General features: G+C 39.8%; 4 protein-coding genes across 6 annotated transcripts; all 4 read left to right on the top strand.

Annotated features, from left to right (window-relative positions):
• Nucleotides 1-11407: 11407 nt before the first annotated feature.
• Nucleotides 11408-15197, top strand: LOC135462966 (E3 ubiquitin-protein ligase TRIM38-like). Its single transcript, XM_064740288.1, has 3 exons — nt 11408-11644; nt 13989-14084; nt 14832-15197. The coding sequence occupies exons 1-3, from the start codon at nt 11408-11410 to the stop codon at nt 15195-15197; spliced, it is 699 nt and encodes a 232-aa protein (XP_064596358.1).
• Nucleotides 15198-45594: 30397 nt separating this feature from the next.
• On the top strand, nt 45595-90914 carry LOC135462931 (tripartite motif-containing protein 43B-like). The gene is made up of 5 exons (XM_064740246.1): nt 45595-45905; nt 47830-47925; nt 89511-89741; nt 90319-90341; nt 90604-90914. Exons 1-5 carry the CDS (start codon nt 45666-45668, stop codon nt 90809-90811), a joined length of 798 nt encoding a protein of 265 aa, XP_064596316.1. The 5' UTR covers nt 45595-45665; the 3' UTR covers nt 90812-90914.
• LOC135462930 (uncharacterized) lies at nt 48736-107060 on the top strand. Of its 3 annotated transcripts, none has more exons than XR_010443508.1 (5): nt 48736-48917; nt 49495-49517; nt 49780-49967; nt 54448-57100; nt 106942-107060. XR_010443508.1 is itself a non-coding variant. In XM_064740245.1 (4 exons), exons 1-4 carry the CDS (start codon nt 48864-48866, stop codon nt 55029-55031), a joined length of 849 nt encoding a protein of 282 aa, XP_064596315.1. In that variant the 5' UTR covers nt 48736-48863; the 3' UTR covers nt 55032-58800. The 3 variants fall into 3 exon arrangements, 1 of the variants encoding a protein (XP_064596315.1); XR_010443507.1 differs by lacking the exon at nt 106942-107060 and adding an exon at nt 65494-65588; XM_064740245.1 differs by lacking the exon at nt 106942-107060 and having other exon boundaries at nt 54448-58800.
• Nucleotides 107061-119073: 12013 nt separating this feature from the next.
• LOC135462963 (tripartite motif-containing protein 46-like) lies at nt 119074-128890 on the top strand. The gene is made up of 6 exons (XM_064740285.1): nt 119074-119742; nt 120140-120235; nt 120935-121165; nt 121661-121683; nt 121932-122119; nt 128307-128890. The coding sequence occupies exons 1-6, from the start codon at nt 119074-119076 to the stop codon at nt 128888-128890; spliced, it is 1791 nt and encodes a 596-aa protein (XP_064596355.1).
• The last annotated feature ends 6990 nt before the right edge of the window (nt 128891-135880 follow it).

Below are 135880 nucleotides of genomic sequence, written 5' to 3'. Positions count from 1 at the left end.
GTGGTCATCTTCGCAGTCTAATGCCCTCTTAAGACCATGTGCTTATCTAAGTAAGATCCGAAGTGGTGTGTCGGGCTTAAGACTCATGCAGGACCAACCTGTTCTCAGCCACTGTGATCCCGGTCTCTTTAATTAAGGGTCGCAATCAAGGGCTAACATCTACTCTCCTATGGGCTCTAACACATACCCAAGAGATCTGGGACTATTATATTCATCGGGGACAAACGGCAGAGCTCTAGGTCAGCTGACCTAGAGTGCTGTGTTCTTATTCTTTTCTCTCAGGAGACCCCATTGGGATAATGTCGCTTGAATGCAATGGGTAACTGTTTGGTTATAGGCTTATCTCATTATACTGGTTTCAGAAAAATCCATTCGACATTTCTCAACTATACTTCCAATGTGTTCTGCTTGGAACTAAACGTGATAATAAATATAAATGATTAGAACCCGTCTACTGGAGTAATTTTTTGGGGAAACTGACTGTTTATTGAAATGTGACATTCACAAAAAGTTGTACAAACCATTGTTGAGATGTCAAAGAGTGAAAATGTGTACAAACATATTCAGAGATTTGGCTCCCCTGCAAAATTCACAAGCATTTCTCAGAATTAAGTATTTCCTATTTTATACAATTTTGCTGTAAAGATGTTCAAAGCAATAGCTGGCCTCTTTTGTTTCTTTGTACAGACTCTAACCTCAGTGGGCCTCCGTGGCTCAGTCGGTTAGCGCGCTAGCGCAGCGCAATGACCCAGGAGCCTCTCACCAATGCGGTCGCTGTGAGTTCAAGTCCAGCTCATGCTGGCTTCCTCTCCGGCCGTAAGTGGGAAGGTCTGCCAGCAACCTGCGGATGGTCGTGGGTTTCCCCCGGACTGTGCCCGGTTTCCACCCACCATAATGCTGGCCGCCGTCGTATAAGTGAAATATTCTTGAGTGCGGCGTAAAACACCAATCAAAAAAAAAAAAAAAAAAAAATAAATCTAACCTCAGCTTGTGCACAAACCTCTAACATTGCCGACTGGATTATGCGTAGGTTTATACTGTTTAACTGTGTCGATGTTGTCACGAAATATCACACAGGGTGATGAGATGTTATTATTGTAAGGTTCTCAAGCTATACGGTCAGCCAGCAACATGCGGATGGTCGTGGGTTTCATACGGGCCCCGGTATCCTCACACCATATTAATGGTTGCCGTACGATAAATGAAATATTCTTGACTTCTGTCTTAAACACCAATCAAAAAACATATATTTTTAGAGGTAAATTGTTATGAACGTTCATTTGTGAGCCATCCGACCAAATGCAGCTCAAACCGTACACTGTAAATCAAGGCCATTGCTAAACACTTAAGATTATGTGCACATTCTTGAGTTCTTGAGGTCGGCAAACACAACTCTCTTGTTCATAACGTCAAAGCTAAGGAATTTGTGTATACGCAAATGGTGTTAAAAGTAATTATTGCCTTCAGCCTTTTCTCCATTGTACATAGGTGTGGCTACGTCCCAGGAAGTCTGTCTCCTGTACAATGTTAAAATGCAAATGTACAGACTAATATAAATGATCTGAACCCAACTGCTGAAGTAATTTTAAGAAAACTGGTATGTTTATTGAAATACGAAATGATGTCATGGAATATAAATAAATGTGCAACGCATATTCATGGATTTATCTCCCCTGATCAGATGACATATTTCTCAGAACTAAGTATATTCTATTTCAGTCTGCGCAGTTTTGTCAAGTTGTGAAGCACAGTTAGATTTGCGTCGACAGGTAAGTGCTGTAAGACAAGGTACGTCTATTTTTTTTTTGAAATATTTTTATCAGGCGAGGAAGGGATTCTCGAACAGCATTTAATTGGTCTGGTCGTCCTCAAATGGACACGAAGTAGACGTATGACTTGGGGCGTGTCTATATGGACTCTACTCTTAGCCTGTGTGTGAACCTTTGACACTGTCAAAAGATTGTCAGAATATTTTCTTTTCAAGGAAAACGACTGATTTGGGTTCAGCTTCATACACTTTAATTATCCTGTGACTGTTTATGCAGTGCATTGGTACATTATTAATGTATTTTTCTAAAGCTTTGACCTTGAAAGGCATTCTTTAGGGTTTTGCTGAAGGTCGTTTGTTGCTGGTGACGTGTTGTCTTGGGTTGGGCCTTCATACATGTAAATAGCCAGAACAACCGGCCTGTATGGATCGCTGTTTACTTACTTACAATGTTCGCCTCTCTGCTCCAAATATGAAAACTGTAATAGTCAAAAATTGTTTAGTTAGCATATGGATGTTCTCACATTCCAAGCGAGGCAGCAACAAATACCATTTTTGAAGTCTTTGGTATGACGGGACTCGTGTTGATCTCTGGTCTCCCGACTTCTGGGCGGGCTCAGGCCTAAGGAATGTGTTACAGTATACAAGTAAATCGAATCTTAAACTTATGTACTGAATTGCACACAGGATATTCAGCGTTACTGAATTGAAAGGCTACATTGTTATGTTAACTCCCCACTCAGCAAGCATTAAAACCTCGCCCATTGATCACCAATAAATGTGGTCTATAACTTGTCACAGCTGAGCCAGTCAGGACAGCCATATACTGCATGTAGATCGGCTGATATATTAGCTCGAGCTGTTTGTGTGAATATAGAAGTGACGCTGACCTACTTCTAACGATTACCTGATGTTACATATCTCCAATCCAGGCTTTTTAGTTGTCTCTAAACTGTTCCTGTCATAACAGTGTGTTTAATCGGACATGTACATCACACTTCCACGTTGGATTGTGGTCAATATTTGCGGCTTAAATATTTTGTGTGATCAGTGTTGATTGCAGGGTATAGTAGCTCTGTCGTAGTCTGTACTGTGGTTCCTGACAATAACGTAATAAAATACTGGGAGCTGGGAGAATTTGATCTTAATTCATATTCGTTTTACTTTAAGTAGGAAATGTTTTCTCAACAAATAGGCCCAAACGAGGTTGTCCGCCCCAGTCTCAACAAATAGGCCCAAACGAGGTTGTCCGCCCCTGTCTCAACTTGACTTTCATCAGAAAAAATCATATTTTTCCATTGTCGACCATTCATCCAGTTCCACCTTTCCTTACACCATCTAACACACTTTTTCTTGTTCAATTCACGAACGTTCATTTCCTTTTTTCCAACTGAAATATTTTATTACCTTAGTGCAGTCAAACGCCGCATATCGGAATATCGTGGCTGTAAGTTAAAAACACGAGCCGCTTAATGGCTTTCGATATGGTAATGAAAACATCCTAAATGAAACAGAAATGTTTTATTTATATACATATATTATTTTATGATATAGGCCAGTGGCCCTTGAGTGACAGAAATCAAACAGACAACCACTTTGGGCCATTACCCTCCGCGTGTCACAAAGAAGCAATAATAAATCTTATCAAATATCAGAATCGTTCAATAACACACAATATTCAGACATAAAAATATTTGGTTAATGTGCAGGCTGACGATTTTAAATCAAGGTAATACCAAGTTTTGGGAGATTAGTCACTCTCAAAAGCTGGCACAACGAATGCATGTCGTTTGTAGGAGATACATGAGTTGGAAAATGTTATAAAGTAACTGAACCCCTCGGCCTACAAATGTACATCACATGAATCAAGTGTTTTCTTGAAGAAAAGGGATACTGTGTAATCAAACACCGCAGTACTTTATCATCATTTAAAGGGTGGTACCGTCCTGGAATTTTTATTTCCCGTTGAAATGCATGTAGTTGGAATTTCAGTTGAATTTTTGTCAACTATTTCTTTGTGTTTATTGCAGTACAAAATGCCAAGAAGAAAATATTCGAAAAAGGCACGTCAGGTGCAGGTATGTATATAGCCTTCAATTTTTAAATATTTCTTTTATTTTTAGAAAACTGCTATTATATTGATAATTCGAATAGAACTGAAAAAGCAGACATGGAAAGTGTGTTGGGTTATGTACAATTTTTATTAACTTGGTGCTACATGATCATTATACATTACCAGTTTCAGTTGACAAGATTAACACTTTGTTTTACTATATTCTATTTTTTTTTTTCAAAGGACTGCTTTGTAGAATGTATATTGTCCATTTTAGACATGTACACAGTACAGTGTTCAATGAGCACCGTCAGTTGTCAAACAAATACCCTCCAAAAAGTTTACAAACGAAAGAAATTAGCCATTTTCATTCTTGCTGTTGTCTAGAAATTAACATACACTGTTTTGGTCCTTTAACAAGATTGGCTTGGTATTATTTGGTGTTTAATATTTATACTTAGCCTGAGTTAATTGAAATCTGAAGATTGCAATGTATAATGGTACTTCCTCTAATAAGGTCTACAGGAGATATACTTGTTAACTATTTAATTTGATTAGTGATTTGCGTCACACTCAAGAATATTTCACTTATTAATATGGCAGTGGCCAGCATTATGGTGGCATTGTGGAGGTATAATAGAGGTACATCACAGGTATACACATGTGACCTGAGGTGAAGCTGCGATATACTTGAGGTGTATATGAGATATACTGCAGGTGTATTTGAAGTACTGCCAATTATGCAAATTAATATCTAGAGTAAACCTAAAGTACACCTCAGTTAGCTTAGGTAAGAAAACGGGATGTTTGAGGTGTACCTGAGTTATAACATAGGTATATGGTAGGTATATATACAGGTGTATCTGAGATATAACCGGCATATGCTGTAGACAAGGTGCACGTACCAGATTTAACGCAATGTGTTCACTTTTACAAATTCTGCACCACTAAGCACCAATCCATGCATAATTGAGTTGTTTTCCCACAGCTTAGAAAATGCACATTGTTAGGGTCAGCCATCTTGGAATAATTATGGGCTAGTATATTCATGCTTTCTGACTGGTCAATATTAGCATAGAAAATGGCAAGTAAGTATAGCGTCAAGCCAAAGCTTATATATATATATATATATATATATATATATATATATATATATATATATATATATATATATATATATATACCATTCGTAATGGTAAATAATGAACAGGTGGTGTCGATATTTTCGACCTTGAAAAGGCTTACGACACCTCATGGAGATAAGTTATTTCAAAAGGCATCTCTGACATGGGACTATATATATATATATATATATATATATATATATATATATATATATATAGTCCCATGTCAGAGATGCCTTTTGAAATAACTTATCTCCATGAGATATATATATATATATAGTCCCATGTCAGAGATGCCTTTTGAAATAACTTATCTCCATGAGGTGTCGTAAGCCTTTTCAAGGTCGAAAATATCGACACCACCTGTTCATTATTTATTATACCATTACGAATGGTAAAATTGAAAAAGCTTCAATTCGAGAAATTTTAGATCCAACTTCAACGAAACCACATTGAATATTAAACAGTAAATTGTTGGTTTCTGGATACCAAACAAGCCTATCGTTTACCATCCATTCCATAGTCTTACATTATATGTAACTATGGAGTGTTACTATGTTACTACGTCTAATATTATATTTAGCTATGTAAGACTTACATAATATGTTTGCATACTGGCGTGCCGACTGGCCAACCTCTTATACCCTCCATTATCCATGATCAGTGGGCGAGGCTCTAATGTCAGCATTAATGTCTGCTGAAATAACTGACGTTGACCTACTTCTAGTGTCTACCTGAAGTTACATATCTCCAATCCAGGCTTTTTGCGGTGTCTTTAAATCATCCCTGTTACAACACTGTATCTGGCCAGTGCGTCAGAGTGTATTCCAGGCGTGTGTCTCCATTATCATAAAGGTGATGAAAGCAAAAATTGCCAGATTTCCGACTAGGCAAAAGGGATTCCCTCTAAGGAAAGCGAGGCGAGCATATTCTTCTAATATAGGTATTACAACGCTTTTTGAATGAGAAATGAGCAATAGTGACAAAAAGTAACGTTATGAACTATATGGTTGGAATAATGGAACAGATACGGAATTCTATGTGGAGACTGTGCTGGAGGTTTGTTCTGGCTATTGTAGTCAGTATCAAGGAGATGAGGCAGACAGGTGAAAAGCTGATATGACAGTCCTTTAATGTTTACCTGCTATTTTCCCTTCGACTAGTCATATTTTCTTGAGATTTTAGAATATGGCGCAGAACAATCCCTTCTACTTTCGCAAATTTGGAAGCTGTCATTAATTTATAGACGAAAACATATAGTAGTGTGAATCAAATATTATGGTGATGAGTAAACTCCTCGTCATCAACAACAAGACGATTGCCGTGAAAAACAACTTAGAACTGAGATCGAGAAGTTTTCAGCTGATCAGCCTAGAAGTTGTTATCCATGCATTTGTAGTATGATTTACTGCCTTATAACTACCAGCTTCCAAATGCCATTTAAATATGTTAATGATTGGGTAAATCCTTGTGCGTCTGAGACGTCCTTCGCCTACAAACTTACATAACCTGAAACACCTGTTTCTTGAAAAAAGGACACTGTAACACCGCAATACTTTATCATCATTTAAAAGGTGGCTTTGTGACAGAAATTAAAGAAAAAAAACAGTTATATGGATGAACAAAAACAAATCAGTCTAAGTCTAAGTGTAAACCTAAATATTAAAAAGGTTTGAAAAGGAATATATCTTTTCTGGTTTGTCTGTGATTGATGACATTTTGTGATTAACTCATTCATTGAGTACAAAATTATATTGACTGATGGAAGCCTGTACTGGAGGAGACTGAGTTACTGAGTTCGTAAAGTCCTTAGCCTGTTACAGATATTACATGATCATTTCAAAAAAAAATTACTATGGGACTTTTTGTTTGTTACAATATTAATAAGCAGTAAAAAACAACAAATAATAGTATTCATCTTTTGTATATGTATATTGGATGTGTTTTGTGTTTACTACGGGCTTGTTGTACGTGTTTTACATCTGAAGTACTTTGCATCGTTTATCAGTTTGTTTCACGTCTAATGTGTTCTGTATGATTTTGTTGTTCATCTGATGTTTTCTGTAGATTTGCTTTACAGTTAATGCATTTTCCGTTGTTTATAGCATAATTGTGCATGTAATATAGTTTATGTTAGCAGCGGGTTTTTTGTTCCTTTGACATATTTTGCGTTACCCCATTTGTTGCTCATGTGATGAATTTTGTTTTAGTGGCGGGTCTGTTGTTCCTCTGATGTATTTTGTGTTAACAGCGGTTTTTATTGTTACTCTGATGTATTTTGTGTTAGCAGCGGGTTTGTTGTTACTCTGATGTATTTTGTGTTAACAGCGTTTTTATTGTTTATTTGATGTATTTTGTGTTAGCAGCGGTTTTTATTGTTAATCTGATGTATTTTGTGCTAACAGCGAGTCTGTTGTTCCTCTGATGTATTTTGTGTTAACAGCGGTTTTTATTGTTAATCTGATGTATTTTGTGCTATCAGCGGGTTTGTTGTTACTCTGATGTATTTTGTGTTAACAGCGGTTTTTGTTGTTAATCTGATGTAATTTGGGTTAGCAGCGGGTTTAGTGTTAATCTGATGTGTTTTGTGTTAGCAGTGGGTTTGTTGTTCCTCTAATGTATTTTGTGTTAGCAGCGGGTTTGTTGTTACTCTGATGTATTCTGTGTTAGCAGCGGGTTTATTGTTACGCTGATGTATTTTGTGTCAGCGGCGTATTTGTTGTTACTCTGATGCATTGTGTGTTCTCTGTGAATTTGTTCAGTTAACATACGATGACGTTAATGTTTCATATCAATTCTTTACTCATCTTATGAACTTTCTTTTTCAGTATCAGTTTGCTGTACATTTAATGCCGCTTGAATTCTGTGTACAACTGTTGTAGCTATAGACTAATGGCATTATACTAGTGTCAGAAAATCCGTCTTACGTTCCCATTAAAGTGTATTTTAATATTATTCTGTATGAAGGCAAATGTGATACCAACTATAAATGGCTCCCTGTCTTGCCACTCAATACTGGAAGAAGAGAGCAAAAAAACAGGGGTTGCTGGCCCAGTGCCAGTATAATGTGACTGCGTGGGGTGTCAAGTCTGGTGTCTTCGGCCGGACTCTTTGGTGGCATGAACACGGCCTGCCACAAGAAAACACGGTATATGTCCATACACATGTAATGACTTAAAGTTACAAGCGAAAAGTTACTATTGTAGGGATGTCATACAGTATAATAATGTAAAAGTTTATTGAGGGATTTTTTTTCCTTTCTCAGATCACGTGCATTTCTCAGAACTAAGTATTTTATATTTCAATCTGCACAGTTATGTGAAGGTGAGAATCACGGTGGGATTTGCGTCGACAGGTAAATTCTGTAAGATGAAGTACGTCTATTTTTAAAGCGGGATGTTTCGATTAGGTGAAAGAGTTTTCTTTCCTCGGTTGTCTCAGACAGTATTTAGTTCGTATGGTCGTCGTCAAATCGACACAAAGTAGACATACGACAGGGGCGTGTCCATATATAGACTCTAACCTCAGCCTTCGGGTGAGCCTCTAACACTGTCGATGCGCAGTCAGAATATTTCCATCTCACGGAAAATGACTAATTTTGGTTCACATTGTTAAATGGGTGGATCTTGTCACTACAGTGCGCTACGTTTTTAATGTGAGGTTCTGAAACTTTGACTTTGAAAGGTATTATGCAGAGCTATTTTGAAGGTCGATTGTTTGCGTGAGGTGTCGCCTATGACACATAAAGCCGGAAAAAAACATCCAGGGATTGCTGTTTGTTTACCTGTTTACTTGTTTACTTTGTTTATAATGCTATATGAAGTGACTATATGCAGTATTAACGTCACATAGAGCTGACAGTACAGCCTCGTCTACTGATTACTGATAATGGTGTAATGGTGTAACTTGACACAGCTTTGCCCTTCAGGACGGTCATATACCCACACGCAGGCCTGTTATAGGTTAGCCAAAGCTATCTGTGTGAAATTTTAACAAATATTAACTTACATCTAAAGCCTACAGCTTACGTATCTCCTGTCCAGGCTGATAGGTTGTCTTAATATTGTCCGGTTACCATGACAGAAGCCCTGTATGTCTAGATATGTACGTCTCATTTCTGGTGCGCAAAGTCAACACTTACGATTTAAACACTCTGTGATCAGTCTTGATCGAACGATATATCAGCACTACTGTAGTCTGTATTTCTGTGGTTCCTCACAATAACACAATAAAACACGGCAAGCTGGAAGAGTTTGACCTGTCGCAATTTTGTTGCATATCCATTTTAATACATGTAATTAAGACATATCAAATGCCAAGCTATAGTCCAGACGCTTGCCGATATTGTTGTACGGTGTCAAGTGTCCATCGCCACCACTGTAGCCCAGACGCTTGCTGTCATTGTCATAGCCAAGTCTCTTTAACTACCCCTGTACCCTGGAGGCCTGGCGCCATTGTCATATAAGGTCAAGTCTCCATCACTACCACTGTAGACCAGACGCTTGTCGCCCTTGTCATATAGCGTCATGTCTTCTTCACTACCTCTGTACTCCATACCCTTGGTGCCATTGTAAAATATGGTCAAGTCTCCTTTATTAGCACTGTAGCCTATACACTTGCCGACATTTGTCATATAGGGTCATGTCAACTTCACTACCTCTGTACTCTAGACGCTTGGCGCCATTCTCATATATTGTCAAGTCTCCTTCATTAGCACTGTAGCCCAGACGATTGCCGACATTGTCATGTAGGGTCATGTCAGCTTCACTACCTCTGTTGTCCAGAGCCTTGTCAGCATTGTCATATAAGGTCAGGTGTCCTTCACTACCATTGTAGCCCAGACGCTTGCCAACATTGTCATATAAGGTCAAGTCTCCTTCAGTACCAATGTAGCCCATACGCTAACTAACATTGTCATATAAAGTTAAGTCTCCTTCAGTACCAATGTAACCCAGACGCTTGCCGACATTGTCATATAAAGTCAAGCCTCCTTCAGTACAACTGTAGCCCAGAGGCTTGCCAACATTATCATATAAAATCAAGTCTCCCTCAGTACCTCTGTAGCCCAGACGCTTGCCAACATTATCATATAAGGTCAAGTCTCCTTCAGTACCACAGTAACCCAGGCGCTTGCCAACATTATCATATAAAGTTAAGTCTCCTTCAGTACCTCTGTAGCCCAGACGTTTATATATAAGGTCAAGTTTCCTTCATTACCACTGCAGTCCAGACGCTTGGCGCCCTTGTCATATATGTCCCCATTTTCATATAAGGTCAAATCTCCCTAATTCACACTAGAAATTTAGTCCAGACGCTTGTCGCCATTGTCATATAGGGTCATGCCTGCTCCATTACCACTGGAGTCCAGACGCTTGGTGCTCTTGTCATATAGGGTCAAGTCACCTCCACTATCGATGTAGTCTAGAGGCTTGTCGCCATTTTCATATAAGGTCAAGTTTACCTAATTTACGCTAGCAATGTAGTCCAGATGCTTGGCGCCATTGTCATATAGGGTCATGCCTGCTTAACTACCACTGTAGCCCAGATGTTTGACCCGATTATCTTATATCTGAAGTCCCAACATTTTTGTTTTCCAAGTGGGATGATCTTACCTTTAAATCACCAGGCTAACGTTTTCACACACCAATCTGCTATTCATGGATGGGGCCATATAAAGGTGTCATCACTGTCAAACACGCCTGGCTAAATGGGTTGACCAGATCTTTGTCAAAAAAGTATCTCGTGCATGATAAAAGCAATAATTGCCAAGTTTCTAGCTATGAAGAAGGGATTCTCTGGAGGGAAATATAGGCACACATGTTCTCCTAACATAGGTATTGTAACGCTTCTTGAGCAATGGCGACAAATTACTGACCCCATATGTTGTTGGAACAGGCCCTGAACTGCAGATGGAGACTGTGTACTCTGTTGAAATTATATATTTTCATTAATGGCAGGACCTTTATTGGTGTCAGTTTTAGTAATTTGCTGTTTTTATATTTTCTATTGCAGTCAAAAACCGAGCGTATAATGGCTGAAAGCAAGGAAAATCGCGAAGAGGTTCTTACATGCCCGATATGTGTGGACAAATTCCGGAAACCAGTAACGTTACCTTGTCAGCACAGTTTTTGCAGAGAGTGTATTGCTGTGTATGCTGACAGGTCTAAACCTGGACAGACAGATGAGGTCACCTGCAGCACGGGGAGTGAGGGTGTTGATCAACTGATCTCATGCCCTGTATGTCGGACACCAACCAGTCTGGGGAGAGAAGGTGTGGCTGGTCTGCCTCCCAACTTTCATCTGGCAGAAATAGTGGAGAGGTTCTCTGCTGCTGTTAAGGTTGAGGATGACATCCCGTGTTGTTCTCTGTGTGGGGAGGATAATCAGGCTAAAGCTGTCAAGTTTTGTACCAACTGTTCTTTACTGTATTGTAAAGACTGTCTGGCTTCTTTTCATCCCATGATGGGTGCTATGAAGCGTCACCAGCTGGTTTCGTCCCTGGAGTATCTCGCCCAGGAAACCACACAGCGACAGGTCAGCGGGGGTGATCAATCAACTCAGCAGCCGTCATGCCCCAGACACGGTCGGTCATTCGACTTGTACTGTGAACCGTGTCGAATGGTGATTTGTACGGGTTGTGTGGTTGAACATGCGGGACACGCTATGCGAGATGTACCATCTGCAGCTGAGAAAGACAAGGTAAGGCCCTAATGTATCTATGCGCTGAGACAGACCTTCGTGTACCAGCCGTCCACCAAAATGGACGTTCCGCGTCAATAGTCGCGCAAGACCAGATCCCAACAAGACGTTCAACAAAAACCACAAAAAAGAAATTATATACATTAAAAAATTAGAACGAAATCATGCACAAAGGAGCAGAGAACAGACGAATGAATTAAAAATCAGTATCCAAATCATTTACCATGCTAGTTAATAAATTGTCGATATTCAGAACGTGTCATGGTTTGGAACGATGAGCCAAACGTTTCTATAAAACAGTGAAGAACGGGATATTTTCTCCTGTACTGTAGTAAATCGTGTGAAAGTCGAATTGATAAAAGTGTTATCTTTAAATATCTGAGAATATATGATCACTCCAGATCGTTAATAAAATGTCATCATAATAACAAAAATGAGCAACAGGCAATTGACTACTGAGCTTAGTTCCTAATTACTTCATGCAGAAAATGGCTAGTCATTGACTACCTAAACGGCTATCACTTTAAACACATTTCCATGTTGAACTAGCTACAACAACTAGCAGTTGAGTATGGAACATGTAGCTGTGTTAGAAGTCTCCCCATACCGTAAGTCCAAATTCTAAGAACATCCAAACTTCAGGAACCTTGCAAACTCGGCGGTTGACATTGAGGTCGTTGACATTGAGTATATGTACCCAGATACATGTACTACTGTGTTGATCGTGGAGTCTAAGGCTGTGAATGAATGAATGAATGACTATAGCTTAACGCCACATCGGCAATTTTCAAGTCATATCGTGGCGAGAACAAGTTGAAAGCACAAGCCAGTTCGACTGAAAGAGAACATCAACAATAAAACCGAAATTGACGAACGTGTTGAAAAACCATTAAAAAAGAAAGAAAACTTAGTTAAAACTTGAAAAACGATAACCATATAGGGTTTATCTGTGAATATGAGCTATTGATCTAAATAAGGTATCTTAGTCTAAGGTTGTGAAGACACACTTGTATGTCGCGTCATGTATGCTCTCTCTCCTCTCCCACATTGCTGAGAGGTCGTCGTGTAAGGCCAGTGGTTTTCTCCTCGCTACGCATTGTTTCTGCTCCCATGTCGCTGACAGGCCGTCATGTAAGGTCAGTGGTTTTCTCCTGGCTATGCCTTGTTTCCTCACAACACTGAGATACCGTCATGTTAGACCAGTGGTTGTCTCCTCGCTATACCTTGTTTCCTCTGCCACATCGCTGACAGGCCGTCATGTAAGGCCAGTGGTTGTCTCCTCCCTATGCCTTGTTTCCCCCCTCACAGAACTGACAGGCCGTCAAGTCAGGACTATGGTTTTCTACTGGCAATGCCTTATTTCCTCTCTCACATCGCTGACAGGCCGTCATGTGAGGCCAGTGGTTGTCTCCTCGCTATACCTTGTTTCCTCACATCACTGAGATACCGTCATGTTAGACCAGTGGTTGTCTCCTCGCTATACCTTGTTTCCTCTGCCACATCGCTGACAGGCCGTCATGTAAGGCCAGTGGTTGTCTCCTCGCTATACCTTGTTTCCTCCCTCACAGAACTCACAGGCCGCCATGTAAGGCCAGTGGTTGTCTCCTCGTCATGCCTTATTTCCTCTCTCACATCGCTGACAGGCCGTCAAGTCAGGACTATGGTTTTCTCCAGGCTATGGCTTGTTTCCTCCCCTCACAGAACTGACAGGCCGTCAAGTCAGGACTATGGTTTTCTACTGGCAATGTCTTATTTCCTCTCCCACATCGCTGACAGGCCGTCATGTGAGGACTGTGGTTTTCTCCAGGCTATGGCTTGTTTCCTACCCCTCACAGAACTGACAGGCCGTCAAGTCAGGACTATGGTTTTCTACTGGCAATGTCTTATTTCCTCTCCCACATCGTTGACAGGCCGTCATGTGAATACTGTGGTTTTGCTCCTGGCAATGGCTTGTTTCCTATCCCCACATCGCTGACAGGCCGTCCACTAAGGCCAGTCGTTTCTCCTGGTTATGCCTTGTTTCCTCTCCCCACATCACTGCCAAGCCTTTGTGTAAGGCCAGTGTTTTTTTTCTGCCTTTTGTTATATGACTGACAATCGGACAGATCAGGTCACTGTTTTTATCTGCAAAAGTCAAGTTTCCTCCCCAATATTACTGACAAGTGTACGGCCAGTGTTTTTGTTTTTTTTTTGTTTTTTCCCATTCGCATGTAAAGAATCCACCATGTAAAGAAAATAGTCTTGACTTCAGCATAAAACCGATGTTAGACAAGCCAGTCAATGAGAAATAATTCAACAAATTTCTCCCATAATTGACAGGTAATGATTTTTTTTGTCATTACAGCCAGCTGTTTTGAGCAGAACAAGTGAACTGGAGAATATCTTACAAGAAACCAAAGAATCACTGTCAGGAGTTAGGAGGCTGCACAAAATGATACAGGTTGGTATTCTCCATGGCACCTGTTCAGCCTGTGTTAACCTCCAAAAAGCAGGTGACCCATTTTAAGTATCTACAATATTGCTATCATTCACAAGTCCAGGTAACATACAGCTGTCAATCATCTAGTTATGATAAAGTTCTATTCTGCCACGCATTATATATGTACATTTAAATTAAAGAGTTAAACCCGAACAGTGACGACTTCTAATAAGAACTTAAACAGGGTAATGCACGACTGATGCGGGGATTTACATGTGTGATGGACGTGTCTGTTTTACTTATCTCTGGTTTATCTAACCAGACTATCGTATCATTAATATGACTTTCTTATTAGTGACACACACGTGATATGCCCAAATGTAATACATTTGATATATCATCGCCCATCATACGCTGTCATAATAATATCTATAATACATACATGTACACCATTTGATCTGATGAGGCGACAACGTTCGGGTTTGAACCAGCCCCAGGTGTCTGAGGTTGAAAGCATCTAAGGCTTCACCATGCTCGGAGCATCAGTTTTGATGGCACAACCCTTTCAGAGGTTGACCGACCTACCTTTGGGGTTTTGAGTGGACACTTGCATGTACATCACTGGATTAAAGGGAAATCCCTTCCACCCCAGAAACACATTTTTATGTGGCACGTATAGTTCACCATGTTACACATACATATATAACTTCTTGAACACGCAGTTCTAAAGGTGTGGATGAGGTAATAAATGATTTTTCTGTTTGGCAGGAAAACCAGGAGCTTCACACTCAGGAAGTAGAAAAGGCTTATTGTGCAGCCTTGGAAGAATTACAAGCCTGGAGGCAGCACTCCTTAGACGGCATAAGAACCCGCTATTCACAGTGGAGTGTGGAGTGTAGTGCTATACTCAAACATTTACAGCTACAGGCCCAGGAAATGGAGAGGATGGTACCGACTTCCAGTGATTTATTAGCATCAATGGACGTGGACTTTTTGCACGTAAGTCAAGCATGTAAGTCACAATCTCTAACATTAGTTCAGCTGCCTCTACTACAGACGTTACCTAAGACCCAATCCAACATTAGGAACTGTGATCAGGTATTCAAATCCACCTCATGCTGCCAGATCTGCTAAAGTTTTAGATCCTGAGTTCAACAGCTTTATTATGCTCAGTGGTACCCCTCGGTCCGATTAAAGCAATAAAGTAGCAACATGTAATGTCAAAAAGAACATATTGTATGCTGTTTTTTTTTTAAAAATAAAACAAGGTTTGTATGTAAATAGATTTGCAAATAAGGGGAAATTGTATGAAGCACAATGGAATTTATTAAGCGGAATTGAGAGCTGATGTGGGCTATGTAATAGATCAGGGAATGGTCTAAATGTTGGATATAAAAGCCAAGGGTGCTTGCGTACTGTGTGTCTCTGGAGAGGTATCTGTTTCTTCTTTACGTGATTTTATATGTAGCTCAATTCTGTTTGTTGACAGGGTTTCACGGACTTCACCAAAACGTATGTATAAATGTGTTATACCTCCCCATGTTTGTTATACATGCGCACGTGACTATTGTCAGCAGATGTGTTTCTGTAAGCTGTAGTTGTCCAAAATATGACTCAAGTGTGAGATATATCTAATGTTCAATCTTACGTTTGTCCAGACAAATTAGATCTAACCTACTAGGAATAGTACATGATGTCATTCTTATAACTGCGCGGACACAAGATCACTACACGACTGTGTCTCTTTATTTTCTCTCCTCTTCTCGCAGAACTGATGACCAACTGAATGGGATAAGAGCAGATCTGGAGAAACATGAGGTCAGCAGACAGAAGCTTCTAGCTTCTGTACAACATGACCAAGTTGTTCCTAGACAGGTGACTGTAAAAGAGACAATGCAAGAATGCCAGGACTTAGAAGCAGCAGTCGGTGGACAAATATCTCCCCTACGTGTTACAAGTAAGTTCTTATGTAGAAAAGGCATACAGTAGGGTGTTCTTAGACGACATAAAGGACTGCAAGATTTACATTAGTGTGTGCATCGAAGACACAGACAAAAATGGAGAGGGCGAACGGCTGTGTACCTGCAAAACACACGATAGACTCTGTTAAGAAAACAAACCGATATGTCCGTGGCGTGCCAAGAAAATGAACAGAATTCCAAGAGAGACGAAAGTGAGAAAAGTTTGCAAAAAGTACAAATAGCATAAACCATACACATTAATGTTAGGCAAGGGATAGGGTGGGTAAAACAATGGTAACTAATGTGAGGTATACAGTAGTGTGTGCCCAGAATATACAAAATATTGTCAGATATACAGTATGGTTTGCCCAGAGAACACAGGCTAATGTGAGTTATACAGTAGGGTGTGCTTAGAAGACACAGGGTAATGTGAGGTATACAGTAGGGTGTGCACAGAAGACACAGGCTAATGTGAGTTATACAGTAGGATGTGCACAGAAGACACAGGGTAATGTCAGTTAAACAGTAGGGTATGCACAGAAGACACAGACTAATGTGAGTTATACAGTAGGGTGTGCACAGAAGACATAGGCTAATGTGAGTTATACAGTAGGATGTGCACAGAAGACACAGGCTAATGTGAGGTATACAGTAAGGTGTGAACAGAAGACACAGGCTAATGTGAGTTTTACAGTAGGATGTGCACAGAAGACACAGGCTACTACGAAGTATACAGTAAGGTGTGCACAGAAGACATAGGCTAAAGTGAGTTATACAGTAGGGTATGCACAGAAGACACAGGATACTACGAAGTATACAGTAAGGCGTGCACAGAAGACACAGGCTAATACGAGGTATACAGTAGGATGTGCACAGAAGACACAGGCTAATGTGAGGTATACGGTAGAGTGTGCACAGAAGACACAGGCTAATGTGAGTTATACAGTAGGATGTGCACAGGATACACAGACTAATGTGAGGTATACAGTAGGGTGTGCACAGAAGACACAGGCTAATGTGAGGTATACAGTAGGGTGGGCACAGACGACACAGACTAATGTGAGGTACACAGTAGGATGTGCACAGGAGATTCAGATTAATGTACAGTTGGCCCAGAAGTCACAAAAAGAGGAAGTTACATAGCAGAATTATATATCAGCGGCTGCAAAATTAGATCAGAACAGATGGTAGTGAAGCCATCGGTGTCTACCTTGTATTGTTAGATCAGGACTGGTGTTTGTGTATTCTGTGGTGTCTGGGTGATGTTTACCCCATGTGTACAAGAGCAGGTGTACACTCTTAGAGCAGGACAGATAACATATTGCACCCAATTTTTTGTGCTTTACGCCGTACTCAAGAATATTTCACTTAGACGACAGCGGTAAGCATTATAGTGGGAGGAAGCTGGGCATAGCCTGGTGGAAACCCACGACCATCTGCAGGTTCTTGGAAGACCTTTCCACGAACGGCCGAAGAGGAGGCCAGCATGAGCTGGACTTGAACTCACAGCGATCGCATTGCATGGTGAGAGCCTTCTGTTTCATTACGCTGCGCTAGCGCGCTAACCAACAGAACCACGGAGGCCCCCTAATTATTACTGAAACATGTATTCTAGTAAAAATTGGCCATTATTTCTTAGATTCAAATGTAGTCAAACACTTATTTCAAAGGGAAAAAAAAGAGAAAAAATGCCCTCATATCTGTTTTATTATTAATGTTAAAGGGTATAGATTCCATGTATAAGAGTATGAGGTTTACATGTCCTTCCTCCATGAATATAAGTTTGATGTTTATATTTTAATATTTAGGTATCTTTAAAAAAAATGGCAAATTGAAGAAAATTTAAAAAGACTACTTCTGGTGGATTAAATAGTCTTTGGGGGTATTGTGACAATGAAAGTCACTTGGTAAGTTATGTGTGGCGAGTTACCTCCCTTATTACACAGACGGCTTCTGAACTCCACGAATGACAACAGGCCTACTGCAGCTTGATAGTGAATTGAGTGTTCAAATGTGTCATAACTGACAACTAAAACCAATGGCTGGATAGAGGAAGGTATTATTCTTGTTGTAAGTGATAAGTTTTAAACAAATTAGATCGCTTAAACCTGTATTTTAACCAACTAGTTAGTCTATGTCTATGTCGTACCCGTCATTTAGTCATGAATACAGTTCTTGTCGAAGCTCAACTCTTTTAAGCTGGCTGAAAATGACAGAGATCTGTATATAAATTACATTCATGTCAAAAATATATGTCATATTATTTCAAGAGATTGTGTTGAGCAAGTAAAACCACGGTATGTGTACAGGTATTTACACCTCAGTTTTACAACGTGTGTTTATGGTTTGCTGTTGTTTATGCCACTCCTGTTGTGTTTTTGCAGAGCCGACGATGAGATTCACAGAGACAGACGACAGTGAGCTGAGAATCACTGACAGCAGCTCTGTGGTAAAGAGTGAGGGCTTGACCAGGGTGTTTATGTGGAGGAGAGTTGTGACAGACGGGCGTTACCAGACGGGCAGGTACTACTGGGAGATACACATCACCTGTTCAGATAGCTGTACCTGTCGTGTAGGAGTGACACAGGAGAGCTGTGATGTCAGTGAGACAAAACATGGCCGTAACACCTGGTACATTGGGATGTTGTACTATGGTGATGTGGTCTGGTGTCATAATCTCCACGGAGGTGAGATCAAACCTGGCTATCGAGAGCACAGACGTTACACACGACCTCATCACCTGGGTGTGTACCTGGACTGTGATGACCAGTCACTGACAGTCCTGGACTGTGACAACAACCAGGTAATATACACTGTTAGTGGTGTTGTCGTCACAGAGCCTCTCGTGCCATGGGTTGGATTTCATGTCTGGTCTGGACCTGTGTCTGCTCGTCTGGTAACGGGTGACTCTGCAACTCTGCCTCAAGTTCTCCGTGATATGATAAGCACTTCCTGACCATCGGGTAATTATTCATTACATCGTTTCTATCATATTACCATTTGTTGAAATACACTGTTTTGTTAATTTTTAAAAAAACAAATGACCAGTTTGTAGATGTTTTAGTTAATGTCAGCACTGTGGCTAATTCAGTATGTATAGCTTGTTCTGCAAAGTGGTCAGTGATCTGTCACAAGCTTACAGCTTGGTGTAGTTATACACAGTCTGTCTGACTTGTCCTGAACATCAATGTCAATTTTCTTCAAGACAAAATTCATGTAGATATTGGCTGGGTAGTTTTATTTTTAGTAATGGTGACTTGTAAATCAGCATTATCAGGAATGTCACTGAGCAAAACGGGTCACAGTTTATACATGACAATGCATATTGTCAACATGATACATGTAGTAATTCTTGTTGTGTTATGTAACTTTAGGTCCTAAGGAAAAAACTCAGTGAGAGAAATATCCCTTACCCATTTAGGTTAGACAAAAATTATGTAGTAAATCTTCAACGTGAAAAATATATATACCCTAACTTTTGCATGGTACTTTGTCATACCTCCACATGCAGCTTGCACTTTTGTCTACAATATTCTCAGCTACCATTTTTTTTTAGCTGTAGTGGCTGAAAGTGAGGTCATAACATTGTCTTACCTCTAGAGAAGTGGGTAATACCAGTGGGGGAAAAGTTTTGTGTTCTGTTTGAAACAAAATCCGATTTATTTTATTTAGACATGTTAAATGCAAAGTAGTACAGCAGAAATGTACGGTATATGAACAGCTTAAATGTCTCTGTGTCAGTTTTGGAGTTAGTCCTCCAACTTCAGTTCGGAGGCGAATCATGGACACATTTTCCCGAAATGAGCATGTGTAACCTATAATGAGGACTAAGTTTTAAAAGTTTTTGTTAGTAATACTTTTATATGAATTTATGAATCTGACTAATTTCAGGTTTCAGGGCTGTGGGTAGTGGCCCACCTGGGTTGATACTCTGCACGTAAATGTCTGGGATAGGATGTTTTCTGCAGAAAGTGGTTTAAATTTCTTTTCTCTCTAAAGAAAATCTGAAGAAATGAACATTAACCCTGTATTTTCTGAAAAGCTAACACTTGTCCTTAGATGCTAAAATTTAACCACTTCTCCCCCCTGGGGCAGAAGTTGTGTAGGATTTGCTAAGCGTATCTCCACTTGTACCTGTAGAAACGAATTAAAAAAAAAAACGATACAAGTTTGTATTATTATTGTTGCAGAGACAGCACATTTAATCAGATTTCACCAGACAAGAAACAGATCAATGTTCAGACCTATTTTGAAACACAGCATTAGAATATTTAATGTTGTAAATTCACCTTGCATATAACAAAACTGTAATACATAATTATGCATTTCTATATTAAGGGTCATACATGTATGTATGTGTTTCAGAATAGGTGATCAAAATAACTTGCTTCGCCCATCTATATACCTCCTGAAACAGTTCTATTCAAATAAATGCAGTATTACACTCACCTGTGTAAATGAAATTAGGAAATACAAGCGCAAGGGGGGAATTTTGCGTCAAAAGAGTAAGATGGGAGTCGCGGTGGAGTGTAGACAGGGTTGGGGTTGTAATGGTTGGGGATAACCCATGATAAATTCCCAAAAAGTAGTCCAGTTAAGGCACTCACAACTTGACCTTATTACAATAAAGGTGATCGGGCAAAATTGGGTTTTTGATTTTTTTCTTTAAATTTATGTAGTAAATTTGTCAAATCCAAGATCAGATAGATATATCCCCTACTATACTTTTATGTGTTACCATCCCAAACCTGTAATTGCAGTTTGCACCTTTCTCTACAATATTTAAAATATCAACCTTTCATCACCACCATTTGTTTGGAAGTGAAGGCATGACCTCTTCTTACCTTGGTAACCTTTATGTGGTGGGCAATAATACTGAGTAGAAGTTTTTTTAGTTCCATCCAAAACAAATAAAGTTCTGATATGGTTTAGTTTAATGCAAAAGAGCAGTGCAGAAATTCATAGTGTGTCTTTGTGGCACTTTTATCTTTTTTTTTTTTCATTGCTCGTCTACCCTCGAGTTTTCGGAAGAAAATATTTGACCCAATTGCCCGAATTGCGCAGGTTTAACCTACAAGGTGTACTGAAGGCATACTTGAGGCACATCTGAGGTGTACCATTGAGGTGTAGCATATCCTATGGTGTGTCTGAGGTAAACGTGTACATGGTGGTGTAGGCCTACATGTATGTGAGGTGTACTGAAGGTGTATTTTGGGTATTGTGGTTGGTAAAAAAATGCTGCCTGGGGTGTAATAGAGGTACAGGTGGAGGTATAGCTCAGGTATATGCTATTGAAAAGGTGGGTGTACCTGAATGTAACATTTAACCCACTGTTTTCACGTTGAAATTGGCAGAAAACAATCTCAAAACACTAAGCTAACGGCTGTATAAATGATAGATAATTTCAGCTGTAAATCTGTAGATGAATGCAGTTCTTTGTGTACAGTATCTGTGATTCGCAGCTAAATTACAACAACCACAGCCATTTACATTTACATGGCTTACCAGGTGCTTGAACAAAAATTAGTGTTACTCTTTTTCTGTTGACTTCAGATGTTCGTGTGTGCTCACACTTTATAAATTCAGCCCCAGGAAGTATCAGTCAGTGCATTTTTGGGGGTTTTTTTTCCCACAGCCTAGAATATGCACACATTTTGGGGCAGCCATCTTTGAATAATCAGGGACAAATATACATGTATACGTGCCCTGCGGTTGGACAATATTTTGCACACCCTATGTTTAATATTTTAACATGTTTTTTTTTTTGGCCAAAAAAAAAAAAAAGACATTTGTAGTGATCATTTTGTTTGAAGTAAAATGGCTGAATCCGATCTCTTATTTTAAGATTTTTTAAAAAAAATTGTGAGATGAACCTTAGGTATGTCGTCTAACATGTCTAAGTGTTGAGTTTTTTTCAAAGTTGCTAAGGTGTATTTGAGGCCAGCATTATGGTGGGGGGAAACCAGGTGCAGCCTGGGGGAAAACACACGGTCATCCTCAGGGTGCTGCAAGACCTTCCCACGTAGGGGCGGAGAAGAGGCCAGCATGAGCTGGACTTGAACTCGCAGCTACTACGCTAGTCAGAGGCTCCTGCATCATTACGCAGCGCTAGCGCGCAAATCAACTGTACACCTCCGATAACATAGATGGGGTGTACATCTCCACTATACCTCACACTGAGGTGTACGTGAGATGCACACCCCATATACACCTCATTTATACCTTACACTGAGGTGTTCACCTCATGTCTATGAAGGATATAACCTGTCAGTTCAAGTTATCTCTTTGAGTATAAGCCAAAAGACCCTCCAGGAAAGTGCCATGCTCCAACAGTTGTTTTTTTTTCTAGTTTAATAGAAGTTTGTTTAGACAGAATGCAAACAAAAAATTTCTTCCATTGACCTATCCTGTAAGGTATGGCTAATCATACGTCCAACAAGACATGTTTGGTTAGCGTGCCAGTCTGGCGTTATCATCCAGGAGCTTCTTACAAATGCTGGCTCCCTCTCCAGCCGTAAATTAATGAAGGTCTGGTAGAAGACTGCGAATAGTCATGTGTTCTCCCAGACTTTGCCCGGTTTCCTCCCACCATAATGTTCTAAGCTGTGGTATAGGTATGTGCGGCCTTAATACCAATCAATGATTTTTTCCTGTATGTTTGGCTATTTTTTCTTTTTAATTTGTTTACTGAAACTTTGCCTTTACTAACACATTGACATTACAGGTACTTAGCCATAGCTGGAGTAAATACATGAACAGTGTGGCGCATTAGAGTAAAAACATGTCAATTGTTTACAACAATAAACAATTTGATATGTTTATCAACTGTCTGCACTCAGTATAATCAGTTGTTTTTTGAAATATGTCTTTTCCCTAATATATCCACCCCATTACAATGTAAATGTATCATGTGTTTACCATAATAAACACATATCTTAGTTACAAGACATATTTCTTTTATGAATAAAAACCAATACGTGTTGCAAAATTGTAAAAGAAATGTGTTTAAAAACTCTTTTTATGTATGTAAGCAGTGTCAGGAAGGATGCTAACCATTTATATTATAAATTATAAATATTTCCTTTAAGTGAGATTTCGTTGTAAGTACTGTGAGGTTAGATGATATGCATTTCTACACATTGTAATCTCTGCCCAGGTAGATCCTATCCTGTAAGTATTACACCGTTTCTGGTGATTATATATGATGACATTGTGATAATTTGGCCCAGTGCAAATCATATGTTTTAGCTGTATTATATGCTTGTATTAATACATGTATATACGTTGATTGCATGTATGCTGTGTGTCGGTTGTTTAAGGATTTTGTTCAGAATATAGATTGTGTTTGACTTGGATGTGCTTACTCCGGTGAACTGATAGGTATATAGTTGTTATACCGTTTATCTTTGGTGTTGATTTTCAAAGTTTGATACAAACAATCCTGTCCACAATTTTTCAGTGATGAATCTTATCACTTTTGTTGTACATGTATTAACGTGGATTCTGTTTTATTTCTTACATGTATGAATAACGACAACATGAGCTGTCTCCTTCTTATGTTTAATTAACTTCACATGTTAAAGGTCATGTTTGACTTTGTGTGCTGTGAAGAATGGGACGATTGTTTCATTTTAACTTTAACCTCCAAGACGTCTCCAACTTAATGTGCACATCAAACCGTGTATTGAAAGGTCTTCTGTTGTCATCTGTGACTTTGTCATTGTGTGTTTGAGTCCGTGGTTCCCATAGATGTATTTTAAAACTAGCAACAGTGTTTATGAAGGACATATTCGACTCAGTATCAGTTGTCAAATCATCTTTGATTTCTGAAACGTATCGTTGTACGGGATATATTTTACGCAGAAAAAGTGGTTTCGTCACCATTATTTTAGCGATGACAACCTCTGGTCATGATGACGTGTTGTACAGAAGCGCGCTGTGACATTTCATCTGCTTACTGTTATTATTGTATTCATGTATGACTCGGTGACATTTGCCATTCGCTATTCAGTATTTCTGTGCTCTTCTAAAAAATACGGTAAATAAATATGTGATTGTGTATTAAGTAATCGTCGTTTGAATGCTTGAGTTGTAGTTTCATTGAAATGTAGTAATACACTCTTAAATCATACACCGTATTCAAAGATTTACTGATACCAATTTCACATTCAACACGTTCAAGTTTAACTTATATGATTCCTGGAGGGATTTGTTCACTATTAATGAACTGTATTACCAAGATCCAAAGGATTTAAACTTAACTGCCCACAGACCCCCATTAGTTTTCCACAAGCGACAATGTTAACGTTTAGTGCTGTAGCTCAGTCCCAAACATTCCGTGGCCAATAAGCTTTGGTGTATACCTTGACCAGCCTGTGAGAAAGAAGCCATAAAAATCTTGACATAGGTTGACTGACAAAATCTGGACCTTTCTATGCCTGCAACTGGGAGGGGTGCCTAGCAACGCCAAGGGGACGTCACTCGCGGCCTCATCACCACCTGTCTCCTTGTGTCCTCACGCCCAGAATTTCAAACTTTCATCAATAAAATTCATACCTGCCCAAAGCTTAGACAATTTCCATCATTTTGATACCAAGCATGCACCTGTACACCAAAAACGGCAGGCTGGCAGCAAAAAAAAAGGCTTTACGCCCTAAAATACACAGAACTATAATTGTCCCTACCGAAAAACGGAAGTTGTAATGGGGGTCTGTGTCCAACTCGAGATAAATGTGAATTGACTCAAGGGAGATAACTGTGCTTGTACTGATGAAAGAAGACAGATAGCTCTTTCGATTGAATCAAAAACAAAAACACATGACCATTCATGGGTATGGAACAACATTGTAGTCTTCGGCGATATTCCAGACTCCGCGCCCAGTCCTATTTCAATTGACTTGAAACTGCTCTGGAACCCATGTTAAGTCGCAGATGTGACAACGAGTTGAATGATACACACGGATTTTGCAGAACTGTGTCTAAGTGCCGAGGTACATAATACTTTAACACGTTCACATGATTTTCTTTTTTTCGCAGCGATGAATTCTCGATGATGCGCACTGGAAACAACTACCCAGCTTTTGGTCATTTCAGAAATCATCCTCTCTATTTAATCCTTTCCCTTAAGTGAAATCAGTTCAATTTCTGGTACAAACATTCCCTGATGAGTATTTTCTGAGGTATGCTGACTTTTCCTCTTTTTTCTGATTCCTGCTCTACATAATTCCTGATGTGAATAATCTCAGATGTAATTAGTTTTCTCTGTCGTATTCCTGGTCCTCATATTACCGGACGTGTATCTTCTCCTGGGGTCGTTTTGTATACCACCGGGTCCGTATATTACCTGACGTGTATCTTCTCCGGGGGTCGTTTTGTATACCACCGGGTCCGTATATTACCTGACGTGTATCTTCTCAGGTGTGGTTGGTTTCCTCTTTGTCCGATTACTGCTCCAAATATCAGCTGATCTGTATCTTCTCAGGTGTGGAGCCCGGTTTCCTACCACCGTAGTGTTGGCCGCTGTCGTGGAAGTGAATTATTCTTGAGTACGGAGTAAAAACTTATGAAATAAATAAATAGATAAATCTCAGGTGCGGAGGATTTTCTCTTTGTATGATACCTGATTCAAAACTTACAGGAAGTTTATCTTCTCAGGTGCAGTGGGTTTCCTCTTCGATACCTGGTCCAGATGTTGGAGGACGTGCATCTTCTCAGTTGTGGTGGGTTTCCTCTTTGATACCTGGTCCGTATATTAACTAATTCCCACACACACCCAATGTATATTCCCTCGGTGTACTGGTTTTCCATCTGTTGCTCTATGCGTATGTTTAAAGGTGTACCGAGTTTCCTCTCTTTCCGATACCTGGTCCACATAGACATATTTTAAAACCAGTTTAAAATGACCTAATCCTTGATTAACACTTGAAATGCACAGTATCTTTATAATGTATGATCTAGAAAATATAATAACGAACTGTTATATAGTCTTATACTCCTCATCGTCAGAAATGTTGTCAAATAATTTTAATACAGAGTCAACTGTGTAGAATCATTGGCTAACATATCCACACAGTCATCCAAGATATGTCTGAAGCCGTGTTGAGCATCACATCCTTTTTACTCAACACAGCGTACTTACCTGAGCATCATATCCAACACACTCAACACAGCGTACTTACCTGAGCATCACATCCAATACACTCAACACAACGTTCTTACCTGAGCATCACATCCAACACAACACAACGTACTTACCTGAGCATCACATCCAATACACTTAACACAACGTTCTTACCTGAGCATCACATCCAATACACTCAACACAGCATACTTACCTGAGCATCACATCCAACACACTCAACACAGCATACTTACCTGAGCATCACATCCAATACACTCAACGCAGCCTACTTACCTGAGCATCACATCCTATTCACTCAACACAGCGTTCTTACCTGAGCATCACATCAAACACTTAATACAATGTCCTTACCTGGGCATCACACCAACACACTAAACACAACATACTTACCTTGGCATCGCTTTAACCATAACGCAACGTCCTTACCTGGGCATCACACCCAAGACACTCAACACAATGTCCTCTATACCTGGGCATCACATCAAAGAGTCATCGCAACGTCTATACCTGATTTATTTATTTATTTATTTAAATGGTGTTTTACCCCGTACTCAAGAACATTTCATCTATAAGACTGCGACCAGCATTGTGATAAGAGGAAACCGGGCAGAGAGAGCCCGTGGAAACGCACGACCATCCGCAGGTTGCTGATAGACCTTCCCATGTACGGCCGGGGAGGAAACCAGCATGACCTCGACTTGTACTCGCATCACACCCAACATACTCAACACAGCGTACTTACCTTGGCATCACATTCTACACAACACAACCTCTTTACCTGAGCATCGCATCTAACACACTCAACACAACAACCTAATATAACATTGTAAAATTTTCTGTTGTTTTTTTTTTCATCAATGGATTTTTAAAATGATCATTCGCTATTGCCTGAGGGCAGCAAGGCTACTCAGTACATACTATTGCCCTATGTGGGTGGCCCGAGGAATCGTATGACAAGGCCACGAGCATACACATAACTCTGACCTGTGTCGGAAGGATGGAAGATGACGAGAGAAAACGAAGAGGTGAGATATGTTCCTCCAAGACAGCCACTGCCGCGACCATGTCTCCATCCCATCAGTGTATATATCTTTTTAATTAGCTCCCAAACGCACATACACCTTCAGAAGGAATGACATACATATCCTCACCTGAGATCACAGAAGATAAAGTGTTGAAACAGTAGCAGGGTGGAAGCACACATACTACACGTCATAAATATAGAATAGAAGGAGAGATATTTACATATACAGGAAACTGGGCTAAGCCCGGGGTAAACCAACGAATATCCGCAGGTTGTTGCAGGCCTTCCCACGAACGACAGGAGAAGAGGACGAAGTGGTAATGACTTCAAAATAAGGTATAAACAATAAGGTATTACCTAAACGTGTGTGTGTGTGTGTGTGTGTGTGTGTGTGTGTTTGTGTGTGTGTGTGTGTGTGTGTGTGTGTGTGTGTGTGTGTGTTCGTGTGTGTGTATGCGTGTACGTGTGCTTGTAGAGACTCTAACCTCAGCCTATGTGTCCACCTGTCTCACTGTCATTAGAACGTGAGAATATTTCCTTTAGACGAAAAAGGATTCACGTTCATGCATTTTAATTCTGTTGATCTTGTCACTAGATATACAGGGTGACGCTGAAGGTTTTGCCGAGGGTCTTTTGTTGCGGGTAACGTGTGTCTGGGCTGCATACATAGCCAGAACAACTAACCATTATCATATGGAGTCAACTCTCCTCCAGGATTTGCCAAATCCTTATATGTGTGTTACGTCTCCTTCTTAACCACTGCAGTCCACACACTAGGCCAAATTATCATATTAAGTCAAGTCCCATGCCATGCATGTCGGACACCAACCAATCTGGGGATAGAAGGTGTAGCCGGCCGGCCTCCGAACTTTTACCTGGCAGAAATAGTGGAGAGGTTCTCTGCTGCTGTAAAGGTTGAGGATAAGATCCCATGCTGTTTTCTGTGCGAGAAGGTTAATCAGATTGACTCCTACACATGATTACAACATTATACTGCCTGGTGGACTGGAGGAAACTGAGTAACTGAACACGTAAAGCACTTAGGTTGTTACAGATTTTACATGATCACTTCCACACAAAAGACTATGCGACTTTTTCGTTGTTAACAGTATTAATAAGCGGTAAAACAACAAACAATGGTATTCATCTTGTATTCGCTGTGAGGTTTTTGTACATGTTTATCTGATGTTTGTGTTTACAATGGGATTGTTGTATATACATCTAATATAATTAAAGACGTACAACATTGAGAGTAAAATCAGAACAGCGACGACAATATGATAGCTGGCAAATGGTCACACATATCTGGTGAAATACGGCTTCCTCTCAGTTTACCTCAGTCAGGGTTTTTTTCTAGCTGTTCATATAAATGCATAAACAGTAGCAATTTATACGCCCCCCCTAGGAACACACCTTAACCAGAATTAGGTAAAAAGATGATGTTAAGTGCAATATCTAAGCCGTCATTGATCTAGAATTACCTAAAGTGCTGTGATGTCATCACAGTTAACATACAGTCACATAAGAAATACTTTCTGAGCTTTTCGTTGGAGTCCTGCCTGTTTGATTCATTTTCACTCAATAGCAAACTTGTACAATTTTCAAAGGACCCAGTTTTCGTTATCACCCTGAATTCTGCCTTGACTTTGTGCAACTGCAGTTTTATTTTCAACCCAATCGCATCAGTCGTTCTGGAGACGAAAATTTGTTTAGGTTGACAGAAAGTCTAATGTGACGACCAAGTCATGGAATCAAATGTTACCTAAGGCCAAACAGCACAACTTTGGATACTTTTCGAAAACATACTGAAGTTTCAGGAATGTACCACTAGTCGTCTGCTCATAAAATGCATCACAAAATTGCTCAGAGTAATAAAAATCCGATAAGATACAATTGGGGTTCAAGCCTAGTGATTCCAGCCTGGATGGCTTGAACCTCTAATAATCCGTACGATAGTATTGTTTTTTGCAATCCTTTAGCTTGGGGGCCTAAAACAACACTGCCCTGATGTTTAGTGTTATATATTAGACATCACTGGTCTAGAATTAACTGTCTGTCAAAAACCGAATCATAAGACGATATGTATCTGATTTCTTATGTTTACGTAGATCAGATATTTATTTAGAAGGGGCTATGGAGGGAACGCTGGAAAAGACACTTGTCCTCTTCTTTGACGTCAGCTTCCAAAATATATTACTGCACACGAATATTAAAACGTCTATCTACATATATTAACACAACACAGTCGTAGACAAGACTTGTTGGATGTGACTTGAGCTTTGTAGCACATTGACCGTATGCTGTATTCATCACATTTAGACAGGATTTCCTGGCAGAACCTCATCATAGACCGATATCAATTCAATAAAATTGATCGCTCAGTACAGTGCTAGACTGTGCTGTATACGACGTCAATTAAACGTCTTTGAGGGAATTGTCCTTGCGATTGTTGACCTCGAACGTCCGTCTTTGTTGACGGCTGGTATACGACGCATAGATTTGCACATCTAGCTTTAAGCATTTTAATATGGAGTATGGAAGATAATTTGCTGTCAAGTATAACCCATAAAATCTATTTTCCCAAAGAAGTTTACTGGTTTACTGAGTCGAAAGGAACTTTCCGAGTACAACCAAAATACATACCGATGGTTTTAGATCTTGAAAATCTTAAAACATTTTCCGCTGCTTAATCCTTGGCTTCATCCTTGAAATTAACAAAAATGGTAGCACATGTTTGGACCAGATAAAATCTACTTGAACACTGTGCGGGCAAACTGAGATCGAGTGAGAAACACAAGGTTTATTAGATGTCAATAAGTGCTTATTAAGTTTGCTGTTACTGTTTTTTGATATGTGAATCACTTGACATTAACAACCCCGTGAAATTTCAGCTCGGAGCCTATCTGCCACAGCCGATAGGTCGAACTGGGCCGATTCCAACTCCCGTCTCTATCTAAATAAGAGCCATGTGCAATGTTGTGCTTGAAAATCTCGCAAGACCAACACGCACTCCGTCACTGGGATCCCGTCCTCTTCCATTAAGGGTGGCAACTCAGCGAACAGTTACTCCGTGATCAACAGGTACTCCACAGCCCGAGGAGATATGGGTCTATTATATTCAAAGGGGTCACATAGGGGAGCTTTAGGTTAGTCGCCTGTTACGACAATGTTACCCAGGGGCCTGATTTCACTCCGAAGGCCCCATGAGGGTAATGCCGCTAGAATAGATGAACAATTGTTGTAGCTATAGCCCAATATCCTTATTCTGTTTGCTGAAAATCCATCCTACATTTCTCAACTCTGTTTTCAATGTATTCTGTTTGGAGCCAAAAGTGGTAACACTTACATATGTTTTGAACCCGTCTCTTAAGGTAATTTTGTGGGGAATTGTTTGATTGTTAAAATATAACATTGGCATATAAAGTTGAAGGAGATGTCAAAAATGCATAAATGTCTACAAACATTCTGAGGGATTTACCTCCCCTGCACAGATCACGTGCATCTCTCAGAACTAAATATTTTCTATTTCAATCTGAGCAGTTTCATCAAGTTGTCAAGAACGGTGGCACTTATGTTGAAGGTAAGTTCTGTAAGACGGAGTATGTGTATTTTGTTTTTGTCCGTTTTCGGAGTTGTCTTGAAGGTGTTACCGACTGTCAGACACTGTTTAGTTGGTCTGGTTGTCCTCACATCGACTCAAGGTAGACAAACCACTAAGGGCGTGTCCTTACATAGACTCTACCCTCAGTCTGTGGGTAAACCTCTAACACTGTCGATACGCCGGCAGGATATTTCGTTCCGACGGAAAACGAAGGATTTGGTTGAGGTTTATACTGTTTAATTATGTTGATTATATGATAGAAAAACTATGAGCTGCCCATACGTCAAAACTAAGGATTGTTTATACATAAATGGTACTAAAAGTAAACCGAATCTTAAAATAATGTACGGATTTGCACACATTATCTTCCACCTTACTATACGGTATATAGGTTACGTCCCCGTAACGCTGTATATTTTACAATTTTAAGACCTTTATGTAGGTGTAGCCATGAGCTGAAAGGCTACTTGTATCTCCACACTCTTCACACTGAAAGCTCTAACTAATCTGTAAGGCCTACATGTACGTATACAGCCGTCCCGATTGGCCAACCTCTCATACCCTTAATTATCCGTGATCACTGGGCGACTCTCTAATGTCTGCTGACCTACTTTTACAGTCTACTTAACGTTACATATCTTCTATTCAAGCTTTTGGGGTGTATTTAAATTGTCCCTGTTACATGCATTTGTCTCTGCATCCTGTGGGCAGGATTTGGTATATACATATAGCGATAACCATAAATGTTGTGAATGTAAAAATTGTCGATGGTAAAGTAATGCTGCAGACGAGATCGAGGCTTATTTGCTGTTCAAGATCTGAAGGGTAGTTCTGTAATTCAGAGTAGAACACTTTTATATGTACTTTTTTTCTTCTCTTTTGTGTATCTTGAAGTTTCTGATGAATTTGTCAACACTTTTGATATAGAAATGTCAATTGGGCGTATTTGAACTAAATCGCAGGGCAGGCTTCGATGTACACCTGCAGTCTTTGGCAATAAGTGATTTTATGATTAATTTTCAGAGTTCTAATTTGTAAGTGGTGGGAAAAGGTATTGTCTCCTGTGCTCTAATTATAGTGGCAAAATACTGGATAGCGAAACTGTTGTCAAGCTGCACTGCATCTTACCCGGAGATACTTGTGAAAAAAAAAAAAAAAAGAAACGGCGACAGACTTGGTTACAGAGGATCAAAATCGCCCGGTCCAATGCATCCACCACATTGACCTCAAGGCTGTGTAACTTGTAATTTGCAAACAATGTGTCTACAGCATCATCGGTCCCTACCAAAATTCATCTGGGAGCCCCACAGAAATTATCTATGTCTTTTCGACCATTACATTTGCTTGTAAATTGCTGCTATTTAGGCATTTACATGAACAGTTAGAACAAAACCTTGACTGAGGTAAATTGACAATAGGCCGTAGTTCACCAGTTACACTTCCGAGCTATCACACTGTCGTTGCTGCTCTTCCTTTTTTCAGTCGCTATGCTGTACGTCTTTAAGTACTTTAATTCTTTTCTTTAATGTAAAATGTCATAATTTCGAGTGTACAGAAACAAAGTGTACTGAGTTACACAGCCAAAACACAGTGTAAATGACGTAACACAGCCAAAACACACTGTAAATGACGTTACATAGCCAAAACACACTGTAAATGACGTTACACAGAAAAAAAAAACACAGTGTAAATGACGTTACACAGCCAAAACAAGTGAAGACTGACAGCATCATAACCCGTTCAGTGCATGTACAGACCACAAGTGTTGACGAATAGGCAGGCACGGTACAGTCAGTTAAATACACAGAGACTCTCAAACCTTTGTTACCCTGTTCAAACCAGAAGTAATTTAAGACAATGATGAAAAAAACCCAGATATTACACAGGTTTCCCTAAATATGCAACTTTCGCATTATTGTTTATGACTCATGGATTTACTTTGCCAGAGTGTTTTGTGCAAAGACCACAAGTGCGAATTGTTGATGTAACAGAATTCTTTTGTGAAATGCCGGGAAGCCTGAAAGCAGAGTATGTCACATGGAGCCAATACAAACACCACAACACTTATAAGGTCTTAATAGGTGTTTCACCAAGCGGACTGGTTACATTTGTGTCTAGGTTTTGGGGAGGCCCTGCTTCAGATAGGCATACTGTACAGAAAGTCAGTGGCTTATTTTTACCACATTTAGAAGGCGGTGACGTCATTCTGGCACACAAAGGATTTAGAGTGGGAGATCTCCTTCTACCTGATATTGGTTTCAATTTGTCATCCAGTTGTCACATGAGCTCCGAGGAGTTTTCCTGAGCTCAACAGGTTGCCCAAAGGAACTTTGTGGAGATGAAATGGAACAAATCAAAAACTTCAACATTTTACAATCTGTGTAACCAGTGAGTGAAGTTCATAGTTTGAACAAATGACTAGGATTTGTTACACTCTGACAAATCTGTATGCTCTATTGTTAAACTGAGAATAATCGCAGTGTCATCAAAAAATAACATCAATCACATGGATAAGTACTGTAATGTCAGACGCAACACTTAATTTTTCAATAAGTAACAGGTCACAAGGTTAAATATCACTTTGATCAATTTTGTCTTTGGCCTTATGTTGGTATATGTGGCAAAGGGCTGGGATCTAGTGCTTAGAGGTGTTTGTCATTCAATGGCTAGGACGGGTTTCAAACCCTTACTGCGACAAGGAATATGTGGCCCCCTTTTTCCCACGGCAGGTGGGGCCTTAGTGACTGATAGCGATCAACGACGCTGTGGTCATCTTCGCAGTCTAATGCCCGCTTAAGACCATGTGCTTATCTAAGTAAGATCCGAAGTGGTGTGTCGGGCTTAAGACTCATGCAGGACCAACGTGTTCTCAGCCACTGTGATCCCGGTCTCTTTAATTAAGGGTCGCAATCAAGGGCTAACATCTACTCTCCTGTGGGCTCTAACACATACCCAAGAGATCTGGGACTATTATATTCATCGGGGGCAAACGGCAGAGCTCTAGGTCAGCTGGTCTAGAGTGCTGTGTTCTTATTCGTTTCTCTCAGGAGATCCCATTGGGATAATGCCGCTTGAATTCAATGGGTAACTGTTTGGTTATAGGCTTATCTCATTATACTGGTTTCAGAAAAATCCATTCGACATTTCTCAACTATACTTCCAATGTGTTCTGCTTGGAACTAAACGTGATAACAAATATAAATGATTAGAACCCATCTACTGGAGTAATTTTTTGGGGAAACTGACTGTTTATTGAAATGTGACATTCACATAAAGTTGTACAAACCATTGTTGAGATGTCAAAGAGTGAAAATGTGTACAAACATATTCAGAGATTTGGCTCCCCTGCAAAATTCACAAGCATTCCTCAGAATTAAGTATTTCCTATTTTATACAATTTTGCTGTAAAGATGTTCAAAGCAATAGCTGGCCTCTTTTGTTTCTTTGTACAGACTCTAACCTCAGCTTGTGCACAAACCTCTAACATTGCCGACTGGATTATGCGTAGGTTTATACTGTTTAACTGTGTCGATGTTGTCACGAAATATCACACAGGGTGATGAGATGTTATTATTGTAAGGTTCTCAAGCTATACGGTCAGACAGCAACATGCGGATTGTCGTGGGTTTCATACGGGCCCCGGTATCCTCACACCATAATAATGGCTGCCGTACGATAAATAAAATATTCTTGAGTTCGGCGTTAAACACCAATCAAATAAAACAATATATATTATTACAGGTAAACTGTTATTATTAGAGGTCATCTGTGAGCCATCCGATCAGATGCAGCTCAAACCGTACACTGTAAATCAAGGCCATTGCTAAACACTTAAGTCTATGTGCACATTCTTGAGTTCTTGAAGTCGGCAAACACAACTGTATCGTTCATAACGTCAAAGCTAATGAATTTGTGTATACGCAAATGGTGTTAAAAGTAATTATTGCCTTCAGCCTTTTCTCCATTGTACATAGGTGTGGCTACGTCCCCGTAAGTCTGTCTCAGGTACAATGTTAAAATGCAAATGTACATACAAATATAAATGATCTGAACCCAACTGCTGAAGTAATTTTAGGAAAACTGGTATGTTTATTAAAATACGGAATGATGTCATGGAATATAAATAAATGTGCAAAGCATATTCAGGGATTTATCTCCCCTGATCAGACGACATATTTCTCAGAACTAAGTATTTTCTATTTCAATCTGCGCAGTTTTGTCAAGTTGTGAAGCACAGTGAGATTTGTGTCGACAGGTAAGTGCTGTAAGACAAGGTACGTCTATTTTCTTGTTGAGATGTTTTTATCAGGCGAGGGAGGGATTCTCGGACAGCATTTAATTGGTCTGGTCGTCCTCAACTGGACACGAAGTAGACGTATGGCTTGGGGCGTGTCTATATGGACTCTACTCTTAGCCTGTGTGTGAACCTTTGACACTGTCAAAAGATTGTCAGAATATTTTCTTTTCAAGGAAAACGACTGATTTGGGTTCAGCTTCATACACTTTAATTATGTCGATCCTGTCACTGTTTATGCAGTGCATTGGTACGTTATTAATGTATTTTTCTAAAGCTTTGACCTTGAAAGGCATTATATAGGGTTTTGCTGAAGGTCGTTTGTTGCTGGTGACGTGTTGTCTGGGGTTGGACCTTCATACATGTAAATAGCCAGAACAACCGGCATGTATGGATCGCTGTTTACTTACTTACAATGTTCGCCTCTCTGCTCCAAATATAAAAACTGTAATAGTCAAAAATTGTTTAGTTAGCATATGGATGTTCTCACATTCCAAGCGAGGCAGCAACAAATACCATTTTTGAAGTCTTTGGTATGACGGGACTCGGGTTGATCTCTGGTCTCCCGACTTCGGGGCGGGCTCAGACCTAAGGAACGTGTTACAGAATACAAGTAAATCGAATCTTAAACTTATGTACTGAATTGCACACAGGGTTTTCAGCGTTACTGAATTGAAAGGCTACATTGTTATGTTAACTCCCCACTCAGCAAGCATTAAAACCTCGCCCATTGATCACCAATAAATGGGGTGTATAACTTGACCCAGCTGAACCAATCAGGACAGCCATATACTGCATGTAGGTCGGCTGATATACCAGCTCGAGCTGTTTGGGTGAATATAGAAGTGACGCTGACCTACTTCTAACGTTTACCTGAGGTTACATATCTCCAATCGAGGCTTTTTGGTTGTCTCTAAACTGTTCCTGTCATAACACTGTATCTATTCGGACATGTACATCACACTTCTACGTTGGAGTGTGGTCAATATTTGCGGCTTAAATATTTTGTGTGATCAGTGTTGATTGCAGGGTATAGTAGCTCTGTGTAGTTCCTGACAATAACGTAATAAAATACTGGGAGCTGGGAGAATTTGATCTTAATTCATATTCGTTTTACTTTAAGTAGGAAATGTTTTCTCAACAAATAGGCCCAAACGAGGTTGTCCGCTCCTGTCTCAACAAATAGGCCCAAACGAGGTTGTCCGCCCCAGTCTCAACAAATAGGCCCAAACGAGGTTGTCCGCCCCTGTCTCAACTTGACTTTCATCAGAAAAAAATCATATTTTTCCACTGTCGACCATTCATCCAGTTCCACCTTTCCTTACACCATCTAACACACTTTTTCTTGTTCAATTCACGAACGTTCATTTCCTTTTTTCCAACTGAAATATTTTATTACCTTAGTGCAGTCAAACTCCGCATATCGGAATATCGTGGCTATAAGTTAAAAACACGAGCCGCTTAATGGCTTTCGATATGGTAATGAAAACATCCTAAATGAAACAGAAATGTTTTATTTATATACATATATTATTTTATGATATAGGCCAGTGGCCCTTAAGTGACAGAAATCAAACAGACAACCACTTTGGGCCATTACCCTCCGCGTGTCACATAGAAGCAATAATAAATCTCATCAAATATCAGAATCGTTCAATAACACACAATACTCAGACATAAAAATATTTGGTTAATGTGCAGGCTGAGGATTTTAAATCAAGGTAATGCCAAGTTTTGGGAGATTAGTCACTCTCAAAAGCTGGCACAACGAATGCATGTCGTTTGTAGGAGATACATGAGTTGGAAAATGTTATAAAGTAACTGAACCCCTCGGCCTACAAATGTACATCACATGAATCAAGTGTTTTCTTGAAGAAAAGGAATACTGTGTAATCAAACACCACCGCAGTACTTTATCATCATTTAAAGGGTGGTTTTATGACAGAAAAAAAGGAATTATATAGGTGAACCAAATTAAAAAAAATTAGCTTTATAAAAGAACATATCTTTTCTGCTTTGTCAATGATGGATACTTCATATTTGAAGACTTTTGGGGATTACCTCATACCACTGTGTACAAAATTATATTGACTGGCGGAAGCCTGTACTGGAGGAAACTGAGTAACGGAACAAGTGAAGCTCTGAGGTTGTTACAGATATTACATGATCATTTAAACACGAATGACGAATGACTGGGACTTTTTTGCTTGTTACAATATCAATCCTCAGAGTATGGTGAGGTATATTATTGATACTCAAAAAGGTTATAAAATTAAAATGAGTCGAGAAAGGAAGACGATCTGTACTTGAATATATCCTATTGTGTACGAGTTGAGAATACTAAAGTTGATACTAATTAGGATTGGGCTGGGCCTGTCTTTACGTATTATTTCTGTGGTTTAAAAGTTGTTGTTTATAGTACATATGTTAATAATATTGGTGGTTGTTTTGTACGGGTGCGAAGTATTAATTAGAATACGGGTACATAAATCTACATCTATGTGTATTAACACGGTTTCTGTTTGTTTGTTTTCTTCATTTGCAGAATGTGGTAAAATAATATGACACACATACTGTATGTACCATAATGTGTCAAAATATGGATCAATACGAGTCCTTTATGTACATGATATGTTTTTATGCCTTACAGATATAGAGCCAAAATTCACAAAATGGAGGTTGAGATTATGTTTTAGCTATTAACAGTAATGCTCTATTACACATTTATAGGTTTAGATAAATATAGACATCTTGCATGCATATACCTGTTTTGTTATGCGGACAGAAATGAAATATCATGATTTTGGCCACTGGTGAAGGTTATACATCACCCAGAACTAAAATCCCTGATGGGTAAAATAGTTCAGAAGTGTGTAGATGAACAGTTGCAACAACATACATGCAGGTGCTCGTCAAAATTGAAATATGATACTTTATGGCTTGTGAGTTGTTTTTTTCCTGTCAATCAAATATATTGCTTGTGTTGAAATTTATTTGCACAAGATCCTCAATATCTCCTTGCTCCCACCATAATGCTGACCGCTGAAATATTCTTGAGTACGGCATGAAACACCAATCGAATAAATAAAGAAATCAATGCTGGTACCGTCCTGGAATTTTTATTTCCCGTTGAAATGCATGTAGTTGGAATTTCAGTTGAATTTTTGTCAACTATTTTTTTGTGTGTATTGCAGTACAAAATGCCAAGAAGAAAATACTCGAAAAAGGCACGTCAGGTGCAGGTATGTATATAGCCTTCAATTTTTAAATATTTCTTTCATTTTTAGAAAACTGCTATTATATTGATAATTCGAATAGAACTGAAAAAGCAGACATGGAAAGTGTGTTGGGTTATGTACAATTTTTATTAACTTGGTGCTACATGATCATTATACATTACCAGTTTCAGTTGACAAGATTCACACTTTGTTTTACTATATTCTCCTTTTTTTTCGAAGGACTGCTTTGTAGAATGTATATTGTCCATTTTAGACATGTACACAGTACAGCGTTGAATGAGCACCGTCAGTTGTCAAACAAATACCCTCCAAAAAAATTACAAACAAAAGAAAGGACCCATTTTCATTCTTGCTGTTGTCTAGAAATTAACATACACTGTTTTGGCACTTTAACAAGATTGGCTTGGTATTATTTGGTGTTTAATATTTATACTTGGCCTGAGTTCATTGAGATCTGAAGATTGCAATGTATAATGGTACTTCCTCTAATAAGGTCTACAGGAGATATACTTGTTAACTTTTTAATTTGATTAGTGATTTGCGTCACACTCAAGAATATTTCACTTGTTAATATGGCAGTGGCCAGCATTATGGTGGCATTGTGGAGGTATAATAGAGGTACATCACAGGTATACACATGTGATCTGAGGTGAAGCTGCGATATACTTGAGGTGTATATGAGATATACTGCAGGTGTATTTGAAGTACTGCCAATTATGCAAATTAATATCTAAAGTAAACCTAAAGTACACCTCAGTTAGCTTAGGTAAGAAAACGGGATGTTTGAGGTGTACCTGGGGTATAACATAGGTATATGGTAGGTGTATATACAGGTGTATCTGAGATATAACCGGCATATGCTGTAGACAAGGTGCACGTACCAGATTTAACGCACTGTGTTCACGTTTACAAATTCTGCACCACTAAGCACCAATTCATGCATAATTGAGTTGTTTTCCCACAGCTTAGAAAATGCACATTGTTAGGGTCAGCCATCTTGGAATAATTATGGGTTAGTATATTCATGCTTTCTGACCGGTCAATATTAGCATAGAAAATGGCAAGTAAGTATAGCGTCAAGCCAAAGCTTATATATATATATATATATATATATATATATATATATATATATATATATATATATATATATATATTGTTACGGTATTGAAAACAGCAACAGAAAACAGACTCAGTGACTCAATATTACAATGTAAACAATGCTTTATATATAAAATGAGATGTACAGTTTTACAGACAGTTCAACAACAACAACAACATACACATCAGTATTACCGGTCTTTACAAGTTTCCAGTTCACCTTTGCATCCCAAGGAATGTATTCCAGGAAATCCAACGTAAAGACCATGGGATAAACACACAATTCACAAATTGTCCTAGACAGGTACTTCGCCGGGTTAGCGAACACGAACACAGTACACAGGTTACACAGAACTGGAACAGTCAAGCCTTTGAATGACGTCACACCCGCAGAGCACAACACAGGGTAAATACAGGCATGGAGGTATAATCCACTTTAGAACGGTCACAGCTCCCGCAGAAACTCACAAACGAGCCGTTCAGAGACGTAGAGTAATGTCACCTTGTGGCAGAAGGAACGTCCTTTGCAAAACTGAAAACTTCAGTTTAGAGTCCTTGACGACCTTGTCGGTCAGGTGAGGTCAGCGTGTTAAACAAATTACACAGTCCACACTGTATAATCATAATAAAGATCCGAACACCAATAAACGTGACTTCCGCAGAAATTCACATAAACCAGACATCAGTACTACTGTGGTACACAAACGGTGCGGGCATAAAAATCTGTCCTCCCAAATGAAACTGGCATCACCAGCTCATATAAACATAATGGACTCTATACGAGAGCGTCGCACACTCTCCTGGCTCCCAGTGGATGCAGCAAAAATACCTCCACTCTGCACAGAAAACACGGCTTATATACGTTCCAGGTGGATTCAACTATTCTTAGACACAGAATTAACAGCCAATGAACAGCCAGTTAAATAAACAGAGCATTGAACAAGGTGCTTTCGGCCAGGTCCGCGCTGTACATATATAACAGGGCCTGTTATGCTTATAACATATAACACAAAGGTCCGCAGACTATCAGTACATGAAAGCGCTAAATAGTCATACATAACAATATATATATATATATATATATATATATATATATATATATATATATATATATATATATATATTTAAGTGGTCTTTGGGTGGGGTGGTTTGCACCAAGGATCCCCTAACAGATGTGGTTGCTGTGAGTTTAATTCTTGTTCATGGTGGCTTTCACCCCGGTTGTAGGTCGGGAGATCTGGCAGCACTCTGCGGATGGTTGTGAAGTCCCCGGGATCTGCCTGGTGTCCTGCCATAATGCTGGTTGATGTTGCATCAAAGAAATAAATATGTTGAGTTAACATATTTTTAATTCTGTTGTCACCATTTTGTTTGAAGTAAAATGTCTTAATCTGATATTTTCTTTTCACACTTTTAAAGTAGCTGAGATACACCTAGATGCACCTAGATTCTAGTGCTGAAAGTTGGCTAAGACCACAGAGTCATGCACCAAATCGCCAGCAACACATGTTCACCACTCGACCAACAGGCCGTCCACAAAAATAGAATATTCAGAAAGTGTAATCCCTATTAACGAAAATACTGTTACTTAATCCACTTTCTAAAATGACATCTAAACCTGTCCAACAAATAATAGTATTCATTTTGTATTCCCTTTGGGTTCCTTGTACATGTATGTCTGATGTGTCTTTGTGTTCACTATAGGTTTGTTGTACATACATCTAATACATTTTGAGGGCCTCCGTGGCTCAGTTGGTTAGCGGGCTAGGAGCCTCTCACCAACGCAGTAGCTGTGAGTTCAAGTCCAGCTCATGTTGACTTCCTCTCCGGCCATAAGCATGATCAGCAACCTGCGGATTGTCATGGGTTTCCTGCCATCACAATGATTGCCGCTGTCTGATAAGTGAAATATTATAAAATATAAAGACCAATCAAATAAATAAATAATAAATTTTGATCTCTTGATGGGTTATGTGTACGTCTAATACTTGTTTCGTTCCCTGTGGATTTGCGTCACACGACACATTTACCCAATAGCGAGCTTGTACAATTGTCAAACGAGAAAGTTTTCGTTATCACCCTGAATGTGCCTAGGCTTTGTGCAACTGCTGTTTAATTTTCAGCTCAATCGCATCAGTCATTCATCAGTCATGATGATTTGTTTACGTTGGCACAAAATCCAAAATGGCCGCCAAGTCATGCGACCAAATGTTACCAAAAGCCAAACAGGAAAACTTTAGATCCTCTCCTAACTCATACTGAAGTTTCAGGAATGTACCACAAGTCGTTTTTCTCATAAAATGTTTCACAAAATTGCCGAAAGTAATAATAATCCAATAAGATACAATTGGGGCTCAAGCCTAGATATTAGTGAGTTCAAGCCTGTATGGCATAAACCCCTAATAACCCGTACTATAACAATAGGTTTTCCGAAGTATGGAGGTCTAAAAAGAAAAAAAAATCACTGATGTTGAAAGAAGTGATGTTAACTGTTGTGTAATAGACGTCATTGTGTAAAATATATGGGTAACGTGTCACTTCAATCTTGTATGTTGTATCTGTAAAGGTTTTGTCATTGTTATAGCTGCATGACGTTCGGTGCATGCCTCGGTAAATTTGTGAGTATACAAACGCTCGGTGCGCTGTCTGTTTTCAGTTCTGCAAATACCACTCGCTGTTAAGCGGCGTGTTTTAAAATCAGACAGTGTTGTATACATCTGGAATTAGTTTATGGTGAGAGCTGTACTGTTTTTGGCTAGATGGCTGGGGAGCGAGGAATTGGTATTACGTGTGTCCAAAACATTGTCTGCTTTGTTTTAGTGGCTAAAATGTAAGATTGGCCGCATCGGGAACATTCCAAATTTCTCTCATGGCAGACAGGATAGATATAAGCACAGGAGCCCCGAAAAAAGAGGTGGACTACGTAGAAGGGCTTAGAACACGAGAGTGAACCTGTTCACGTAGGAAAAAGTGGTACGCTTTAACATGTTGAAAAGCGTCTTTTCGGCCTGGTCAACCGTCTACCTTCAGCGGAGGCTTGCATATACATGGGGAGTTCCCGGTGCGGACCAACAGCCAGCCTTCAATAAAGGAGCCATTGACGGAAATATCGGCGTCTGTTCATCGTTCTCACCTTTGCGGACGACAGGAATAAACCCCGACTAACCACGTCGGGTCGAACCAGTACATCGCTTCTTTTGATGTACCAGCCCGTTCTCAGTTGGCGTCATAATACCAACAAGACTAACGCACAAGCCCGCTGGCGTCATCTGAGATAAAAAGTTTACAACTGGTCTGGAATTAGCTGTCCCTCAAAAACTGAATCTACAGTGGATTTGTACCTGATTTCTTCTGTTCACGTAGATCAGATATTTATTGAGGTTTTGGAGGAAGCTAGAGAGGACACTCCAAAAAAGACACACTAGCCACATCCTCTGGTTTGAAAACAAATGAAAACTACTACTCTCGTTTAATAAATATGATATCGAGGGTCACAGATTTCATATCCCTATTGATTCCATAAATGCCTTAGTGTAAATTTTAAAGCAGAAAAAATCATTGCGTTTTAAACTTTTCGGAAACTGCGTCGACGTCTAACCGCGTAGTGATATCACATATATAGATCAGGTGAAGCGTCATCAGTAAGTGACTAATACATGGCGGACTATAACATAGAACAGACAAAACATAGCGACTTTTTTTTTTCATTCCATAGACATGTCAAAAGTTTGCTTTATACATTATATAGGTCAATACGTTAATATTTATAAGACAAATATGACATTTTACTACAGAAAGAAGTGCTGTCTGAAAATGGATAAATTTCAGGTGAGCTGAGTACACGCCGTGCAACTTTCAAAAAAGAACTGACAGTTTAACTTAACGAAGGCTGATCAAGCAAAACAGTCTACAGAGTTTTGGTTTCTGACAGAATTTAAATACATTTGCTGACTACAACAAAAAGTTGGAGAAAAAAGTGGCGCCTGTACAGCAGAGTTGTAACTTTTGAGTGATCGATTTGATGAATGAAAAGATGCACGGACCAATTAAAATGTCGGAATATATATATCAAAATGATATGTCATACTTTATTACTCGGAAAAATTAACATTTTTTTGATAAATATATTTATACATCAGAGTCGTACGCAAGTTCTTGTTGAATGTGCTTTAAGTTTTGTAGCATACTGATTGTATACTGTATACGCCTGTTGTATACTAAAGATTTGTTAGCCACAATGTATAAACTCCCTAGGGGTGAAGTTCTAAGTGCATCAAGGCTGAGCCTCAAACCCTGGTCATGGACAAGATCCAACATTTTTAGATACGATTTCCTGGCGAAACCGTAAATAATGGAACCAAGGTCAATTTAGGCCTCACAAAAGATCGACATAAAATTAATAAAGTTAACAAAGTAATAGGACAATGCTAGACAGTGCTAAATACGGCGTTCAACGAGAACCTTTCTTAAACGTCGATTTGGGAATGGTTTTGTGAGCATTGAGCTGGGGCGCCCTGTTGACGGCTGGTATACGAATGTCTGTTTCGACGCGTAGATGTGTACATTTATCTTTGAGCACTTTAATTTGGGGTAGGAACGATAATTTGCTATCAAATATGACCCCTAAAGTCTATTTTCTCCAACAATTTTCACTCGTTCACCACAACAGTCGGTATAAAGTTTCCGTTTATAACAAAAATGCATACCGATGGTTTAAAATCTACAACAATTTTCAGCTGCCCATTTCTTGGCTTTATTGGGAAAAGTCCCATGTCAGAGATATCTTTTGAAATAACTTATTTCCATGAGGTGTCGTCAGCCTTTTCAAGGTCGAAAATATTGACGCCACCTGTTCATTATTTATTATATCATTACGAATGGTAAAATTGAAAAAGCTTCAATTCAACCCAGACGCTTGCCAACATTATCAAAGAAAGTTAGGTCTCCTTCAGTACCGCTGTAGCCCAGACGTTTATATATAAGGTCAAGTTTCCTTCATTACCACTGCAGTCCAGACGCTCGGCGCCCTTGTCATATATGCCCGCATTTTCATATAAGGTCAAATCTCCCTAATTTACGCTAGAAATTTAGTCCAGACGCTTGTCGCCATTGTCATATAGGGTCATGCCTGCTCCATTACCACTGGAGTCCAGACGCTTGGTGCCCTTGTCATATAGGGTCAAGTCGCCTCCACTATCGATGTAGTCTAGAGGCTTTTCGCCATTTTCATATAAGGTCAAGTTTACCTAATTTACGCTAGCCATGTAGTCCAGATGCTTGGCGCCATTGTCATATAGGGTCATGCCTGCTTAACTACCACTGTAGCCCAGATGTTTGACCCGATTATCTTATATCTGAAGTCCCAACATTTTTGTTTTCCAAGTGGGATGATCTTACCTTTAAATCACCAGGCTAACGTTTTCACACACCAATCTGCTATTCATGGATGGGGCTATAAAAAGGTATCATCACTGTCAAACACGCCTGGCTAAATGGGTTGACCAGATCTTTGTCCAAAAAGTATCTTGTGCATGATAAAAGCAACAATGGCCAAGTTTCTAGCTATGAAGAAGGGATTCTCTTGAAGTAAATATAGGCACACATGTTCTCCTAACATAGATATTGTAACGCTTCTTGAGCAATGGCGACAAATTACTGACCCCATATGTTGTTGGAACAGGCCCTGAACTGCAGATGGAGACTGTGTACTCTGTTAAAATTATATATTTTCATGAATGGCAGGACCTTTATTGGTGTCAGTTTAAATAATTTGCTGTTTTTATATTTTCTATTGCAGTCAAAAACCGAGCGTATAATGGCTGAAAGCAAGGAAAATCGCGAAGAGTTTCTTACATGCCCGATATGTGTGGAAACATTCCGGAAACCAGTAACGTTACCTTGTCACCACAGTTTCTGTAGGGAGTGTATTGCTGTGTATGCTGACAGGTCTAAACCTGGACAGACAGATGAGGTCACCTGCAGCACGGGGAGTGAGGGTGTTCACCAGCTGATCTCATGCCCTGTATGTCGGACACCAACCAGTCTGGGGAGAGAAGGTGTGGCTGGTCTGCCTCCCAACTTTCATCTGGCAGAAATACTGGAGAGGTTCTCTTCTTCTGTTAAGGTTGAGGATGACATCCCATGTTGTTCTCTGTGTGGGGAGGATAATCAGACTAAAGCTGTCAAGTTTTGTACCAACTGTTCTTTACTGTATTGTAAAGACTGTCTGGCTTCTTTTCATCCCATGATGGGTGCTATGAAGCGTCACCAGCTGGTTTCGTCCCTGGAGTATCTTGCCCAGGAAACCACACAGCGACAAGTCAGTGTGGATGATCAATCAACTCAGCAGCCGTCATGCCCCAGACACGGTCGGTCATTCGACTTGTACTGTGAACCGTGTCGAATGGTGATTTGTACGGGTTGTGTGGTTGAACATGGGGGACACGCTATGCGAGATGTACCATCTGCAGCTGAGAAAGACAAGGTAAGACCCTAATGTATCTATGTGCCGAGACAGACCTTCGTGTACAAGTCGTTCGCCAAAATGGACGTTCCGGATCCCAAAGAGACGTTCAACAAAAACCACAAAAAAAAAATTATATACATTAAAAAATTAGAACGGAATCATGCACAAAGAAGCAGAGAACAGACGAATGAATTAAAAATCAGTATTCAAATCCTTTACCATGTTAGTTAATTAATTGTCGATATTCAAAAACATGTCATTTTTTGGAACTATAAGCTAAACGATTCTATAAAACAGTGAAGAACGGGATATTTTGTCCTGTACTGTAGTAAATCGTGTGAAAGTCGAATTGATCAAAGTATTATCTTTTAATATGTGAGAATATATGATCACTCCAGATCGTCAATAAAATGTCATCATCATAACAGAAATGAGCAAGAGGCAATTGACTACAGAGCTTAGTTCCTAATTACTTCATGCAGAAAATGGCTAGTCATTGACTACCTAAACGGCTATCACTTTAAACACATTTCCATGTTGAACTAGCTACAACAATTAGCAGTTGAGTATTGAACATGTAGCTGTGTTAGAAGTCTCCCCATACCGTAAGTCCAAATTCTAAGAACATCCAAACTTCAGGAACCTTGTTCAACTCGGCGGTTGACATTGAGGTCGTTGATATTGAGTATATGTACCGAGATACATGTACTACAGTGTTGATCGTGGAGTCTAAGGCTGTGAATGAATGAATGAATGACTATAGCTTAACGCCACATCGGCAATTTTCAGGTCATATCGTGGCGAGAACAAGTTGAAAGCACAAGCCAGTAAATGGTGTTCGACTGAAAGAGAACACCAACAATAAAACCGAAATTGACGAACATGTTGAAAAACCGTTAAAAAAGAACCAAAACTTAGTTAAAACTTGAAAACCATAACCATATAAGGTTTATCTGTGAATATGAGCTATTGATCTAAATAAGGTATCTTAGTCTAAGGTTGTGAAGACACACGTGTATGTCGCGTCATGTATGCCCTCTCTCCTCTCCCACATCGCTGAGAGGTCGTCGTGTAAGGCCAGTGGTTTTCTCCTCGCTACGCATTGTTTCTGCTCCCATATCGCTGACTGGCCGTCATGTAAGGTCAGTGCTTTTCTCCTGGCTATGCCTTGTTTCCTCATATCACTGAGAGGCCGTCATGTTAGACCAGTGGTTGTCTTCTTGTCATGCCTTATTTCCTCTCCCACATCGCTGACAGGCCGTCATTTAAGGACTGTGGTTTTCTCCAGGCTATGACTTGTTTCCTCCCTCACAGAACTGACAGGCCGTGAAGTCAGGGCTATGGTTTTCTACTGGCAATGTCTTATTTCCTCTCCCACATCGCTGACAGGCCGTCATGTGAGGACTGTGGTTTTCTCCAGGCTATGGCTTGTTTCCTACCCCTCACAGAACTGACAGGCCATCAAGTCAGGACTATGGTTTTCTACTGGCAATGTCTTATTTCCTCTCCCACATCGCTGACAGGCCGTCATGTGAATACTGTGGTTTTCTCCTGGCAATGGCTTGTTTCCTATCCCCACATCGCTGACAGGCTGTCCAGTAAGTCCGGTCGTTTCTCCTGGCTATGCCTTGTTTCCTCTCCCCACATCACTGCCAAGCCTTTGTGTAAGGCCAGTGGTTTTTTCCTGCCTTTTGTCATATGACTGACAATCGGACAGATCAGGTCACTGTTTTTATCTGGAAATGTCACGCTTCCTCCCCCATATTACTGACAAGTGTAAGGCCAGTGTTTTTTTTTTGTTTTTTGTTTTTTCCCTTTCGCATGTAAAGAAAGTAGTCTTGACTTCAGCATAAAACCGATGTTAGACAAGCCAGTCAATGAGAAATAATTCAACAAATGTCTCCCATAATTGACAGGTAATGATTTTTTTTTGTCATTACAGCCAGCTGTTTTGAGCAGGAATAGTGAACTGGAGAAGGTCTTACAAGAAACCAAAGAATCACTGTCAGGAGTTAGGAGGCTGCAGAATAAGATACAGGTCGGTATTCTCCATGGCACCTGTTCAGCCTGTGTTGTCCTCCATAAACTGGTGACGCATTTTAAGTATCTACAATATTGCTATCATTCACAAGTCCAGGTAACATACAGCTGTCAATCATCTAGTTTTGATAAAGTTCTATTCTGCCACACATTATATATGTACATTTAAATTAAAGAGTTAAACCCGAACAGTGACGACTTCCAGTAAAAACAGGGTAATGTACGGACTGATGCGGGGATTTATATGTGTGATGGACGTGTCTATTTTACCTATCTCTGGTTTATCTAACCAGACTATCGTATCATTAATATGACTTTCTTATTAGTGACACACACGCGATATGCCCAAATGTAATACATTTTATATATCATCGCCCATCATACGCTGTCATAATAATATCTATGATACATACACGTACAACATTTGATCTGATGAGGCGACAACGTTCGGGTTTGAACCAGCCCCAGGCATCTCAGCTACTCTACAAATCATCTAAGGCTTCACCATCTCGTCCTGCACAGAGGATCAGTTGTGATGGCACGACCCATTTGGGGATTGAACCACGTACCTTGGGGTTTGAGTCGACACTTACATATACATCCGTGGACTGCAGGGAAATCCCCTCCACCCCGGAGATACATTGTTGCGACACTTGTGTGGTGCTTATCTTTCACCCTGATACACATACATATATAACTTCTTGAACACATATTTCTTAAGGTCTGTATGAGGTAATAAATGATTTCTCTGCTTGGCAGGAAAACCAGGAACTTCACACTGAGGAGGTAGAAAAGGCTTACTGTGCAGCCTTGGAAGCTTTACAAGCCTGGAGGCAGCACTCCTTAGATGGTATAAAAACCCGCTATTCACAGTGGTGTGTGGAGTGTAGCGCCCTTCTAAAAAATGTCCAAATACAGGCTCAGGAAATCGATAGGATGGTACAGGCTTCCAAAAAGTTGTTAGCGTCAGTGGACGTCGAGTTTTTAATGGTAAGTCAAACCTGCACAGTCTCAAATATTGGTTCAGCTGCCTCAACTCCAAATGTTACCCATCACCCAGTTACCCTTAGGAACTGTAATTATGTCTTCAAATCCATCTCATGCTGCCTGATCTGCTAAGGTTTTAGATCCTTAAAGTTCAACAGCTTTATTTTGCTCAGTGGTACCCTATGGTTGCTGTCAACTTTTCTACCTACAACCGAACCACTGTTTGATTTAAGCAATGAAAAAGCAACATGTAAGGTCAAGAGGAACATATTGTATGCTGTTTTTAAAAAACAAGGTTTGTATGTAGACAGATGTTGGAAAATTACATTGTATGCAGCACCGTGGGATTTGTTAGTCGGAATTGAGAGCTGATGTGGACTATGTAATAGACCAGGGAATGGTATAAATGCTTGAGGTAAAAGCCAAAGGTGCCTGTATACTTGGGGAGATATGATCCAATTATTTCAATTATACCTGTGTTCTTGTTACATGCTGAGGTGAAAGTATAGCCACAGTATCTCAGTTTTACTTATCATCTTTACATGGTCCTGTATGCGTTTTCAATTTTGTTTGTTGACAGGGTTCCACGGACTTCACCAAAACGTATGTATAAATGTGTTATACCTCTCTAGGTTTGTTATACATGCACGTGACTATTGTCAGCAGGTATGTTTCTGTAAAAATGGGTACCAGCACTGTAGTTGTCCAAAACATGACTCAAGTGTAAAATATATCTAATGTACAAGCATACGTTTGTCCAGACAAACTAGATCTAATCCACTAGGAATAGTACATCATGACATTCTCACAACTGCGCTGATTACTTCACGACAGCGTCTCTTTGCTTTTTCTTCTCTTCTCACAGAATTGATGACCAGCTGGATGAGATAAGAGCAGATCTGGAGAAACATGAGTTCAGCAGACGGAAGCTTCTAGATTCTGTACAACATGACCAAGTTGTTCCTAGACAGGTGACTGTGAAAGAAACAGCACAAGAACGTCAGGACTTAGAAGCAGCAGTCGGTGGGCAAATGTCACCCCTACGTGTTACAAGTAGGTTCTTATGTGTATAAAAGGTATACAGTAGGGTGTGCTCAGATGACATAAATGACTGTAGGGTTTACATTAGTATGTGCATCGAGGACACAAACATAAAATGGAGAAGGTGCACAGATGTGTATGCGGAAAACACACGGTAGACTGTGTCAAGGAAACAAACCGATATGAGTTGTAATACAGTTGGGTGCACTGAGAAAATGAATGGTATTCCAAGAGCAACGAAAGTAAGAAAAGTTTACAAAAAACACAAGTAGTATGAGGTGTACGCTAGGGTGTGCACAAAACAAAGACTATTGTCAGGTTACAGTAGAGTGTGGGCAAAAGACACAAAGTAATGCAAGGTGTAAGTAGAGGGTATACAGAGGACACAAACTAATTTGAGACATGCATTAGGGTGTGCACAAAACATAACGCGTAAACTTATCCATTCCTGTGGGGCCTCCGCGGCTCAGTCGGTTAGCGCGCTAGCGCAGCGTAATGACCCAGGAGCCTCTCACCAATGCGGTCGCTGTGAGTTCAAGTCCAGCTCATGCTGGCTTCCTCTCCGGCCGTAAGTGTGAAGGTCTGGAAGCAACCTGCGGATGGTGGTGGGTTTCCCCCGGTCTGTGCCCGGTTTCCACCCACCATAATGCTGGTCGTCGTCGTATAAGTGAAATGTTCTTGAGTACGGCGTAAAACACCAATCAAAAAAAAAATCAAAAAATAAATAAACTAATCCATTCCCTTAAGGTCCCTACAAGAGATGCAAGCTAATGTAAGGCATGCACTAGGGTGGGCAAAACAAGATACAAACTAATGTAAGGCATGCACTAGGGTGGGCAAAACAAGATACAAACTAATGTGAGGCATACACTAGGGTGGGCAAAACAAAATACAAACTAATGTGAGGCATGCACTAGGGTGGGCAAAACAAGATACAAACTAATGTAAGGCATGCAATAGGGTGGGCAAAACAAGAATGTGAAGCATGCAAAAGGGTATGCACAAAAGATACAAACTAATGTGAGGTATGCAATGGGGGAGGGGGAAAACAAGATAGATACTAAGGCATGCACTATGGTGGAAAAACGAGAAACAAACAAATGTGAGGCATACAATAGGGTGGGCATAATCGATACAAACTAATTTTAGGCGTGCGCTAGGGTGGGAAAAACAAGATACAATCTAATATCAGGTATACAACTGGATGTGCACAGAAGACAAACTAGTATCAGGTATACGGTAGGATGTGCACAGAGGATACAAACTAATGTGAGGTATACAATCGGATGTGCACACAAGACGCAAACTGCTGTAAGTTACACAGTAAGATGTGCATAGAACACACAGACTCATGTGAGGTATACAGTAGAAAATGCACACAGGATGCAAACTAACGTCAGGTATACAATGAGGTGGGCACAGAATACACATATTAATGTGAGTTATACAGTAGGGTGTGCACAGAAGACATAGGCTAATGTGAGTTATACAGTAGGTTGTGCACAGGAGACATAGTCTAAGGTGAGTCATACAGTAGGATGTGCACAGAAGACACAGGCTAATGTGAGTTATACAGTAGGGTGTGCACAGAAGACACAGACTAATGTGAGTTTTACAGTAGGGTGTGCACAGAAGACACAGGCCATTGTGAGTTATACAGTAGGGTGTGCACAGAAGACATAGGCTAATGTGAGTTATACAGTAGGGTGTGCACAGACACAAACTGATGTGAAGTATGCAGTGGGATGTGCACAGAACACATAGGCTAATGCGAGGAACACAGGCGGGTGTGCACAAATAACACAGGCTAATGTGAGATATACAGTAGGGTGTGCCCAGAAGACAAAAACTAATGTGAGGTATACAGTAGGGTGTGCCCAGAAGACAAAAACTAATGTGAGGTATACAGTAGATGTGTACAGAGGACACAAACTAATGTGAGACATAAAATAGTGTGTGGTACTTGTAAAGTTTACAGTGGGCTCAGAAGTTAAAAGGTATTTAGTAGGCCATTGTAAGAAATATAAAGCCAGTGTAAGCAATGGTTTGCTAAAAATAAATAAAAATGTAGTGTATATAACGGTATGTTTACTGTACGTGTACAAATTAGCAGGTGTACTGTTAGATCAGGACTGGTGTGTGTGTATTCTTTAGTGCCTGGGTGATATTTACCTCATGTATACAAATCAACAGGAGCACTGTTAGAACAGGACACACAGTGTACCACTCAGTATCTGGGTGATATATACTCCATGTGTACAAATTAGCAAATGCACTGTTAGAAGAGGACAGATGGCAGGGTACCTCTCACTGTCTAGGTAATATGTATTCTATGTGTACAAATTAGCAAATGCACTGTTAGAACAGAACACATGGCAGAGTACCCCTCATTGGCGGGTGATATTTACCCTATGTGTACAAGTTAGCAGGTGTTTACTGTTATAGCAGGATTGATGAAAGTGTGCCGGTCATGGTCTGGGGGATATTTACCCCGTGTGTACAAATCAGCAGGTGTATACTGTTAGAGCAGGACAGATGAAAGTGTGCCCCTCAGTGTGATATTTGCCCCATGTATGCTGGCCGCCGTCGAATGGGTGAAATGTTCTTAAGTGCTGCGTAAAACACCAATCAAATAAATAAAAAAATAAATAAATCAGTAAATAAATAAATATATTGTTAGAGCAGGACAGATGGAAGTGTACCCGCCGGGGTCTGGGTGATATTTAACCCATGTGTACAAATCAGCAGGTGTATTTTGTTAGAGAAGAGCAGATGAAAGTGTGCCCCTCAGTGTCTGAGTGATATTTACCTCATGTATACAAATCAGTTGGTCTACTGTTAATACAGAACATATAACACATTCTACCCCTGAGTGCCTGAGAGATATTTACCCCATGTGTACAAATCAACAGGTGTACTGTTAGGGCAGAACAGTAACATATTGTTACCTATCCCTCAGTGTCTCGACCTGTGATATTTAACATATAACTGATAACAGAATATATGTCAACTCACTTAATTATTTATGAAGAAGTATCCAGGTAAAAACTCGCCATTATTTGCTAGATTCAAATGCAGTCAAACACTTATTTCAAAAGGAGATAAAACCCTCATATCTCTTTCATTATTAATAGTAAAGGGTATATACCGTGCAAGAAATGTTATTTAGAACACCCAAGGGCATATTGAACTCAGTGCTTTCCAATAAAACCCCGCGCTCTCCTATAGAACCCCAGGGCTGTCCTGTAGAACCCCAGCGCTGTCCTGTAGAACACCAGGGCTGTCCTATAGAACCCCAGGGCTGTCCTGTAGAACCCCAGGGCTCTCCTATAGAACCCCATCACTGTCCTGTAGGACCCCCAGAGCTGTCCTATAGAACCCCAGGGCTGTCTTGTAGAACCCAAGGGCTGTCCTATAGAACCCCAGAGCTGTCCTGTAGAACCCCAGGGCTGTCCTGCTAAACCCCAGGCCAAGCTGTGCTATAGAACGCCGGCGCTGTCCCATAGAACCCCAGGGCTTTCCTGAAGAAGCCCAGCGCTCTCCTATAGAACCCCAGGGCTGTCCTGTAGAACCCCAACGCTGTCCTATAGAACCCCAGGGCTGTCCTGTAGAACCCCAGCGCTGTCCTATAAAACCTCAGGGTTGTCCTGTAAAACCCCAGCGCTGTCCTTTGGGACCCCTTGGCTGTCCTGTAGAACCCCAACGCTGTCCTATAGAACCACAGCGCTGTCCTATAGAACACCAGCGCTGTCCTATAGAACCCCTGGGCTGTCCTCAAGAACACTTGTTTAGAATTCCTGTAGAGCATTTCTATGAGGGTAGAGACTCCATTTATGAGAGTATGAGATTTACATGTATTTCCTCACTTGGTATAAGTTTGGTTTTTATATTTAAATATTTATCCATCATTCAAAAAATATATTGAAGAAAATTGAGTCTAATACTTATTCACTACTAATAATTCTGATGGATTAAATAGTCTTTTGGATATTTTAGCAAAAGAAAGTCACTTGGTAAGTTGTGTGTGGCGAGTTACCTCCCTTAGTAGACAAACTGCTTCGGTAGCGTGTTACTCCACGAATGACAACAGGCCTACTACAGCTTCACAGTGAATTGTATGTTTAAATGTGCCATAAATGACAACTAAAATCAAGTGTCGGATAGAGGAAGGCATTGTCCTTGTTGTAGGTGATAAGTTTCAAAGAATTTAGAGCGCTATAAATCTGTATTTTAACCCAGTACTTTGTCTAAGCTGTAGCCGTCATTTAGTCATGGATCCAGTTCTTGTCGAAGCTCAACTTTTTTATACTGGCTGAAAATGACAGAGATCTGTATATAAACTACATTCATGTCAAAAATATGTGTCATTTTATCCTAAGAGATTGTGTTGAGAAAGTAAAACACGGTATGTGTACAGGTATTTACACCTCAGTCTTACAGCGTGTGTTTATGGTTTGCTGTTGTTTATGCTGCATCTGTTGTGTGTTTGCAGAGCCGACGCTGAGATTCACAGAAACAGACGACAGGAAGCTGAGAATCACTGACAGCGGCTGTGTGGTAGAGGGTAAGGGATTGTCCAGGGTGTGGAGGTGGAGGAGAGCTGTGACAGACGGGCGTTACGAGACGGGCAGGTACTACTGGGAGGTACACATCACCTGTTCACATGACTGTAACTGTCGTGTAGGAGTGACACAGGAGAGCTGTGGTGTGAGGGGAAGGACAGACTCTGGCCGTAACTCCTGGTACACTGGGATGGTGTACTGTGGTGATGAGGTCAGGTGTTATAGTCACAGTGGTGGTGGTGAGATCAAACCTGGCTATCTACAGTGGAGACGTTACACACGACCTCATCACCTGGGTGTGTACCTGGACTGTGATGACCAGTCACTGACAGTCCTGGACTGTGACAACAACCAGGTAATGTACACTGACAGTGGTGTTGTCGTCACAGAGCCTCTCGTGCCATCGGTTGGGTTTTGTGTCAGGTCTGGATCTGTGTCTGTGTCTGCTCGTCTGGTAACGGGTGACTCTGCAACTCTACCTCAAGTTCTCTGTGATATGATAAGCACTACCTGACCCTCGGGTAATTATTCATTACATCCTTTCCATAATATTTTCATGCGTTGAGGGAGACTGTTTTGTTAGGTTTTTTTTTTAAAAAAAGAAAGACCAGTTTGTGTATTGATGTTTTAGTTAATGTGAGCAATGTGGCTAATTCAGTATGTATAGCTTGTTCTGCAAAGTGGTCAGTGATCTGTCACAAGCTTACAGCTTGGTGTAGTTATACACAGTCTGCTTCACTTGTCCTAAACATCAATGTCAGGTTTCTTTCAGACAAAATACATGTAGATAATGGCTGGGTTGTTTTATTTTTTAGTAATGGCGACTTGTAAATCAGTATAATCAGGAATGTCACTGAGCAAAACGGGTCACAGTTTATACATGACAATTCATATTGTCAACATGGTACATGTTGTAATTTTTGTTGTGTTATGTAACTTTAATTCCTAAAAAAAAACTAAATGAGAGAAATATGCCTTACCCTTTTAGCTTAGACCGGAGTATTGATTTTCCTTAATGATTATGTATTAAATCTTCAACGTGAAAAATATATATACCCTAACTTTCGTGTGGTACCTTGCCATACCTCTACATGCAGCTTGTACTTTTGTCTACAATATTCTCAGCTACCACTTTTTTAGCTGTAGTGGTTGAAAGTGAAGTCATAACATTTTCTTACCTTGGTAACCGTCAGTGAGGTGGGTAAGAACTCTGGCAAGGGGGGAAGTTTTCAGTTCTATCCAAAACAATTAAACCTCAGATGTATTTTATTTTGACATGTTAGATGCAAAGTAGCACAGTAGAACTTGATAGTGTATGAATAACTTAAATGCCTCTGTGTCAGTTTTATCCAATCAGTCCTCCTTCTTCAGTTCGGAGGCAAGTCTTGGACCCAATTTCCTGAATTGCGCATTTTTAACCTATTAAAAGGACAAGTTTTAAAATGTTTTGTTAGTAATATATTTATATGAATTTGGCACTATAACCAAAATCTTACATGTCCAATGACAAAAGTCAAAGTTCAGGGCTGTCTGTAGTAGCCCACCTGGGTTGATACTCTACACGTAAGAGTTTGGGATAGGATGTTTTGTGGAGAATGGGGTTTCTATTTCTTTTCTGTCAAAAAGAAAATTTGCAGAAATGAACATTTACCCTGTATTACATTAAAATGCAACAAGTGTTGTCCTTAGATTGTAAAATTTTACCACCTCTACTCAGCTGCGCAGAAGTCATGTAGGAATTACTAAGCCTATCCCCACTTGTACCTGTAGAAATGAATTACAAAAACTGAACAACTTTTTATTATTAATGTTGCCCAGAGAGCACATTTAATCAAATTTCATCAAACGTGAGAAGCAGATCAACTTTCAGACCTATTTGAAACACAGCATTAGCATATTTAATGTTGTAAAGTCACTTTGCACATAACAAAATTGAAACACATAATCGTGCATTGTACACTATGTGTCATACATGTATGTAGGTGTTTCAGAATATGTGACAAAAATAACTTGCTACGTCTAAATGTATACACATGGCTGTGACCTGATACAGTCCTGGTCAAATAAATGCAATATCACACTCACCTGTGTAAATAAAATTTGGAAGTACAAGCCTGATAAGTGTAAGGGTGAAATTTTGCATAATTAACAGGGTGGGGATGGGGGAGGTGGGTAGATAGGGTTGGGGTTGTAATGGTTGGGGATAACCCATGGTAAATACAAAAAAGTAGTCCAGTTAAGACACGCACAACTTGACCTTATCACAATAAAGGTGATCAGGCAAAATTGGGATTTTTGATTTTAGTCATGACATCTTCTTACCTTTATAACATTCATGGGGTGGGTAATAACACTGGGCGGAGGGTTTTTAGTTCTATCCAAAACAGATTCTGATATAATTTAACAGGATGCAGTGCAGAAATTTAAAGTGTGTCTTTGTGGCAGTTTTATCCAGTTTTATCAGCGCTTGTTCACACTTCATTTCGGAGGCATATCTTGGACACAATTGCCCGAATGGCGCATGTATAACCCATAAGGTGTACTGGGAGTATACTTGAGGCACATCTGAGGTGTACCCTTGAGGTAGGACATATATGATGGTGTGTCTGAGGTATACATGTACTTGGGGTTGTAGGCCAACATGTATGTGAGGTGTATTGAAGGTGAACCTGAGGTACTATGGTTGGTAAAAAGATGATAGCTGAGGTGTGTCTGAGGTATAGGTGGAGGTATAGCTCAGGTATATGCTATTGGCAAGAGGGATGTACCTGAGTGTAACATTTATTACACTGTTTTCACTTTTATTTTGGTAAAAAACAATCTCAAAACCCTAAGCTAATGGCTATATCAATTATAGATAAAGTTGTAAATTTGTAAGTGCATGCAGTATTTTGTTTGCAGTTTCAGTAATTTTCAGCTGATTTTTGTATGTGCTCACACAAATTCAGCCCCAAGAAGTATCAGTCAGTGCACATTTGGGTTCCTTTCCCACAGCCTGGAAAAGGACATTCTCATGTGCAGTAATCTCTGAATAATCAAGGAAAAAGCTACATTTATCCATGCTCTTTTGTTGGACAATTTTTGTACAATGAATGGCAAGTGTGTATTGGGTGAGACAAAGTCTTATATTTATTTTGTAAACCTTTTTTTTGGACAAAAAATTGTAATTTTGTAGTCATCATTTTGTTTGAGGTAAAATGCCTGAATCTGATCTCTAATTTGAAAACTTAGAGAATTTGGGAAGAATTTGAAAAAAAGTTTCTTCCCACCATAATGCTGGCAGCTGTCGTATAAGTATGTATGGCATAAAATACCAGTTAAATAACTCAAATCTTGATATCATTGTTTCCTGTATGTTTAGCTTTTTTATTTAATTTGTTTATTGAAGCTTTGCCTTTACTAACAAATTGTCACTACATGTACCTGGCCATAGTTTGAGTAAATACATCAACAGTATTTTGCATTGGAGTATTATAAACATGTCACATGTTCACAATATTAAACATTTTGTGATGTTTATCAGCTGTCAGCACACAATATAAACATGTGTTTATTAAAAAAATATATAAAAAAAATGTCTTTTTCCTAATATATCGACCTCATTACTAAGTGAATATCTGATGTGTTTACCCTAATAAACACATCTCTTAGTTGCTTAACATGTTTCTTTCATGAATAAAAACCAATACTTGTTTTAAAACTCTAACAGAAATGTGTTTAAAAGCTAAACTCTTTTTTTAGTATGTAAGCAATGTGAGGAAGGATGCTAAGTATTTATATTATCAATTATAAATATTTCCTTTCAACGAGATTTCCTTGTAAGTGCTGTGATGTAAGATAATATGCATTACTGCACATTGTATTCACTGCCCCGGTTGATCCATATCATGTAAGTAATACACCGTGTCTGGTGATTACATATGATGACATTGTGATGATTTCGCCCAGTGCAAGTCATATGTTTTAGCTGTATTATATACTTTTCTTAATACATGTATATACGTTGATTACATGTATGCTGTGTGTCAGTTGTTAAAGGATTTTGTTCAGAACATAGATTGTGTTTGACTTGGATGTGCTTAGTCCGGCAAACTGATAGGTGTAAAGTTGTTCCACTGCGTTTCTTTGGTTTTTGTTTTCAAATTTGATGTAAATAAGCCTGCCCAGAATTTTTCAGTGATAAACCTGATCAATTGTGCTGTACATGTATTAACGTTGATTCTCTTTTATTTCTTACATGTATGAATAACTACAACATGAGCTATCTCCTTCTTGTGTTTAAGCAGCATACCCAGATCTGTAGATCTACATGTGCCTAAAGTAAATTGACATGTATAATATACACCCTGGCATTATCTGCTTGTAAGACACTCACAGCCAACTAGTAATGGCTCGTATTACTATGTGTGCTCTACAGAATGGGTAGATAGTTCCATTTTAAGTTAACCTCAAAGACCACCATTCGTCTCCAACTTGATGTGAAGCTCATGTATCCAAACGCTTGATATGTTGCAATGTGCGAGATGGTCAGAGTGTTTTTGATTCTGTCCCCATACATGTATGTTCAAACCCACAACAATGTGTCCATCTAAAATCAGCTGGAAAATCATTTTTGATGGCTGAACTTTGGAAATGTGAAAGTCTGGCTTTGGGTAATTCTACATCAGTGACTTCTAATATATTGCAATTAACATTACTGCATTTTATAAAATTCAGTTCTGCTTAAGCCATGATGCTAGGGGAAGTGTACATCGCTACGGTTTATATATCTACATGAACAGTTGGAATGAAACCCAAACTGAGGTAAATCGACAAGAGACCGTATTCCGCCGGTTACGTGTGACTATTTGGCAGCTATCATACTGTTGTCGCTGTTCTGGTTTTACTCTCCATACCGTGCGTCTTTAATTATATTGTACCTGATTTACCTTAAGAAGCGGCGTCATCACTAGTACACACCCTATCTGCTTTCTTCTGTATAAGTCATTTAAATTTTAATTTAATAATAAATTATTACAAATTGCAACTCCTAGTGTGGGTTTTTATAATAACTTATTTGTTTCAAGAAGACACTGGAAAACCTAAAGATGACCAAACCTATCCTGACAAATATCATGACTGAGAGTAGTGACGATAACTTCCTTTAAGAATAGATTTGTTACATACTCCGTTGTTACAATTTGCGTTTCAGACACTAACGCAATTTGTAACAAAACGCAATTTGTAACAAAAGGCAATTTCTAATAATTATTAAAATTTGAAACTTTTTTGTAATAAATTATTACAAATTGCAACTCTCAGGGTGTGTTTTCTTGATAACTTATTTCATTCAAGAAGACACTGGAAAATTTCATCTAACGATGAACAAAGCTAACCTGACAGATGTCATGAATGGTATCAATGACGCTTAATTCATTTAAGAACAAGTTTGTTACAACATGCGCAATCACGTTAGCGCAATTTGTACCATCACCATTTGTGCACATTTTACCAGTACCAATGCGGTTATTTAGAAAAAAGGGTGTGTGATGTTTACGGGGGTGGTGGTGAGGGGTGATTATTGAAGAGGTTTTTGATGTCTTTGTAAGACTATGATTTTTGCTACGAGGGGGTATGATGTTAACTGTGAGGGTTTATAGTGTCAACATCGGGGCGTTTTCCATTATTACAAAAAGACCAAACTAAATGAATGAGTGAGTGATTATGACTTAACGGCACTTCTGCAATATTTCAGAAATACCATGGTGATGACATGTTTACACTCGGAGACAATAAATGGTTTTCAAGATTATGGGAAGATTCAAAATAGAAACAAAAAAGAACCAAACCTCGTTAAAACTAGGAAACCACAAGATGCTTTAGAATAAAAAATATATTTTGCGATATAGGTCAATGGCCTTGAAATTTTTTTAATGGTAGCATCACCCGCAATGGTGTCAAATAAATTGAATATAGTGTTGACTGCGCAGAACTTTTCCCGAACATGAGCTAAGTCTACACAGTCAACTAAGATATGTTTCATGCCGTATTGAGCATCTCATCAAGACACTCGGGAGCACTGCTCCTATCAAGAATATAACTGTGTGTCAAACGAGAAGGTCCAATACGGCATCTGGTTAAAACTACTTGATCTTTACGAAACTTACCATGTGTATAAGAATTATAGCCAATGGCAGGGCAAATAGCGTGCAATTTATTTTATTACCTCCTTTAATTAATTTAATCACTTCTCCTTGACTTTTCCGAGAAAGTACTAGTGAGCTTCGTGGTAGCGACCACTTTCCTCTTACCCTAAAACATATCACTTCTACTTCTTTAGAACACGTAGACAGAAGGACGTTCGATAAAGCAGATTGGATCACATTTTGACATGATCTGCGAGGCTAATATCACTCCAGAGATTCTCAGTGCAGCAGATGACCCTACCATAAAATTTAATGAGCTTGTTTTATGAGCTGCCGATAGAAGTATATCTAAGACCTCGACAAATACAAGTCCAAAAGTAACCCTCGTACCACAATGAATGTCGTAAAGTCCTCGAGGGCCTGAAAAAGGCAGAACGCAGATTTAATCATTGTTCTACTGATAATAATTTAAACCAGGTTAGTTGTTTTAGAGCTAAAGCTCGTCGATTCCTCAAGTCCAAGAGACGATCTTTTTGGCGGAACTTTCTTTCGGACACTACGTCAAAAACAACCATGCGTAAGGTCTGGAACAAGGTTCAGAAACTTAAGGGCAAACATAATAAAGCAAAACTCTAGCTTATAAAAGATGAAGATAATATATTAACCTTTCCATCTGATATAGCAAATAAATTAGCAGAGACAATTTCCAACAAATCTTTTTCTGAGAATTATACTTCAGAATTCCAGCATATTAAAATCCAGAAGGAGAAAATTTCTGCTAAAAATTTAGAAATTATAATCGTCCTTTTACTATCGCTGAATTTAAAATTGCATTACCGGCACACGATACTGCGCGTGGCCCTGATAACGTATATTATAAGTTTCTGAACCATTTACCACCTGATCCACTTGAGACTCTCTTGGACTGTCTTATGATATTTGGATAATTGATAATTTTCAACCCCCATGGAGGGAGGCGTGTATCACCCCGGTTCCCAAACCGGGTAAGGATCATACTGATCCGTCTAATTACCGTCCCATACCTCTTCCCAGCTGTGTCTGTAAGACTATGGAACGGATGATTAATGATAGACGTGTTTGGTTTCGTGAAACCAACAATTTAATATCTAATATACAGTGTGGTTTTCGGCAAGGTAGATCTAGTATGGATCACCTTGTTCGATTCGAAACCTTTTTTCGTGGTTTTATCAATAATAAACATGTGGTGTCGATATTTTCCGACCTTGAACAAGGCCTACGACACCACATGGAAATATGGTATTTTAAAAGACCTTGCTGATATGGGTCTTAAATGTCGATAACCGATGTTCATATCAGAATTTTTATCTGATCGTCAGTTTCAGGTTCGGGTGGGTCTACTCTTGCCGACTCGAATAAGCAGGAAATGGTGTACCCCAGGGCAGTATTTTATCACCAGCTCTGTTTAGGATAAAAATAACTAACTTAGGAAAATCCTTAACATCGGGCACAGAGGGTTGTTTATATGTTGATGACATCCTTATATGCTTCCGAGCTAACAATATGAATAATATTGAACGTCAGTTCTGGCTTTGTCTGAATAAAATCGAGAAATGGCCAATTGAAAACGGTTTTAGGTTAAAATCGGTGGTATGCATTTTTGTAACAAACGAAAATTTCATCTTGAACCCGATCTAAATTTTGTGGTAAACAGATTAAAATTGTTGGTGAAAGTAAATTTTGGAGTATAATATTGGATAATAAATTATCTTGTAGACCACATATAAATATACTTAACCTGCGGATGGCCGTGGGTTTCCCCCGAGTTTTGCCCGGTTTTCACCCACTATATTGCTGCTGGCCGTCGTATAAGTGAAATATTCTAGAGTATGGCGTAAAACACCAATTAAATAAATAAATAAATATAAAAATACTTAAAGCTAAATGTACAAAGGCTCTCGATATAATCAAGGTCGTGTCTAGCACCGAGTGGAGTGCTGAAGATCTATTTTATTAAATTTTTATCGTTCTATGGTGAGGTCTAAATTAGATTGTGGTGAGGTCTAAAAAAGTTCTGCTAGGAAGTCGTATAATAAAATGTTGGATCTGATTTTAAACTTGTCCAAACATTTTTCTTTCATGTTGGATGTTTTCACTACTATATCTAAGAGTTGCACCGCCTCGTGTTTTTAAGTTGTTCTCCCCGCGATATTTCCAAGATATTGCCGATGTGGCGTTAAGCCATAATCATTCATGCATTCATTCTTTGATTCTGTATTAATTTGCCAAAGGGACACGGACAATCTCTCATTTTGGGAATTATTTCCTACCCGAAGAAGGAAAATATCTTCAATAACATTTCATGGGGTTGTCACAGTTGTGTTGCCAACCATGTCCACGTAGGCCTACATATCCGTCTCGTGTTAAACCTAGACGGGATTCCCCCACAGCGAAAACGATACGAGCACATGTGATGTCTTAGCACAGTATTGCTTCTGACAGGAGAATTCCCAAACGATTGCGCTGTCCTAGATGCCTTCAATTTTGAATATAGCGCCACTGCCTAGAAAATATCTCTAGTTGCAAGTTGTGGAATGCAGGTAGTCAATACTGGACATTATATTGTTGGAACAGGGGAGGTAACAAGGGTCTAGGTACTGGACTAAATTCTGATATCTAGATGAATGTCACACATATGGTTTACAAGTAAATTAAGTCAGCGAATTTTCCAAAGTATTCTAAAACCACTGAGTACATCCCTCTTAGTTCTCCAAGTCGTGCTGCAAACTTAGTCTCCCCTGGTATGAAAAAAACTTTCTGATGTAAAGTGTCGTAAGTGTCGTATTAGTAACAAGTAGTCGCAAAGAAGGGCTGTGGTCGCAAATTACCACGTGCCGATAAAACATATGCTTAATGGTAGCGTTAATATTCACCGTTCTGGCCAATCGATTCTCTGAAAACGAGGCACGGACCGTTCTGCTGCTTGAGGCGGAAAATGACGACGGAGAGTTCCCGGATGTGCAAATTCCGGCGTAGTGCGGGACATTGATCAGAAGCTTTCTAGCCTAATCCAATAGTTCTGTGCCTCAGAAGCATTCGCTCTCAGGCAGCAAAAATCGGGTATGTCTGAATATATTTATTTCACTTTTACGACGGCGGCCAGCATTATGAAGGAAGCCGGGTGGAGCCCGGGGGAAACCCACAGACCTTCCCTCCTACGGCCGGAGAGGAAGCCAGCATGAGCTGAACTTAAACTCACAACGACCGCATTGGCGAGAGGCTACTCGGTCATTACGCTGCTCTAGCGCGCTCACCAACTAATCCACGGAGGCCCCATATCTGAATGTAATCCTGGGACTTGATTTGATCAAATTTCCGCTATATCTGTGCACATAGGTTAATACGAGTTAAAACTAACACAGTCATTTGGTCATACTGTATTCTATTACACCTTCCCGTTCCTATACAACAGTGTTCCGGGTAAAATCACAGTAGTTTTGCCTGCAATCGACATTTTGGACACAACTTTCATCGGCATTTCTAATTCTCATGTGATGTGTCTTAAAGGGCTAGATATCGCACTTGCTCGTTTTACAAACTTAACTGCCGTCGTGTAGGTGGATGGTAGTTAAATGTGGTGTTGAACAACAGTCAAATTGAAATCCAACAATTCATATGAATCCTTAAACTTTCCTTCATTCAACAATATGGTAGTTGACAAATGGTCACACATAGCCGGTGAAATAAGGCGTTTGTACCTTATGTACTTGTTGCAGTTGTTTAAACCCAGAAAGGTGAAAAAGACCTATGACCAATTTACCTCAGTTACTTGCATCACTTACTTAACCCAGAAAGGTAAAATACCGCCTTTGGCCACTTTATCACAGTGACTTCTAACTCCACATGATGAACCGTTCTAAAAAAACAAAAAACAAAACAAGTTCCAAGTACAGATTAAACCCAGTCTTGAAATAGCAGTAATAGGTTGGTCAAAACTGGACGTAGAAGTCCGAAACTCAAACTTGATATGTGACTTGTTTTTAACTTGTTCTCGCCATGATATGGCTTTGATATTGCCGATGTGGCGTTAAGCCATAATTATTCATTTATTCATTTAATCGGCGAACGAGCTGCGCAGAAGGTTCAAATGACAGTTGAGCGCTACCGTTTCTTCTGACGCTGCTCTGCGTGTGTACTTCATATATGTTTTATGATCACACGTCACCGATATTTGTGACGTATTAAGGGAAAGAGCAAATGAGTTCACAGCTTTGAACCGTCTTGACACGGACATAAAGATTCTCCCCATTAAGTATGATGAACTGGTTTTAAAATAAGTACTGGAAACTTGTGGGACGGTGTAAGGGATTGAAAAGCGGGGAGCAACTCCACAGTTGTCACTCGTTACCGACGGTGAATTAAGACGAGATCTTTCTACATTATAACAAACATTAGATCCATGGTGTCCTTGCCAACCAGTCATGACGTCATCCCCTATACAGTGTAGAGTTTGAATCTCCTGCTAACCGATGACTTGAACAAACATGACTATTATTAATCAAGAAACAAAACTGATAATGTGTTCTTATCTACTGACCCTTTGCCAGCAGCCAAAGATATGGCTGCTTTTGCCCTGCACCGGTTTTTGTTTACAACCTCGGTCCAAGGAGCCTGCTGGAATTTGCTTTCCATCGCGTCTTACAGCTACGATATCACAATAACCAGATAGTCACACCAAACATTTATTACGTCATTCTCTCTCAGGAGATTGCGATAGTTTCGGGGTTGGTTTACTGGGGGCGCTGTAATATACACTGTTCAGATAACATCGTCTGCTTGTGAAATATATCTTAGTTTTGGTTTGTGTTTCAGGGTAAAAGGGATCGGTCGTCTGCGTGTGCCGTCGCTTCTGTGATACCGGAAATCACGTCCAGAAACACCAACGCTAAGACCGTCATGATCGCTGAAGGCAGAGGACATGATTAAAGGCGTCAGTCAGATAAAACTATAATCTTAATTGTTGAATATGGTAAATATGTTTGAAGCTCATAGACCTTATTATACGTACCAATGTTTTTGGCTCAATGTGATGTGAGTTTTACAGGCGCATGCCCTGAGTCACCAACCGTTGAACATCATCACCCAAAGCGTTGCTTGTGTCGTCCTGGTTAGATCGTGCTATAGCACACACGCTTGACATGATCGTTATATACGGCCAGTCCCCCATCACCGCCAACGCTGCCCAAGTATCATAGCTGTTCGGATTGGCTTTTCTCATTGGCTGTTAATAAAACTGCTTTTAAATCAAAATCTTATTTGTCCATAATGTATGACATTTCTGAGTTTATGCTCATGGACATCGCTACAACATCCCTGTAGGGGTGGTCTGTCCTGGTGCAACATTCGAGGGTTCCTGATCCCCCTTGGCCCCGGCAGTTCTGGCTAAAGTAAGCTCGCGAGATGATGAAAAATTCAAGGATGACGAAACCTCTTAGCATCTGTGATGGGAATCTACATTAGCAGAACTCCTGCATGTTAACAAGCCCGGCGTATTTCGCACAACTGGGGGCTCTTTTTATGTGATTTCTTGGAAATAAATTTAAAATATGAAACCAGCAGAAGACACAGCGGAATCACTTTTATTTGTTTATTTATAAAAATTCATAAAGTTTGCTGATTGTATCCATGCGTGGAAACATAGAAACAAAATCGTATACCAGTCATAGCCAATATGGATGTTCCAAGTCAATAATAACAAATCCAGTTCACATCACTATGCTTAACACAAACAAAGAACTAAGAAAGTAAGTGATGTATAAAATTAGAAAAGAATCATACAAAAAAAGCAGTCAACAGTTTTCAGTGATGAAAGGGCGCAAGGTGTTCCCCAGGAGGTTTACACGTTATAGACAGATTTGTCTGAAACATATTTTGTGTAATGCGTGATGAACAAAATAATTTCCTCTGCTGGCTATAGCACAATTATCCGGTACAACACCTGGTGAGTGTCCAGGGACCGATTTGGCCCTGGAAGCTCTAATCCTACAAATATCCCGGGCGCATTTTCTGCCATATATTTTTTTTTTTTTTTTTTTGCATATTTATCTTTTCGTTTAACTATAAAGAGTGATAATGTCGACTTAGAGCCTTTTGTTTATAAGCTATGCCCACTCTCATCTCATGGTCAGTTGACTTACTGTATGTAATGAACCTTTATGAAATCCTGTGCCTGGAATCGAGGAGACATGTAGCTGGTAAGGCGGCCCACGGTGGTGGAAGGACGTTCACACTCTAAACACTATAGTCTTACATTTAACATTGTAAATGTCCCAGCACATAAGAGTGTGTTTGACCACTTTATGAAGTGTTCATGTGTTACCGCTTGTGGGAGTGTTCACATCACAACTCCAATAACAAAGTTGGCTAATCAAAACCTTGAACCAACTGTTAGAACAGAGTTTTACAAAAGTTAGCAGTTTCAAAGGAGAGGGAATGTTAATACCTATAAAAAGTGTTAAAACATTAACACGTAATAAAACTGGTCAGATACAGGTAACTCTTGTACAGTCAAACCTCCTGATCTTTGCGGTGTTAAATATAGCAAGTACCTTTTAAGAGAGCATTTGGCATTTTCCTGAATCTTTATGGACAAGACAGAGACCATGTGAGGGTCTGCATGCGCTATTTGATTGGCGGTACTTCGATTTTTATCCAGAGTCCATACCTGCCAGCTTTGATTTACTTGGTGTATGAAATGATGTTTTGTAATCATTACTCTCTCCCCCATACTCAACAGTTTGCCATTCCGACCCAGCTTGTCAAACGCTGTTTACAAAGAAACCGTACGAGCAGTTAAGGGGACAATTCACACCGGATCTGGTGGCCTTAGCTGGTCTGAAGGGCCACTAGGTTTACTACTATGCTGATTAGATCCTTTTTGTGGAATTTTTGATGTGGATAATCTCGTACCACATTGGCAAATTAGGTTTTCAGGAGAGTACCTGAGGAACAGATGGGGCTACGTGCTACCTGCAAAGTAACATTGTTTTGAGTTTATACGGAAATGACATGAATCACTTATATAAATAGAGAGCAGACCGCAGAAGAGGCCACAATTGAAACATTTGTTTGCTTTAGTACTTTCAAACCCTTATTTCTCTTATCTGCATATGGGAACATCGTGGCTGGAATAAGTTGAAAACACAAGCCGCTTAATGGTTTTTGATATGGTAAGGAAAACAATCAAAATAAACCAAAATGGTGGCACATGTTTGGACCAGACAAAATGTACTTGAACACTGTGCTGGCAAACTGAGATCAAGTGAGAAACACAAGGTTTATTCAATGTTAATATTTACTTACTGTGTTTGCTGTTACTGTCAGTTTTTTGCTTTGTTAATCAATTGACATTTACAACCCCTTGAGATTTCAGTTCGGGGCATATCTGCTCCAGCGGGTTGGTCGAACTGGGCCAATCTGACCTCCTGTCTCTATCTCTGTAAGAGCCATGTTCAATGTTGGGATTGAAAATCTGGCAAATCCAGCCTGCCCTCAGACACTGGGATCCCGTTCTCTTCCATTAAGGGTCGCAACCCAGGGAGCAGGTACTCCACGATATGGGTCTATTATAATTACAGGGTCCATACGGGAGAGCTTTAGGTTAGTTGCCTTTTTGACGACAATGTTGCCCAGAGGCCGAATTTCACCCCGGAGACTCCATGGGAGTAATGCCGCTTGAATTCAGTTGGCAACTGTTGTAGATGTAATCTCATTATACTGGTTTCAGAAAATCCACCCAACGGTTGTCAGTTATATTTTCTGTTTGTGATAACGCTTACATATGATATGAACCTGTCTCTTGAGGTCATTTTGTAGGAAACTGATTTGTTTGAAATTTTGGATGTGAAGTTAAAGGCGAGCTGTGCAAATCATTGTTGGGATGTCACATAGTACAAATGTGTACAAAAACCATGAGGGAGTTACCTCCCCTGCATGGATAACGTACAGTTCTGAGAACTAAGTATCTACCATATCAATCAGTTCATTTGTATTAAATTGTAAAGCACGGTGGTATTTGCGTCGACAGGTAAGTCTTTTAAAACGGGGTATATATATATTTGGGGTGGAAATATTTATTCAGCTAGGTATTTTGTTTTTGTCCGTTTTCGGAGTTCTCTTTACTTGAAGGTGGTACCGACTGTCATACACTGTTTAGTTGGTCTGGTTGTCCTCACATCGACTCAAGGTAGACAGACCACTAAGGGCGTGTCCTTACATAGACTCTACCCTCAGGCTGTGGGTGAACCTCTAACACTGTCCCGTAAGTGGGAAGGTCTGCCAGCAACATGCGGATGGTCGTGGGTTTCCCCTGGGCTCTGCCCGGTTTCCACCCACCATAATGCTGGCCGCCGTCGTATAAGTGAAATATTCTTGAGTACGGCGTAAAACACCAATGAAAAAAAAAAAAAAAAAAAATCTAACACTGTCGATACGCCGGCAGGATATTTCGTTCCGACGGAAAACCAAGGATTTGATTGAGGTTTATACTGTTTAATTATGTCGATTATATGATAGAAAAACTATGAGCTGCCCATACGTCAAAACTAAGGATTGTTTATACATAAATGGTACTAAAAGTAAATCGAATCTTAAAATTATGTACGGATTTGCACACGTTATCTTCAGCCTTACTATACGGTATATAGGTTACGTCCCCGTAACGCTGTATATTTTACAATTTTAAGACCCTTATGTAGGTGTAGCCATGAGCTGAAAGGCTACTTGTATCTCCACACTTTTCACACTGAACGCTCTAACTAATCTATAAGGCCTACATGTACGTATACAGCCGTCCCGATTGGCTAACCTCTCATACCCTCAATTATCCGTGATCACTGGGCGACTCTCTAATGTCTGCTGACCTACTTTTACAGTCTGCTTAACGTTACATATCTCCTATTCAAGCTTTTGGGGTGTGTTTAAATTGTCCCTGTTACAAGCATTTGTCTCTGCATCCTTTGGGCAGGATTTGGTATATACGTATAGCAATAACCATAAATGTTGTGAAAGTAAAAATTGTCGATGGTAAAGTAATGCTGCAGACGAGATCGAGGCTGATTTGTTGTTCAAGATCTGAAGGGTAGTGCTGTAATTCAAAGTAGAACACTTTTATATGTACATTTTTTCTTCTCTTTTGTGTATCTTGAAGTTTCTGATGAATTTGTCACCACTTTTGATATAGAAATGTCAATTGGGCGTATTTGAACTAAATCACAGGGCAGGCTTCGATGTACACCTGCAGTCTTTGGCAATTAGTGATTTTATGATTAATTTTCAGAGTTCTCATTTGTAAGTGGTGGGAAAAGGTATTGCCTCCTGTGCTCTAATTATAGTGGCAAAATACTGGATAGCGAAACTGTTGTCAAGCTGCACTGCATCTTACCCGGAGATACTTGTGAAAAAAAAAAGAAAAAAAGAAACGGCGACAGACTTGGTTACAGAGGATCAAAATCGCCCAGTCCAATGCATCACATTAACCTCAAGGCTGTGTGATTTGTAACTTCCAAACAATGTGTCTACAACATCATCGGTCCCTACCAAAATTCATCTGGGAGCCCCACAGAAATTATCTATGTCTTTTCGACCATTAGATTTGCTTGTAAATTGCTACTATTTAGGCATTTACATGAGCAGTTAGAACAAAACCTTGACTGAGGTAAATTGACAAGAGGCCGTAGTTCACCGGTTACACTTCCGAGCTATCATACTGTCGTTGCTGCTCTTCCTTTTTTTACTCGCTATGCTGTACGTTTTTAAGTACTTTAATTCTTTTCTTTAATGTAAAATGTCATAATTTCGAGTGTACAGAAACAAAGTGTACTGAGTTACACAGCCAAAACACAGTGTAAATGACGTAACACAGCCAAAGCACAGTGTAAATGACGTTACATAGCCAAAACACAGTGTAAATGATGTTACACAGAAAAAAAACACAGTGTAAATGACGTTACACAGCCAAAACAAGTTTATACTGTTTAATTATGTCGATTATATGATAGAAAAACTATGAGCTGCCCATACGTCAAAACTAAGGATTGTTTATACATAAATGGTACTAAAAGTAAATCGAATCTTAAAAGTATGTACGGATTTGCACCCATTATCTTCAGCCTTACTATACGGTATATAGGTTACGTCCCCGTAACGCTGTATATTTTACAATTTTAAGACCCTTATGTAGGTGTAGCCATAAGCTGAAAGGCTACTTGTATCTCCACACTTTTCACACTGACAGCTCTAACTAATCTATAAGGCCTACATGTACGTATACAGCCGTCCCGATTGGCCAACCTCTCATACCCTCAATTATCCGTGATCACTGGGCGGCTCTCTAATGACTGCTGACCTACTTTTACAGTCTACTTAACGTTACATATCTCCTATTCAAGCTTTTGGGGTGTGTTTAAATTGTCCCTGTTACATGAATTTGTCTCTGCATCCTGTGGGCAGGATTTGGTATATACATATAGCGATAACCATAAATGTTGTGAATGTAAAAATTGTCGATGGTAAAGTAATGCTGCAGACGAGATCGAGGCTGATTTGTTGTTCAAGATCTGAAGGGTAGTGCTGTAATTCAGAGTAGAACACTTTTATATGTACATTTTTTCTTCTCTTTTGTGTATAGAAATGTCAGTTGGGCGTATTTGAACTAAATCACAGGGCAGGCTTCTATGTACACCTGCAGTCTTTGGCAATTAGTGATTTTATGATTAATTTTCAGAGTTCTCATTTGTAAGTGGTGGGAAAAGGTATTGCCTCCTGTGCTCTAATTATAGTGGCAAAATACTGGATAGCGAAACTGTTGTCAAGCTGCACTGCATCTTACCCGGAGATACTAATGAAAAAAAAAAAGAAACGGCGACAGACTTGGTTACAGAGGATCAAAATCGCCCGTTCCAATGCATCCACCACACCTCAAGGCTGTGTGACTTGTAATTTGCAAACAATGTGTCTACAGCATCATCAGTTCCTACCAAAATTCATCTCGGAGCCCCACAGAAATTATCTATGTCTTTTCGACCATTACATTTGCTTGTAAATTGCTGCTATTTAGGCATTTACATGAACAGTTAGAACAAAACCTTGACTGAGGTAAATTGACAAGAGGCCGTAGTTCACCGGTTACACTTCCGAGCTATCATACTGTCGTTGTTGCTCTTCCTTTTTTCACTCGCTATGCTGTACGTTTTTAAGTACTTTTATTCTTTTCTTTAATGTAAAATGTCATAATTTCGAGTGTACAGAAACAAAGTGTACTGAGTTACACAGCCAAAACACAGTGTAAATGACGTAACACAGCCAAAACACAGTGTAAATGACGTTACATAGCCAAAACACAGTGTAAATGATGTTACACAGAAAAAAAACACAGTGTAAATGACGTTACACAGCCAAAACAAGTAAAGACTGACAGCATCATAACCCGTTCAGTGCATGTACCGGCCACAAGTGTTGACGAATAGGCAGGCACGGTACAGTCAGTTAAATACACAGAGACTCTCAAACCTCTCTTACCCTGTTCAAACCAGAAGTAATTTAAGACAACAAAGAAAAAAAACCCAGATATTACACAGGTTTCCCTAAATTTGCAACTTTCGCATTATTTTTTATGACTCATGGATTTACTTTGCCAGAGTGTTTTGTGCAAAGACCACAAGTTCGAATTGTTATTGATGTAACAGAATTCTTTTGTGAAATGCCGGGAAACCTGGAAGCACAGTATGTCACATGGAGCCAATACAAACACCACAACACTTATAAGGTCTTAATAGGTGTTTCACCAAGCGGACTGGTTACATTTGTGTCTAGGTTTTGAGGAGGCCGTGCTTCAGATAGGCATATTGTACAGAAAGCCAGTGGCTTATTTTTACCACACTTAGAAGGCGGTGATGTCTTTCTGGCACACAAAGGATTTAGAGTGGGAGATCTTGCACCTGATATTGGTTTCAATTTGTCATCCAGTTGTCACATGAGCTCCGAGGAGTTTTCCTGAGCTCAACAGGTTGCCCAAAGGAACTTTGTGAAGATGAAATGGAACAAATCAAAAACTTCAACATTTTACAATCTGTGTAACCAATGAGTGAAGTTTATAGTTTGAACAAATGACTAGGATTTGTTACACTCTGACAAATCTGTATGCTCTATTGTTAAACTGAGAATAATCGCAGTGTCATCAAATAATAACATCAATCACATGGATAAGTACTGTAATGTCAGACTCAGCACTTAGTTTTTCAATAAGTAACAGGTCACAAGGTTGAACATCATTTTGATTAATTTTGTCTTTGGCCTTATGTTGGTAAATGTGGCAAAGGGCTGGGATCTAGTGCTTAGAGGGGTTTGTCATTCAATGGCTAGGACGGGTTTCAAACCCTTACTGCGACAAGGAACATGTGGCCCCCTTCTTCCCACGGCAGGTGGGAACTTAGTGACCGATAGCGATCAACGACGCTGTGGTCATCTGCGCAATTTAATGCCCGCTTAAGACCATGTGCTTATCTAAGTAAGATCCGAAGTGGTGTGTCGGGTTTAAGACTCATGCAGGACCAACCTGTTCTCAGCCACTGTGATTCCGGTCTCTTTGATTAAGGGCCGCAACCAAGGGCTAACATCTACTCTCCTATGTGCTCTAACACATACCGAAGAGATCTGGGACTATTATATTCATCGGGTAGAAACGGCAGAGCTCTAGGTCAGCTGGTTTAGAGTGCTGTGTTCTTATTCTTTTCTCTCAGGAGACCCCATTGGGATAATGCCGCATTATACTGGTTTCACAAAAATCCATTCGACATTTCTCAACTATACTTCCAATGTGTTCTGCTTGGAACTAAACGTGATAACAAATATAAATGATGAGAACCCATCTACTGGAGTAATTTTTGGGGAAACTGACTGTTTATTGAAATGTGGCATTCATATAAAGTTGCACAAACCATTGTTGAGATGTCAAAGAGTGAAAATGTGTACAAACATATTCAGAGATTTGGCTCCCCTGCAAAATTCACAAGCATTTCTCAGAATTAAGTATTTCTTATTTTATACAATTTTGCTGTAAAGATGTTCAAAGCAATAGCTGGCTTCTTTTGTTTCTTTGTACAGACTCTAACCTCAGCTTGTGAATAAACCTCTAACATTGCCGACTGGATTATGCGTAGGTTTATACTGTTTAACTGTGTCGATGTTGTCACGAAATACCACACAGCGTGATGAGACGTTATTAATGTAAGTTTCACAATCTATACGGTCAGACAGCAACATGCGGATGGTCGTGGGTTTCATACGGGCCCCGTTATCCTCACACCATAAAAATGGCTGCCGTACGATAAATGAAATATTCTTGAGTTCGGCGTTAAACACCAATAAAATAAAAAAATATAAATTATTAGAGGTAAATTGTTATGAGCGTTCATCTGTGAACCATCCGATCAGATGGATCTGTCAGCAACATGCGGGTGGTCGTGGGTTTCCCCCGGGCTCTGCCCGGTTTCCACCAACCATAATGCTGGCCGTCGTCGTATAAGTGAAATATTCTTGAGTACGGCGTAAAACACCAATTAAAAAAAAAAAGAAAAAAAAAATAATCCGATTAGATGCAGCTCAAACCGTACACTGTAAATCAAGGCCATTGCTAAACACTTAAGATTATGTGCACATTTTTGAGTTCTTGAGGTCGGCAAACACAACTCTATCGTTCATAACGTCAAAGCTAATGAATTTGTGTATACGCAAATGGTGTTAAAAGTAATTATTGCCTTCAGCCTTTTCTCCATTGTACATAGGTTTGGCTACGTCCCCGTAAGTCTGTCTCTTGTACACTGTTAAAATGCAAATGTACATACAAATATAAATGATCTGAACTCAACTTCTGAAGTAATTTTAGGAAAACTGGTATGTTTATTGAAATACGGAATGATGTCATGGAATATAAATAAATGTGCAAAGCATATTCATGGATTTATCTCCCCTGATCAGATGGCATATTTCTCAGAACTAAGTATTTTCTATTTCAATCTGCGCAGCTTTGTCAAGTTGTGAAGCACAGTGAGATTTGTGTCGACAGGTAAGTGCTGTAAGACAAGGCACGTCTATTCTTTTGTTGAGATGTTTTTATCAGGCAAGGGAGGGATTCTCGGACAGCATTTAATTGGTCTGGTCGTCCTCAAATGGACACGAAGTAGACGTATGGCTTGGGGCGTGTCTATATGGACTCTACTCTTAGCCTGTGTGTGAACCTTTGACACTGTCAAAAGATTGTCAGAATATTTTCTTTTCAAGGAAAACGACTGATTTGGGTTCAGCTTCATACACTTTAATTATGTCGATCCTGTCACTGTTTATGCAGTGCATTGGTACAGTATTAATGTATTTTTCTAAACTTTTGACCTTGAAAGGCATTATACAGGGTTTACCTGAAGGTCGTTTGTTGCTGGTGACGTGTTGTCTGGGGTTGGACCTTCATACATGTAAACAGCGAGAACAACCGGCCTGTATGGATCGCTGTTTACTTACTTACAATGTTCGCCTCTCTGCTCCAAATATGAAAACTGTAATAGTCAAAAATTGTTTAGTTAGCATATGGATGTTCTCACATTCCAAGCGAGGCAGCAACAAATACCATTTTTGAAGTCTTTGGTATGACGCGACTCGGGTTGATCTCTGGTCTCCCGACTTCGGGGCGGGCTCAGACCTAAATAACGTGTTACAGAATACAAGTAAATCGAATCTTAAACTTATGTACTGAATTGCACACAGGATTTTCAACGTTACTGGATTGAAAGGCTGCATTGTATTGTTAACTTCCCACTCAGCAAGAATTAAAACCTCGCCCATTGGTCACCAATAAATGGGGTGTATAATTTGTCCCAGTTGAGCCAGTCAGGACAGCCATATACTGCATGTAGGTCGGCTGATATACCAGCTCGAGCTGTTTGGGTGAATATAGAAGTGACCTACTTCTAACGTTTACCTGAGGTTACATATCTCCAATCCAGGCTTTTTGGTTGTCTCTAAACTGTCCCTGTCATAACACTGTATCTATTCGGACATGTACATCACACTACTACGTTGGAATGTGGTCAATATTTGCGGCTTAAATATTTTGTGTGATCAGTGTGGATTGCAGGCTGTAGTAGCCCTGTTGTAGTCTGTACTTCTGTGGTTCCTAACAATAACGTAATAAAATACTAGGAGCTGGGAGAATTTGATCTTAATTCATACTTGTTTTGCTTTAAGTAGGAAATGTTTTCTCAACAAATAGGCCCAAGCGAGGTTGTCCACCCCTCTCTCAACTTGACTTTCATCAGAAAAAATCATATTTTTCCACTGTCGACCATTCATCCAGTTCCACCTTTCCTTACACCATCTAACACACTTTTTCTTATTCAATTCACGAACGTTCATTTCCTTTTTTCCAACTGAAATATTTTATTACCTTAGTGCAGTCAAACGCCGCATATCGGAATATCGTGGCTGTAAGTTAAAAACACGAGCCGCTTAATGGCTTTCGATATGGTAATGACATCATCCTAAATGAAACAGAAATGTTTTATTTATATACATATATTATTTTATGATGTAGGCTAGTGGCCCTTAAGTGACAGAAATCAAACAGACAACCACTTTGGGCCATTACCCTCCGCGTGTCACAAAGAAGCAATAATAAATCTCATCAAATATCAGAATCGTTCAATAACACACAATATTCAGACATAAAAATATTTGGTTAATGTGCAGGCTGACGATTTTAAATCAAGGTAATGCCAAGTTTTGGGAGATTAGTCACTCTCAAAAGCTGGCACAACGAATGCATGTCGTTTGTAGCAGATACATGTGTGGGAAAATGTTATAAAGTAACTGAACCCCTCGGCCTACAAATGTACATCACATGAATCAAGTGTTTTCTTGAAGAAAGGGATACTGTGTAATCAAACACCGCAGTACTTTATCATCATTTGAAGGGTGGTTTTATGACAGAAAAAAAGGAATTATATAGGTGAACCAAATAAAAAAAAATTAGTTTTAGAAAAGAACATATCTTTTCTGCTTTGTCAATGATGGATACTTTATATTTGAAGACTTTTGGGGATTACCTCATACCACTGTGTACAAAATTATATTGACTGGCGGAAGCCTGTACTGGAAGAAACTGAGTAACGGAACAAGTGAAGCTTTGAGGTTGTTACAGATGTTACATGATCATTTAAACACGAATGACGAATGACTGTGACTTTTTTGTTTGTTACAATATCAATCCACAGAGTATGGTGAGGTATATTATTGATACTCAAAAAGGTTATAAAATTAAAATGAGTCGAGAAAGGAAGACGATCTGTACTTGAATATATCCTATTGTGTACGAGTTGAGAATACTAAAGTTGATACTAATTAGGATTGGGCTGGGCCTGTCTTTACGTATTATTTCTGTGGTTTAAAAGTTGTTGTTTATAGTACATATGTTAATAATATTGGTGGTTGGTTTATACGGGTGCGAAGTATTGATTAGAATACGGGTACATAGATCTACAGCCATGTGTATTAACACGGTTTCTGTTTGTTTGTTTTCTTCATTTGCAGAATGAAGTAAAATAATATGACACACTTACTGTATGTACCATAATGTGTCAAAATATGGATCAATACGAGTCCTTTATGTACATGATATGTTTTTATGCCTTACAGATATAGAGCCAAAATTCACAAAATGGAAGTTGAGATTATGTTTTAGCTATTAGCAGTAATGCTCTATTAAAGATTTATAGGTTTAGATAAATATAGACAGCTTGCATGCATACACCTGTTTTGTTATGCGGACAGAAATGAAATATCATGATTTTGGCCACTGGTGAAGGTTATACATCACCCAGAACTAATATCCCTGATGGGTAAAATAGTTCAGAAGTGTGTAGATGAACAGTTGCAACAACATACATGCAGGTGCTCGTCAAAATTGAAATATGATACTTTATGGCTTGTGAGTTGTTTTTTTCCTGTCAATCAAATATATTGCTTGTATTGAAATTTATTTGCACAAGATCCTCAATATCTCCTTGCTCCCACCATAATGCTGACCGCTGAAATATTCTTGAGTACGGCATTAAACACCAATCGAATAAATAAAGAAATCATTACTGGTACCGTCCTGGAATTCTTATTTCCCGTTGAAATACATGTAGTTGGAATTTCAGTTGAATTTTTGTCAACTATTTCTTTGTGTTTATTGCAGTACAAAATGCGAAGAAGAAGAATATGTTTGAAAAAGGCACGTCAGGTGCAGGTATGTATATAGCCTTCAATTTTTAAATATTTCTTTCATTTCATTTCTATTATATTGATAATTCGAATAGAACTGAAAAAGTAGACATGGAAAGTGTGTTGGGTTATGTACAATTTTTATTAATTTGGTGCTACATGATCATTATACATTACCAGTTTCAGTTGACAAGATTCACACTTTGTTGTACTATATTCTCCTTTTTTTCGAAGGACTGCTTTGTAGAATGTATATTGACCATTTTAGACATGTACACAGTAGAGCGTTCAATAAGCACCGTCAGTTGTCAAACAAATACCCTCCAAAAAGTTTACAAACAAAAGAAATGACCCATTTTCATTCCTGCTGTTGTCTAGAAATTAACATACACTGTTTTGGCACTTTAACAAGATTGGCTTGGTATTATTTGGTGTTTAGTATTTATACTTGGCCTGAGTTAATTGAAATCTGAAGATTGCAATGTATAATGGTACTTCCTCTCATAAGATCTACAGGAGATATACCTGTTAACTATTTAATTTGATTAGTGATTTGCGTTACACTCAAGAATATTTCACTTATTAATATGGCAGTGGCCAGCATAATGGTGGCATTGTGGAGGTATAATAGAGGTACATCACAGGTAAACACACATGTGATCTGAGGTGAAGCTGCGATATACTTGAGGTGTATATGAGATATACTGCAGGTGTATTTGAAGTACTGCCAATTATGCAAATTAATATCTAAAGTAAACCTAAAGTACACCTCAGTTAGCTTAGGTAAGAAAACGGGATGTTTGAGGTGTACCTGAGGTATAACATAGGTATATGGTAGGTATATATACAGGTGTATCTGAGATATAACCGGCATATGCTGTAGACAAGGTGCACGTACGAGATTTAACGCACTGTGTTCACTTTTACAAATTCTGCACCACTAAGCACCAATCCATGCATAATTGAGTTGTTTTCCCACAGCTTAGAAAATGCACATTGTTAGGGTCAGCCATCTTGGAATAATTATGGGCTAGTATATTTATGCTTTCTGACTGGTCAATATTAGCATAGAAAATGGCAAGTAAGTATAGCGTCAAGTCAAAGCTGGTGTCCTTCTGCCGTAATGCTGGTTGCTGTTGCATCAAAGAAAAAAATATGTTGAGTTAATATATTTTTAATTCTGTTGTCACCATTTTGCTTGAAGTAAAATGTCTTAATCTGATATCTTCTTTTCAAACTTTTAAAGTAGCTGAGATACACCTAGATGTACCTAGATTCTAGTGCTGAAAGTTGGCTAAGACCACTGTGGGTTTCGAACCAGCGTCCTCAGAGTCATGCACCAAATCGCCAGCAACACATGTTTACCGTCTAGACCACTCGATCAACAGGCCGTCCACAAAAATAGAATATTCAGAAAATGTAATCCCTATTAACGATAATAGTGTTACCTAATCCACTTTCTAAAATGAAATCTAAACCTGTCTAACAAACAATAGTATTTATTTTGTATTCCCTTTGGGTTCCTTGTACATGTATGTCTGATGTGTGTTTGTGTTCACTATGGTTTGTTGTACATACTTCTAATACATTTTGAGAGCCTCCGTGGCTCTGTTGGTTAGCGCGCTAGGAGCCTCTCACCAACGCAGTAGCTGTGAGTTCAAGTCCAACTCATGTTGACTTCCTCTCCGGTGGTCATGGGTTTCCTGCCATCATAATGCTTATAAGTGAATTATTATAAAATATAAAGACTAATCAAATAAATAAATAATAAATTTTGATCTCTTGATAGGTTATGTGTACGTCTGATACATGTTTCGTTCCCTGTGGATTTGCGTCACACGATATATTTACCCAATAGCGAGCTTGTACTATTGTCAAACGAGAAAGTTTACGTTATCACCCTGAGTGTGCCTAGGCTTTGTGCAACTGCTGTTTAATTTTCAGCTCAATCGCATCAGTCATTCTGGAGATGATGATTTGTTTACGTTGGCACAAAATCCAAAATGGCCGCCAAGTCATGCGATCAAATGTTACCAAAAGCCAAACAGGAAAACTTTAGATCCTCTCCTAACTCATACTGAAGTTTCAGGAATGTACCACAAGTCGTTTTTCTCATAAAATGTATCACAAAATTGCCGAAAGTAATAATAATCCAATAAGATACAATTGGGGCTCAAGCCGAGATATTAGTGAGTTCAACCTGTATAGCATGAACCCCTAATAACCCGTACTATAACAATAGGTTTTCCGAGGTATGGAGGCCTAAAAAGAAAAAAGAAACACTGATGTTGAAAGAAGTGATGTTAACTGTTGTGTATTACGTGTGTCCAAAACATTGTCTGCTTTGTTTTAGTGGCTAAAAGGTAAGATTGGCCGCATCGGGAACATTCCAAATTTCTGTCATGGCAGACAGGACAGATATAAGCACAGGAGCCCCGAAAAAAGAGGTGGACTACGTAGAAGGGCTTAGAACACGAGAGTGAACCTGTTCACGTAGGAAAAAGTGGTACGCTTTAACCACTGTGTAAGAAATGAGCAATAGTGACAAAAAGTAACGTTATGAGCTATATTGTTGGAATAATGGAACAGATACGGAATTCTATGTGGAGACTGTGCTGGAGGTTTGTTCTGGCTATTACAGCCAGTATCAAGGAGATGAGGCAGACAGGTGAAAAGCTGATATGACAGTCCTTTAATGTTTACCTGCTATTTTCCCTTCGACTAGTCATATTTTCTTGAGATTTTAGAATATGACGCAGAACAATCCCTTCTACTTTCGCAAATTTGGAGGCTGTCATTTTTTTATGCAGGAAAACATATAGTAGTGTGAATCAAATATTATGGTGATGAGTAAACTCCTGATTATCAACAACAAGATGATTGCCGTGAAAAACAACTTAGAACTGAGATCGAGAAGTTTTCAGCTAATCAATCTAGAAGTTGTTATCCATGCATTTGTAGTATGATTTACTGCCTTATAACTACCAGCTTCCAAATGCCATTTACATTTGTTAATGGTTAGGTAAATCCTTGTGCGTCTGAGACGTCCTTGGCCTACAAACTTACATAACCTGAAACACCTGTTTCTTGAAAAAAAGGACACTGTAACACCGCAATACTTTATCATCATTTAAAAGGTGGCTTTGTGACAGAAATTAAGGAAAAAAAACAATTATATGGATGAACAAAAACAAATCAATCTAAGTCTAAGTGTAAACCTAAATATTAAAAAGGTTTGATAAGGAATATATCTATTCTGGTTTGTCAGTGACTGATGACATTTTGTGATTAGTTTATTCACTGAGTACAAAATTATATTGACTGACGGAAGCCTGTACTGGAGGAAACTGAGTTACTGAGTTCGTAAAGTACTTAGCCTGTTACAGATATTACATGATCATTTCAAAAACAAATGACTATGGGACTTTTTGTTTGTTACAATATTAATAAGCAGTAAAAAACAACAAACAATAGTATTTATCTTTTGTATATGTATGTTGGATGTGTTTTGTGTTTACTATGGGCTTGTTGTACATGTTTCACATCTGAAGTACTTTGCATCGTTTATCAGTTTGTTGCACGTCTAATGTGTTCTGTATGATTTTGTTGTTCATGTGATGTTTTCTGTAGATTTGCTTTACATTTAATGCATTTTCCGTTGTTTATAGCATAATTGTGCATGTAATATATTTTATGTTAGCAGCGGGTTTTTTGTTCTTTTGACATATTTTCCGTTACCCCGTTTGTTGTTCATCTGATGAATTCTGTTTTAGTGGCGGGTCTGTTGTTCCTCTGATGTATTTTGTGTTAACAGCGGTTTTTATTGTTACTCTGATGTATTTTGTGTTAACAGCGGTTTTTATTGTTACTCTGATGTATTTTGTATTAACAGCGGTTTTTATTGTTAATCTGATGTATTTTGTGTTAACAGCGGGTTTATTGTTAATCTGATGTGTTTTGTGTTAGCAGCGGGTTTGTTGTTCCTCTAATGTATTTTGTGTTAGCAGCGGGTTTGTTGTTCCTCTAATGTATTTTGTGTTAGCAGCGGGTTTATTGTTACTCTGATGTATTTTGTGTCAGCAGCGGGTTTATTGTTACTCTGATGTATTCTGTGTTAGCAGCGGGTTTATTGTTACGCTGATGTATTTTGTGTCAGCGGCGTATTTGTTGTTACTCTGATGTATTTTGTGTTAGCAGTGGGTTTGTTGTTACGCAGATGTATTTTGTGTCAGCGGCGTATTTGTTGTTACTCTGATGCATTGTGTCTTCTCTGTGAAATTGTTCAGTTAACATACGATGACGTTAATGTTTCATATCAATTCTTTACTCATCTTATGAACTTTCTTTTTCAGTATCAGTTTGCTGTACATTTAATGCCGCTTGAATTCTGTGTACAACTGTTGTAGCTATAGACTAATGGCATGATACTAGTGTCAGAAAATCCGTCTTACGTTCCCATAAAAAATTTAAAGTGTATTTTGAAATTATTCTGTATGAAGGCAAATGTGATACCAACTATAAATGGCTCCCTGGCTTGCCTCTCAATACTGGAAGAAGAGAGCAAAAAAACAGGGGTTGCTGGCCCAGTGCCAGTATAATGTGACTGCGTGGGGTGTCAAGTCTGGTGTCTTCGGCCGGACTCTTTGGTGGCATGAACACGGCCTGCCACAAGAAAACACGGCATATGTCCATACACATGTAATGACTTAAAGTTACAAGCGAAAAGTTACTATTGTAGGGATGTCATACAGTATAAAAATGTAAAAGTTTATTGAGGGATTTTTTTTCCTTTCTCAGATCACGTGCATTTCTCAGAACTAAGTATTTTATATTTCAGTCTGCACAGTTATGTGAAGGTGAGAAGCACGGTGGGATCTGTAAGATGAAGTACGTCTATTTTTAAAGCGGGATGTTTCGATTAGGTGAAAGAGTTTTCTTTACTCCGTTGTCTCAGACAGTATTTAGTTCGTATGGTCGTCGTCAAATCGACACAAAGTAGACATACGACAGGGGCGTGTCCATATATAGACTCTACCCTCAGCCTTCGGGTGAGCCTCTAACACTGTCGATGCGCAGTCAGAATATTTCCATCTCACGGAAAATGACTAATTTTGGTTCACATTGTTAAATGGGTGGATCTTGTCACTACAGTGCGCTACGTTTTTAATGTGAGGTTCTGAAACTTTGACTTTGAAAGGCATTATGCAGAGCTATTTTGAAGGTCGATTGTTTGCGTGAGGTGTCGCCTATGACACATAAAGCCGGAAAAAAACATCCAGGGATTGCTGTTTGTTTACCTGCTTACTTGTTTACTTTGTTTATAATGCTATATGAAGTGACTATATGCAGTATTAACGTCACATAGAGCTGACAGTACAGCCTCGCCTACTGATTACTGATAATGGATGGTGTAACTTGACACAGCTTTGCCCTTTAGGACGGTCATATACCCACATGCAGGCCTGTTATAGGTTAGCCAAAGCTATCTGTGTGAAATTTTAACAAATATTAACTTACATCTAAAGCCTACAGCTTACGTATCTCCTGTCCAGGCTGATAGGTTGTCTTAATATTGTCCGGTTACCATGACAGAAGCCCTCTATCTGTCTAGATATGTACGTCTCATTTCTGGTGCGCAAAGTCAACACTTACGATTAAAACACTCTGTGATCAGTCTTGATCGAACGATATATCAGCACTGCTGTAGTCTGTATTTCTGTGGCTCCTCACAATAACACAATAAAACACGGCAAGCTGGAAGAGTTTGACCTGTTGCAATTTTGTTGCATATCCATTTTAATACATGTAATTAAGAAATATCAAATGCCAAGCTATAGTCCAGACGCTTGCCGATATTGTTGTACGGTGTCAAGTGTCCATCGCCACCACTGTAGCCCAGACGCTTGCTGTCATTGTCATAGCCAAGTCTCTTTAACTACCCCTGTACCCTGGAGGCCTGGCACCATTGTCATATAAGGTCAAGTCTCCATCACTACCACTGTAGACCAGACGCTTGTCGCCCTTGTCATATAGCGTCATGTCTTCTTCACTACCTCTGTACTCCATACCCTTGGTGCCATTGTAAAATAAGGTCAAGTCTCCTTTATTAGCAGTGTAGCCTATACACTTGCCGACATTTGTCATATAGGGTCATGTCAACTTCACTACCTCTGTACTCTAGACGCTTGGCGCCATTCTCATATATTGTCAAGTCTCCTTCATTAGCACTGTAGCCCAGACGATTGCCGACATTGTCATGTAGGGTCATGTCAGCTTCACTACCTCTGTTATCCAGAGCCTTGTCAGCATTGTCAAATAAGGTCAGGTGTCCTTCAATACCACTGTAGCCCAGACGCTTGCCAACATTGTCATATAAGGTCAAGTCTCCTTCAGTACCAATGTAGCCCATACGCTAACTAACATTGTGATATAAAGTTAAGTCTCCTTCAGTACCAATGTAACCCAGACGCTTGCCGACATTGTCATATAAAGTCAAGCCTCCTTCAGTACAACTGTAGCCCAGAGGCTTGCCAACATTATCATATAAAATCAAGTCTCCCTCAGTACCACTGTAACCCAGACGCTTGCCAACATTATCATATAAGGTCAAGTCTCCTTCAGTACCACAGTAACCCAGGCGCTTGCCAACATTATCATATAAAGTTAAGTCTCCTTCAGTACCTCTGTAGCCCAGACGTTTATATATAAGGTCAAGTTTCCTTCATTACCACTGCAGTCCAGACGCTTGGCGCCCTTGTCATATATGCCCCCATTTTCATATAAGGTCTCCCTAATTCACGCTAGAAATTTAGTCCAGACGCTTGTTGCCATTGTCATATAGGGTCATGCCTGCTCCATTACCACTGCAGTCCAGACGCTTGGTGCCCTTGTCATATAGGGTCAAGTCACCTCCACTATCGATGTAGTCTAGAGGCTTGTCGCCATTTTCATATAAGGTCAAGTTTACCTAATTTACGCTAGCAATGTAGTCCAGATGCTTGGTGCCCTTGTCATATAGGGTCAAGTCACCTCCACTATCGATGTAGTCTAGAGGCTTGTCGCCATTTTCATATAAGGTCAAGTTTACCTAATTTACGCTAGCAATGTAGTCCAGATGCTTGGCGCCATTGTCATATAGGGTCATGCCTCCTTAACTACCACTGTAGCCCAGATGTTTGACCCGATTATCTTATATCTGAAGTCCCAACATTTTTGTTTTCTAAGTGGGATGATCTTACCTTTAAATCACCAGGCTAACGTTTTCACACACCAATCTGCTATTCATGGATGTGGCTATATAAAGGTGTCATCACTGTCAAACACGCCTGGCTAAATGGTTTGACCAGATCTTTGTCAAAAAAGTATCTCGTGCATGATAAAAGCAATAATTGCCAAGTTTCTAGCTATGAAGAAGGGATTCTCTCGAAGTAAATATAGGCACACATGTTCTCCTAACATAGGTATTGTAACGCCTCCTGAGCAATGGCGACAAATTACTGACCCCATATATTGTTGGAACAGGCCCTGAACTGCAGATGGAGACTGTGTACTCTGTTGAAATTATATATTTTCATGAATGGCAGGACCTTTATTGGTGTCAGTTTTAGTAATTTGCTGTTTTTATATTTTCTTTTGCAGTCAAAAACCGAGCGTATAATGGCTGAAAGCAAGGAAAATCGCGAAGAGGTTCTTACATGCCCGATATGTGTGGAAAAATTCCGGAAACCAGTAACATTACCTTGTCAGCACAGTTTTTGCAGAGAGTGTATTGCTGTGTATGCTGACAGGTCTAAACCTGGACAGACAGATGAGGTCACCTGCGGCACGGGGAGTGTTGATCAGCTGATCTCATGCCCTGTATGTCGGACACCAACCAGTCTGGGGAGAGAAGGTGTGGCTGGTCTGCCTCCCAACTTTCATCTGGCAGAAATAGTTGAGAGGTTCTCTTCTGCTGTTAAGGTTGAGGATGACATCCCATGTTGTTCTCTGTGTGGGGAGGAAAATCAGGCTAAAGCTGTCAAGTTTTGTACCAACTGTTCTTTACTGTATTGTAAAGACTGTCTGGCTTCTTTTCATCCCATGATGGGTGCTATTAAGCGTCACCAGCTGGTTTCGTCCCTGGAGTATCTCGCCCAGGAAACCACACAGCGACAGGTCAGCGGGGATGATCAATCAACTCAGCAGCCGTCATGCCCCAGACACGGTCGGTCATTCGACTTGTACTGTGAACCGTGTCGAATGGTGATTTGTACGGGTTGTGTGGTTGAACATGCGGGACACGCTATGCGAGATGTACCATCTGCAGCTGAAAAAGACAAGGTAAGGCCCTAATGTATCTATGCGCCGAGACAGACCTTCGTGTACCAGCAAATCGCCAAAATGGACGTTCCGCGTCAATAGTCGCGCGAGACCAAATCCCAAAGAGACGTTCAACACAAACCACAAAAAAAAATTATATACATTAAAAAATTAGAACGAAATCATGCACAAAGGAGCAGAGAACAGACGAATGAATTAAAAATCAGTATTCAAATCATTTACCATGCTAGTTAATAAATTGTCGATATTCAAAACATGTCATGGTTTGGAACTATGAGCCAAACGTTTCTATAAAACAGTGAAGAACGGGATATTTTCTCCTGTACTGTAGTAAATCGTGTGAAAGTCGAATTGATAAAAGTGTTATCTTTAAATATCTGAGAATATATGATCACTCCAGATCGTTAATAAAATGTCATCATAATAACAAAAATGAGCAAGAGGCAATTGACTACGGAGCTTAGTTCCTAATTACTTCATGCAGAAAATGGCTAGTCATTGACTAGCTAAACGGCTATCACTTTAAACACATTTTCATGTTGAATTAGCTACAACAATTAGCAGTTGAGTATGGAACATGTAGCTGTGTTAGAAGTCTCCCCATACCATAAGTCCAAATTCTAAGAACATCCAAACTTCAGGAACCTTGCAAACTCGGCGGTTGACATTGAGGTCGTTGACATTGAGTATATGTACCCAGATACATGTACTACTGTGTTGATCGTGGAGTCTAAGGCTGTGAATGAATGAATGAATGACTATAGCTTAACGCCACATCGGCAATTTTCAAGTCATATCGTGGCGAGAACAAGTTGAAAGCACAAGCCAGTTCGACTGAAAGAGAACACCAACAATAAAACCGAAATTGACGAACATGTTGAAAAACCATTAAAAAAGAAAGAAAACTTAGTTAAAACTTGAAAAACCATAACCATATAGGGTTTATCTGTGAATATGAGCTATTGATCTAAATAAGGTATCTTAGTCTAAGGTTGTGAAGACACACGTGTATGTCGCGTCATGTATGCTCTCTCTCCTCTCCCACATTGCTGAGAGGTCGTCGTGTAAGGCCAGTGGTTTTCTCCTCGCTACGCATTGTTTCTGCTTCCATGTCACTGACAGGCCGTCATGTAAGGTCAGTGGTTTTCTCCTGGCTATGCCTTGTTTCCTCACAACACTGAGATACCGTCATGTTAGACCAGTGGTTGTCTCGTCGCTATAGGCTACCTTGTTTCCTCTGCCACATCGCTGACAGGCCGTCATGTAAGGCCAGTGGTTGTCTCCTCGCTATGCCTTGTTTCCTCCCTCACAGAACTGACAGGCCGTCAAGTCAGGACTATGGTTTTCTACTGGCAATGCCTTATTTCCTCTCTCACATCGCTGACAGGCCGTCATGTGAGGCCAGTGGTTGTCTCCTCGCTATACCTTGTTTCCTCACATCACTGAGATACCGTCATGTTAGACCAGTGGTTATCTCCTCGCTATACCTTGTTTCCTCTGCCACATCGCTGACAGGCCGTCATGTAAGGCCAGTGGTTGTCTCCTCGCTATACCTTGTTTCCTCCCTCACAGAACTGATAGGCCGTCATGTAAGGCCAGTGGTTGTCTCCTCGTCATGCCTTATTTCCTCTCTCACATCGCTGACAGGCCGTCAAGTCAGGACTATGGTTTTCTCCAGGCTATGGCTTGTTTCCTCCCTCACAGAACTGACAGGCCGTCATGTGAGGACTGTGGTTTTCTCCAGGCTATGGCTTGTTTCCTCCCCTCACAGAACTGACAGGCCGTCAAGTCAGGACTATGGTTTTCTACTAGCAATGTCTTATTTCCTCTCCCACATCGCTGACAGGCCGTCATGTGAGGACTGTGGTTTTCTCCAGGCTATGGCTTGTTTCCTACCCCTCACAGAACTGACAGGCCGTCAAGTCAGGACTATGGTTTTCTACTGGCAATGTCTTATTTCCTCTCCCACATCGTTGACAGGCCGTCATGTGAATACTGTGGTTTTGCTCCTGGCAATGGCTTGTTTCCTATCCCCACATCGCTGACAGGCCGTCCACTAAGGCCAGTCGTTTCTCCTGGTTATGCCTTGTTTCCTCTCCCCACATCACTGCCAAGTCTTTGTGTAAGGCCAGTGGTTTTTTCTGCCTTTTGTCATATGACTGACAATCGGACAGATCAGGTCACTGTTTTTATCTGCAAAAGTCAAGTTTCCTCCCCCATATTACTGACAAGTGTAAGGCCAGTGTTTTTGTTTTTTTTTTTGTTTTTTCCCTTTCGCATGTAAAGAAAGTAGTCTTGACTTCAGCATAAAACCGATGTTAGACAAGCCAGTCAATGAGAAATAATTCAACAAATGTCTCCCATAATTGACAGGTAATGATTTAATTGTCATTACAGCCAGCTGTTTTGAGCAGGACTAGTGAGCTGGAGAATGTCTTACAACAAACCAAAGAATCACTGTCAGGAGTTAGGAGGCTGCACAATAAGATACAGGTTGGTATTCTCCATGGCACCTGTTCAGCCTGTGTTGCCCTCCATAAACTGGTGACGCATTTTAAGTATCTATAATATTGCTATCATTCACAAGTCCAGGTAACATACAGCTGTCAATCATCTAGTTTTGATAAAGTTCTATTCTGCCACACATTACATATGTACATTTAAATTAAAGAGTTAATCCCGAACAGTGACGACTTCCAATAAAAACAGGGTAATGTACGGACTGATGTGGGGATTTATATGTGTGATGGACGTGTCTATTTTACCTATCTCTGGTTTATCTAAACAGACTATCGTATCATTAATATGGCTTTCTTATTAGTGACACACACGCGTTATGCCCAAATGTAAAACATTTGGTATATCATCGCCCATCATATGCTGTCATAATAATATCTATAATACATAGGCCTACACGTAAAACATTTGATCTAATGAGGCGACAACTTTCGGGTTTGAACCAGCCCCAGGCATCTGAGCTACTCTACAAACCATCTAAGGCTACACCATCTCGCCCTGCACAGAGGATCAGTTGTGATGGCACGACCCATTTGGGGATTGAACCACGTACCTTGGGGTTTGAGTCGACACTTACATATACATCCGTGGACTGCAGGGAAATCCCCTCCACCCCAGAGATACATTGTAGCCACAGTTGTTTGGTGCTTATCTTTCACCCTGTTAAACATACATATATAACTTCTTGAACACATATTTCTTAAGGTCTGGATGAGGTAATAAATGATTTCTCTGCTTGGCAGGAAAACCAGGAACTTCACACTCAGGAGGTCGAAAAGGCTTATTGTGCAGCCTTGGAAGCTTTACAAGCCTGGAGGCAGCACTCCTTAGATGGTATAAAAACCCGCTATTCACAGTGGTGTGTGGAGTGTAGCGCCCTTCTAAAAAATGTCCAAATACAGGCTCAGGAAATCGATAGGATGGTACAGGCTTCCAAAAATTTGTTAGCGTCAGTGGACGTCGAGTTTTTAATGGTAAGTCAAATGTGCACAGTCTCAACTATTGGTTCAGGTGCCTCAACTCCAGATGTTACCCATCACCCAGTTACCCTTAGGAACTGTAATCATGTCTTCAAAACCATCTCATGCTGCCTGATCTGCTAAGGTTTTAGATCCTTAAAGTTCAACAGCTTTATTTTGCTCAGTGGTACCCTATGGTTGCTGTCAACTTTTCTACCTACAACCGAACCACTGTTTGATTTAAACAATGAAAAAGGAGCATGTAATGTCAAGAGGAACATATTGTATGCTGTTTTTAAAAAACAAGGTTTGTATGTAGACAGATCTTGGAAAATTACATTGTATGCAGCACCATGGAATTTGTTAATCGGAATTGAGAGCTGATGTGGACTATGTAATAGACCAGGGAATGGTATAAATGCTTGAGGTAAAAGCCAAAGGTGCCTGTATACTTGGGGAGATATGATCCAATTATTTCAATTATACCCCTGTTCTTGTTACATGCTGAGGTGAAAGTATAGCCACAGTATCTCAGTTTTACTTATCATCTTTACATGGTTCTGTATGCGTTTTCAATTCTGTTTGTTGACAGGGTTCCACGGACTTCACCAAAACGTATGTATAAATGTGTTATACCTCTCTAGGTTTGTTATACATGCACGTGACTATTGTCAGCAGGTATGTTTCTGTAAAAATGGGTACCAGCACTGTAGTTGTCCAAAACATGACTCAAGTGTAAAATATATCTAGTGTACAAGCATACGTTTGTCCAGACAAATTAGATCTAATCCACTAGGAATAGTACATCATGACATTCTCACAACTGCGTTGATTACTTCACGACAGCGTCTCTTTGCTTTTTCTTCTCTTCTCACAGAATTGATGACCAGCTGGATGAAATAAGAGCTGATATGGAGAAACATGAGGTCAGCAGACAGAAGCTTCTAGATTCTGTACAACATGACCAAGTTGTTCCTAGACAGGTGACTGTGAAAGAAACAGTACAAGAACGTCAGGACTTAGAAGCAGCAGTCGGTGGGCAAATGTCACCCCTACGTGTTACAAGTAGGTTCTTATATGTATAAAAGGTATACAGTAGGGTGTGCTCAGATGACATAAATGACTATAGGGTTTACATTAGTATGTGCATCGAGGACACAAACATAAAATGGAGAAGGTGCACAGATGTGTATGCGGAAAACAAACGGTAGACTGTGTCAAGGAAACAAACAAACCGATATGAGTTGTAATACAGTTGGGCGCACTGAGAAAAACACTCAGGTTACAGTAGAGTGTGGGCAAAAGACACAAAGTAATGCAAGGTGTAAGTAGAGGGTATACAGAGGACACAAACTAATGTGAGACATGCATTAGGGTGTGCACAAAACATAACACGTAAACTTATCCATTCCCGGAGGCCTCCGCGGCTCAGTCGATTAGCGCGCTAGCGCAGCGTAATGACCCAGGAGCCTCTCACCATTGCGGTCGCTGTGAGTTCAAGTCCAGCTCATGCTGGTTTCCTCTCCGGCCGTAAGTGTGAAGGTCTGGAAGCAACCTGTGGATGGTCTTGGGTTTCCCCCGGGCTCTGCCCGGTTTCCATCCACCATAATGCTGGTCGTCGTCGTATAAGTGAAATGTTCTTGAGTACGGCGTAAAACACCAATCAAAAAAAATAAAATAAATAAATAAATAAACTAATCTATTCCCTTACAAACTAATGTAAGGCATGCAATAGGGTTGGCAAAACAAGACACAAACTAATGTAAGGTATGCACTAGGTTGGGCAAAACAAGATACAAACTAATGTGAGGCATGCACTAGGGTGGGCAAAACAAGATACAAACTAATGTGAGGCATGCACTAGGGTGGGCAAAACAAGATACTAACTAATGTGAGGCGTGCAATAGGGTGGGCAAAACAAGATACAAACTAATGTGAGGCATGCACTAGGGTGGGCAAAACGAGAAACAAACAAATGTGAGGCATGCAATAGGGTGAGTAAAAAAGACAAAAGGTATTGTGAGGCATACAATAGGGTGGGCATAATCGATACAAACTAATTTTAGGCGTGCACTAGTGTGGGAAAAACATACAAACTAATATCAGGTATACAATTGAATGTGCACAGAAGACAAACTAGTATCAGGTATACGGTAGGATGTGCACAGAGGATACAAGCTAATGTGAGGTATACAATCGGATGTGCACACAAGACGCAAACTACTGTAAGTTATACAGTAAGATGTGCACAGAACACATAGACTCATGGGAGGTATACAGTAGAAAGTGCACACAGGGTGCAAACTAACGTCAGGTATACAATGAGGTGTGCACAGAAGACACAGATTAATGTGAGGTATACATTAGGGTGTGCACAGAAGACACAGATTAATGTGAGGTATACATTAGGGTGTGCACAGACACAAACTGATCTGAGGTATACAGTGGGATGTGCCCAGAAGACAAAAACTAATGTGAGGTGTACAGTAGGGTGTGCCCAGAAGACAAAAACTAATGTGAGGTACACAGTAGACGTGTACAGAGGACACAAACTAATGTGAGACATAAAATAGTGCGTGGTACTTGTAAAGTTTACAGTGGGCTCAGAAGTTAAAAGGCATTCAGTAGGCCATTGTAAGAAATATAAAGCCAGTGTAAGCAATGGTTTGCTAAAAATAAATAAAAATGTAGTGTACATAACGGTATGTTTACTGTATGTGTACAAATTAGCAGGTGTACTGTTAGATCAGGACTGGTGTGTGTGTATTCTTTAGTGCCTGGGTGATATTTACCTTATGTATACAAATCAACAGGAGCACTGTTAGAACAGGACACATAGTAGTGTACCGTTTAGTGTCTGGGTGATAATTACCTCATCAGTAGAACTCATCAATTTTACTGCCAAGGAAATACAGATGGCAGTGTACCACTCAGTATCTGGGTGATATATGCTCCATGTGTACAAATTAGCAAATGCACTGTTAGAAGAGGACAGATGGCAGGGTACCTCTCACTGTCCAGGTAACATGTATTCTATGTGTACAAATTAGCAAATGCACTGGCAGAGTACCCCTCATTGCCGGGTGATATTTTCCCTATGTATACAAGTTAGCAGGTGTTTACTGTTATAGCAGGATTGATGAAAGTGTGCCGGTCATGTTCTGGGTGATATTTACCCCGTGTGTACAAATCAGCAGGTGTATACTGTTAGAGCAGGACAGATGAAAGTGTCCCCCTCAGTGTGTCTCGGTGATATTTGCCCCATGTATGCTGGCCGCCGTCGTATGGGTGAAATATTCTTAAGTGCTGCGTAAAACACCAATCAAATAAATAAAAAAAAAATAAATCAATAAATCAATAAAAAAATAAATATATTGTTAGAGCAGGACAGATGGAAGTGTACCCGCCGGGGTCTGGGTGATATTTAACCCATGTGTACAAATCAGCAGGTGTATTTTGTTAGAGCAGGGCAGATGAAAGTGTGCCCCTCAGTGTCTGAGTGATATTTACCTCATGTATACAAATCAGTTGGTCTACTGTTAATACAGAACATATAACACATACTACCCCTGAGTGCCTGAGAGATATTTACCCCATGTGTACAAATCAACAGGTGTACTGTTAGGGCAGAACAGTAACATATTGTTACCTATCCCTCAGTGTCTAGACCTGTGATATTTAACATATAACTGATAACAGAATATATGTCAACTCACTTAATTATTTATGAAGAAGTATCCAGGTAAAATCTCGCCATTATTTGCTAGATTCAAATGTAGTCAAACACTTATTTCAAAGGGAGATAAAACCCTCATATCTCTTTCATTATTAATAGTTATAGAACACCAGGGCTGTCCTGTAGAACCCCAGCGCTGTCCTATAGAACCCCAGGGTTGTCCTGTTAAACCCCAGCGCTGTTCTATAGGACCCCTTGGCTGTCCTGTAGAACCCCAACGCTGTCCTTTAGAACCACAGCGCTGTCCTATAGAACCCCAGCGCTGTTCTATAGGACCCCTTGGCTGTCCTGTAGATCCCCAACGCTGTCCTATAGAGCCACAGCGCTGTCCTGTAGAGCCCCAGCGCTGTCCTATAGAACCCCTGGGCTGTCCTCAAGAACACTTCTTTAGAATTCCTGTAGAGCATTTCTATGAGGGTAGAGACTCCATTTATGAGAGTATGAGATTTACATGTATTTCCTCACTTGGTATAAGTTTGGTTTTTATATTTAAATATTTAACCATCATTCAAAAAATATATTGAAAAAAAATTGAGTCTAATACTTCTTCACTACTAATAATTCTGATGGATTAAATAGTCTTTAGGATCCTTTAGCAAGACAAAGTCACTTGGTAAGTTATGTGTGGCGAGTTACTTCCCTTAGTAGACAGACGGCTTTGGTAGCTTGTTACTCCACGAATGACAACAGGCCTACTACAGCTTCACAAATGTGCCATAACAGACAACTAAAATCAAGTGTCGGATAGAGGAAGGTATTGTTCTTGTTGTAGGTGATAAGTTTCAAGGAATTTACAGCGCTATAAGTCTGTGTTTTATCCCAGTACTTGGTCTAAGCTGTAGCCGTCATTTAGTGATGGATCCAGTTCTTGTCGAAGCTCACCTTTTTTATACTGGCTGAAAATGACAGAGATCTGTATATAAACTATATTCATGTCAGAAATATGTGTCATTTTATCCTAAGAGATTGTGTTGAGCAAGTAAAACACGGTATGTGCACAGGTATTTACACCTCAGTCTTACAGCGTGTGTTTATGGTTTGCTGTTGTTTATGCTGCTTCTCTTGTGTTTTTGCAAAGCTGACGCTGAGATTCACAGAGACAGACGACAGTGAGCTGAGAATCACTGACAGCGACTGTGTGGTAAAGGGTGAGGACTTGTACGGGTGGAGGTGGAGGAGAGCTGTGACAGACGGGCGTTACCAGACGGGCAGGTACTACTGGGAGATACACATCACATGTTCACATGGCTGTTACTGTGATGTAGGAGTGACACAGGAGAGCTGTGATGTGAGTGAGGAGACAGACCGTGGCCGTAACACCTGGTACATTGAGATGGTGTACAGTGGTGATAACGTCTGGTGTTATAGTCACAATGGTGGTGAGATCAAACCTGGCTATCTACAGGACAGACGTTACACACGACCTCATCACCTGGGTGTGTACCTGGACTGTGATGACCACACACTGACAGTCCTGGACTGTGACAACAACAAGGTAATGTACACTGTCAGTGGTGTTAGCGTCACAGAGCCTCTCGTGCCACGGGTTGAGTTTCGTGTCAGGTCTGGATCTGTGTCTGTGTCTGCTCGTCTGGTAACGGGTGACTCTGCAACTCTGCCTCCAGTTCTCTGTGATATGATAAGCACTTCCTGACCATCGGGTAATTATTCATTACATCTTTTCCATCATATTATTATGTGTTGAAGGAGACTGTTTTGTTAGTTTTTTATATAAAAAAAAAAAGACAGACCAGTTTGTGTATTGATGTTTTAGTTAATGTGGGCAGTGTGGCTAATTCAGTATGTATAGCTAGTTCTGCAAAGTGGTCAGTGATCTGTCACAAGCTTACATCTTGGTGTAGTTATACACAGTCTGTTTCACTTGTCCTGAACATCAATGTCAGTTTTCTTCCAAACAAAATATATAATGACTGGATAGTTATATTTTTTAGTGATGGCGACTTGTAAATCAGCATAATCAGGAGTGTTACTGAGCAAAACGGGCCACAGTTTATACATGACAATACATATTGTCAACATGGTACATGTAGTAACTTTTGTTGTGTTATGTAACTTTAATTCCTTAGAAAAAAACTAAATGAGAGAAATATGCCTTACCCTTTTAGCTTAGGCCGGAGCATTGATTTTCCTTTATGATTATGTATTAAATCTTCAACGTGAAAAATATATTTACCCTAACTTTCGCATGGTACCTTGCCATACCTCTACATGCAGCTTGTACTTTTGTCTACAATATTCTCAGCTACCACTTTTTTAGCTGTAGTGGTTGAAAGTGAAGTCATAACATTTTCTTACCTTGGTAACCTCCAGTGAGGTGGGTAATAACTCTGGCAGGGGGGAAGTTTTCAGTTCTATCCAAAACAATTAAACCTCTGATGTATTTTATTTTGACATGTTAGATGCAAAGTAGCACAGCAGAAATTGATAGTGTATGAATAACTGAAATGCCTCTGTGTCAGTTTTATCCAATCAGTCCTCCTTCTTCAGTTCGGAGGCAAGTCTTGGACGCAATTTCCTGAATTGCGCATTTTTAACCTATAAAAAGGACAAGTTTTAAAATTTTCTGTTAGTAATATCTTTATATGAATTTCCAATGGCAAAAGTCAAAGTTCAGGGCTGTCTGTAGTAGCCCACCTGGGTTGATACTCTACAGGTAAGAGTCTGGGATAGGATGTTTTGTGGAGAATGGGGTTTATATTTCTTTTCTGTCGAAAAGAAAAATTTGCAGAAATGAACATTTACCCTGTATTACATTAAAACGCAACAAGTGTTGTCCTTAGATTGTAAAATTTTACCACCTCTACTCAGTTGGGCAGAAGTTTTGTAGGAATTACTAAGCCTATCCCCACTTGTACCTGTAGAAATGAATTACAAGAACTTAACAACTTTTTAATTATTATTGTTTCCCAGACAGCACATTTAATCAAATTTCATCAAACGTGAGAAGCAGATCAACTTTCAGACCTATTTGAAACACAGCATTAGCATATTTAATGTTGTAATGTCACTTTGCACATAACAGAATTGAAACACATTATCGTGCATTGTACACTATGTGTCATACATGTATGTAGGTGTTTCAGAATATGTGATAAAAATAACTTGCTACGTCTAAATATATGTACATGGTTGTGACCTGATACAGTCCTGGTCAAATAAATGCATTATTACACTTACCTGTGTAAATGCAATTTGGAAGTACAAGCCTGATAAGTATGAGGGTGAAATTTTGCATAATTAACAGGGTGGGGATGGGGTTGGTGGGTAGATAGGGTTGGGGTTGTAATGGTTGGGGATAACCCATGGTAAATACCAAAAAGTAGTCCAGTTAAGACACGCACAACTTGACCTTATCACAATAAAGGTGATCAGTCAAAATTGGGATTTTTGATTTTTTTTTTTTTTTTGATTTTCATTCACTATTTATGTAGTAAATTTGTCAAATTCAACCTCAAAAATATATACCCACTACTAAACTTCCATGAGGTACCATGCCTGCGCATGCAGTTTGCACTTTTCTCTACAACATATCAAAAATCAACCTGGCATTAACGCCATGTTTTGAGCTGTGGTTGCTGGAGGTGAAGTCATGACATCTTCTTACCTTGATAACATTCATGGGGTGGGTAATAACACCGGGCAGAGGGTTTTTAGTTCTATCCAAAACAGATTCTGATATAATTTAACAGGATGCAGTGCAGAAATTTATAGTGTGTCTTTGTGGCAATTTTATCCAGTTTTATCAGCGCTTGTTCACACTTCATTTCGGAGGCATATCTTGGACACAATTACCTGAATGGCGCATGTATAACTCATAAGGTGTACTGGGAGTATACTTGAGGCACATCTTAGCTGTACCCTTGAGGTAGGGCATATCTGATGGTGTGTCTGAGGTATACATGTACTTGGGGTTGTAGGCCAACATGTATGTGAGGTGTATTGAAGGTGAACCTGAGGTACTATGATTGGTAAAAAGATGATGGCTGAGGTGTGTCTGAGGTATAGGTGGAGGTATAGCTCAGGTATATGCTATTGTCTAGAGGGATGTACCTGTGTGTAACATTTATTACACTGTTTTCACTTTTATTTTGGTGAAAAACAATCTCAAAACCCTAAGCTAACGGCTGTATCAATTATAGATAAATTAAAGTTGTAAATTTGTAAGTGCATGCAGTATTTTGTTTACAGTTTCAGTAATTTTCAGCTGATTTTTGTATGTGCTCACACAAATTCAGCCCCAAGAAGTATCAGTCAGTGCACATTTGGGTTCCTTTCCCACAGCCTGGAAAAGGACATTCTGATGGGCAGTAATCTTTGAATAATCAAGGAAAAAGCTACATTTATCCATGCTCTTTTGTTGGACAATATTTGTACAATCAGTGGCAAGTATGTATTGGGTGAGACAAAGTCTTATATTTATTTTGTAAACCTTTTTTTTTTTGGACAAAAAATTGTAATTTTGTAGTCATCATTTTGTTTGAGGTAAAATACCTAAATCTGATCTCTTGTTTGAAAACTTTAAAAAGTTTCTTCCCACCCTAATGCTGGCAGCTGTCGTATAAGTATGTATGGCATAAAATACCAGTTAAATAACTCAAATCTTGATATCATTGTTTCCTGTATGTTTAGCTTTTTTTTTAATTTGTTTATTGAAACTTAGCCTTAACTAACAAATTGTCACTACATGTACCTGGCCATAGTTTGAGTAAATACATCAACAGTATTTTGCATTGGAGTATTGTAAACATGTCACATGTTCACAATATTAAACATTTTATGATGTTTATCAGATGTCAACACACAGTATAAACATGTGTTTATTAAAAAAATATATTAAAAAAAATGTCTTTTTCCGAATATATCCACCTCATTATTAAGTAAATATCTGATGTGTTTACCATAATAAACACATCTCTTAGTTGCTTAACATGTTTCTTTCATGAATAAAAACCAACATTTGTTTCAAAACTCTAACAGAAATGTGTTTAAAAACTAAACAACTTTTTTTAGTATGTAAGCAATGTGAGGAAGGATGCTAAGTATTTATATTATCAATTATAAATATTTCCTTTAAAAGAATTTCCATGTAATTGCTGTGGTGTAAGATAATACGCATTACTGCACATTGTATTCACTGCCCAGGTAGATCCATATCATGTAAGTAATACACCGTGTCTGGTGATTACTTACGATGACATTGTGATGATTTCGCCCAGTGCAAATCATATGTTTTAGCTGTATTATATGCTTGTATTAATACATGTATATACGTTGATTACATGTATGCTGTGTATCAGTTGTTTAAGGATTTTGTTCAGAACATAGATTGTGTTTGACATGGATGGGCTTAGTCCGGCGAACTGATTGGTGTAAAGTTGTTCCACTGCTTTTCTTTGGTTTTTGTTTTCAAATTTGATGTAAATAAGCCTGTCCAGAATTTTTAAGTGATAAACCTGATCATTTGTGTTGTACATGTATTAACGTGGATTCTCTTTTATTGCATACATGTATGAATAACTACAACATGAGCTATCACCTTCTTGTGTTTAAGTAGCATCAGCCAGAGCTGTAGATCTACACGTGCTTAAAGTATATTGACATGTATAATATACACCTTGACATTATTTGCCTGTAAGACACTCACAGCCAACTAGTAATGGCTCGTATTACTATGTGTGCTCTACAGAATGGGTAGATAGTTCCATTTTAAGTTAACCTCAAAGACCACCATTCGTCTCCAACTTGATGTGAAGCTCATGTATCCAAACGCTTGATATGTTGCAATGTGCGAGATGGTCAGGGTGTTTTTGATTCTAAGTCCCCATACATGTATGTTCAAACCCACAACAATGTGTCCATCTAAAATCAGCTGGAAAATCATTTTTGATGGCTGAACTTCGGAAATGTGAAAGTCTGGCTTTGGGTAATTCTACATCAGCGACTTCTAATATATTGCAATTAACATCACTGCATTTTATAAAATTCAATTCTGCTTAAGCCATGATGCTAGGGGAAGTGTACATCGCTACGGTTTATATATTTACATGAACAGTTGGAATGAAACCCAAACTGAGGTAAATCGACAAGAGACCGTATTCCGCCGGTTAGCCTACGTGTGACTATTTGGCAGCTGTCATACTGTTGTCGCTGTTCTGGTTTTACTCTCCATACCGTGCGTCTTTAATTATATTGTACCTGATTTACCTTAAGAAGCGGCGTCATCACTAGTAGGCCCCGATGTAGCTATGACAACGTGTTGTCAAGATTATGAGGTCATTTATTAGCGCATTGCGCCATTTCATCTGTTTGCTGTTCTTTTTTTGTCGGTTGTATTTGCATTCATCTACATGTGATACTTTGTCACTTTCTGTCCTTTGTGTTCCAACTTCAGAGATATACGCTAAATAAAAATGAATGGTTATGTATTATATAATTCTCGTTTAAATGGTTGGTTGAGTTAGTCTCAGTGAAAGGTAATAAAACACACTTAAAATCATGAACCGTATGTAGTGTTGTTACACAAGTTTTTTACGTATACCAATTTCATATTCAGCATATTCAAGTTACCTCATGGGTGTGTTATCAGTAGTGCTGAGTTTCCTCTCTTTCTGATACCGGGCCCTGACATTAACTGATGCGTATCTTCTTAGGGGAGCTGGTTGTCATCTCTTTTTGTCACCCGGCCCACACATGAACTGATGTGTATCTTATCTGGAGAGCTGGTTTTCCTCTCTCTATAATACCTGGTCAACACATTACATGATGTGTATTTTCTTAGGAGGGCTGGTTTTCCTCTCTAATACCGGGGTCACACATTAACTGATGTGTATCTTCCCAAGGGAGCTGGTTTTCCTCTCTTTCTTTCACCAGGTCTACCCATTAACTGATGTGTATCTTCTCTGGAGAGCTGGTTTTTCTCTCTTTCTATCACCGGGTCCACACATTAACTGATGTGTATCTTCTCTGGAGAGCTGGTTTTCCTCTCTCTGTAATACCTGGTCAACATATTGACTGGTGTGTATTTTCTCTGGAGAACCGGTTTTCCTCTCTAATACCGGGTGCACACATTAACTCATGTCTGTCTTCTCAGGGGAGCTGGTTTTCCTCTCTTTCTATCACCGGGCCCACACATTTACTGATGTGTATTTTCTCTGAAGAGCTGGTTTTCCCCTCTATCTGCAATACCGGGTCCACACATTACCTGATGTGTATTTTCTCAAGAGAGATGGTTTCCCTCTCTCTGTAATATAGGGCCCAGAAATTATCTGATGTTTTACTTTTCAGGAGGGCTGGTTTTGCTCTCTCTCTAATACCGGGTTCACACATTACCTGATGTGTATCTTCCCAGCAGAGATGGATTTCCCATCTCTCTAATACCGGGTTCACACATTACCTGATGTGTATCTTCTCAGGAGAGATGGTTTTCCCATCTCTCTAATACCGGGTCCACACATTACCTGATGTATATCTTCTCAGGTGTCGTGGATTTCATCTCTGTCTGATACCTTGTCCGTATATTACCTGATGTGTGACTTTTCAGGAGGGCTGGTTTTCCTGTCTCTCTAATACCGGGTTCACACATTACCTGATGTGTATCTTCACAGCAGAGATGGATTTCCCATCTCTCTAATACCGGGTTCACACATTAAATGATGTGTATCTTCTCAGGAGAGCTGGTTTTTCTCTCTTTCTACATGTAATACTGGGTGCTAACGTGTATCTTTCAACGTGTGATGGGTTTCCTCTCTGGATGACACCTGGTTCACACATTACATTTTACAAGTACCCATCTTCTCTGTTGTGGTACGTTTCCTCTCTTACACCTTATCCAAATGTTAGGCTACCTGATCACCAGGTGGGGGAGGGGGGAGGGGGCTGGTGATTATTGAAGAGGTTTTTGGTGTCTTTGTAAGACTATGATTTTTGCTACGAGGGGGTATGATGTTAACTGTGATTGTTTATAGTGTCAACAACGGAGCGTTTTCTATTATAACAAAAAGACCACACTAAATGAATGAGGGAGTGATTATGACTTAACGGCACTTCTGCAATATTTCAGAAATACCATGGCGATGACATGTTTACACTCGGAGGTGTTGGCTGGTTTTCAAGATAATGGGAAGATTCAAAATAGAAACAAAAAGATCAACATGGTTAAAAGCAGTTAAAAGAAAACAAACCTCGTTAAAACTGGTAAACCACAAGATGTTTTGGAATAAAAAAATATATTTTGCGATATAGGCCAATGGCCTTGAAATATTTAATGGTAGCATCACCCGCATTGATGTAAAATAAATCGAATATAGTGTTGACTGTGCAGAACTTTTCCCGAACATGAGCTAAGTCTACACAGTCAACTAAGATATGTTTTATGCCGTATTGAGCATCACATCAAAACACTCGGGAGCACTTGTCCTATCAAGAATATAACTGTGTGTGTCAAACGAGAAGGTCCAATACGGCATCTGGTTAAAACTACTTGATCTCTACGAAACTTACCATGTGTATAAGAATTATAGCCAGTGACAGGGCAAATAGCGTGCAATTAATTATATTTCCTCCTTTAATTGATTAAATCACTTCTCCTTGATTTTTCCTGAAAAGTACTAGTGAGCTTCGTGATAGCGACCATTTTCCTCTTATCCTAAAACATATCACTTCTACTTCTTTAGAACACGTAGATAGGAGGACGTTCGATAAAGCAGATTGGATCACATTTTGACATGATCTGCGAGGCTAATATCACTCCAGAGATTCTCAGTGCAGCAGATGACCCTACCATAAAATTTAATGAGCTTGTTTAATGAGCTGCCGATAGAAGTATATCTAAGACCTCGACAAATACAATTCCAAAAGTAAACCCTCGTACCACAATGAATGTGGTAAAGTCCTCGAGGGCCGGAAAAAGGCTGAACGCAGATTTAATCATTGTTCTACTGATAATAATTTAAACCAGGTTCGTAGTTTTAGAGCTAAAGCTCGTCGATTCCTCAAGTCCAAGAGACGATCTTTTTGCCGGAACTTTCTTCTGGACACTACGTCAAAAACACCCATGCGTAAGGTCTGGAACAAGGTTCAGAAACTTAAGGGCAAACATAATAAAGCAAAAACTCTAGCTTATAAAAGATGAAGATAATATATTTAAACTTTCCATCTGATATAGCAAATAAATTAGCAGAGACAAATTTCAACAAATCTTTTTCTGAGAATTATACTTCAGAATTCCAGCATATTAAAAACCAGAAGGAGAAAACTTCTGCTAAAAATTAGAAATTATAACCGTCCTTTTACTATCGCTGATTTAAAATTGCATTACTGGCACACGATACTGCACGTGGCCCTGATAACGTATATTATAAGTTTCTGAACCATTTACACCTGATCCACTTGAGACTCTCTTGGACTGTCTTATGATATTTGGATAACTGATAATTTTCAACCCCCATGGATGGAGGCGTGTATCATCCCGGCTGGCCAAACCGGGTAAGGATCATACTGATCCGTCTAATTACCGTCCCATACCTCTTACCAGCTGTGTCCGTATGACTATGGAACGGATGATTAATGATAGACTTGTTTGGTTTTCTTCACACCAACAATTTAATATCTAATATACAGTGTGGTTTTCGGCAAGGTACATCTACTATGGATCACCTTGTTCGATTCGAAACCTTTTTTCGTGGTTTTATCAATAATAAACATGTGGTGTCGACATTTTCCGACCTTGAACAAGGCCTACGACACCACATGGAAATATGGTATTTTAAAAGACCTTGCTGATATGGTCTTAAATGTCGATAACCGATGTTCATATCAGAATTTTTATCTGATCGTAGGTTTCAGGTTCGGGTGGGTCTACTCTTTCCGACTCGAATAAGCAGGAAATGGTGTACCCCAGGGCAGTATTTTATCACCAGCTCTGTTTAGGATAAAAATAACTAACTTAGGAAAATCCTTAACATCGGACACAGAGGGTTGTTTATATGCTGATGACATCCTTATATGCTACCGAGCTAAAAATATGAATAATATTGAACGTCAGTTCTAGCTTTGTCTGAATAAAATCGAGAAATGGCCAATTGAAAACTGTTTTAGATTAAAATCGTTGGTATGCATTTTTGTAACAAACGAAAATTTCATCTTCAACCCGATCTAAATTTTGTGGTAAACAGATTAAAATTGAGAGAAATGGCCAATTGAAAACGGTTTTAGATTAAAATCGTTGGTATGCATTTTTGTAACAAACGAAAATTTCATCTTCAACCCGATCTAAATTTTGTGGTAAACAGATTAAAATTGTTGGTGAAAGTAAATTTTGGAGTATAATATTGGATAATAAATTATCTTGTAGACCACATATAAATATACTTAACCTGCGGATGACCGTGGGTTTCCCCCGAGTTTTGCCCGGTTTTCACCCACTATATTGCTGCTGGCCGTCGTATAAGTGAAATATTCTAGAGTATGGCGTAAAACACCAATTAAATAAATAAATAAATATAAAAATACTTAAAGCTAAATGTACAAAGGCTCTCGATATAATCAAGGTCGTGTCTAGCACCGAGTGGAGTGCTGAAGATCTATTTTATTAAATTAAAATCGTTCTATGGTGAGGTCTAAATTAGATTGTGGTGAGGTCTAAAAAAGTTCTGCTAGGAAGTCGTATATAAAAATGTTGGATCTGATTTTAAACTTGTCCAAACATTTTTCATTCATGTTGGATGTTTTCACTACTATATCTAAGAGTTGCACTGCCTCGTGTTTTTAAGTTGTTCTCCCCGCGATATTTCCAAGATATTGCCGATGTGGCGTTAAGCCATAATCATTCATGCATTCATTCTTTCATTCTGTATTAATTTGCCAAAGGGACACGGACAATCTCTCATTTTGGGAATTATTTCCTACCCGAAGAAGGAAAATATCTTCAATAACATTTCATGGGGTTGTCACAGTTGTGTTGCCAACCATGTCCACGTAGGCCTACATATCCGTCTCGTGTTAAACCTAGACGGGATTCCCCCACAGCGAAAACGAAAACGATACGAGCACATGTGATGTCTTAGCACAGTATTGCTTTTGACAGGAGAATTCCCAAACGATTGCGCTGTCCTAGATGCCTTTAATTTTGAATGTAGCGCCACTGCCTAGAAAATATCTCTAGTTGCAAGTTGTGGAATGCAGGTAGTCAATACTAGACATTATATTGTTGGAACAGGGGAGGTAACAAGGGTCTAGGTACTGGACTAAATTCTGATATCTAGATGAATGTGACACATATGGTTTACAAGTAAATTAAGTCAGTCAATTTTCCAAAGTATTCTAAAACCACCGAGTACATCCCTCTTAGTTCTCCAACTCGTGCTGCAAACTTAGTCTCCCCTGGTATGAAAAAAACTTTCTCATGTAAAGTGTCGTAAGTGTCGTATTAGTAACAAGTAGTCGCATAGAAGGGCTGTGGTCGCAAATCGCCACGTGCCGATAAAACATATGCTTTATGGTAGCGGTAATATTCGCTGTTCTGGCCAATCGATTACTTGAAAACGAGGCACGGACCGTTCTGCTGCTTGAGGCGGAAAATGACGATGGAGAGTTCCCGGATGTGCAAATTCCGGCGTAGTGCGGGACATTGATCAGAAGCTTTCTAGCCTGATCCAATAGGTCCGTGCCCCTGAAGCATTCGTTCTCAGGCAGCAAAAATCGGGTATGTCTGAATATATTTATTTCACTTTTACGACGGCGGCCAGCATTATGGAGGAAACCGGGCAGAGCCCGGGGGAAACCCACAGACCTTTCCTTCTACGGCCGGAGAGGAAGCCAGCATGAGCTGAACTTAAACTCACAGCGACCGCATTGGCGAGAGGCTGCTCGGTCATTACGCTACTCTAGCGCGCTCACCAACTGATCCACGGAGGCCCCATATCTGAATATAATCCTGGGACTTGATTTAATCAGACTTCCGCTATATCTGTGCACATAGGTTAATACGAGTTAAAACTAACACAGTCATCTGGTCATACTGTATTCTGTTATACCTTCCCGTTCCTATACAACAGCGTTCCGTGTAAAATCACAGTAGTTTTGCCTGCAGTCGTCATTTTGGACACAACTTTCATCGACATTTCTAATTCTCATGTGGTGTATTTTAAAGTGCTAGATATCGTACTTGCTCGTTTTACAAACTTAACTGCCGTCATAACGTGGATGGTAGTTAAATGTGGTGTTGAACAACAGTCAAATTGAAATCCAACAATTCATATGGATCCTTAAACTTCCTTCATTCAACAATATGGTAGTTGACAAATGGTCACACATAGCCGGTGAAATAAGGCGTTTGGTCAATGTACCTTATGTACTTGTTGCAGTTGTTTGAACCCAGAACGGTGAAATAGACCTATGACCAATTTACCTCAGTTACTTGCAGCACTTACTTAACCCAGAAAGATAAAATACCGCCTTTGACCACTTTACCACAGTGACTTCTAACTAAAAATGATGAACCGTTCTGAAAAAAACAAAACAAAACAAGTTCCAAGTACAGATTAAACCCAATCTTGAAATAGCAGTAATAGGTTGGTCAAAATTGGACGTAGAAGTCCGAAACATCCAAATTGATATGTGACTTGTTTTTAACTTGTTCTCGCCACGATATGGCTTTGATATTGCCGATGTGGCGTTAAGCCATAATTATTCATTTATTCATTTATTCGGTGAACGAGCTGCGCAGAAGTTTCAAATGACAGTTGAGCGCTACCGTTTATTCTGACGCTGCTGTATGTGTGTACTTTATATATGTTTTATGATCACACGTCACCGATAATTGTGACGTATTAGGGAACAGAGCAAATGAGTTCACAGCTTTGGGCCGTCTTGATACGGACATGAAGGAGCACCCCATTAAATATGATGAATTGGTTTTAAAATAAGTACTGGAAACTTGTGGGAGGGTGTAACGGATTGAAAAGCGGGGAACAACCCCACAGTTGTAACTCGGTACCGACGGTGAATTAAGACGAGATCTTTCTACATTATAACAAACATTAGATCCATGGTGTCCTTGTCAACCAGTGATGACGTCATACCCTATACAGTGTAGAGTTTGAATCTCCTGCTAACCGATGACTTGGACAAACATGACTATTATTAATCAAGACACAAAACTGATAATGTGTTCTTATCTACTGACCCTCTGCCAGCAGCCAAAGATATGGCTGCTTTTGCCCTGCACCGGATTTTGTTTACAACCTCGGTCCAAGGAGCCTGCTGGAATTTGCTTTCCATCGCGTCTTACAGCTACGATATCACAATAACCAGATAGTCACACCAAACATTTATTACGTCATTCTCTCTCAGGAGATTGCGATAGTTTCGGGGTTGGTTTACTGGGGGCGCTGTAATATACACTGTTCAGATAACATCGCCTGCTTGTGAAATATATCTTAGTTTTGGTTTGTGTTTCAGGGTAAAAGGGATCGGTCGTCTGCGTGTCCCGTCGCTTCTGTGATACCGGAAATCAGGTCCAGAAACACCAACGCTGCGACCGTCATGATCGCTGAGAAGGCAGAGGACATGATTAAAGGAGTCAGTCAGATAAAACTATAATCTTAATTGTTGAATATGGTAAATATGTTTAAAGCTCATAGACCTTATTATACATACCAATGTTTTTGGCTCAATGTGATGTGAGTTTTACAGGCGCATGCGCTGAGTCACCAACCGTTGAACATCATCACCCAAAGCCTTGCTTGTGTCGTCCTGGTTAGATCGTGCTATAGCACACACGACTGACATGATCGTTATATACGGCCAGTTCCCTATCACCGCCAACGCTGCCCAAGTATCATAGCTGTTCGGATTGGCTTTTCTCATTGGCTGTTAATAAAACTGCTTTTAAATCAAAATCTTATTTGTCCATAATGTATGACATTTCTGAGTTTATGCTCATGGACATCGCTACAAAATCCCTGTAGGGGTCGTCTGTTCTGGTGCAACATTCGAGAGTCCCTGATCCCCCTTGGCCCCGGCAGTTCTGGCTTAAGTAAGCTCGCGAGATGATGAAACATTCAAGGATGACGAAACCTCTTAGCATCTGTGATGGGAATCTACATTAGCAGAACTCCTGCATGTTAACAAGCCCGGCGTATTTCACACAACCGGGGGCTCTTTTTATGTGATTTCTGGGAAATAAATTTAAAATATGAAACCAGCAGAGGAAACAGCTGAATCCTTTTTTTTTTGTTTATTTATAAATATTCATAAAGTTTGCTGATTGTATCCATGCGTGGAAACATAGAAACAAAGTGGTATACCAGTCATAGCCAATATGGATGTTTCATGTCAATAATGACAAATCCAGTTCTCATAACGATGCTTAACACAAACAAAGAACTAAGAAAGTAAGTGATGTATAAAATTAAAAAAGAATCATACAAAAAAAGCAGTCAACAGTTTTCAGTAATGAAAGGGCGCAAGGTGCTCTCCAGGAGGTTTACACGTTATAGACAGACTTGTCTGAGACATATTTTGTGTTATGCGTGATGAACAAAATAATTTCCTCTCCTGCCTAAAGCATTTCTACAATTATCCGGTACAACACCTGGTGAGTGTCCAGGAACCGACTTGGCCCAGGACGCTCTAATCCTACATATATCCCGGGCGCATTTTCTGCCATATATTTCTTGGGAATTTTTTTTTTTGCATATTTATCTTTTCGTTCAACCATAAAGAGTGATAATGTCGGCTTAGAGCCTTTTGTTTATGAGCTATGCCCACTCTCATCTCAGGGTCAGTTGACTTACTGTATGTAATGAAGGTTTATGAAATCCTGTGTCTGGAATCGAGGAGACATGTAGCTGGTAAGGCGGCCCACGGTGGTGGAAGGACGTTCACACTCTAAACACTATAGTCTTACATTTAACATTGTAAATGTCCCAGCATATAAGAGTGTGTCTGACCACTTTATGAAGTGTTCATGTGTTACCGCTTGTGGGAGTGTTCACATCACAACTCCAATAACAAAGTTGGCTAATCAATAACTAGAACCAACTGTTAGAACAGAGTTTTACAGAAGTTAGCAGTTTTAAAGGAGAGGGAATGTTAATACCTATAAAAAGTGTTAAAACATTAACACGTAATAAATCTGGTCAGATACAGGTAACTCTTGTACAGTCAAACTTCCTGATCTTTGCGGTGTTAAATATAGCACGTACCTTTTAAGAGAGCATTTCGCATTTTCCTGAAGCTTTATGGGCAAGACAGAGACCATGTGAGGGTCTGCATGCGCTATTTGATTGGCGGTACTTCGATTTTTAACCAGAGTCCATACCTGCCAGTTCTGATTTACCTGGTGTATGAAAAGATATTTTGTAATCATTTCTCTCTCCCCCATACTCAACAGTTTGCCATTCCGACCCAGCTTGTCAAACGCTGTTTACAAACAAACCGTAAGAGCAGCTTAGGGGACAATTCACACCGGATCTGGTGGCCTCAGCTGGTCTGAAGGGTCACTAGGTTTACTACTATGCTGATTAGATCCTTTTTGTGAAATTTTTGATGTGGATAATCTCGTACCACATTGGCAAATTAGGTTTTCAGGAGAGTACCTGAGGAACAGATGGGGCTACGTGCTACCTGAAAAGTAACATTGTTTTGAGTTTATAGGCAAATGACATGAATCACTTATATAAATAGAGAGCAGACTGCAGAAGAGGCCACAATTGGAACATTTGTTTGCTTTAGTACTGTCAAACCCTCATGTCCCTTTTCTGCACATTGGAACATCGTGGCTGGAATAAGTTGAAAACACAAGCCGCTTAATGGTTTTTGATATGGTAAGGAAAACAATCAAAATAAACCAAAATGGTAGCACATGTTTGGGCCAGATAAAATGTACTTGAACACTGTGCTGGCAAACTGAGATTAAGTGAGAAACACAAGGTTTATTAAATGTTAATATGTACTTACTGTGTTTGCTGTTACTGTCAGTTTTTTGCTTTGTGAATCAATTGACATTTACAACCCCTTGAGATTTCAGTTCGGGGCATATCTGCTCCAGCGTGTTGGTCGAACTGGGCCAATCCGACCTCCTGTCTCTATCTCTGTAAGAGCCATGTTCAATGTTGGTATTGAAAATCTCGCAAATCCAGCCTGCCCTCAGACACTGGGATCCCGTTCTCTTCCATTAAGGGTCGCAACCCAGGGAGCAGGCACTCCACGATATGGGTCTATTATAATTACAGGGTCCATACGGGAGAGCTTTAGGTCAGTTGCCTTTTTGACGACAATGTTGCCCAGAGGCCGAATTTCAAGCCGGAGACTCCATGGGAGTAATGCCGCTTGAATTCAGTGGGCAACTGTTGTAGATGTAATCTCATTATACTGGTTTCAGAAAATCCACCCAACGGTTCTCAGTTATATTTTCTGTTTGTGATAACGCTTACATATGATATGAACCTGTCTCTTGAGGTCATTTTGTAGGAAACTGATCAGTTTGAAATTTTGGATGTAAAGTTACAGGCGAGCTGTGCAAACCATTGTTGGGATGTCACATAGTACAAATGTGTACAAAGACCATGAGGGATCTCCCTGAATGGATAACGTACAGTTCTGAGAACTAAGTATCTACCATATCAATCTGTTTATTTGCATTGAATTGTAAAGCAGGGTGGTATTTGTGTCGACAGGTAAGTCTTTTAAAACGGGGTATATATATATATTTGGGGTGGAAATATTTATTCAGCTAGGTAGTTGTCTTTACTTGATCGTTTTACCGACTATCAGACACTGCTTAGTTGGTTGGATCGTCTCACACTGGCACAATATAGTCAAGACGTACGCCATAGAAAGAAAAACCAGAGCAGCAACGACAGTGTTATAGCTGACAAATGGTCACAGGTAACCTGTGAAATACGACCCCATGTCCATTTATCTCAGTCAAGGTTTGTTTCTAACTGTTTATGTGAATACGTATATAGTAACCAATTACACGCCCCTAACACCATGTCTTAAGCAGCAATAGGTAATATAAAGCAGTGATGTTAGTTACTGTCTGACAACTGGTGCGTGTCCTCGTACAGACTCTACCATCAGCCTGTGTATGAACCTGTATCACCATCGATAGACAGTCTGGATATTTCCTTCTGACGGAAAACGACTGGATTGGGTTCAGGCTCATACTGTTTAATTATGTCGATCTTGTCACCACATGTATACAGGTTGATGGGAGGGCCTCTACGTTATTGTTTATGAAGCTTTGACCTTGAAAGGCCTTATGCAGAGTTATGTTAAAGGTCAGGAACTGGCGGTGAAGTGTCGCCTGCGGTACACAAAGCCCGAACATATTAGCTTGATCACGTATTGTTGTTTATTGCTGTCTTAACAACGTTCGACTGTCGGCTCCAAATATAAAACTGTGGTAGTCAAAAATTGATGAATAGGGTATACAGTTCCCCTTTTCCATGTAAGTCAGCCCGTTTGTTATATGATACCCTATAAGCTAAGGAATGAGGGTTTACGTAATGGTGCTAATGGTAAATCGAGTCTTAAAATTATGTACGAATTTGCACAGAATATTTTCAGCCTTACTGTGATGAATACAGATAACGTCCGGTAATGCTGTCTATTTTACAACTTTAAGACCCAGATGTATATGTATTCATAACTAAGCGGCTACATGTATTGTTAACTGCACACTCTTAACACAGACAGCTCTAGCTAATCTATAGAAAGGCCTACATGTATGTATACTGCCGTCATCATTGTCCAATATGTTAAACCCTCCATGATCCGTGATCACTGCGCGAGGGTACATATATAGGGCCTGCTAACACAGCTTATCCCGTCAGGATGGCCGAATACATACATGTATATTTCCATTGCTTATATATGACCCAGATACAACTGGCGCTGACAAACTTCTATAGTCCTCCTGAGGTAACATATCTCCAATCAGGATTTTGATTAAATCCTCCCCCTTACAACACTGTAGACATACGTTTGTTCCCATGATGAGAACGATCAAGATCCAGCATTGCTTCTGGGTTGGTCCCCTCCCCCCCCTTTTATATCGCGAGAGAAGTTTTATGTTATGACAAAAGCAAAATTTGCCTACTTTCTAACTTAGCTGATATATATGTATCTATATTTAAGAGACTACATGTATTAATAATTCTACACTCTTCACACAGACAGCTCTAGCTAAGCTATAAAGAGGCCTGCATGTATGTATACTGTCGTCCTGACACCCTCCATTAACCGTGTAAGTTTGCTTATGGGTTATCTAGGGTTATCTTTGTGAAGATATAACTGACGCCGACCTACTTATACAGTCTACCTGAGGTTGTATATCTCCAATCAGGATTTTGGGGTGTCTTCAAAGTGTCCCCGTAACAACACTGTAGACCATATATATAACTTCATTATCAAAATGGTTAAGTTCCAACATTCCTTCTGGTGGATATCTTTTCCCCTGTTTTAACATCTCGAGATTCTTTTTCATACACTGCTCTTTATGGCATGACAATAGTAAAAATCACCATATTTCTAACTGAGCAGAAGAGATGACCTACACGGGAAGCGAGGCACACACACTGATATAGGTCTTACAATGCTTTTTGAAGGAACATTGCAATAGTAACAAAAAGTATTATATGTTACCCTACATATATGGTTGGAAATGTTTTGGGAGGTAACTCACTCTGAAAAATGGGCACTACCTTTAATAGCTTACTGAAGAATGTATGTCGCTTTTATAAGATACATAAGTTGGAGAATGGTATATATAACTGAAAGCTAATGATTATATATTGAACCTCCTCGCCGTACAAACTTACATCACATGAATCAGCTGTTTCTTGAAGAAAGGGATACTGCGTTAGCAGACGCTGTAATACTTTATCATCATTTGAAGGGTGGTTTTATGACAGAAAATAAAAAATGCAATTATATTGGTGAACTAAAACAAATTAGCTTTTAAAAGAAATAAATCTTTTCCGGTTAGATTGATACTTCATATCTGAAGACTTTTGGTGATTACCTCATAAAACTGGGTACAAAATTATGCTGACGGGTGGAAACCTGTTCTGGAGGAAACTGAGTAACTGAACATGTAAGGCCCTTGGGTTGTTACAGATATTACATGATCACTTCAACACAAATGGCCACGTGCCTTTTTTTGTTTGTTTCCATATTAATAAGCAGCAAAACAACAAACAATAGTATTCATCTTGTATTCCCTTTTGGGTTTTTGTACATGTATGTTGGATGTGTTTTGTCTTCACTATGGGTTTCTTGTACGTACATCTACTACATTTTGAGCTCTTTGTGGGTTTCCTGAACGTCTGATTCATTTCACGTTCTCTCTGGTTTTGTGTCACAAGACATTTTCACCCAACAGCGAGCTTGTACAACTGTCAAACGAGAAAGTTTTCGTTATCACCCTGAATGTGCCTAGGCTTTGTGCAAATGCAGTTTAATTTTCTGCTCTATCGAATCAGTGGTTCTGGAGAGCAAGATTTGTTTAGTTTAACAGAAATCCAATATGGCCGCTAAGTCAGTCGACCAAATGTCACCAAATGTCAAAAAGCACAACTTCAGATACTTTCCTAAAACGTTCTAAAGTCTCAGGAATGTACCATTGGTCGTTTTCTCATAAAATGTATCACATAGCTGTCGGGAACAATAATAATTCGAACAGATATAATAGAGGTTGAAGCCTAGGGATTCAAGCCTGTATGTCTGCGGATGGCCGTGGTTTTCCCGGGCTTGACCCGGTTTGCATCCACCATAAAGCGGGCCGGCGTCTTATAAATGAAATATTCTTGAGTACGGCGTAAAACACCAATCAAATAAATAAATAAGTACATCAAGCTTGTATGGCTTGAACCGCTAATAACAATAGGTTTTGCAAACTTTTGGAAGCATAAAAATACAACACTGCAGTGATGTTAACTGTTATATATTAGATGCTACTGGTCTAGAATTAGCTGTCCCTCAAAAACTGAATTATAAGAGGATTTGTATCTGATTTCCTATGTTTACCTGGATCAGATATTTATTTAAGTTTTGGAAGAAGCTGAGAAGGAAATTCCGGAAAAGACACACGAACTATATCCTCTTGTTTGACGTTAGCTTCTAAATTAATTACTGCACACGAGTATCAAATCATCTATCTGCATATATTTACACATTGTAGTCGTAGGCAAGGCTTCTTGGATGTGCTGTAAGCTTTGTAGCACATGGGCTGTATACTGCACACACCTGTTGTATACTAAAGATTGGTTAGCCGCAACGTATAAACTCTGTACGGGTGAGGTTCCAAAGGCACCAAGGCTGAGCCTCAACCCTGGTCATGGACAGGATGGCACATTTTTAGATACGATTTCCTGGCGGAACCGTAAATGATGGAACCAAGGTCAATTTAGGCGTCACAAAAGATCGATGTAAATTTAATAAAACTGACCGCTCAGTACATAAGTCAAGACTAGACTTTGCTATACACGACCTTAATTATATTCAGATCCATACTTATACGTCGTTTTGGGAATTGGCCTTACGAATGTTGACCTCGAATGTCCATCTTGGTTGACGGCTGGCATACAAATGTCTGTTTCGACGCATAGATTTTTTCATTTAGCTTTAAGCATTTTAACATGGAGGGAAATGAGGAATTTGCTATCATCTATGACTCCTGAAAATCTGTTTTCAGATCTCAATTTTCACTGGTTTACAATAAAATTTTGAAGTCGAAATGAAGATCCGTTTACAATAAAAATGCATATCGATGGTTTTAGATGTAGAAAATCTAAAATCATGTTCAAGTGCCCATTTCTTGGTATTATTGAGAGAAAACTGCAGCAGTCTTACCGATGTTATTCATATTTTAGAATGGTAGCATATACGGAAATCATCAACTGTACATATAAAGAACCTTCTGTACCACATGTTTAAGTTTTTCACAAGCTATTAAGTTTGAAGCTAAACAGTATTGGTGACAGTATGCTACCCTGGAATACGGTAATTTTTGCTCATCAAAAAACCTAAACTGACGATAGCTGACGATTAGATGAAAGCTCTGATAAATAATCATAAGCGATAAGTCCCATATCTGAGAGGCCTTTTAAAACACCTTATTTCCATGCGGCGTCGTAGTTCGGTGACGTTTTCAAGGTCGAAAAATAGTGACACGTTTTGTTCATTATTTTTTTTTTATCATTACGAATAAAAGTTTCAATTCAACAAACTTTAGATCGACTTTGAGGAAAACCACATTTAATATTAGACGGTAAATTGTTGCTTTCTAAATACCAAAGAAATCTATCATTTATTATTCGTTCCATACTCTTAACCACGCTGCTAAGAGCTATGGGACGTTAACTAGACGGTTCATTATGATCCTTACCCGGTTTTAGAACCGGGATAATACACGCCTCCCTTCATGAGGGTGGAAAACTTACCACTAATCCAAATATCATGATTAAACAAGCCCAAAAGACTCTCCAGTGGCTCAGATGACAAATGGGTTAGAAACTTATAATAAATATTACTATGACCACACGTTCTATACGTTGTTACGACCACAAATCTATATAATAAAGCCCACCCTGGGGGTAAAGAACAAGGAAAATGAAGTTTTAGTCTTTGATCATAATGTGGAGAATTGGTCAGCATTTTCAGTGCTGACAACTAAACATTTAGGACGTCCTGCAGCAAAACAATGTTATTGCTCTAGGTAAAGCTTTTGATAATTGCGCTGGAGATGTTTAATGAATTTATTTATTCATTTGAGTGGTGTTTTACTCCGGACACAAGAATATTTCACTTATATGACGATCGCCAGCATTATGGTGGGAGGAAACTGGGCAGATCCAGGGGGACACCACGACCATCCGCAGGTTGCAGTCAGACCCTCTCACGTATGAGCAGAATGGAAGACAGCCTAGGCTGGATTTGTACTCACAGCGACCGCGTTGGTGAGATCCCCCTGGGCCAAGGCGTCGCACTGACACACTAACCTCCTCGGCCCCGAGATATTATAAAAACATAGTCCAGCGATGCCTTGACTGAGTGTACAGTCAGATGCAGACGTAGATTTATTGACAAGTTAGTTAATTCTTTCACAGATTTTGTTTTAGGTTTACCGTAACCAATCATCGGCAAGTCTTTGATATTTGAATGTCAACACATGTTGATACTCTCCACACTGGCGAATGAAGTTTTCAGGACACTGTTCGCGGAAGAGATACGGTGACGTGCTTTTTGAGTTGTTTCTTTTGAGGTAATGACCTGTTTCTCTTTTATCAAGAAAAGACAGTCCATAGAGGAGGTCATACACGCTTCGTCGCAATTTTAACGTTTTATTGTCTTAATACAGGCAAAACATATTAGGTTTGTACAGATCTACTTTGGCGGTGTAGAGATCGACTGAGGAAAAGAGGGGTTATCAAATGGCGATAAGTATCATTGTCTTTTTTATGTTGCGTATCGCTTGACATCTACACACCCTTGTGATTTTAGTTCGGAGCATATCTGCTTCAACCGATTAGTCAAACTGGGCCAACCCGATCTTCAGTCTCTAAACAAGAGCCGAAGTGAAGTGTTGGACTTGAAAATCTTGCAAGACCGTTCTCTTCAAGTAAGGGTCGCAACCCAGGGCAAACAGGTAGGCTTATTCCTCTATGGTCCCTCACACAAATATAGGAGATGTGAGTGTATATTTCATCGAGGCCTCACGGTAGAGCTCTAGGTTAGGCACCCTTTACGACAAGCTTGCCAAGAAGACTGAGGTCGTATTCTTTTCGGCCTGGAGACCCCACGAGGGTAATGCCGCTTGAATCAAGTGGGCAACTATTGTAGCTATTGCCTATTCTCATTATACTGGTTTGAGAACATCCATCCGACATTTCTCAACAATACTTCCAATGTATTCTGTTTGAACCTAAACGGGATAACAAATATAAATGATTTGAACCCATTTACTGAAGTAAATTTGTGGGAAACTGATTGTTCGTTGAAGTGTGACATTTACGGATCGGCCTTAAGCTAATGGCGAGTTGAAGAAACCATTCTTGAGATATCACAGAGTGTAAATGTGTACAAACATACTGAGGGATTTACCTCCCCTGTACAGATCAGGTGCATTTCTCAGAACTAAGTATTTTCTATTCCAATCTGCTCAGTTTCACCAAGTTGTGAAGCCAGGTGGGATTTGTGTCGACAGGTAAGCTCTGTGAGACGATTATATGTAGCTTGGATGGAAACGATCTGTCAGGTTAAGGAGTTGTGTTTACTTGATCGTGTCACCCACTGTCAGACACAGTTTAATTGGTCTGCTCGTCCTCAAATCGACACAACGTAGATATACGAATGGGACGCTTTCTTTAAAGACTGTAACATCAGCCATGCTAGCCTGTGTGTGAACCTAAAACCGTCGATATTTGCGTATCAAGGAAAACGAATGATTTTTGTTCAGGTTTATACTGTTTGACTGTGTCGATCTTCTAACAGGGCGATATTACGTTATTAATTTGGGGTCGTGAAGCTTTAACCTTGAAAAGCATTATGCAGTTGTGCTGAAGGTCGATTACTGGCGGTGACGTCCTGCCTATGGCACACAGCGCGGATATCATGCCTGTATGGATCGCTGTTCATTTACTTACAACGTGTAAATATAAAAAAAAAAACTGTGACAATAAAAAAAGTCATTTTATACGTGTATAATCGTTCACCTAATCCCTGTACGCCAGTATGTCTGTTGTGTGATAGCCTATATCAGTTGCTCAAAGGGGCTTCAGTGGCCGAGATTATTAGCACACGAGCACGGAGCATTGGCGAAGAAGCCTACCGCCCAATTCCAGTCCATGCTAGCTTCCTCTCCAGCCGGATGTGGGAAAGTCTGCCCGCATCATGCGGATGGTCCCGGGCTTCCACCGGGCCCCGGTTTTTTCCCACTATAATGCTGGCGGCCGTCGTATAAATGAAATATTCTTAAGTGTGGCGTAAAACGCTAACCAAATAAGTAAATAATATTGTTAAAGTAAACTGATATGACCGTTGATCTGTGAGCCATCCGATCAGTTGCAGTTAAAGCCGTACTATGTAAATAACGGCCATTGCCATGCCCATAATTTTAAAGATTATGTGCACATTCTTGAGTTGTTGAGGGAACTGTGCTACAATTGTGGAAATGTCATGTAGTATAAATGTGTACAAGCATACTGAGGGATTGAACTCCCCTGCTCGGATGACCTATTTCTCGGAACCAAGTAGTTTCTGTTTCAATCTGCACAGTTTTATCATGTGGTGAAACACGATGGGAATAGTGTCGACAGGTAAGTCTTGTAAGATGGGGCAGGCCTGTTGTTATATCGGGATATTTCTATCAGGTGAGGGAGTTGTCTTTACTTGATCATGTGACCAGCTCTCATACAGAATGTAAATGGTCTGCTCATCCTCACGAAGTCGACGTACGATTAATGGTGTGTGTCTCTGTATAGACTCTACTCTCCATCTGTGTGTGAAACTCTGACACTGTCTATAAACAGTTGGAATATTTGGGAGGGGGGGAAGGGGGGGTCTCACTGGCTCAGTCGGTTTGCGCGCTAGCGCAGCCCAATGACCCATTTTCCGCCTGTGTGCCGTGAGTTCAAGTCCAGCTCATGCCGGCTTCCCCCCTCCCGGCCGTACCTGGGAAGGTCTGGAAGCAACCTGCGGATGGTGGTGGGTTTCCTCTCACTTTATTGCTGCTCGCTGTCGTATAAGTGAAATATTCTTGAGCACGGCGTAAAACATCAATCAAATAAATAAATAAATAAATAAACATATCTACAATCCAGGCTTTGAGTTGATACGGTGCTATGACAGGCTGTCACTGTTATAGCGCTGTATCTAATCGGTCATGTACTTCACACATTGGAACGAAGTCAACATTTTACGGTTTAATCGTTTTGATTGATAAGCAGGTGTATTGTAGTCTCTACTTCTGTGCTTTCTAAAAAAAAAACCACTGGGAGCTGGAATACAAAATTTGACCTTGGTTTATAACTGTTTGAATATAAGTAAGAAATACTCGTGTCACTATTAGTAATGTCGTGTTTATTATATCTGTTATATATTGTATAAACTTCTGCAGATAGATATATTTCAGAGGTTTGGCCCAATTATCATACATTATATAGGGTCAAGATACCATCATAGACACTGTAGTCAACAGGCTTGGCTAGAAAATATACATTTAAATAGCGATAATGTCGTTTTTGCTCACAGACTTGCTAATTATGGATTGGAGCTATATATCTATCGAATATCACTATAAAACACCTCTGCCCAAATTAGACTGTCCAGAGTTTTGCCAAAAAGCGCAATAAGAGGAAGAATGGCCAAATTTCTAAATAAAATTTTTAATTTCGAGAATTGGAGAATAGCGATAAACAGTACTGTACTCAGTATGTTGTGGGGACACGGGAACAGATCGAGGTTGTGTGCTGTCTTGAACGTTAATATTTTTGTAAATAGGAACATTGTTACAGGTGCCCGCCTGAGCGATTTGCCGTTTTTTTTTTAAGGAAAAAAAAACTCAAAAAATAAAATCAACCAATAATGGCCGAAAGCATGCAGAAGCGGGATGATGTTCTCACCTGTTCGATATGCACGGAAACATTCCGGAAACCAGTAATGCTACCCTGTCAGCACAGTTTCTGTAGTGTATGCATTGATTCGTACGCTGACAAGTTCAAACATGTACAGACAGACGAGAGCTCCGACAGCACTGGGTATGAGGACGTTCATCAGCTGATAGCATGCCCTGTGTGTCGGTCACCAACCAGTGTGGGGAGAGATGGTGTAGCTGGTCTGCCTCCCAACTTTCACCTGGCAGATGTTGTGGAGAAGTTCTCATCTGGTGTAATTGTTGAGGATGACGCCCCATATTGTTCTCTGTGTGAGGAAGGTAATCACGTCAAAGCTGTCAAGTTTTGTACCAACTGTGGTGTGTTCTACTGTGAGGAATGTCTATCTTTTTGTCACCCAATGAGGGGTCCTCTGAAACGTCACCAACTGATTTCGCCCCTGGAGTACCTCTCTCAGGAAACCTCACAGGGTCAAGTCAGCAGGGACCACCAATCAACCCAGCAGCCGTCGTGTGCGAGACATGGTCAGCCATTCGGCTTGTACTGTGAACCGTGTCGGATGGTGATCTGTATGGGGTGTGTGATTGAGCATCAGGGACACGCTATGCGGGATATACCATCAGCAGCTGAGAATGACAAGGTAATGTGAAAAAGATATTCGTATATCAGCCATCAACCAAAATGGAGTCAATACTCGTGTGGTCATTTCCCAAAACGACTATTAACACAAGCCACGAAAAACTAAGAAATTGTGTAAGTTCAAAATTACTTTGGAATCATGCAAAGAAAAGTGATAAACAGTTTTCATTGATACTAGAAAGAAGCAATGAACGTTCTGGGCGAATAACTTAAATCACTATCTAAATCGTGTACCATGCTAGTATATACGGCGATAATCAAAATAAATATGGCATGATTTTGAACTGTTTACTGACCTAAAATTTATGATGTGTAGTGAAGAATAGGACATTTTGTCCTGTACTGTAGTGAGTCATTTGAAAGGCGGATTTTTTAATGTAGCTTTTTTTCCATTACAGCCAGCTGTTTTCAGCATGACTAATGAACTGAAGAAAGTCTTAGGCGAAACTAAGGAATCACTGTCAGGAGTTCTGAGGCTGCACAGTAAGATACAGGTTGGTATTTTCCATGACACCTGTTCAGTCTCATGTTGTTGTGGCTCATTTTGAGTATGTAGAATATTGCTATTAAAGCTTATTCTGTCACATAATATATATGTAGATTACAATTAAAGAGTTAAACCCGAATATTGACGACTTTTTATCAGAACTTATCAGAACAGAACAGGGGAATACACGGACTGATGCGGTGATTTATTTGCGTGAAGGACGGGTCTATTTACTTATTTCTGGCTTGTCTGATCAGACTATCGTATCATTATTATGACTTTCTTCTCAGTGACACACACGCGATATGCCCACCTCAGACAACTCCATTTGATATATCATCTCTGATCATGCGCTGTTATAATAATATCTATAATATATACACGTCACCATTTGATCGGATGGGGCGACAACGTTTGTGTTTAAACCAGCCCCAGGTGTCTGAGGTTGGAAGCTTCTAAGGCTTCACCATGCTCGGAGCATCAGTTTTGATGGCACGACCCTTTTAGAGGTTGACCGACGTACCTTTGGGGTTTTGAGTGGACACTTACATGTACATCACTGGATTAAAGGGAAATTCCCTCCACCCCGGAGACACACTGTTATGTGGCGCGTATAGTTCACCCTTTTACGCATGCATATATAACTACTTGAACACGCAGTTCTTAAGGTGTGGATGAGGTGATAAACGATTTTTCTGTTTGGCAGGAAAACCAGAAGCTTCACACTCAGGAGGTAGAAAAGGCTTATTGTGCAGCCTTGGAAGCCTTACAAGCCTGGAGGCAGCACTCCTTAGATGGCATAAGAACCCGCTATTCACAGTGGAGTGTGGAGTGTAGTGCTATACTCAAACATTTACAGCTACAGGCCCAGGAAATGGAGAGGATGGTACAGGCTTCCAATGATTTATTAGCATCAATGGACGTGGAGTTTTTGCAGGTAAGTCAAGCATATCAGTCACAATCTCTAACATTAGTTCAGCTGCCTCTACCACAGACGTTACCTAAGACCCAAACCACCCTTAGGAACTGTGATCAGGTATTCAAATCCACCTCATGCTTCCAGATCTGCTAAAGTTTTAGATCCTGAGTTCAACAGCTTTATTCTGCTCAGTGGTACCCCTCGGTCCGTTTAATGCAATAAAGTAGCAACATGTAATGTCAAAAATAACATATTGTATGCTGTTTTTTTTAAAAAGAGGTAAAAGGTTTGTATGTAAACAGATTTGCAAATAAGGGGAAATTGTATTGTATGAAGCACAATGGAATTTATTAAGCGGAACTGAGAGCTGATATGGGCTATATAAAAGATCAGGGAATGGTCTAGATGTTGGAGGTAAAAGCCAAGGGTGCTTTTGTACTGTGTGTCTCTGGAGAGGTATCTGTTTCTTCTTTACTTGATTTTATATATAGGCTCAATTCTGTTTGTTGACAGGGTTCCACGGACTTCACCAAAACGTATGTATAAATGTGTTATACCTCCCCATGTTTGTTATACATGCGCACGTGACTATTGTCAGCAGATGTGTTTCTGTAAGCTGTAGTTGTCCAAAACATGACTCAAGTGTGAGATGTTCAATGTTACATTTGTCGAGACAAATTAGATCTAACCTACTAGGAATAGTACATCATGTCATTCTTATAACTGCGCGGACACAAGATCACTACACGACTGTGTCTCTTTGTTTTCTCTCCTCTTCTCGCAGAACTGATGACCAGCTGAATGGGATAAGAGCAGAACTGGAGAAACATGAGGTCAGCAGACAGAAGCTTCTAGCTTCTGTACAACATGACCAAGTTGTTCCTAGACAGGTGACTGTAAAAGAGACAATGCAAGATCGCCAGGACTTAGAAGCAGCAGTCGGTGGACAAATATCTCCCCTACGTGTTACAAGTAAGTTCTTATGTATAAAAGGCAGTCAGTAGGGTGTGCTTAGACGACATAAAGGACTGTAGGGTTTACATTAGTGTGTGCATCGAAGACACAGACAAAAATGGAGAAGGCGAACGGCTGTGTACCTGCAAAACACACGATAGACTCTGTTAAGAAAACAAAACCGATATGTCCGTGGCGTGCCAAGAAAATAAACAGTATTCCAAGAGAGACGAAAGTGAGAAGAGTTTGCAAAGTACAGATAGTATAAACCATACACATTAATGTTAGGCAAGAGATAGGGTAGGTGAAAGGATGCTAATTAATGTGTGGTATAGAGTAGTGTGTGCCCGGAATATACAAATTATTGTCAGATATACAGTATGGTTAGCCCAGAGGAGAGAGGCTTATTTGAGATATACAGAAGCATGTGCGCAGAAGACACAGGCTAATGTGAGTTATACAGTAGGGTGTGCACAGAAGACACAGGGTAATGCGAGGTGTACACTAGGATATGCACAGAAGACACAGGCTAATGTGAGGTATACAGTAAGGTGTGCATATAAGACAAAGGCTAATGTGAGGTATACAGTAGGGTGTGCACAGAAGACACAGGCTAAGAAGAGTTATACAGTAGGATGTGCACAGAAGACACAGGCTAATGTGAGATATACAGTAGGTGTGCACAAAAGACACAGGTTAAGGTGAGTTATACAGTAGGGTGTGCACAGAAGACACAGACTAATGTGAGGTATACAGCAGGATGTGCAAAGAAGACACAGGCTAATGTGAGGTATACAGTAGGGTGTGCACAGAAGACACAAGCTAATTTGAGATATACAGTAGGGTGTGCACAGAAGACACAGGTTAAGGTGAGTTATACAGTAGGGTGTGCACAGAAGAGACAGGCTAATGTGAGGTATACAGCAGGATGTGCACAGAAGACACAGGCTAATGTGAGTTATACAGTAGTGTATGCACAGAAGACACAGGCTAATGTGAGTTATACAGTAGGGTGTCCACAGAAGACACAGGCTAATGTGAGTTATACAGTAGTATGTGCACAGACGACACAGGCTAATGTGAGGTATACAGTAGGGTGTGCACAGAAGACACAGGCTACTAGGAAGTATACAGTAAGGTGTGTACAGAAGACACAGGCTAATGTGAGTTATACAGTAGGGTGTGCACAGAAGACACAGGCTAATACGAGGTATACAGTAGGGTGTGCACAGAAGACACAGGCTAATGTGAGGTATACGGTAGAGTGTGCACAGAAGACAAAGGCTAATTTGAGTTATACAGTAGGATGTGCACAGAAGACACAGACTAATGCGAGTTATACAGTAGTATGTGCACAGACGACACTGGCTAATGTAAAGTATACAGTAGGGTGTGCACAGAACACACAGGTTAATGTGAGTTATACAGTAGTATGTGCACAGACGACACAGGCTAATGTGAGGTATACAGTAGGGTGTGCACAGAAGACACAGGCTACTAGGAAATATACAGTAAGGTGTGTACAGAAGACACAGGCTAATGTGAATTATACAGTAGGGTGTGCACAGAAGACACAGGCTACTAGGAAGTATACAGTAAGGTGTGTACAGAGGACACAGGCTAAGGTGAGGTATACAGTAGGTTGTGCACAGAAGACACAGGCTAATACGAGGTATACAGTAGGGTGTGCACAGAAGACATAGGCTAATGTGAGTTATACAGTAGGGTGTGCACAGAAGACACAGGCTAATGTGAGTTATACAGTAGGGTGTGCACAAAAGACACAGGGTAATGCGAGGTGTACACTAGGATATACACAGAAGACACAGGCTAATGTGAGGTATACAGTAAGGTGTGCATATAAGACACAGGCTAATGTGAGTTATACAGTAGGATGTGCACAGAAGACATAGGCTAATGTGAGGTATACAGTAGGGTGTGCACAGAAGACACAGGCTAAGGTGAGTTATACAGTAGGATGTGCACAGAAGACACAGGCTAATGTGAGATATACAGTAGGGTGTGCAAAGACACAGGTTAAGGTGAGTTATACAGTAGGGTGTGCACAGAAGACACAGGCTAATGCGAGTTATACAGTAGTATGTGCACAGACGACACTGGCTAATGTAAAGTATACAGTAGGGTGTGCACAGAACACACAGGTTAATGTGATGTATACAGTAGGGTGTGCACAGAAGACACAGGCTAATGTGAGTTATACAGTAGTATGTGCACAGACGACACAGGCTAATGTGAGGTATACAGTAGGGTGTGCACAGAAGACACAGGCTACTAGGAAATATACAGTAAGGTGTGTACAGAAGACACAGGCTAATGTGAATTATACAGTAGGGTGTGCACAGAAGACACAGGCTACTAGGAAGTATACAGTAAGGTGTGTACAGAGGACACAGGCTAAGGTGAGGTATACAGTAGGTTGTGCACAGAAGACACAGGCTAATACGAGGTATACAGTAGGGTGTGCACAGAAGACATAGGCTAATGTGAGTTATACAGTAGGGTGTGCACAGAAGACACAGGCTAATGTGAGTTATACAGTAGGGTGTGCACAAAAGACACAGGGTAATGCGAGGTGTACACTAGGATATACACAGAAGACACAGGCTAATGTGAGGTATACAGTAAGGTGTGCATATAAGACACAGGCTAATGTGAGTTATACAGTAGGATGTGCACAGAAGACATAGGCTAATGTGAGGTATACAGTAGGGTGTGCACAGAAGACACAGGCTAAGGTGAGTTATACAGTAGGATGTGCACAGAAGACACAGGCTAATGTGAGATATACAGTAGGGTGTGCAAAGACACAGGTTAAGGTGAGTTATACAGTAGGGTGTGCACAGAAGACACAGGCTAATGCGAGTTATACAGTAGTATATGCACAGACGACACAGGCTAATGTGAGGTATACAGTAGGGTGTGCACAGAAGACACAGGCTAATGTGAGTTATACAGTAGGGTGTGCACAGAAGACACAGGCTAATGTGAGTTATACAGTAGTATGTGCACAGACGAAACAGGCTACTGTGAGGTATACAGTAGGGTGTGCACAGAAGACACAGGCTAATAGGAAGTATACAGTAAGGTGTGTACAGAAGACACGGGCTAATGTGAGTTATACAGTAGGGTGTGCACAGAAGACACAGGCTAATACGAGGTATACAGTAGGGTGTGCAAAGAAGACACAGGCTAATGTGAGGTATACGGTAGAGTGTGCACAGAAGACAAAGGCTAATTTGAGTTATACAGTAGGATATGCACAGAAGACACAGACTAATGCGAGTTATACAGTAGTATGTGCACAGACGACACAGGCTAATGTGAGGTATACAATAGGGTGTGCACAGAAGACACAGGCTAATGTGAGTTATACAGTAGGGTGTGCACAGAAGACACAGGCTAATGTGAGTTATACAGTAGTATGTGCACTGACGAAACAGGCTACTGTGAGGTATACAGTAGGGTGTGCACAGAAGACACAGGCTAATAGGAAGTTTACAGTAAGGTGTGTACAGAAGACACGGGCTAATGTGAGTTATACAGTAGGGTGTGCACAGAAGACACAGGCTAATACGAGGTATACAGTAGGGTGTGCAAAGAAGACACAGGCTAATGTGAGGTATACGGTAGAGTGTGCACAGAAGACAAAGGCTAATTTGAGTTATACAGTAGGATATGCACAGAAGACACAGACTAATGCGAGTTATACAGTAGTATGTGCACAGACGACACAGGCTAATGTGAGGTATACAATAGGGTGTGCACAGAAGACACAAGCTAATGTGAGTTATACAGTAGGGTGTGCACAGAAGACACAGGCTAATGTGAGTTATACAGTAGGATGTGCACAGACGACACAGGCTAATGTGAGGTATACAGTAGGGTGTGCACAGAAGACACAGGCTACTGGGAAATATACAGTAAGGTGTGTACAGAAGACACAGGCTAATGTGAGTTATACAGTAGGGTGTGCACAGAAGACACAGGCTACTAGGAAGTATACAGTAAGGTGTGTACAGAAGACACAGACTAAGGTGAGGTATATAGTAGGGTGTGCACAGAAGAAACAGGCTAATACGAGGTATACAGTAGGGTGTGCACAGAAGACACAGGCTAATGTGAGTTATACAGTAGGGTGTACACAGAAGACACAGGCTAATGTGAGTTATACATTAGTATGTGCACAGAAGACACAGGCTAATGTGAGGTATACAGTAGGGTGTGCACAGAAGACACAGGCTACTAGGAAGTATATAGTAAGGTGTGTACAGAAGACACAGGCTAATGTGAGTTATAAAGTAGGGTGTGCACAGAAAACACAGGCTAATACGAGGTATACAGTAGGGTGTGCACAGAAGACACAGGCTAATGTGAGGTATACGGTAGATTGTGCACAGAAGACAAAGGTTTATTTGAGTTATACAGTAGGGTGTGCACAGAGGACCCAGGCTAATGTGAGTTATACAGTAGTATGTGCACAGACGACACAGGCTAATGTGAGGTATACAGTAGGGTGTGCACAGAAGACACAGGCTACTAGGAAGTATACAGTAAGGTGTGTACAGACGACACAGGCTAATGTGAGTTATACAGTAGGGTGTGCACAGAAGACACAGTCTAGTACGAGGTATACAGTAGGGTGTGCACAGAAGACACAGGCTAATGTGAGGTATACGGTAGAGTGTGCACAGAAGACAAAGGCTAATTTGAGTTATACAGTAGGATGTGCACAGGAGACACAGACTAAGGTGAGGTATACAGTAGGGTGTGCACAGAAGACACAGGCTAATATGTGAGGTAGGCTATACAGTAGGGTGGGCACAGACGACACAGACTAATGTGAGGTACACAGAAGGATGTGCACACGAGATTCAGATTAACGTACAGTTGGCCCAGAAGTCACAAAAAAAGGAAGGTACATAGCAGAATTATATATCAGCAGCTGCAAAATTAGATCAGAACAGATGGTAGTGAAGCCATCGGTGTCTACTTTGTATTTGCAAATCAGCGCGTGTAATGTTAGATCAGGAGTGGTGTTTGTGTATTCTGTGGTGTCTGGGTGATGTTTACTCCATGTGTACAAGAGCAGGTGTACACTCTTAGAGCAGGACAGATAACATGTTGCACCCAATTTTTTGTGCTTTACGTCGTACTCAAGAATATTTCACTTAGACGACGGTGGCAAGCATTATGGTTGGAGGAAACTGGGCATAGCCCGGTGGAAACCCACGACCAACTGCAGGTTGCTGAAAGACCTTTATACGAACGGCGGAAGAGGAGGCCAGCATGAGCTGGACTTGAACTCACAGCGACCGCATTGCATGGTAAGAGCCTTCTGTTTCATTACGCTGCGCTAGCGCGCTAACCAACTCAACCACGGAGGCCCCCTAATTATTACTGACACATGTATTCAAGTAAAAATTCGCCATTATTTCCTAGATTCAAATGTAGTCAAACACTTATTTCAAAGGGGGGAAAAAGAGAAAAAATGCCCTCATATCTGTTTCATTATTGTTGTTAAAGGGTATAGATTCCATGTATAAGAGTATGAGGTTTACATATCCTTTCTCCCTCAATATAACTTTGTTGTTAATATTTAAATATTTAGGTATCTTTAAAAAAAATGGCAAATTGAAGAAAATTTAGCTGACTACTTCTGGTGGATTAAATAGTCTTTGGGGGTATTGTGACAATGAAAGTCACTTGGTAAGTTATGTGTGGCGAGTTACCTTCCTTATTACACAGACGGCTTCGGTACTCCACGAATGACAACAGGCCTACTGCAGCTTGATAGTGAATTGAGTGTTCAAATGTGCCATAACTGCCAACTAAAACCAATGGCTGGATAGAGGAAGGTATTATTCTTGTTGTAAGTGATAAGTTTTAAACAAATTAGACCGCTAAAAGCCTGTATTTTAACCCAGTACTTAGTCTATGTCTATGTCGTACCCGTCATTTAGTGATGGATATAGTTCTTGTCGAAGCTCAACTCTTTTAAACTGGCTGAAAATGACAGGGATCTGTATATAAATTACATTAATGTCAAAAATATATGTCATTTTATTTCAAGAGATTGTGTTGAGCAAGTAAAACCACGGTAGGTGTACAGGTATTTACACCTCAGTCTTACAGCGTGTGTTTGTGGTTTGCTGTTGTTTATGCTGCTTCTGTTTTGTTTTTACAGAGCCGACACTGAGATTCACAGAGACAGACGACAGGAAGCTGAGAATCACTGACAGCGGCTGTGTGGTAGAGGCTGAGGACTTGTCCTGGGTGTTGTGGTGGAGGAGAGCTGTGACAGACGGGCGTTACCAGACGGGCAGGTACTACTGGGAGATAAACATCACCTGTTCACATGACTGTTACTGTGATGTAGGAGTGACACAAGAGAGCTGTGATGTGAGTGAGGTGACAGACCGTGGCCGTAACTCCTGGTACATTGAGATGGAGTACCGTTGTGATGAGGTCAGGTGTGATAGTCACAGTGGTCGTGGTGAGATCAAACCTGGCTATCTACAGTGGAGACGTTACACACGACCTCATCACCTGGGTGTGTACCTGGACTGTGATGACCACACACTGACAGTCCTGGACTGTGACAACAACCAGGTAATGTACACTGTCAGTGATGTTATCGTCACAGAGCCTCTCGTGCCATCGGTTGAGTTTGGTGTCTGGTCTGAATCTGTGTCTGTGTCTGCTCGTCTGATAACGGGTGACTCTGCAACTCTGCCTCCAGTTCTCTGTGATATGATAAGGACTTCCTGACCATCAGGTAATTATTTATTACATCTTTTCTATCATATTATCATGTGTTGAAGGAGACTGTTTTGTTAGTTTTTTTAAAAAAACAACAACAGAAACATTGCTGTTTTAGTTAATGTGAGCAATGGGGCTAATTCAATATGTATAGCTTGTTCTGCAAAGTGGTCAGTGATCTGTCACAAGCTTACATCTTGGTGTAGTTATACACAGTCTGTTTCACTTGTCCTGAACATCAGTGTCAGTTTTCTTCCAAACAAAATACATGTGGATAATGACTGGGTAGTTACATTTTTTAGTGGTGGCGACTTGTAAATCAGCATAATCAGGAGTGTCACTGAGCAAAACAGTTCACACTTTATACATGACAATACATATTGTCAACATGATACATGTAGTAATTTTTGTTGTGTTGTGTAACTTTAATTCCTAAGAAATAAACTAAATGAGAGAAATATGCCTTACCCTTTTAGCTTAGACCGGAGCATTGATTTTCCTTAATGATTATGTATTAAATCTTCAACGTGAAAAATATATATATATACCCTAACTTTCGCATGGTACCTTGCCATACCTCTACATGCAACTTGTACTTTTGTCTACAATATTCTCAGCTACCACTTTTTTAGCTGTAGTGGTTGAAAGTGAAGTCATAACATTTTCCTGCATTTGGTAACCTCCAGTGAGGCGGGTAATAACTGTGGCAGGGGGGAAGTTTTCAATTCTATCCAAAACAATTAAACCTCTGATGTATTTTATTTTGACATGTTAGATGCAAAGTAGCACAGCAGAAATTGATAGTGTATGAATAACTGAAATGCCTCTGTGTCAGTTTTATCCAATCAGTCCTCCTTCTTCAGTTCGGAGACAAGTCTTGGACCCAATTTCCTGAATTGCGCATATTTAACCAATAAAAAGGACAAGTTTTAAAATTTTTTGTTTATAATATCTTTATATGAATTTGGCACTGTAACCAAAATCTTACATGTCCAATGGCAAAAGTCAAAGTTCAGGGCTGTCTGTAGTAGCCCACCTGGGTTGATACTCTACACGTAAGAGTTTGGGATAGGATGTTTTGTGGAGAATGGGGTTTCTATTTCTTTCCTGTCAAAAAGGAAATTTGCAGAAATAAACATTTACCCTGTATTACATTAAAATGCAACAAGTGTTGTCCTTAGATTGTATAATATTGCAACCTCTACTCAGCTGCGCAGAAGTCATGTAGGAATTACTAAGCCTATCCCCACTTGTACCTGTAGAAATGAATTACAAAAACTAAACAATTTTTTATTATTATTGTTTCCCAGACAGCACATTTAATCAAATTTCATCAAACGTGAGAAGCAGATCAACTTTCAGACCTATTTGAAACACAGCATTAGCATATTTAATGTTGTAAAGTCACTTTGCACATAACAAAATTGAAACACATAATCGTGCATTGTACACTATGTGTCATACATGTATGTAGGTGTTTCAGAATATGTGATAAAAATAACCTGCTACTTCTAAATATATACACATGCCTGTGACCTGATACAGTCCTGGTCAAATAAATGCAATATTACACTCACCTGTGTAAATAAAATTTGGAAGTACAAGCCTGATAAGTGTAAGGGTGAAATTTTGCATAATTAACAGTGTGGGGATGGGGGTGGTGGGTAGATAGGGTTGGGGTTGTAATGGTTGGGGATAACCCATGGTAAATACCAAAAAGTAGTTCAGTTAAGACACGCACAACTTGACCTTATCACAATAAAGGTGATCAGTCAAAATTGGGATTTTTGATTTTTTTTTTTTGATTTTCCTTCACTATTTATATGTAGTAAATTTGTCAAATTCAACCTCAAAAATATATATCCCCTTCTAAACTTCCATGTGGTACCATGGCATACCTGCGCATGCAGTTTGCACTTTTCTCTACAACATATCAAAAATCAACCTGGCATTAACGCCATGTGTTTGATCTGTGGTTGCTGGAAGTGAAGTCATGACATCTTCTTACCTTGATAACATTCATGGGGTGGGTAATAACACTGGGCAGAGGGTTTTTAGTTCTATCCAAAACAGATTCTGATATAATTTAACAGGATGCAGTGCAGAAATTTAAAGTGTGTCTTTGTGGCAGTTTTATCCAGTTTTATCAGCGCTTGTTCACATTTCATTTCGGAGGCATATCTTGGACACAATTGCCCGAATGGCGTATGTATAACCCATAAGGTGTACTGGGTGTATACTTGAGGCACATCTGAGGTGTACCCTTGAGGTAGGACATATCTGATGGTGTGTCTGAGGTATACATGTACTTGGGGTTGTAGGCAACATGTATGTGAGGTGTATTGAAGGTGAACCTGAGGTACTATGGTTGGTAAAAAGATGATGGCTGAGGTGTGTCTGAGGTATAGGTGGAGGTATAGCTCAGGTATATGCTATTGGCAAGAGGGATGTACATGTACCTGAGTGTAACATTTATTACACTGTTTTCACTTTTATTTTGGTGAAAAACAATCTCAAAACCCTAAGCTAATGGCTGTAGGAATTATAGATAAATTAAAGTTGTAAATTTGTAAGTGCATGCAGTATTTTGTTTACAGTTTCAGTAATTTTCAGCTGATTTTTGTATGTGCTCACACTTCACAAATTCAGCCCCAAGAAGTATCAGTCAGTGTACATTTGGGTTCCTTTCCCACAGCCTGGAAAAGGACATTCTGATGGGCAGTAATCTTTGAATAATCAAGGAAAAAGCTACATTTATCCATGCTCTTTTGTTGGACAATATTTGTACAATGAATGGCAAGTATGTATTGGGTGAGACAAAGTCTTATATTTATTTTGTAAACCTTTTTTTTTTTTGGCCAAAAAACTGTAATTTTGTAGTCATCATTTTGTTTGAGGTAAAATATCTGAATCTGATCTCTAATTTGAAAACTTTAAAAAGTTTATTCCCACCATGATGCTGGCAGCTGTCGTATAAGTATGTATGGCTTAAAACACCAGTTAAATAACTCAAATCTTGATATCATTGTTTCCTGTATGTTTAGCTTTTTTTTAATTTGTTTATTGAAACTTTGCCTTTACTAACAATTTGTCACTACATGTACCTGGCCATAGTTTGAGTAAATACATCAACAGTATTTTGCATTGGAGTGTTGTAAACATGTCACATGTTCACAATATTAAACATTTTATGATGTTTATCAGCTGTCAGTACACAATATAAACATGTGTTTATATAAACAAAAACATATTTAAAAAAATCTCGTTTTCCGAATATATCCACCTCATTATTAAGTAAATATCTGATGTGTTTACCATAATAACACATCTCTTAGTTGCTTAACATGTTTCTTTCATGAATAAAAACCAATACTTGTTTCAAAACTCTAACAGAGATGTGTTTAAAACCTAAACTCTTTTTTTAGTATGTAAGCAATGTGAGGAAGGATGCTAAGTATTTATATTATCAATTATAAATAATTCCTTTGAAGGAGATTTCCATGTAATTGCTGTGATGTAAGATAATACGCATTACTGCACATTGTATTCACTGCCCAGGTAGATCCATATCATGTAAGTAATACACCGTGTCTGGTGATTACATATGATGACATTGTGATGATTTCGCCCAGTGCAAATCATATGTTTTAACTTTATTATATACTTTTCTTAATACATGTATATACGTTGATTACATGTATGCTGTGTGTCAGTTGTTTAAGGATTTTGTTCAGAACATAGATTATGTTTGACATGGATGTGCTTAGTCCGGCAAACTGATAGGTGTAAAGTTGTTCCACTGCTTTTCTTTGGTTTTTGTTTTCAAATTTGAAGTAAATAAGCCTGTCCAGAATTTTTCAGTGATAAACCTGATCAATTGTGTTGTACATGTATTAACGTTGATTCTCTTTTATTGCTTACATGTATGAATAACTACAACACGAGCTATCTCCTTCTTGTGTTTAAGCAGCACCACCCAGAGCTGTAGATCTCCACGTGCTTAAAGTATATTGACATGTATAATATACACCCTGACATTATTTGCCTGTAAGACACTCACAGCCAACTAGTAATGGCACGTATCCCTATGTGTGCTCTACAGAATGGGTAGATAGTTCCATTTTAAGTTAACCTCAAAGACCAACTTGATGTGCAGCTCATGTATCCAAACGCTTGATGTGTTGCAATGTATGAGTTTGTCAGGGTGTTTTTGATCCCAAGTCCCCATACATGTATGTTCAAACCCACAACAATGTGTCCATCTAAAATCAGCTGGAAAATCATTTTTGATGGCTGAACTTTGGAAATGTGAAAGTCTGGCTTTGGGTAATTCTACATCAGGGACTTCTAATATATTGCAATTAACATCACTGCATTTTATAAAATTCAATTCTGCTTAAGCCATGATGCTAGGGGAAGTGTACATCGCTACGGTTTATATATTTACATGAACAGTTGGAATGAAACCCAAACTGAGGTAAATCGACAAGATACCGTATTCCGCCGGTTACGTGTGACTATTTGGCAGCTATCACACTGTTGTCAATGTTCTGGTTTTACTCTCCATACCGTACGTCTTTAATTATATTGTACCTAATTTACCTTAAGAAGCGGCGTGATCACTAGTAGGCCCTGATGTAGCTATGACAACCTGTGGTCAAGATTATGAGGTCATCTATTAGCGCAATGCGCCATTTCATCTGTTTGCTGTTCTTTTTTTGTCGGTTGTATTTGTATTTATCTGCATGTATGATTATGTGATACTTTGTCACTTTCTGTCCTTTGTATTCCAACTTCAGAGATATACGCTAAATAAAAATGAATGGTTATGTATTATATAATTCTCGTTTAAATGGTTGGTTGAGTTAGTCTCAGTGAAAGGTAATCAAACACACTTAAAATCATGAACCGTATGTAGTATTGTTACACAAGTTTTTTACGTATACCAGTTTCATACTCAGCATATTCAAGTTACCTCATAGATGTGTTATCAGTATTGCTGGGTTTCCTCTCTTTCTAATACCGAGCCCTGACATTAACTTATGGGTATCTTCTTAGGGGGATGGTTGTCCTCTCTTTTTATCACCGGGCCCACACATTAACTGATGTGTATCTTCTCTGGAAAGCTGGTTTTCCTTTCTCTGTAATACCTGGTCAACACATTACATGATGTGTATTTTCTTAGGAGGGCTGGTTTTCCTCTTTTATACCGGGTTCACACATTAACTGATGTGTATCTTCTCGAGGGATCTGGTTTTCCTCTCTTTCTTTCACCGGGTCCACACATTAACTGATGTGTATCTTCTCGAGGGATCTGGTTTTCCTCTCTTTCTTTCACCGGGTCCACACATTAACTGATGTGTATCTTCTCGAGGGATCTGGTTTTCCTCTCTTTCTTTCACCGGGTCCACACATTAACTGATGTGTATCTTCTCAAGGGAGCTGGTTTTCCTCTCTTTCTTTCACCAGGTCCACACACTAACGGATGTGTATCTTCTCTGGAGAGCTGGTTTTCCTCTCTTTCTATCACCGGGTCCACACATTAACTGATGTGTATCTTCTCTGGAGAGCTGGTTTTCCTCTCTCTGTAATACCTGGTCAACATATTAACTGGTGTGTATTTTCTCTGGAGAACTGGTTTTCCTCTCTAATACCGGGTGCACACATTAACTCATGTCTGTCTTCTCAGGGGAGCTGGTTTTCCTCTCTTTCTATCACCGGGCCCACACATTAACTGATGTGTATTTTCTCTGAAGAGCTGGTTTTCCCCTCTCTCTGTAATACCGGGTCCACACATTACCTGATGTGTATTTTCTCAGGAGAGATGGTTTCCCTCTCCCTGTAATATAGGGCCCAGAAATTACCTGATGTTTTACTTTTCAGGAGGGCTGGTTTTCCTCTCTCTCTAATACCGAGTTCACACATTACCTGATGTGTATCTTCTCAGCAGAGATGGATTTCCCATCTCTCTAATACCGGGTTCACTCATTACCTGATGTGTATCTTCTCAGGAAAGATAGTTTTCCCATCTCTCCAATACCGGGTGTACACATTACCTGATGTATATCTTCTCAGGTGTCGTGGATTTCTTCTCTGTCTGATACCTTGTCCGTATATTACCTGATGTGTGACTTCCCAGGAGGGCTGGTTTTCCTCTCTCTCTAATACCGGGTTCACACATTACCAGATGTGTATCTTCTCAGCAGAGATGGATTTCCCATCTTTCTAATACCGGGTTCACACTTTACCTGATGTGTATCTTCTCAGGTGAGATGGTTTTCCTATCTCTCTAATACCGGGTCCACACATTACCTGATGTATATCTTCTCAGGTGTCGTGGATTTCATCTCTGTCTGATACCTTGTCTGTATATTACCTGATGTGTGACTTTTCAGGAGGGCTGGTTTTCCTGTCTCTCTAATACCGGGTTCAAACATTACCTGGTGTGTATCTTCACAGCAGAGATGGATTTCCCATCTCTCTAATACCGGGTTCACACATTAAATGATGTGTATCTTCTCAGGAGAGCTGGTTTTCCTCTCTTTCTACATGTAATACCGGGTGCTAACGTGTATCTTTCAACGTGTGATGGGTTTCCTCTCTGGATGACACCTGGTTCACACATTACATGGTACAAGTACCCATCTTCTTTGTTGTGGTACGTTTCCTCTCTTACACCTGATCCAAATGTTAGGCTAGCTGATCACCAGGTGGGGGGGCTGGTGATTATTGAAGAGGTTTTTTTTGTCTTTGTAAGACTATGATTTTTGCTACGCGGGGGTATGATGTTAACTGTGAGGGTTTATAGTGTCAACAACAGGGCGTTTTCCATTATTACAAAAAGACCACACTAAATGAATGAGGGAGTGATTATGACTTAACGGCACTTCTGCAATATTTCAGAAATACCATGGCGATGACATGTTTACACTTGGAGGTATTGGATGGTTTTCAAGATAATGGGTAGAGTCAAAATAGAAACAAAAGATCAACATGGTT

The sequence above is a fragment of the Liolophura sinensis genome, chromosome 2 (genome assembly GCF_032854445.1).
Source record: "Liolophura sinensis isolate JHLJ2023 chromosome 2, CUHK_Ljap_v2, whole genome shotgun sequence".
NCBI classification, from domain to species: Eukaryota; Metazoa; Mollusca; class Polyplacophora; order Chitonida; family Chitonidae; genus Liolophura; species Liolophura sinensis.
Note: the sequence above shows the minus strand (reverse complement) of the source record. Positions and strands in the feature narration are given on the sequence as shown.

What these genes read in the sequence shown, in the direction of transcription:
- LOC135462966 (XM_064740288.1), top strand. Translation starts at nt 11,408, where the DNA reads ATGGGTGCTATGAAGCGTCACCAGCTGGTTTCGTCCCTGGAGTATCTC. An exon ending in CTGCAGCTGAGAAAGACAAG is followed by an intron (nt 11,645 to 13,988) that starts GTAAGGCCCTAA and finishes TTGTCATTACAG; the next exon opens with CCAGCTGTTTTGAGCAGAAC. An exon ending in GGCTGCACAAAATGATACAG is followed by an intron (nt 14,085 to 14,831) that starts GTTGGTATTCTC and finishes TCTGTTTGGCAG; the next exon opens with GAAAACCAGGAGCTTCACAC.
- LOC135462931 (XM_064740246.1), top strand. Translation starts at nt 45,666, where the DNA reads ATGATGGGTGCTATGAAGCGTCACCAGCTGGTTTCGTCCCTGGAGTAT. An exon ending in CTGCAGCTGAGAAAGACAAG is followed by an intron (nt 45,906 to 47,829) that starts GTAAGACCCTAA and finishes TTGTCATTACAG; the next exon opens with CCAGCTGTTTTGAGCAGGAA. An exon ending in TGGACGTCGAGTTTTTAATG is followed by an intron (nt 89,742 to 90,318) that starts GTAAGTCAAATG and finishes GTTTGTTGACAG; the next exon opens with GGTTCCACGGACTTCACCAA.
- LOC135462930 (XM_064740245.1), top strand. Translation starts at nt 48,864, where the DNA reads ATGGTACAGGCTTCCAAAAAGTTGTTAGCGTCAGTGGACGTCGAGTTT. An exon ending in TGGACGTCGAGTTTTTAATG is followed by an intron (nt 48,918 to 49,494) that starts GTAAGTCAAACC and finishes GTTTGTTGACAG; the next exon opens with GGTTCCACGGACTTCACCAA. An exon ending in TCCACGGACTTCACCAAAAC is followed by an intron (nt 49,518 to 49,779) that starts GTATGTATAAAT and finishes CTCTTCTCACAG; the next exon opens with AATTGATGACCAGCTGGATG.
- LOC135462963 (XM_064740285.1), top strand. Translation starts at nt 119,074, where the DNA reads ATGGCCGAAAGCATGCAGAAGCGGGATGATGTTCTCACCTGTTCGATA. An exon ending in CAGCAGCTGAGAATGACAAG is followed by an intron (nt 119,743 to 120,139) that starts GTAATGTGAAAA and finishes TTTCCATTACAG; the next exon opens with CCAGCTGTTTTCAGCATGAC. An exon ending in ATCTCCCCTACGTGTTACAA is followed by an intron (nt 122,120 to 128,306) that starts GTAAGTTCTTAT and finishes TTGTTTTTACAG; the next exon opens with AGCCGACACTGAGATTCACA.